This window comes from Rhinopithecus roxellana, chromosome 17 (assembly GCF_007565055.1).
Source record: "Rhinopithecus roxellana isolate Shanxi Qingling chromosome 17, ASM756505v1, whole genome shotgun sequence".
NCBI classification, from domain to species: Eukaryota; Metazoa; Chordata; class Mammalia; order Primates; family Cercopithecidae; genus Rhinopithecus; species Rhinopithecus roxellana.
This window is the reverse complement of record NC_044565.1, coordinates 421,450-561,432: the sequence shown is the minus strand read 5'-3', so window position 1 is coordinate 561,432 and position 139,983 is coordinate 421,450. Positions and strand designations below refer to the sequence as shown.

The window sequence follows — 139,983 nt, the reverse complement described above, 5'->3', positions numbered from 1 at the left end:
CCAGCTACTCGGGAGGCTGAGGCAGGAGAATGGCGTAAACCCAGGAGGCAGAGCTTGCAGTGAGCTGAGATCGCGCCACTGCACTCCAGCCTAGGCGACAGAGCGAGACTCTGTCTCAAAAAAAAAAGAAAAAAGAAAAGAAACAAGACATGAGGGAAATTGAGGAAATGTGAATATAGTGTGGACTTTAGTTGGCAACAATGTATCAATATTTGTCAATAATTTAACAACAGGGCTGGGCACCATGGCTCATGCCTGTAATCCTAGCACTTTGGATCAACTGAGGTCAGGAGTTTGAAAGCAATATAGCCTACACGGTGAAAGCCTGTCTTTACTAAAAATGCTAAAATTAGCCTGACTGGTGGCACATGCCTGTAGTCTCCGCTACTTGGGGTGCTGAGGCACAAGAATCCCTTGAACCTGGGAGGCGGGAGGTTGCCGTGAGCAGAGATCGCGTGACGGCACTCCAGCCTGGGGGATGAAGTGAGACTCTCTCAAAAAATAAAAATAAATAAATAAAATTATAATAACTAACAAAAATATTAATATTAGATGTAAATAAGTGAAAGTGTTTGGGTTAAATGGAAACTTTTTGCAATTTTTCTGTAAATCTAAAACTATTCTAAAATTGTTTATTTTATTTTATTTTATTTTATTTATTTTTTTTTTTTGAGACAGAGTCTTGCTCTGTCGCCCAGGCTGGAGTGCAGTGGCTGGATCTCAGCTCACTGCAAGCTCCACCTCCCGGGTTCACGCCATTCTCCTGCCTCAGCCTCCCGAGTAGCTGGGACTACAGGCGCCCACCACCTCGCCCAGCTAGTTTTTTTGTATTTTTTAGTAGAGATGGGGTTTCACCGTGTTCACCAGGATGGTCTCAATCTCCTGACCTCGTGATCCGCCTGTCTCAGCCTCCCAAAGTGCTGGGATTACAGGCTTGAGCCACCGTGCCCGGCCTGTTTATTTTTCTTTTTTTTTTTTTTTTTTTTTTTTTTTTTTTTTTTTTGAGACGGAGTCTCGCTCTGTCGCCCAGGCTGGAGTGCAGTGGCGCGATCTCAGCTCACTGCAAGCTCCGCCTCCCGGGTTCACGCCATTCTCCTGCCTCAGCCTCCTGAGTAGCTGGGACTACAGGCACCCGCCACCGCGCCCGGCTAATTTTTTGTATTTTTTTTTAGTAGAGACGGGGTTTCACCATGGTCTCCATCTCCTGACCTTGTGATCCGCCCGTCTCGGCCTCCCAAAGTGCTGGGATTACAGGCGTGAGCCACTGTGCCCGGCCCTGTTTATTTTTCAAAAAAAATTATTCTTTTGCCAGGCGCAGTGGCTCACTCCTGTGATCCCAGCACTTTGGGAGGCTGAGGCAGGCGGATCACCTGAGGTCAGGAGTTTGAGACCATCCTGGACAACATGGCGAAACCCCGTCTCTACTGTAAGTACAAAAATTAGCCAGGCATGGTGGTGGGCACCTGTAATATCCACTATTCAGGAGCCTGAGGCAGGAGAATAGCTTGAACCCGGCAGGCAGAAATTGCAGTGAGCTGAGATGGCACCATTGCACTCCAGCCTGGGCGACATGAGCAAGACTTCATCTCGGAAAAAAAAAAAAATATATTCTTTTCAGAGACAAAGTCTCACTCTGTCACTGAGGCTGGGGTGCAGTGGTGCAAACAGCTTGCTGCAGGCTCAAATTCCTGAGGTCAAGTCATTCTCCCGCTGCTGCATCGCTAGGACTATAGGTGTTTGCCACCACACCCAGCTAATTAAAACACTTTTTTTTTTTTTTTTTTTTTGTAGAAACAGGGTCTCTCTATGTTGCCTGGGCTGGTCTTGAATTCCTGGCCACAAGCAATACTCCTGCCTCAGCCTACCAAAGTGCTGAGATTATAGGCATGAACCACCACACCCAGTCTTTGAAAGAATAAAACATAGTCTTACCCAATACAAATTTCATAAATCCTGGCTGGGTGTGGTGGCATGCACCTATGGTCCCAGCTACTCGGGAGGCTGAGGTGGGAGGACCACTTGAGCCTAGGAGGTCAAGGCTGCAGTGAGTCATGACAGCACCACTGCACTCCAGACTCAGTGACAAAGCAAGACCCTATCTCAAAAAAAAAAGTAAATCCTTAATATCATACAAAATCCAGTTTATATTTAGTATCCCCTAACAGTCTCAAAAAACAGTTTCAAAAATGAAGATATAAACAAAGACCACATTTCATATGTAATAGTCTCGGCCCAGAGCAGTGGCTCATGCCTGTAATCCCACCATTTTGGGAGGCTGAGGTGGGCAAATCACTTGAGGTCAGGAGTTTCAGACCAGCCTGACATGGTGAAATCCCGTCTCTACTAAAAATACAAAAATTGCGGGACACAGTGGCTCATGCCTGTAATCCCAGCACTTTGGGAGGCTGAGGCAGGTGGGTCACTAGAGCCCAGGAGTTTGACACCAGACTAAGCGACACAGTGAAACCCCGTCACTACAAAAAATACAAAAATTAGCCAGGCGTGGTTCAGGCCTGTGGTCCCAGCTACTCAGGAGGCTGAGGCAGGAGAATCACTTGAGCTCGGAAAGCAGAGGTTGCAGTGAGCTGAGGTTGCACCATTGCACTCCAGCCTGGGCAACAGAGCAAGACCCTATCTCAAAACAGTAGAAAAGATTCATCAGTAAGTTCATATAATGGCAACCTGATCCATCCATATAAAGTCTTCATCAACCTTTCACCTATTTGTTAAACAGTGACTATTAAAACTACTAGGTCAAAGGTTGATGAAGACTTGATATGGGGCTGGGTGTGTTTTTCAACTTTAGCAGGCACCAAAATCAAGTGGAAGGCTTGTTAAAACAATGCTGGGGTTGGGCATGGTGGCTTATGCCTATAGTCCCAGCATTTTGGGAGGCCGAGGCTGGCAGATCACCTGAGGTCAGGAGTTTGTGACCAGCCTGGCCAACGTGGTCCAACCGTGTCCCTACTAAAAATACAAAAATTAGCTGGGCGTGGTGGCACCATTGCCGTGAGCCATTATCTCATTATTTCATTGCGAACAATGATTTTCTACTATCATACATTCTGCATTTTTGGCTCCAGTTCCTCTCCCTCATCCCACTACCTCCATAACTTCTGACTAGGTCTAGTACTATTTTGGACTTCAAGATGACTAAATCCTAGTAGCCAAAATTTATGGCTGTAGTTGAAGCCAAGAGGATTTGAGGATTATAGATCTGCTACAGTGTTGGACCAGCAGCATCACCTGGAAACTTGGTAGAAATGCAAATTTTGGGGTTCTATTAGAAACCTACTGAATCAGGCCCGGTGCGGTAGCTCATGCCTATAATCCCAGCACTTTAGGAGACTGAGGCAGGTGGATCACCTGTCAGGAGCTCGAGACCAGCCTGGCCAACATGGTGAAACCCCATCTCTGCTAAAAATACAAAAATTAGCTGGGCATGGTGGCAGGCGCCTGTAATCTCAGCTACTCAGGAGGCTGAGGCAGGAGAATCACTTGAACCCAGGAGAAGGAGGTTTCAGTGTGCCAAGATCAAGCTATTGCACTCCAGCCTGGGCAACAAGAGCAAACTCCGTCTTTAAAAAAAAAAGAAGAAGAAAAAGAAAAAAGAAAAACCTACTGAATCAGAAACTCAGAGGTTGAGGCCCAGCAATCTGTTTTGTTTTGTTTGAGGCAAAGTCTGACTCTGTGGCCCAGTCTGGAGTGCAGTGGTTCCATCTTGACTCGCTGCAACCTCCGCCTCCCAGGTTCAAGTGATTCTCCTGGCTCAGCCTCTTGAGTAGCTGGGACTACAGGTGGACACCACCATGCCCGGCTAATTTTTGTATTTTTGGTAGAGATGGAGTTTCACCATGTTGGCCAGGCTGGTCTCGAACTCCTGACCTCAGGTGACCTGCCAGCTTCAGCCTCCCAAAGTACTGGGAGTATAGGCATGTGCCACTGTGCCCGGCCCCAGCAATCTGGTTTAACAAGTCTTCCAGGTGATTCTGGTGCCTGCTAAAGTTGGAAAGCCACTGGACTAACATTGGCTGCCCCATGATGTCCTTCAGTCTAGCAATGATTTACTTAAGGTCCTACTATGTGCATGGCAACATGTTGGGTGCTCAGCATTAGATGCAAAGAACAAGATCTGGTGAAAAGGTAACTGGTGACAGTTGGCAGTTGGCAGTGTGTTCTCAGCATACCACACAACTGGTGCAGGCGGTAAGATTCCAGGTGATTCCAAGGAAAGTTCGGTGAGTAGGCGTGGCTGGCAGAAGTTTTAGAGTCGACGCCAGCTAGGCCTTAAAGAAATATCCTTTGGAGACAGGGGTGACAGGGAAAAGAGGGAGGATTTCCAAGAAGGGAGACTAGGATGAACAAAGGCAAGATTCTGGAGAAGATGATAACCTTGCTAGCAAGAAAGCTTTATTCCCTCTCTTCTCACCACCACTATTTCCGCAGTGCACTCTGGCAGTGTTCTTTCCTTGGGCCTTTTTCATGGTTACCTTCTAGCTCGTCCATAAACACATTCGTCACGTTGGTGTGTGTGTGTGTCCACGTTTCTGTGTGCTGCCGTGGGCGTGGGTGCTGGGATGTAAGATGTGGTAACACTGGCTGGTGAGTGCAGAGGGACGTCTGAGGAACGCTCTGTCCCTGCCAAGGGTGCAGAAGGGGCTGTGCCTGATGTACATCAGAAGGATGTGTGGGCCAGGCGCGGTGGCACAGCCTGTAATCGGCACTTTGGGGGGGCCAAGGTGGGCGGATTACCTAAGGTCGGGAGTTCGAAAACAGTTTGGGCAACATGGTGAAACCCCGTGTCTACTAAAAATACAAAAATTAGCCAGACGTGGTGGCAGGCACCTGTAATCCTAGCTATTCGGGAGGCTGAGGCACAAGAATCGCTTGAGCCTAGGAGGCGGAGGTTGCAGTGAGCCGAGATTGCGCCACAGCACTCAGCCTGGGCGACAGAGCAAGACTCTGTCTCAAAATAAAAAATAAAAGGATGTGTGTTCTGGGTGATGGTATAGAGCTTACGTGGGGGTAATAAACTGGCAGCCGTGCAGCACTGCGCTCACCAGTCCGCCACGCTGAACAAGCAAAGCCCAGAATGCTTCGAGCTAAGCCCGGGAGAGGCGGGGCTGGGCTGAGGGGCGGAAGCTGGAATCTGGCGGCGGCGGAAACGCTACTTCTGCGGGGCAAGATGGCGGCGCCCAGACAGGCCTGGATCACGTAGGTGGCGGGGATGAAGGGACGGATTTCAGGTGATCCGGGCGGAGGACCCAGGGTAGCATGTCCAATTTCTTTGCTGGAACCTGCCTGCGGGCCTTTGGTCTGTAAGGGAGCAACTGTGGCCTCCTCAGTGCATAGATCTCGGGCACGGCCCTTCAAGGGGCGGCAAAAGCTGAGACTCGGTGATTACTCATTGCAGAGTTGGGTGGTCCAGGAGGCTTAACTAGAACCCTTGACCACAGCGGTAGGGGCTAGTCACGCGTCCCGACTCGGGATTGGATTCTGGCTCTGTAGGATAGGCTGCAATGTAAGAGTCCAGAAACTCCTCAGAGGCCAAGATAAACCCAGAGGTCCATTGTTAGGACTACTTTTTTTACGAGTTACTCTTTAGGCATTACTCTTTAGGATTACAGCCTTGAGCCACCGCGCCCGGCCAATGTTATCACTTCTAGCACGGATTGGTTCTGGACAAATCTGTTCTGGAGTTTGTGGAGAAATACACTGGTGGCTTTACTTAGGACTAAAAGAATTGTTACTGAGGTTTATTTATGTAAGTAACAGACACTGGGCTAGGCGCTTTGCGTGCATAGTCATTTAAATCCTCACATATTTCCTATTATATAGGACCTGTTACTCACATTTTACAGTTGTGGAAACGTGACTTGAGACAGCATAGAGGCCAGGCACGGTGGCTCACGCCTGTAATTCCAGCACTTTGGGAGGCTGAGGCGGGCGGATCACCTGAGGTCAGGAGTTCGAGACCAGCCTGGCCAACATGATGAAACCACGTCTCTACTAAAAAAAATACAAAAAATTAGCCGGGCGTGGTGGCAGGCGCCTGTAATCCCAGCTACTCGGGAGCCTGAGGCAGGAGAATCACTTGAACCCAGGAGGCGGAGGTTGCAGTGTTCCGAGATCGTGCTATTGCACTCCAGCCTGGGCAACAAGAGGGAGAGTCCATCTCAAAAAAAAAAAAAAAAAAAAAAAAAAAATAGGTAACTTGCTTAATTTCACACATTTAGTGCATTTAGTAAGTAGTGGAACTGGTATTTGACTTCTGGCCTATTGATTCCACAACTGGTGCCCATAACCCCCCTAGCTCTTTGTGATGTAGGTATGGTGCACCCTGTGAAGTGAGCTGGACTTTGCTTTGGGGTCACATGAATCCATGGATAAGTAGGAGGAATTGTTTCTGCTTACGCAGAATCTTACAGGAGTGAATTGTTAACATACCATGGATTCTCACTTCATCTAGTTCAGCCTTCCTTAGCGCCTTTGGGTAGGCACTGGGGTAGGAGACTTTTTCCTTGTTTGTTGGCCGGACTGCCCAACAATTAGATATGGTTAATTAGATATGGTTAATTTGGCTGTATAAATAATAAGAACCATAACTGGCGATTGTGTCCTTTCATGTATAAGACTCTGTTCTAATCTTCTTTTTTTTTTTTTTTTTTTTTTTTTTTTTTTTTGAGACGGAGTCTCGCTCTGTCGCCCAGGCTGGAGTGCAGTGGCCGGATCTCAGCTCACTGCAAGCTCCGCCTCCTGGGTTTACGCCATTCTCCTGCCTCAGCCTCCCGAGTAGCTGGGACTACAGGCGCCTGCCACCTCGCCCGGCTAGTTTTTTGTATTTTTTAGTAGAGACGGGGTTTCACCCTGTTAGCCAGGATGGTCTCGATCTCCTGACCTCGTGATCCGCCCGTCTCGGCCTCCCAAAGTGCTGGGATTACAGGCTTGAGCCACCGCGCCCGGCCTAATCTTCTTACATATATATAATTAATTCAGGAGGTAGGTACAATTATCTTCTTGTTACAGATGAGGAAACAAGCACAGTAACTTCAGTAAAATACCTTGCTTAATCTTACACAGTTAGTAAATTGTAGAACCTGGATTTGAACACAGGCAGTCCATTTTCATACTGTTTACCTACCATCCAGGAAAAGACGTATCTGTGTACTTTGCTGTTGTCATGCTACAAACAGTACTTAATACAAGTTCTATGCCAAATTTAAGACAAAATTTTGTAGACAGGTCTTTGCTCACTTCATCCACTTCCTTCAGTTCTCTGCTTATCTAAGTTTTCCCCTTCAATATTGAGCTCTATTTTTAACCTTTAGGGATTTTTCCCACCTCTGAAATCCTGTAGCAGTGATCTTGTGTGTGATTAATTTGATCACTGGGATGTACTGCCTTGTAAATGTATATGCGTGTTTACCATATTCTCTCACCCCAAATTTGGGTACATCATTGACCAGAGGAAGACCTTTACAATCTTGGAGACATCATTTTAACTGTAAACCTTTGGAATATCTAGACTTATGTGGGCAAAGAGAGATAATGAAGTGAGAAATTATTGAAAGACCCAGTATTTCAGCATGGTCTCTGTCTCCCCAGTAAGCCCCTTGAACCCAGGGACTGGATTTTACCCCCATTTCTTTATATTTACAGCCCCTTGTACACCGCTCTGCCCAGAGTAAACTCGCAAAAAATGTTTTTGATAATGTTTGTAAAGTCACACCGTCACACTAAATGCACTAAATGTGCAAAATTAGGCAAGTTACCTATGCTTTTTTTTTTTTCTGAGACAGACTCTCACTCTTGTTGCCCAGACTGGAGTGCAATAGCATGATCTCAGCACACTGCAACCTCCACCTCCTGGGTTCAACTGATTCTCCTGCCTCAAGCTCCCGAGTAGCTGGGATTACATGAAATTGTTTCACCATTTCTACCCCTTTTAGCCTGCCCCCAACCCCTGTGTTGGGAGGTGTTTCCAGTGCTGGCTTAGTTATTAGATCTGATCTTGCTTAGAAGTAGATGAAGAAAAAGTAAGGAAATGTGTCATTCAGCACTTTTTTTTTTTTTTTTTTTTTTTGAGAAAGAGTCTCATGCTCTGTCTCCAGGCTGGAGTGCAATGGCACGATCTCGGCTCACTGCAACCTCCGCCTCCCGGGTTTACGCGATTCTTCTCCCTCAGCCTCCCGAGTAGCTGGGACTACAGGCGTGCGCCACCACGGCTGGCTAATTTTTTGTATTTTTAGTAGAGATGGGGTTTCACTGTGTTAGCCAGGATGGTCTCGATCTCCTGACCTCGTGCTCCGCCCTCCTTGGCCTCCCAAAGTGCTGGGATTACAGGCGTGAACCACCGCACCCAGACTTCATTCAGTTCTATTGTTAGTCCCAGCTATCTAGCTTGTCTACCTCTCCATCTCACCCTTCTTCAACTTTTAGGAGGTGGTCAACTTCATCATGTTCTCCCATGTACCATATTTATTCCCTCCTTCTTTTTCTTTCTTTTTTTTTTTTTTTTCGAGATAGAGTCTAGCTCTGTCACCCAAGCTGGAGTGCAGTGGCGCAATCTTTGCTCACTGCAACCTTCGCCTCCTGGGTTCAAACCATTCTCCTGCCTCAGCCTCCCAAGTAGCTGGGACTGCAGGCACATGCCACCACGCCTGCCTGATTTTTTGTGTGTTTTTAGTAGAGATGGCGTTTCACCATGTTGGCAAGGCTGGTCTTGAACTCCTGACCTCAAGTGATCCACCCCACTCAGCCTCAAAGTGCTGGGATTACAGGCGTGAGCCACTGTGCCCGGCCCTATTCCCTGCTTCTATACCTTTGCCCAGCTATCCCTTCTGGCTGGAGGCCTATCTCATCCTTCAAGGTCTGGTTCAGTGATTTTCAACTAGGGGTGATTTTTTTCCGAGGTGACATTTAGCAATGTCTGGAGACATTTTTGCTTGTCACAACTGGGGGAGGAGGTTTGCTGATGGCATCTAGTGGGTAAAAGTCAGGAATACCACTAAACATCCTACAGTGCACAAGACAGCTTCCCACAGCAAAGAATGATCCAGCCGTAAAGATCAATAGTCCCTGTTGAGAAAGCTTAGTGTAGTTCCAGCCTTTGCTCTTCAGGAGATTCTTGATAGTTCTTCCCCATCTGCCTCGCTATTCCAGACTTCCAGGACACCCAGGCACCCACAGCACTAGGCAGTAGAACAGAGAGAGTAAGAGCATGGACTGACTGGGATTGAATCCTCATCCTAGCACTTACTTACACTGAGACCTTGGGCAAATACTTAACTTCTCAGCACTCTTCTTTTCTCAGCTGTAAAATGTGAATAATAGTAGTAACCTACCTCATAGGCTGTTATGAGGATTAAATGAATGAATATGGAAAAAGTGCTTAGAGAACAGTATGTGGTGCATACTAAGTGCTCAATAAGTGTTAACTATAACAATATTTTTATTATTACCAGCATCTAGCTCAGGGGTTCCAAAACTAGCCAGCCAGCTTGCAGGCATCTTTGGCCAGTCTCGTGTTTTTTGTTTTATAATTGAGATATAGTTTATATATCACAGAATTCATCATTTCATTTTAATATTATTATTATTATTATTTTGAGACGAGTCTCACTCTGTCGTCCAGGCTGGAGTGTAGTGGTGCGATCTTGGCTTAATGCAGCCTCTACCTCCCAGGTTCAAGTGATTCTCCTGCCTCAGCCTCCTAAGTAGCTGGGATTACAGGCACATGCCACCACGCCCAGATAATTCTTTTTTGTATTTTTAGTAGAGATGGGGTTTTACCATGTTGGTCAGGCTGGTCTTGAATGCCTGACCTCGTGATCCACCTGCCTCAGCCTCCCAAAGTGCTGGGATTACCAACGTAAGCTACTGAGCCTGGCCAGAATTCATCATTTTAAAAGTTTACAGGCCGGGGCAGTGGCTCAGGCCTGTAATCCCAGCACTTTGGGAGCCTGAGGTGGGCAGATGTCTTGAGCCCAGAGATTGAGACCATCCTGGACAACATGGTGAAACCCTGTCTCTATAAAAAACACAAAAATTGCAGGGTGCAGTGGCTCACATCGGTAATCCCAGAACTTTGGGAGGCCGAGGTGGGTGGATCATGAGGTCAGGAGTTCGAGATCAGCCTGACCAACATGGTAAAACCCCGTCTCTACTGCAAAACTGCAAAAATTAGCCAGCTGTGGTAGTGGGCACCTGTAATCCCAGCTACTCAGGAGGCTGAGGCAGGAGAATCGCTTGAACCTGGGAGGCAGAGTTTGCGGTGGGCCAAGATCGTGCCATTGCACTCCAGCCTAGGCAACAAGAGCAAAACTCTGTCTCTCAAAAAAAAAAAAAAAAAAAATTAGCTGACTGTGGTGGTACATCTGTAGTCCTAGCTTTTTGGGAGACTGCGGTGGGAGGATGGCTTAAGCCCAGGAGGTGGAGGTTGCAGTGAGCTAAGATCATGCTACTGCACTCCAGCCTGGGTGACAGAGCCAGACCCTGTCACAATAAATAAATAAAGTTTACAATTCATGGCTTTTAGTATATTCACAAGGTTGAACATTTTCATTACTCCAAAAAGACACTCCATACCCATTAGCTGTCAATTCCCATTTCCCTCCAGCTCTCCTAGCCCTTGGCAATTACTAATCTACTTTCTGTCTCTATGGATTTGCCTATTTTGGACATTCCATATGAACAGAATCATACAATATGAGGCCCTTTCTGGCTAGCTTCTTTCTTTCTTTTCACTAAATAAAATGTTTCTGAGTCATATAGCTTCTTTCACTTAGTGTAATGTTTTCAATGTTTGTGCATTAGAACTTCATTCCTTTTTATTGACAAATAAGTGTAATGTCTCTATGTTAATTTTTTTTTTTTTTTTTTTTTTTGCCCTTTGTGCCATGATTATGTAAAGTCTTAACATTTGGAGAAGCTGGGTGAAGACTATATATGGAAACTGTTCATACTATCTGTATAAATCTGTAAATCTAACATAACAAATCACAAGTTTAAAAAGTATATAAATTTATAGTATATAGAGAAAAATAGAAATGTGCATATTTTATCATGATACAAAACAAATGTTTGATTGCTGATTTGTTTGTTGATTTATTTATTTATTTATTTATTTTTGAGATGGAGTCTGGCTCTGTCACCCAGACTGGAGTGTGGCACGATCTCAGCTCACTGCAAGCTCCGCCTCCCGGGTTCACGCCATTCTCCTGCCTCAGCCTCCCAAGTAGCTGGGACTACAGGTGCCCGCCACCGCACCCAGCTAATTTTTTGTATTTTTAGTAGAGATGGGGTTTCACTGTGTTAGCCAGGATGGTCTCGATCTCCTGACCTCATGATCTGCCCGAGTTGGCCTCCCAAAGTGCTGGGATTACAGGCGTGAACCACTGTTCCCTGCCGATCCTGTCCCTTAAAAAAAAAAGATTATATTGAATTATAGATTTGGGGAGTATTAAGTCTTCTAATTCATGAACATGGGATGTCTTTCCATTTGTTTAGGTCTTTATTCTTAATGTTATTAGTTTTTGTAGAGACATGATGGTCTGGCTTTGTTGCTCAGGTTCATCTTGAACTCCTGGCTTCAAGCAATCCTCCTGCCTCAGCCTCCCAAAGTGCTGGGATTACGGGCATAAGTCACTATGCCCGGCCCTATTTGTTTAGTTCTTTAATTCAGTAGTTTTCAATGGACAAGTCTTGTACTTTTTTGGTTAAATTTATTCTAAAGCATTTTATTCTTTTTGATGCTATTGTAAATTCAGTTGTTTTCTTAATTCCATTTTCTGCACGTTCTTTGCTAGTGCATAGACATACTTTTTTTTTTTTTGAGACAGAGTTTCACTCTTGTTGCCCAGGCTGGAGTGCAATGGTGCGATCTCGGCTCACCGCAGCCTCCGTCTCCCAGGTTCAAGCGATTCTCCTGTCTCAGCCTTATGGGCGCCTACCACAACGCCCAGCTAATTTTTTGTATTTTTCACCATGTTGACCAGGCTGGTCTCAAACTCCTGGCCTCAGGTGACCCACCCGCCTCGGCCTCACAAAGTGCCGGGATTACAGGCGTGAGCAACTGTGCCTGGCCACAAATGTTTTTTACATTGATATTTTACAGCCCAAGGTTTTTAATAATTTGCATACCTTTAGGCCAAGGTATGTTCTCTCCAGCTTGATACAGAATCATCACCCCCCATTATGACACATATCTGCCCGACCCTTGATGACATTTTCCTCAGGTCTCCTGCTGGTTGTTCCTGAGAGTTTTATCACCCATAGATTATAAACAACCTAAGTTGGCTATAAATGTTGTTGCTAGGCTGATGACATCAGGGAGGGCTGAAGACGGAATGGCAATAAGGTATGAACGAGGAGGAATGAATTCATGTGAATCCAAGGATAAAGAAGATCTTCACTGATGCCCAATAAAGAGAATCAGGGTTCAGTTGCAGAGGGCCCATATTCTTTCTTGCTCTTAGGGATGAATAAGAGGGAATCCCCGCACAGAGACACTGCTGGAGAGAGTCGTACTGGGGAGGCAGCTGGAGCAGCAAGATGCTGTCGCGACCAAAGCCAGGGGAGTCCGAGATGGACCTGCTGCGCTTCCAGAGTCAGTTTCTCGCAGCTGGTGCAGCCCCGGCGGTGCAGTTGGTGAAGAAAGGAAATAGGGGCAGTAGTGATGCCAACTCAGACCGGCCTCCACTCCAGGACCATCGGGATGTGGTGATGTTGGACAGTGAGTGCCCAGGGGTGTGAGGCTGAGAAGTAGAGAGGGTACAGCCTTGGGCACCTTCCTCTTCATGATGTGGTTGGATTCAGACACATCATTATTATTTCAGACACTGCATAGCCTCTGTTGCTTCAGCCCCATTTTACATAGGAAGAAACTGAGGCTCAAAGAGGTTAAATATCTTACCCAAGATGACACGGCTTGAGCCAGGGCCCCATGGCAGCTGTCTTTCTTCCCTAGCCTGCAGAATCTTCCTAGTGTGTGCGTATACTCATGTTTGGGATCTTTTTTTTCTCAGATCTCCCAGATTTGCCCCCAGCTTTGGTCCCTTCTCCCCCGAAGAGAGCCAGGTCCAGCCCTGGCCACCCCCTGCCTGAGGATGAGGACCCAGAAGAGAAGCTGAGGAGACATGATCAGCACATCACTGCTGTCTTGACTAAGATTATTGTGCGTCTCACTCCGGCTGAGTAGGATAAGATGTTCCAGGGCAACAGGGATATTGGATGCTCGGGGCGGGTGAGCCTTATGAGTGGAGGGTGCTTCAGAAAGGTAGACTTTTACCCCCCGAGGTCAGGTTGGGGGCTGGGTTAGAATCACTCTGCCCTGAAGGGAGGAGGGTCCACAACCCCCCAGAGTGAGGTTCTCATCGTTCAGAACTGGGCTAATAGGATAGGGTCCAGCTGAGGGAAGTCTCTCCATTGTGCTTTACAACTTTGTGCTTTGTTGCTACAGGAACGAGATACAAGTTCAGTGACTGTGAATCTGCCTATGCCCAGTGGCGTTGCTTTCCCTGCTGTGTTCCATCGCTCGCGGGACACACAGGTAGGGAAGGGTAAGCTTAGGTGGTGCTTAGGAGACAGACAGGTGAGTCTCACAGTGCATCTTCTTCAGGCAGGTAGTTTAGTGATGATAAGCAATTTCATTTACAAAGCAGGACTATACTAAGCACTTCATACCCATTACTTCTTTTAATCTTCATAACAAACTTATAAGGCAGGTATCATGATGATACCTTGGGGATGAGGATTCCTTATTCCCATTTTTCAGATGAGGAAACGGAGACCCCAAAGAGATAAATAACTTGTCCAACACCACACACCTAATAGGTAGAAGAGCCAGAACTTCAACCCAAGTCTGTGAGATTCTAAGACCTTTATTCCTATAGACCTCTCCTTTTTCTGAGAACTAGGGTTGTGATCCCTGGAAACTGAGCAAAGCCCCTTTTATCTCTTTGTTCCAGAGGCCTTGATATAAAGAGGTTGAGAGGAAAGTGGGATAATGAGCATCAGTAACCTGGGTTTTCTTTTTGCCCCGCAGGGGAAATCAGCAACATCTGGTAAGAGAAGCATTTTTGCCCAGGAAATTGCAGCAAGGAGGATAGCTGAAGCCAGGGTCCCATCAGTTGGGGAAGTGGTGCCCAACCTGGAACCACCAGAGGGTGAGCTGGGGTTGAAGAGGATTGGGCTTGGCCCTTTTAAAAGACACAGTCATGGGGTCATTTTTGAAGACATATCTTCCTGCCTCAAATGGGAGATGCATTTGAGCCATCTCAAGTAGTCTGAGAATACTAGGTATGGGAGACTTGGGTCCATATCCGGGTCTCAGGTGCTGGAAGTAGGGCAAGCCATTATGCAATCCTAAGAGAAAGGGAATAGGGCAGAAGTGTCTGGCAGAGACTGTAAAATGAATGTGTTGGCCAAGATTCCTTTAATGATGCAAATTATTAGCTGAACAGCTGGGAGCAGGCCCCTGGCTACAGATGGCTGCCTAGATATCGAAGAGAAGAGTCAGAAATTAGGGTGTTTCTGAGGAAAACCTTTTCATGTAAGTACTAGGGAAGCGGTGAGTGGAGAAGCCACCTGGAGTCCCTGTGCCAGACCCAGTGGGGTCTCTCCACTCTGTCTGAGGAAAGCTTGGGTCTATACCTGTCTCCAGGGCTAATAGGCTTATAGAAGAAGGCCAGAAAACCCAGTTAGAGCCATGGAGGACAGAGCAATGAACATGATCATACCTTTCTTCCAGGTGCCGTGACCTGTGAGACACCCACTCCTAGGGACCAGGGCTGCCAGCTTCCTGGGAGCAGCCACAGCTTTCAGGGACCCAATCTGGTCACAGGGAAGGGGCTCGGGGATCAAGAAGCTGAGCAGGAAGCCCAGACTATCCATGAAGAGAACATAGCAAGACTGCAGGCCATGGCTCCTGAGGAGATCCTGCAGGAACAGCAGCAGTTGCTGGCCCAGCTTGGTATGGGTGCCTGACTTTCGTGCTGAGACCAGGCTAGGAGGGGAATACCACTTATTGAGCAAGGCCTACTGTGAGTTCTGGGCACTGTGCTGAGTACTTGAATGCTTTTTTTTTTTTTTTTTTTGAGATGGTCTTGCTCTGTCACCCAGGCTCACTGCAACCTCCACCTCCATAGCTCAAGCAATCTTCCTACTTCAGCCTCCCGTGTAGCTGGGACTACAGGCGCACACCACCACACCCAGCTAATTTTTTTTTTTGAGACAGAGTTTCACTGTTGTTGCCCAGGCTGAAGTGTAGTGGTGTGATCTCACCTCATCGCAACCTCTGCCTCCCAGGTTCAAGAGATTCTCCTACCTCAGCCCCTTGAGTAGCTGGGATTACAGGCATTTGCCACCACACCTGGCTGATTTTTTGTATTTTTAGTAGAGGTGGGGCTTCTCTATGTTGGTCAGGCTGGTCTTGAACTGCCGACCTCAGGTGATCCACCCGCCTTGGCCTTCCAAAGTTCTGGGATTACAGGCATGAGCCACCATGCCCGGCCATTTTTTTTTTTTTTTTTTTTAATTAAAAAAATTTTTTTTTGAGATGGAGTTTTCACCCTTGTTGCCCAGGTTGGAGTGCAATGGCACAATCTAGGCTCATTGCAACCTCTGCCTTCTGGGTTCAAGTGATTCTCCTGCCTCAGCCTCCTGAGTATCTGGGATTACAGGCGCCCACCACCACGCCCAACTAATTTTTGTATTTTTAGTAGAGACGGGGTTTCACCATGTTGGCCAGGCTGGTGTCGAACTCCTGACCTCAGATGATCCACTCGCCTTGGCCTTCTAAAGTGCTAGGATTACAGACGTGTGTCACTGTGCCCAGTGTTTTTTTTTTTTTTTTTTTAAACAGATTTTAGCTCTTCTTGCCCAGGCTGGAGTGCAATGGCGCAATCTCTGTTCATTGCAACCTCTGCCTCCCAGGTTCAAGCGATTCTTCTGTCTCAGCCTCCGAAGTAGCTGGGATTACAGGTGACCACCACCATGCCTGACTAATTTTTTGTATTTTTAGTAGAGACGGGGTTTCCCTGTGTTGGCCAGACTGGTCTCGAATTCTTGACCTCAGGTGGATCAAAGTGCCTCCCAAAGTGCTGGAAGGCGTGAGCCACCATGCCTGGCCCCCAGCTAATTTTTTTAAGGTTTTTGTAGAGATGAAGTCTCACTATATTGCACAGGCTGGTTTTTGTTGTTGTTTTTTTCAGAGTCTCGCTCTGTCACCCAGGCTGGAGTGCAGTGGCACTATCTCAGCTCACGGCAACCTCTGCCTCCCAGGTTCAAGTGATTCTTGTGCCTCAGCCTTTTCAACAGCTAGGATTAGAGGTGTGTACCACCATGCTCGGCTAGTTTTTTTATTTTTAGGAGAGATGGGGTCTCACCACGTTGGCCAGGATAGTTTCAAACTGCTGGTGTCAAGTGATTCACCCACCCAAGCCTCCCAAAGTACTGGGATTACAGGCATCAGCCACCGTGCCTGGCCTTTAACACGTTATTCTGTTCTGTCCTTAAACTTGTCCTTTGAGGTAGGTGGTATTAACCCCATTTTACTTACGAAAAAAAACTGAGGCCTAGAATTTAAAAGAAATTTTACCCAGGTCACATAGCTGATAAGGAGCACAGGATTTAAACCCCGGTCTATCTGGTCTCATAGGCCCCTGTGTTTTTTGTTGTTGTTGTTGTTGTTGTTGTTGTTGTTTTGAGATGGAGTCTCCCTCTGTTGCCCAGGCTGGAGTGCAGTGGCACGATCTCAGCTCACTGCAACCTCTGCCTCCTGAGTTCAAGCGATTCTCCTGCCTCAGTCTCCTGAGTAGCTGGGATTACAGATGTGCACCACCACACCCAGCTAATTTTTTTGTATTTTTAGTAGAGACAGGTTTCACCATATTGGCCAGACTGGTTTTGAACTCCTGACCTCAAGCGACCCATCTGCCTTGGCCTCCTGAAGTGATGCAATTACAGGCATAAGCCACCGCGCCCGGCCGAGGCCCTGCTTTTAACCACTGTGCTATGTATAACTGTACTACCCCAGTATAGTATACACTATGCTTTATTATAGCTATACTCCAGTATATCTATAGTCTCTTCTACTCTGTGATACTATACTATGCTATACCTCCCTGCTAGTGTCTGTTCACCAAAATACCAGGTACTCAGTCAATCTTGTTACCCTCTGTATACTAGTACTTCTATGGAATATAATACATGTTAGGGCTCAGAATGGTGCCTTGCACCTGTAATCCCAGCACTTTGAGAGGTTGAGGTTAGAGGATCACTTGAGGCCAGGAGTTCAAGACCAGCTTGGGCAACATCGTGATAACCCATCTCTACAAAAAATAAAGATATAATAAATTACAGCCAGGTACGGAGGCTCACGCCTGTAATCCCAGCACTTTGGGAGGCTGAGGTTGGCAGATCAAAAGATCAAGAGATTGAGACTATCCTGGCCAGCATGGTAAAACCCTGTCTCTACTAAAAATTCAAAAGTTAGCTGGGTGTGGTGGCATGTGCCTGTAGTCCCAGCTACTCGGGAGGCTGAGGCAGGAGAATAGCTTGAACCCAGGAAGCGGAGGTTGCAGCGAGCCAAGATTGTGCCACTGCACTCCAGCCTGGGTGACAGAGCAAGACTCGATCTCAAAAAAAAAAAAAAATTAGCCAGGTGTAGTGGCGCATGCCTGTAGTCCCAGTTACTTGGGAGGCTGAGGCAGGAGGATTGCTTGAGCCCAGGAGTTTGAGGCTGTGGTGAGCTACAGTTGTGCTACTGCACTCCAGCATGGGTAACAGAGCAAGACCCTATCTCTTTAAAAATATATATATAAAGCCTGACCAACATGGTGAAACCCTGACTCTACTAAAAATACAAAAATTAGCCAGGTGTGGTGGTGGGTACTTTTAATCCCAGCTACTCAGGAGGCTAAGGCAGGAGAATCACTTGAACCCAGGAGGCAGAGGTTACAGTGAGCCGAGATCACGCCACTGCATTCCAGCCTGGGCAACAGAGCAAGACTCCATCTCAAAAAAAAAAAAAAAAAAAAAAAAAAGTCTGGGCATTGTGGCTCAAGCCTGTAATCCCAGCACTTTTGGAGACCAAGGTGGGTGGATCACAAGGTCAGGAGATTGAGATCATCCTGGCTAACATGGTGAAACCCCATCTCTACTGAAATACAAAAAAATTAGCCAGGTGTGGTGGCGGTCACCTGTAGTCCCAGCTACTTGGGAGGCTGAGGCAGGAGAATGGCGTGAACCTGGGAGGCGGAGCTTGCAGTGAGCCAAGATCGCGCCACTGCACTCCAGCCTGGGCAACAGCAAGACTCCGTCTCAAAAAAAAAAAAATATATATATATATATATATATGTAAGTATGTGTGCATAAATAAATTAGCTAAGAGTTGGCCCTAGTCAACATTAACTTATTCTACAGCCACTTACGTTGGAACTGTGACCCGAAACCAAGCACAGGGTTTAGGAACCTGGGCTAGGGGACTACCAGGGATAGAGGGAAAGGTGGGCAGGTGGGCCTAGTGACCCCACAGGTGTGAGAAAGCTGGGTCTTTGATGGGCCACAGGAGCACCCAGAAGGCTCAGGCCCAGGCTGGGAAGCAGCTTGTCCTAGTCCTTGGCACCCACAGACAGGCAATATTCAGCAGGTTGTAGGTCTGTAGGAGGCCAGGGAGGGTTTGCCCTCACTCACTCTCCCTTCTACCTTCGCCTCTAGACCCCAGCTTGGTTGCTTTCTTGAGATCTCACAGCCGCACCCAAGAGCAAACAGGAGAGAAGGCCTCTGAGGAGCAGAGGCCAGGAGGACCCTCTGCTAATGTCACCAAGGAGAAACCCCTCATGTCAGCGTTTGCCAGTGAGCCCAGAAAGGAAGACAAGCTGGAGCCAGAAGCCCCAGGTTTGCAGGAGGCGGGGTCATATTTTGGTGGATAAAAGTAGGGGAAATTTTCCCTTCTCCTAGGCCTGGCAAATGAGAGAAGAGAGAAGCTTCTGTGCTTTCGGACATCTAACATTAATCCTCATTATTGGCTTCAAGTCAGTCTTCATTGCTGATGCATGTCTTCTTCCTGCACATGCTTCCTGTTTTCTTGTCCTGTTACTGCTCCTTCCCCGCCTTCCCTTTTAAGGGGCAGCAATGCATGATGGCTGAATCCCACCCCACCCCCTCCTGGCAGACTGTCTTCCTGCCCTTGCTGTAGCTGCCCCAGCTCCGGCTCTGTCCATCCCACTGTTCTTTCTCTCTCTGCTCACAGTGTTGGGGGGAAGATGGCAGGGCCAGGGTAATGGGAGAGGCAGAATCTGACAAAGGTCTTATGAACATGCCAGACCAGAAGCAGAGAGGCCAGTGGAAGCACTCATTTCCCAGAAACTAGATTATTTCATTAGTGATTAGCAAAAGAAGAAATTGAATTATGACAGCCAGGAACCTCATGCCCCCGAAGGAGCTCCAGGCCAGCTGAGCAGGTTGGGTGGGGGTAGGCGTGAAGGAAGAAAATGCTGTGGGATTTGTTTCTGTATCCTGCCTCCCAGGAGCAGTATAGCTGCCTCCTCCTCCTTGTCCCCCCTACTCTCCTGCTCCTTTAAGGGCTGGTACTGGAGAGTGGAGAGTGGTACCTTCCCAATGTATGTGGTCCTCCTTCTTCCTCTTTTTCACCTTTCTTTCTCTTCCTTCCTTCTCCTCCTCCTTCTCTCTCCTTTCCCAACAAATCCTGGGGGTCAGCAAGGGGCTGGAGCCCAGGATGGAGTGTGTCTGTCATATTTGAGATTTTCACCCCAGCCCCAGGAGTTCCAGTCCCTGGGCCATGCCATTTAGCCATAACTGAGGGTAGAAGCTGGCAGATCCTGGAACAGAAGTGGATATGGCAGCTGCTGGGTGATAGTGGGGACCCCTGTGGGTAGTGAGCTGAGCCCTTTGGGGAATACTATCATGCTGTGTCTCCCCAGCTCTGGCACTGCCCATGACCCCTCAGAAAGAATGGCTGCACATGGACACTGTCGAGCTGGAGAAGCTCCACTGGACCCAGGACTTGCCCCCTCTCCGGCGGCAGCAGACACAGGAGGTGAGGAGGGCCTGCTGGCCTACAAGGGGAGGGTGAGATGGGGCAGGAGAGGAGCTGCTGCTCTTGCCCTCAGAACTCAGGCCTTTCTATTGCCCAGAGCCTGAGAAGCATCTCTCCTTTGCTCTCATCCACCTTTCCCATCACTCTGCCTGGCCCCCAAGGCCAGATAAGCCCCATTTCTGGTTAGAAGTAGAGTCAGTACCTAAGTCCTGAAAGGCCTGGGATTAAAGGTGGGGAGTGGGTGTGTGAAGGTTGCTGGTGCCCCCAGACCACAGTCCTCTTTCTCTTCCCATTAGAGGATGCAGGCTCGATTCAGTCTTCAGGGAGAACTACTGGCCCCTGACGTGGACCTGCCCACCCACCTGGGTCTGCACCACCATGGAGAGGAGGCAGAGGTAAGGCATGGGACTAGAGAGGACAGAGCAGCTCTTTTAACGACCCTGTGGAAAAAGATCTCTGGTCAACTGCCTTTGACCTTCTTTGTGCCCTGTTCTAGTTCATGCCCTTGCCGTGCATTCAGTTTCTTTTGTTTGGAGACGGAATCTCGCTCTGGCCCAGGCTGGAGGGCAGTGGCACGACCTCAGCTCGCTGCAACCTCCACCTCCTGGGTTCAAGCCATTCTCCTGCTTCAGCCTCCGGACTGGCTGGGATTACAGGCGCCCGCCACCACATCCAGCTAATTTTTGTATTTTTAGTAGAGACGGGGTTTCACTGCGTTAGCCAGGATGGTCTTAATCTGAGCTCGTGATCCGCCTGCCTCGGCCTCCCAAAGTGCTAGGATTACAGGCATGGCATTCAGTTTCTTAGGTTCAAAATCTTGATCCTCTCTCCACATTCTGGTCAGTTGCTAGAATTTACCGATCTTCTGTCACTGCCTCATGATGCCTCCTACACTGTGGCCTTGCTTCCTCTGCTTGCTCTCCATGCCCTCCATTCTCCACCCCCCTGCCATTCCATGCCTCACGGGGCTGCCATGCTGATTTCTCCTGGCCCAGCTCAGGCCATGCCTTGCCTCCAGAAGTTTTCCAGCTTCCCTCTGCTCGCAGAATAAGGTCCTGGTCTCAACTGGGCAAGACATTCCTTCCACCTTCTGTCCCTGCTGACCCTGCTGCTCTGCCTCCTGCACTTCCTGCTGCACCACTCTGTTGGCTTTTCCCCACATACCTCCTGTGCTCAGGGCCCTCCAGGACTCCACTCGCTCCAGGAAATGCCTTTGCTTTTTGCTCCATGACAGGCCACTGAAGCTCTACCCATCCAGAGACCAGTTCAATTTTCCAGGTCCCCTTCTCTCTTTCTCCTGTCTGCTGGTTGCAGATTAAACATAGTTACCATGTTCCTTTGCATCTGCTTTATGGCATGGTTACTTGTATGCAAGTCTTATCTTTACTGGCTTGAGGCTCCATGGAAAGCAGGGCAGATTTCACTTATTTATCTTTGTCTTTCCTGTGATACCTTGCTTGGTGTTTTGGGGGCACTGTGCTGTATCCTGGCTGCTTCTGACTTCTTGTCCCTGCCCCAGAGAGCGGGGTACTCCCTACAGGAGCTGTTCCACCTGACCCGCAGCCAGGTGTCCCAGCAGAGAGCACTGGCACTGCATGTGTTGGCCCAGGTCATCAGCAGGGTGAGTAGATTGACAGCCTGGTCCTGCCCACCCTACCCTTCACCCCACAACCTCAGACTTCCCCATCTCCTGCCCTTTTCACTCTGGCTGACTAGCCAGCTCTGTGCTTTTAACAACCTAGGATCACAGTGGGGCAAACGAAGGATTAGGGCAAAGCCTCTAGATAACGTCAGCATCTTCAGCAAGGTTTTATCCTCCTGCCCCCAGGCCCAGGCTGGTGAGTTTGGGGACCGGCTAGCAGGCAGTGTCTTAAGCCTCCTTTTGGATGCTGGTTTCCTCTTCCTACTGCGCTTCTCCTTGGATGACAGAGTAGATGGGGTCATTGCAACCGCCATCCGTGCTCTTCGGGCTCTGCTGGTGGCTCCTGGAGATGAGGTACTACAGGGATAGGAATGAGGCTTGGGCTTGGAGGTGCCAGGGTCCATATTCCTATTACTGGGCATGGCCCCATTGCTAAGGCTTTGCAGGCATGATGTAGAATGGGATGGCAGGCGTCTCCCTCATCTCCTAAAGGCCCCAAAGCCCAGGAGCCTTGCCTTTCTGTTTTTGTTGGGGGGACATCCTCTCTACTCCTGGATCCATTTCCTGGCCCCTTCGGCATCGCCCCCCCAACTCCCTTTGCTCTGGCAGGAGCTCCTCGACAGCACCTTCTCTTGGTACCACGGAGCTCTGACGTTCCCTCTGATGCCCAGCCAGGAGGACAAGGAGGATGAGGACGAGGATGAAGAATGCCCAGCAGAAAAAGCAAAAAGGAAAAGCCCTGAAGAAGCAAGCCAGCCTCCACCTGACCTGGCCCGACATGATGTCATCAAGGTAAAGGGATAGCTTCTTTCCCATCCCATGGCCCGGGGGACGAGCACATGCTGGAAAGAGGGGTCATCAGTGCCCGGGGCCCAGCTGCGTTTGTCAGTGGGTTTCTCTCTCCAACTCCCAGGGGCTCCTGGCTACCAGCCTGCTGCCTCGGCTGCGCTACTTGCTAGAGGTGACCTACCCAGGACCTGCTGTGGTCCTTGACATCCTGGCTGTGCTCATCCGCCTGGCCCGGCATTCCCTGGAGTCAGCCACAAGGGTGAGAAAAAAGGGAGCAGGGAATGGGCACAAAGCCTAGCTGGGCCTTGTCTTGACCCACAGCCTCCCTGCCTCCCTTTCTTCTCCTGTCTCCCATAGGTCCTGGAGTGCCCTCGGCTGATAGAGACCATAGTTGGAGAGTTCTTGCCCACCAGCTGGTCTCCTGTGGGGGCAGGGCCTACCCCTAGTCTATACAAAGTACCCTGTGCTACTGCCATGAAACTACTTCGTGTCCTGGCCTCAGCTGGGAGGAATATTGCTGCCCGGCTGGTGAGCAGGACATAGGGCGAGGGATGGGGGAATGCATGGGACAGGGTTAGGTTGGGAGCTAAACATGGCTCCTGAACTCTGGGTGGCCAGCTCTTGCCATCGTCTTCCTCTCTGATCCAGTTGCTTAGAAATGCGACAGAAACCACTAGGCATGAACCTGTTGACTGGAGCCTGGTGCATCATATAGGGGTACTGTGGTCTCATGATGTGATAGGAGGTCTCCCTGTTCCCTAGACCCAGATCAGGGCCTCATGCACATAGGCACTCATCACCTATAGCCAAGTAGCCCTAGAGAAGGTGCCCAGCAAACCTTGCTAAAAAGAGGGAGGGCTAGGTGTAGTGGCTCAGGCTTGAATCCCAGCACTTTGGGAGGCCAAGGCAGGAGGATCACTTGAGGCCAGGAATTCAGGGGCCAGCTTGGGCAACATAGACTCTGTCTCTATAAAAAACAAAAACAAAAAATTAGCTAGATGTGGTAGCACATGCCTGTAGTCTCAGCTACTCGGTATGCTGAGGTAGAAGGATCACTTGAGCTGGGAGGTGGAGGCTGCAGTGGGCTATGATTGCACCAACCACTGCACTACAGCCTAGGCAACAGGGTGAGACCCTGTCTCAAAAATACTACTACTGGCCAGGTGTGGTGGCTCACGTGTGTAATTTCAGCACTTCGGGAGGTCAAGGTGGTGGATCACTTGAGGTTAGGAGTTTGAGACCAGCCTGGCCAACATGGCAAAACCCCGTCTCTACTAAAAGTACAAAAATTAGCCGGGTGTGGTGGTGCGTGCCTGTAGTCCCAGCTACTTGGGAGGCTGAGGCAGGAGAATTGTTTGAACCTGGGAGATGGAGGCTGGAATGAGCCAAGATCATGCCACTGCATTCCAGCCTGGGTGGGAAAATAAGACTCTGTTTAAAAAAAAATAGTAGGGGCCGGGTGCAATGGCTCACACCTGTAATCCCAACACTTTGGGAGGCCAAGGTGGGTAGATCACAGGGTCAGCAGTTCGAGACCAGCCTGGCCAACATAATGAAAACCCATCTCTACTAAAAATACAAAAATTAGCCGGGCATGGTGGCCTGCGCCTCTAGTCCCAGCTACTCAGGAGGCTGAGGCAGGAGAATTGCTTGAACCTGGGAGGCGGAGGTTGTGGTGAGCCAAGATTGCGCCACTGCACTCCAGCCTGGGCAACACAGCAAGACTCCATCTTAAAATAATAATAATAATAATAATAAATGATAAAAAATAATAAAATTGAGAATTTAAATAATATTTATTTAAATTTTATTTATTTATGGATGAGATATGACTGTGGCACCAGAGGGGCCTGGGTCAGGATTGAGTTAAGCCACCCTCTGTCCAGCTGAGAGTAGCTGGACTTAAGATGCACAGTGGACCCTGATCCCCAGACTGTGCCCATTTCCAGTTGAGCAGCTTTGATCTCCGGAGCCGCCTGTGCCGCTTCATAGCTGAGGCTCCCCAAGAACTGGCCTTGCCCCCAGAGGAAGCTGAGACGCTGAGCACCGAGGCCCTCCGTCTGTGGGCTGTGGCTGCCTCCTATGGCCAGGGCGGTGACCTTTACAGGTGAGGAGAGGCAGTGGGTAGGCTCCCCCTAGATACCTTCAGTTCTGTTCTTCCAGCCAGATCAAACACCTCAGCCTTGCTCAAGGTCCCAAGCTTGGAGGAAGGATAAGAATGAGGGGGAGGATTTCTGCCAGATGTGAAAAGGCTTAGGAGTCAGGCCCAGCCAGGGAAGAGGGGGACAAACCTGGGTTAACCGTATTCTATGCTCAAAAGCATTGGCCGGGCACGGTGGCTCACGCCTGTAATCCCACCACTTTGGGATGCCAAGGTAGGCGGATCACGAGGTCAGGAGTTCGAGACCAGCCTGGCCAATATGGTGAAATCCCGTCTCTACTAAAAATACAAAAATTAGCCAGGTGTGGTGGTGCATGCCTGTAGTCCCAGCTACTCAGAAGGTTGAGGCAGGAGACTCGGTTTAAGCTGGGAGGCAGAGGCTGCAGTGAGCCGAGATCACTCCATCACTCCACTACACTCCAGCCTGGGCGACAGAGAGAGAATCTGTCTCAAAAAAAAAAAAAAAAAGCATTGGTATCTGTGAAATCACATTTACATTCCCTGTTGGGGGCAACCTTGAAGGACTACATCCTTTCCATTCTTTAGGGTTGAGCCTTCCAAGAGTGCCCCACTCTTCCTCCTCATCCTCCTTTACCAAACTGCAGATCCCTGGGTCAGGGCCGTGACCTACGTCTCATGTCTTCACCTGCTTTCATGCAGTGAAAATCAGTCCCTGTTCTTCCCTAGGGAGCTCTACCCAGTGCTGATGCGGGCCTTGCAGGTAGTGCCACAGGAGCTCAGCACCCACCCGCCTCAGCCCCTGTCCATGCAGCGGATAGCCTCACTGCTCACTCTCCTCACCCAGCTGACTCTGGCAGCCGGCAGCACCCCCGCTGAAACCATCAGGTAGTTTATAGCCAGGACCCACAGGACAGGTGGAGGGCTCCTCCACAGGGCTGGGGTGACTGGAGTGTAGAGGGGCGTGAGGCAGCCAGATCCTCACTGTGGCCCCCTTTGGCACTTTTGTAGTGATTCTGCTGAGGCCAGCCTCTCGGCCACCCCTTCCTTAGTCACTTGGACACAGGTGTCTGGGCTCCAGCCTCTTGTCGAGCTGTGTCTAAGGCAGACCCTGAAGTTGCTGTCCAGACCTGAGATATGGAGAGCCGTGGGCCCAGTGCCTGTTGCCTGCCTGTTGTTCCTGGGTGCCTACTACCAGGCCTGGAGCCAGCAAGTGAGTGCCTCCTGCTGGCCATCTCCCAGGCCCCCGCACCCTGCCTTCAGCTACATTCCACCTGTTGCTCCCTCTCTGTGTCCATCTCTCCACTCCTACTTCCCCATTTACTGTCTTCCCTTTTAATTCCTACCCTTCTTCCTCTTTTCACCTCCATATCCCCGTGGAGCTTCCCAGGAGCCATGTTGGTGGGGACCAGAGAGCCCACGCAGCAGCTCAGCCTTCCTGTAGCCTGCGTGCTCTCTCTTTATGCCCCCTACACATCGGGGCCTTCTCTCCTAAGAAGGCTCAGCCTGCAGAAGCCTCCAAATGTGCTCTTTTGGGCTCTTGGGATGGTGGCATTGGCCTGGGTACACAGGGGCTAGGAGAATGAATGGCTGGGCCATCAGCTCAGTGAACTCCTTGGTCCACCAGCCAAGCTCGTGCCCAGAGGATTGGCTGCAGGACATGGAGCGCCTGTCAGAGGAGCTGTTGCTGCCATTGCTGAGTCAGCCCGCCCTGGGCAGCCTATGGGATTCCCTTAGGTATGTACTGTGTGTGGTAGCTGGGGGAGTCAGGGGAGGAGACAGTTTCATCCTTGTGGGATTCCTGGGTCCAGTTCCCTGGTCCATCCCAGCGTGCAGGCCCTCAGCCCAAGGGAAACCCGAGTCCCTAGCAGGCAGCAGTGGGGTGGGCTCTGAGGAGTGTGGACGCTGACCTCCACAGCCAGGCCCCCCGTTAGTCTTGGGTACAGACCTAGCAGCTCTTTACACTTTACCTACAGGCACTGCTCCCCTCTCTGCAACCCGCTGTCCTGTGCACCAGCCCCTGAAGCTCCCCCCAGCCTCGTGTCACTGGGCTGCTCGGGAGGCTGCCCCAGTCTCAGTCTGGCTGGCTCAGCCTCACCCTTCCCCTTCCTCACTGCCCTCCTCTCTCTTCTCAACACCCTCGCCCAGATCCACAAGGGGCTGTGTGGCCAGGTAAGTGTGGGGTGCCTAGTTAGGGGCCAGGCAAGGGGCCAAGATGGCAGGAATCAGAAAGTGCGAGGGTGGAATGGGCGCGGTGGTTCACGCCTGTAATCCCAGCACTTTGGGAGGCCGAGGCGGGCAGATCACCTGAGGTCAGGAGTTCGAGACCAGCCTGACCAACATGAAGAAACCCCCGTCTCTACTAAAAACACAAAATTAGCCAGGTGTGGTGGCGCATACCTGTAATCCCAGCTACTTGGAGGCTGAGGCAGGAGAATGGCTTGAACCTGGGAGGCGGAGGTTGTGGTGAGCTGCACTCCAGCCTGGGCAACAAGAGCGAAACTCCATCTCAAAAAAAACAAAGTCGGAGGGTGTCCCATGGGGAAGGGAGGCCTTCTCCTGGCACTCATTTCCCTGAGTCTGGAGAGAGCGGCAGCCACCTGGGGAGCCCTAGAAGGCATCAGAGTCAATTTCTGTATCTGAACAAAATTGCTTTTCCTCAGCTGGCTGCCATATTGGCTGCTCCGGGACTCCAGAATTACTTCCTCCAGTGTGTGGCTCCTGGGGCTGCCCCACACCTCACACCCTTCTCTGCGTGGGCCCTGCGCCACGAGTACCACCTGCAGTACCTGGCACTCTCTCTGGCCCAGAAAGCGGTGGGTCCCCCTGTCTGACAGGTTCTGCCCCCCATCCCATTATCCCCCTCCTGTTTCTGTGGACCCCAGCCTGCTTCTGCCAGGCCATGCAGCTCCCACTTTCCTCCAGACATGCCCTGGACCTGTGCCCTTCAGCCTCACTTTTATCCTCTTCCTCACTTCTCTCTACCACATCCCCTTCTCCCGCACTAGATAGCTCCCTCTTTTTCTGTCTGCAGGCAGCACTGCAGCCACTGCCAGCCCCCCATGCTGCCCTCCATCATGGTATGGCCTTGGCCCTGCTGAGCCGGCTGCTGCCTGGAAGTGAGTACCTCGCCCATGAGCTGCTGCTGAGCTGTATATTCCGGCTGGAGCTCCTCCCGTAAGTGCTTGGTTGGTGGCATCAACTCAGCCCTTTTGGACACTGCTGTGGTTGTTAACAGAGCAGCCCTGAATTTGGAGCCAGGAGACCTAAATTCTCTTTCTTCCATGGATGACACTTAATTCTTCTGAGCTTCCATTACCTCATTAGTGAAGTGAGGATCAGGCTAAACACACCCAAGAATGATTGTGAGACTTCAGTGTAACTGCATGGCTAAAAAAATGGTATATACATCAGTTACACACATGTAATAGCCATCAGCTACAGTGTTTACTCTGTGTCTGATACTCCCTTATGTATTTATCAACATTTTAAGTATTTTACTTGGACCATGAGATAGATACTATTATTATCCTTATTTTACTCTGAGGAAACTGAGGCTCAGAGAAGTTACGTAAACTCATACCTAGGCAGCTGGCTCTAGCGTGCATCCCCTTAACTGCTACACAGCACTGCGTGGGAGGTTGTTAAGGGAGCAGAGAGGCACAGGTCTGGACCTAGGAGCCTCCAGGAAGTCCCAAAGAGCTGGCACAGCCTCCAGGTGCTGTGGTTCCAGCCCTCATTTTTGGCTTTTGGGTCCCATTACAGGGAAAGAACATCAGGGGGTCCAGAGGCAGCCGACTTCTCTGACCAGCTGTCTTTAGGAAGCAGCAAGGTCCCTTGGTGTGGGCAAGGGACTCTGCTAGCCCAGGCCTGCCAGGACCTCCCCAGCATCCGTAGCTGCTACCTGACTCATTGCTTGCCAGCCCGAGCCAGTCTGCTGGCCTCCCAGGCTCTGCACCGAGGGGAACTACAGCGAGTCCCAACCCTGCTACTGCCTGTGCCTACGGAGCCACTGCTGCCCACCGACTGGCCCTTCCTGCCGCTGATTCACCTCTACCACCGGGCTTCAGACACCCCCTCGGGACTCGCTCCCATGGACACCGTAGGCACAGCCATGCGGGTCCTGCAGTGGGTGCTAGTTTTGGAGAGCTGGCGCCCCCAGGCCCTCTGGGCTGTGCCCCCTGCTGCCCGCCTGGCACGGCTCATGTGTGTGTTCCTGGTGGACAGTGAGCTGTTCCGAGAGTCCCCAGTACAGCGTCTGGTGGCAGCCCTCCTAGCCCAGCTCTGTCAGCCTCAAATCTTGCCAACCCTCAACCTGGACTGCCCACTCCCTGGCCTGGCGTCTTTCCCTGACCTCTATGCCAACTTCCTGGACCATTTTGAGGCTGTCTCTTTTGGGGACCACCTCTTTGGGGCCCTTGTCCTCCTGCCCCTGCAGCGTCGGTTCAGTGTCACCTTGCGCCTTGCTCTCTTTGGGGAACACGTGGGAGCCTTGCGAGCTCTGAGCCTGCCTCTGACCCAGGTACTTTTTCAGTCCAGCAGGATCTGCAAGGGTACCCTGCACTGGGCCCCGGGGACAGTCCTGAGCCTTGCGGAGCTTTGGAAGACCTCAGCTTCCTCATCTTACCTCTTGGGGGCTTTGAGGGGATTAAGAGAATCAATGAAAAGGGCTTAATGTGGGCTGGGTGTGGTGGCTCACACCTGTAACTGTATTACTTTAGGAAGCCGAGGTGGGTGGATCACCTGAGGTCAGGAGTTTGAGGCCAGCCTGGGCAACATGGTGAAACCCCATTTCTACTAAAAATACAAAACTTGGTGTGGTTGGGGGTGCCTGTAGTCCCAGCTACTCGGGAGGCTGAGGCAGGAGAATCACTTGAACCCGGGAAGCGCAGGCTACAGTGAGCCGAGATTGCGCCACTGCACTCCAGCCTGGGTGACAGAGCAAGACCCTGTCTCAAAAAAGAAAAGGGTTTAACATGGTATCTGGCATATGGTGGGTATTCATTACTATTAATAAGGCATAGCTCCTTGCTCATCAGTGCTACAATCTAGATAAGAGATTTACTGAAAACCTGCATAGTTCTGAATTACTCAGATGCTAGGTGTTGTCCGGATTCAGAGAAGGGAAAGATCCAATTGGGCTTTGTGGAAGAAGTGGGGATTGGCCCAGGCACTTTAGGTTGGGTAGAGTTTGAATTGGTGAAGAGGTAGAAAGGCAGGAGATTCCTAGCAGAACAACATAAGCAAAAGGAGCATGACAAAGGGCAGAAGGAGGGAGGAGAGATTTCTGTTGGGAACTTAAGGCTAAAACTAAGTGAAGTCTGAGAGAGCCTCAAATACCAGGCTGAGGACTTCACTGTATATCCCAGCACTCTGGGAGGCCAAGGCGGGCAGATCACCTGAGGTCGAGTTCAAGACCAGCCTGGCCAACATGGAGAAACCCTGTCTCTACTAAAAAAAAATACAAAAAATTAGCTGGGCATGGTGGTGCGCGCCTGTAATCTCAGCTACTCTGGAGGCTGAGGCAGGAGAATCGCTTGGACCCGGCAGGTGGAGGCTGCCGTGAGCCCAGATCGTGCCACTGCACTCCAGCCTGGGCAACAAGAGTGAAACTGTCTCAAAAAAGAAAAAAAAAAAGTTTTTTTTTCTGGGTGAGGTGGCTCATGCCTGTAATCCAACATTTTGGGAGGCCAAGGCGGGAGGATCGCTTGAAGCCAAGAGTTTCAGACCAGCTTGGGCAACATAGCTAGACACCATCTCTACAAAAAGTTATTTGAAAATTAGCCAGGCCTGGTGACTTGCCCGTAGACCCGGTTACCCAGGACCCTGAGACAGGAGGATCACTGGAGCTCAGGAGGTTGAGGCTGCCAGTGAGCTATGATCACACCACTGCATTCCAGACTTGGAAATAGTACGAGACTCTATTTAAAAGAAAAAAAAAGTTATTATGTTTTGTTTTTAAGATTTTGTTTTTCTTTTCTTTCTTTCTTTCTTTTTTTTTTTTTTTTTAGATAGTCTCGCTCTGTTGCTCAGGCTGGAGTAAAATGGCCTGATCTCGGCTCACTGCAACCTTCAGCCCCCAAGTTCAAGCGATTCTCCTGCCTCAGCCTCCTGAGTAGCTGGGATTACAAGCACACAACACCATGCCTGGCTAATTTTTTTTTTTTTTTTTTTTGAGACAGAGTCTCGCGCTGTCGCCCAGGCTGGTGTGCAGTGGCACGATCTCGGCTCACTGCAACCTACACCCTGGGATTCAAGTGATTCCCCTGCCTCAGCCTCCAAAGTAGCTGGGACTACAAGCATCCGCCATCATGCCCAGCTAATTTTTGTATTTTCAGTAGAGATGGCATTTCACCATGTTGGCCAGGCTGGTCTTGAACTCCTAACTTCATGTGATCGGCCTGCCTCAGCCTCCCAAAGTGCTGGGATTACAGGCGTGGCCCACCACACATGGCCAATTTCATTCTTTTTAATGGCTGCTTCTCAGTTCCCAGTTTTTCCCAACATCTGCTCTGTAGTCTTTAACCCTGATCCTTGTGCTAGAAGAAGGACAGATGTCTGTCTAGGACCTGATCTCTGCCCTCATGATTTGGTTTCATGTGATTATTATCCATGCACCTTGTGGATGTATATACATTACTACCCTCCCCCTCAACACATCCTTTCCCCTGCCACAGTTGCCTGTGTCCCTGGAGTGTTACACAGTGCCTCCCGAAGACAACCTGGCCCTCCTTCAGCTCTACTTCCGGACCCTGGTCACTGGTGCGCTCCGTCCACATTGGTGCCCCGTGCTCTATGCTGTGGCTGTGGCTCATGTCAATAGCTTCATCTTCTCTCAGGACCCACAGAGCTCAGTAAGTTACATCTCCATCCTCAGAGGAAGGAAGGGAGCTGCCTCTGGGCCAGCTGGGGGAGAGGTGAGGGTCAAGCAAGGCCAGTGGTTGGTACCAGCCCTTGGCTCAGTGCCACCTCTCCCTGTTCTGCTTCTAGGATGAGGTAAAAGCTGCCCGCAGGAGTATGTTGCAGAAAACGTGGCTGCTGGCAGATGAGGTAGGGTCAGGGCCATTAGAAGGGTGGGATATTAGAGGATCTTGGGGGACAGAGACCACAACAGGATCTCATTACCTACTTCATAAGGTTTCTTTCCTCTCTGCAGGGTCTCCGGCAGCACCTCCTCCACTATAAGCTTCCCAATTCCACACTCCCAGAGGGCTTTGAGCTCTATTCTCAGTTGCCCCCTCTGCGTCAGCACTACCTCCAGAGACTGACTTCAACGGTGCTCCAAAATGGGGTATCAGAGACCTAGGATAGTTGCTATAGATGGAAAGATGGGTACATTGTCCTGTATCCAGCCTTTCAACAGATGCCTGGCCAGACAAAGGACATTGTGTCCTAACGGTAGGCAGGAGACCAAGGAGTAGAAAGCTTGCCTTCCTGGGAGCAGGTTGTTTGAGCTGTTTTGGAGCAGAATGAGCCCTACCATTACATCCTGATACCTGGGGCTTCTGACGGTCTGTGCTGGGAGTGAAGAGCGGCTTAGGTATTTACCCCCTCTTTGGGGACAGGGCAAACTAAATGCATCCCTTCTTACCTAACTCCCAACCCCTGCCCCAGGCTAAGGTATATGAATGCTATAGTTGTACATTAAAATGTTTTTTATCTCCCGGAAATCTGATTTGGACTGATTTCAGCCATGTTAGTTCAGGGTTAGTATGTGGGGGTGGGTTATCCCAGGTGAGGAGCAGGACTGCTGTGAGAGAGATGGGGAAGAATCATAAATGGGAGGTAAAAACTTTGTCCACATCTGGAGACAGCAAGAATATGGGACCTGCCAGGCACAGTAGTGAACACCTGTAGTCCCAACTACTTGGGAGGCTGAGGCAGGATGATCACTTGATTCCAGGAATTCAATTCCAGCCTGGCCAACATAGTGAGATGCCATGTCTGTCTATCTATCTGTCTGTCTATCTATCTATTTATTTCTGAGACAGGGTCTTGCTCTGTCACCCAGGCTGGAGTGCAGTGGTGTGATCATAGCTCACTGCAGCCTCGACCTCCTGGGCTCAAGCCATTCTCCCACCTCTGCCTCCTGAGTACCACCATGCCTGGCTAATTTTTTGTATTTGTAGAGACAGGGTTTCACCATGTTGCCCAGGTTGGTCTTGAATTCCTGAGCTCAAGCAGTCCACCCACCTCGGACTCCCAAAGTGCTAAGATTACAGGCGTGAGCCACTACACCTGGCCTATTTTGGTAGTTTCTACATTGTTCTTTTGTCTGAATTCTAAAACTTAGGCTTTCTTAGACTGTCTTTTGCTGTGTGGAATTACTTACTGTGTTTGCAAGTAATCAGAGTGAGAACAGTATGCCAAGGCTTAGCCCTGTCAGTAGGTAGAGAGAACTCAGTCTTCATAAATGGAGCTGCTGAACACAGAATTATCCAATAGATTTTTTGGGTTTTTTTTTTTTTTTTTTTTTTTTGACACAGAGTCATGCTCTGTCATGCAGGCTGATATGCAGTGGGGTAATCTCAGCTCACCACAACCTCTGCCTCCCTAGTTCAAGCCACTCTCCTGCCTCAGCCTCCCAAGTAGCTGGGAATAAAGGCACGTGCCACCACGCCCGGATAATTTTTGTATTTTTAGTAGAGACGGGGTTTCGCCATGTTGGACAGGCTGGTCTTGAACTCCTGACCTCGTGATCCGCCCACCTCAGCCTCCAAAAGTGCTGGTATTACAGGCGTGAGCCACTGGCCCAGTGTTTATTTTTTTTATTTTTATTTATTTTTTTGAGACAGAGTCTCACTCTAGCCCAAGCCAGAGTGCAGTGGCATGATCTTGGCTCACTGCAACCTCTGTTTCCCGGGCTCAAGCAATTTTCATGCCTTAGCCTCTGAAGTAGCAGGGACTACAGATGCACACCACCACACGCAGCTAACTTTTTGTATTTTTATTAGAGGCAGGGTTTTGCCATGTTGCCTAGGGTGGTCTCGGACTCCTGAGCTCAGGCAGTACGTCTACCTTGGCCTCCCAAAGTGCTGGGATTACAAACGTGAGCCACGGCGCACGGCCCCAATAGGTTTTATTAAGCAACTACTGTATCAGCAAATACCAATGATTCTCAAACTTTGTGACAAAAATCACCTGGATGGTATTTTAAAACAGATGACTGGGCCCTACCACCAGAAGCTGCTGATTCAGTACGTCTGGGGTGAAACCCAAGAATCCGCATTTCTAACAAGTTCCCAGGTGATACTGATGCTGATGTTCAGAACCAACTACACAACCACAATTTGAAGAGCAGTGGCTTAAAGAGGCCTTGCAAGGTAAATTCTGTGATCTCATAGTGTGGTATCTAGTGTTAACTAGGGCATAGAGACCAGGAGTTTTTTTTGTTTTTTGTTTGCTTTTTTTGAGACAGAGTCTCACTCTGTCGCCCAGGCTGGAGTGCAATGCTCACTGCAACCTCTGCCTTTCGGGTTCAAGCAATTCTCTGCCTCAGCCTCCCAAGTAGCTGGGATTACAGGCGTGCACTACCACGCCTGGCTAATTTTGTATTTTTAGTAGAGATGGGGTTTTGCCATGTCTCGAACTTCTGACCTCAGGTGATCTGCCTGCCTCGGCCTCCCAAAGTGCTAGGATTATAGGCATGAGCCACTGCACCCGGCCCTCAAGTTAGGATTTTAAGCAAATGATCGAAGACTCAAGACACAAAACTACCTGAAGGGAGTGGCTCCCACATTTGTAGCGTACCTTGTAACTTACAGAGCAATTTCCCTTCATATGATTTTGCAGGTGGTGGGAAAACTCTCAGAGCAATTGTGGCCTGTGCTATATCACCCATTTACCAGAGGTGCTAGTACTAGTGCTAAAGATCAATCGATCGATCAATCAATCTATCTGTCTACCTACCTATCATCTATCATCCTTCAGTGCTATTAAAAGCACTCAGATCTTCTAACGTCTGGTCCAGTCTTTTACCCCATCACAGTGAGAAGCTGTGCACAGGGGTAACACGGGCAACGGAATTATATTAGGCAAACACAGAGATCCAAGTTTCTGAGGGTAGCAGGGAGGTTCAGCCTTGCAGTCACAAAGGCACCACTGAAAGGCACAAGTAATGGCAGGTGATGAGGCCTTACTTGGGGCAGTTTAGAGAGTACTTCCCACGTGTGGTGATGCGTGCCACACACCCACCACCACCACTACCACAAATGAAGTGCACACTCCGCTGCTCCTGTCCTCAGGAACCTGGAAGCCCCCACCTGGTGTCCGAGGTGTGGCTCCCGCTTTAAGAGTGGGGCACCTCCTCTCCGGCCTCAAACCTACCCCAGCTCCCAGCAGGCTGCGGCACATCTGATGGCTGGAGACTAGAGCCCCTGGGTGGGGACTCCTTAAGGCTCCTCCCGGAAGCGTAGGGACCTCGCTGCCCACACGCCCCTCCCTTTCCTCCTCTGGCGTCCTGGGGTCTGAGGTGGGCGTGGCCAGGCCGGCTTTAGGTCCGGGGAGTCTCTGGCCAGCCGCAGCACACCCCTGTAAGTGGCGGCCAGGGCTGCGGTGGCAAACTGAGCTGTCAACTTCAGGTTGACAGTGGTGTGGCCACGACCGCAAGGGCTGTTGTTGCCGGGTGGACCTAACAGGGATGGGCCGCTGGGGCCGGCTGCTGGTGTGGTTCGGAGCTGTGGGTAAGTGCTGGCTGGCGGTCAGGGGACTGTCCAGCCAAAGGCACCTTCCTAGGCTTGTGGGTGGCCGGTCGCAACAGGCCAGGTGTCAGTGGTTCCTCCAGAGGCCTCGAACTCTCACAACCACATTTCTCCGGTCTGTGCTTCTGGAGTGCGGGCGGAGAAGCGCCAAGTAGTGCGAATCCCAGAGTCTGGATCACGCAGCTTGGGAAGGAGGAACATTCTTTGGGGTCTCAGCACCGCCTTGGGGCGGGGCAACCAATCTAAGTCGAGGAAAGTATTGGAGAGGCTGCAGGACCAAATTCAGGGCGGCCCCTAAGTTATTCTCAGGGAAGGGCGGTCGAGGAGAGAAACTGGTAGAGCTATCAGCGAGCACCCTCGGGGCTTCTGCGACCGGAGTCAGGTAGTGGCTTCCAGGCCGAGAGGGGGGCTGGGCAGGGTGAGGGGTGTGGCCGCGACCGCAAAGCAGCTGTTGCGGGGTTCTTTCTTTTATTTCCTATTTCCACCCGCCTTAATGTCCTGCGCCTCTCCCAACACCTTTCAGGCGCCATTCTCTGCTCTAGCCCGGGGTCCCAGGAGCCTTTTCAGCCGTCCTCGCCCCTGCCGCTGGCAAGTCCCGGCCCCCGGGACCCGAAAGTCAGCGCCCCGCCTAGCATCTTGGAGCCAGTCTCCCAGCTGAATTCTCCGGGTGAGCTTTAGGCGCCTCCTTCCTCTTCCACTCACCATACTAGACCCCTCTGGCCAAGCCAGGGGCTCTACGACCCTTGCCTGACTCCTTGCTCTCAGGCACCGAGGGGTCCTGGCTGTTTTCCACCTGCGGGGCCAGCGGCCGGCATGGGCCCACACAGACACAATGTGATGGGGCGTACGCGGGGACCAGCGTGGTGGTGACTGTGGGGGCCGCCGGGCAGCTGAGAGGCGTGCAGCTGTGGCGCGTGCCAGGCCCTGGCCAGTATCTGTAAGTGCGGAGAGGGGGTAGGGTGAGCAGTGACCTGCTAGTTGGAGGTTTCACCGTCAGGGGAACGAAGGCCACTTGCGCACCGCCTTGTGTCTCGTAGTATTCCGCAGAGAAGTCCACTTTGAGTGCCCTTCAAGGTGGCAATAGTCGCCACCGAGTTAGCCCTGGCCCGGACCCTCTTACACCGAGCGGAAGGCCCCCAACCAGGGCGGAGCAAAGGGGTACTTGAGCCTCCCCACATTTCCACGAACCCTCCTGAAATAAGTGTAATATCTGAACTTTCGGTGTGCAAACCTGCCCTTCCCATCCCGTCAGAGTCGATTGCAGCCTCCAAGTCCCTCAGATAAAAAATAATTCTGGAGCCTCCTCTGTTGCCAACTTCTGTTAGCACCGAGGACCGGGGACTCACCGCCCTCTCCCCGCAGGATCTCAGCCTACGGAGCCGCGGGCGGCAAAGGCGCCAAGAACCACCTGTCGCGGGCGCATGGCGTCTTCGTCTCAGCAATCTTCTCCCTCGGTCTCGGGGAGTCGCTGTACATCCTGGTGGGGCAGCAGGGAGAGGACGCCTGTCCCGGAGTGAGCGCAGCCAGTGGGGACGGGGCGGCGCCGGCGCCGCGGGGCGAGGGCTGCCTGGGGGCCTGGGGAGCTTGCTTTCCTCGGTGCCGGGTCACCAGCACAGCGAGGGGAGGCTCCCGGGCCCCGCCGATTCCCGCCCCCGCTGCCCGCAGGGTAGCCTGGAGAGCCAGCTCGTCTGCCTCGGGGAGTCTCGAGCCGTTGAAGAGCACGCGGCGATGGATGGGAGCGAAGAGGTCCCAGGGTCGCGGCGCTGGGCGGGAGGTGGCGGGGGTGGCGGGGGCGCCACCTACGTTTTCCGGGTACGTGCTCCCTTCAGCGCTCAGTGTAGGGGTCCTAATCCTCTCCCCAGGGGCGCGCACGCACTCGCGCTCCGTCCGTCCGTTGGGGTCCCCCTATGCCTGGGCTGGGCTGGGGGCCCCTGCCCTTATCCGGGCCTCCGGGGCGGGAGCCCTCGCCCAGTGGCAGTGCCCCTGGACGGCTGGAGGGTGCGTCCTGGAACACGCCGCTGGCCCCACAGGTGCGCGCCGGAGAGCTGGAACCGCTGCTGGTGGCGGCCGGAGGCGGCGGTCGGGCCTACCTGAGGCCGCGGGACCGAGGCCTGACTCAGGCCGCCCCCGAGAAACTGGAGAACCGCTCGGAGGCGCCTGGAAGCGGCGGGAGAGGCGGGGCGGCAGGTGAGGGCGCGGGGCCGTGGGGAGAGACGGGCGTGCTCCCCGTGTGGCTGGCAACCTTCCTGCTGTCACTCTGCAGGTGGTGGGGGCGGCTGGACGTCGCGGGCTCCCTCTCCGCAGGCCGGCCGCTCACTGCAGGAGGGGGCCGAGGGCGGCCAGGGCTGCCCCGAAGCTTGGGCGACCCTTGGTTGGGCCGCGGCCGGCGGCTTCGGGGGCGGCGGCGGGGCCTGCACTGCGGGCGGAGGCGGCGGCGGCTATCGGGGTAGGTGCACCGTTGGAGAGGGCACCTGAGCAGGCCCGAGGGTGAGGTGATGTTAGAACCTCAGTACAGGCCGGAGCCCTCAGGAGGATAGGTGTGGGAGAGGCATTAAGCCCTTCTCAGCAGCTCCAGGCAAAGCAGGAGCTCTTAGAAAAGGAGGTCAAATACATTGCAAATCAGCATGCAGACAAGACTCCCTATATTTCCATTCAGTCCAGGATATTTCCCATCACAGCAGGTCCCTGCCTTGTTCTGTAGCAGTCGTCAGAATTTAGAGCTGGCCAAGTGAGCAAGCCGAGCAGGAGGGCAGGAAGGCAGGATTGGGTTAAGTCAGTGGTCCTCAGTGTGGTCCAGGAACCGGTAATATCCACACAACCTAAGTTGCTCCAAATGCAAATTATCGGCTGGGCCTGGTGGCTCACGCCTGTAATCCCAGCACTCTGGGAGGCCAAGGCAGGTGGATCACCTGAGGTCACCAGTTCGAGACAAGTCTGGCCAACCTGGTGAAACCCTGTCTCTACTAAAAATACAAAAATTAGCCCGGCATGGTGGCAGGAGCCTGTAATCCCAGCTACTCTGGAGGCTGAGGCAGGAGAATCACTTGAACCTGGGAGGCAGAAGTTACAGTGAGCTGAGAACTCCATTGCACTTCAGCCTGGGCAACAAGAGGGAAATTCTGTCTCAAAAATTAAAAAAAAAAAAAAAAATGCAAATTATCCTGGGAGTTGGGGGAAGGTTGGGGAGATGCTGGTCAAAAAAGTGCAAAATGGCAGTTAGATAGGAGGAATACCTTCCAGAATCTACTGTACTACACGGTGGCTGTAGTTAATGACGATGTATTCTTGAAAATTGCTAAGAGAGGCCGGGCGCGGTGGCTCACACCTGTAATCCCAACACTTTGGGAGGCGGAGGCGGGTGAATCTTTAGGTCAGGAGTTCGAGACCTGCCTGGCTGATATGGTGAAACCCCTGTCTATACTAAAAATACAAAAATTAGCCGAGCATGGTGGCGTATGCCTGTAGTCCCAGCTACTCGGGAGGCTGAGACAGGAAACTCGCTTGAGCCTGGGAGGTGGAAGTTGCAGTGAGCCAAGATTGCGCCACTGCGCTCCAGCCTGGGCGACAGAGCAAGACTCTGTCTCAAAAAAAAAAAAAAAAGGAAAAGAAAATTGGTAAGAGTAGATTATAGGTGATCTTACCACAGAAAATAAGTATGTGGGGTAGTGCATATATTGGTTTGAATAAGCCATTGCACAATGTTTACATATTTCAAAACATCATGTTGTATACAATAAATATATGAATTTTTTTTTGAGACGGTGGTACAGTCTTGGCTCACTGCAACCTCTGCCTCCTGAGTTCAAGCAATTCTCCTGCCTCAACCTCCTGAGTAGCTGGGATTACAGGCATGCACCACCATGCCCGGCTAATTTTTGTATTTTTAGTAGAGATGGGGTTTCACCATGTTGGTCAGGCTGGTCTTGGTCTCCTGACCTGATGATCCGCCCGCATCAGCCTCCTAAAGTGCTGGGATTACAGGTGTGAGCCACTGCACCTGGCCCTGAATTTTTATTTTTAATTAAAAGTTAATTTTTAAAAAGAAATGTGAATTCTCAGCCCTTCTCTAACATACTGAATCAGAAACTCTAGGGGACAGTCCCAGTCATCTATGTTTTGATCAGTCCTCAAGTCTGGAAATGACTAGTGTAAATGCCTTTGTGCCTGTCCGGGCTGTTCTGTTCATACATACGCACATCATCTATATTCCCACAGAAAGGGACTGTGAGGACATGGGACAGGAGGGGCTCAGGCAGGCAGGAGGCGTCACAGCCAGCCTGAGCTAGGCCTTCAGTCTCCAGCTGATTACCCCCTCCTCACCTCCTTCACTCCCACTTGTGAAGAGACAGCACTTGCATCATGATGCTGGAGAAGAGAAGGCCACACTGGGATTTCCACTGGGAGATTCCAGCTTCTCCCCCATCCCCCATTTTTGCAGTCAAACCCTCCATCACTCTCCACTTCCAGGGGGTGATGCTTCAGAGACTGACAACCTCTGGGCTGATGGAGAAGATGGAGTATCCTTCATACACCCCAGCAGCGAGCTCTATCTGCAGCCTCTGGCAGGTATTGGCCCCAACCCCGCCTCTCAGCCTGGCCTGGACGTCTTCCTCAATCCCTGAGCCCACTCCTGCACTGCACTGAAGAGCCACCTGCACCGTGAATAACCTTTCATAGCACAGGATTCTTGCATAGCACAGGGTCATTTGAAAAGTGGGCTGTCATCGCGCCATTGCACTCCAGCCTGGGCGACAAGAGCAAACCTCTGTCTTAAAAAAAAGTGGGCTGTCAGTTGTGCTGGATGCCCATGCAGGGCATGCTGCGTGCTTGTCAAGTACCCCCTTGCTATGAATTCACTTCAAATGCCTGGGAGTGTACAGGCTTGACAGAAGTGCCCCAGCTTCTCTCACCGCCCTTGTAAGCTTGGTGCTGCTCTTTGCTCTAAAGTCCTGGACAAGAATTAACCATGTGGCTGGAAAAGGCATGTATTTATTTATTTTTATTTTTGAGACAGAGTCTCACTCTATCAGCCAGGCTAGAGTGCAGTAGTGCGAGCTTGGGTCACTGCAACCTCCGCCTCCCAGGTTCAAGTGATTCTGCAGCCTCAGTCTCTGGAGTAGCTGGGATTGCAGGCATGCGCCACCACACCCGGCTAATTTTTGTATTTTTAGCAGAGGCGGGGTTGGCCAGGCTGGTCTTGAACTCCTGACCTCTGGTGATCCGCCCACCTTGGCCTCCCAAAATGCAGTGATTATAGGCGTGTGCCACCATACGCAGCCAAAGGCATGTATTTAATATATCCCAGCCCCAGCCCCACCACACCATACCATATCAGTTCTTTTACTCACAGTCACCGAGAACCACGGAGAGGTAGAAATCCGAAGGCACCTCAACTGCAGTCACTGCCCTTTGAAAGACTGCCAATGGCAGGCAGAGCTCCAGTTGGCTGAGTGCCTGTGCCCAGAAGGCATGGAGCTAGCTGTGGATAACGTCACCTGCATGGGTATGTCCTACCTTTGCCCAAGGTCTGGACACCTGGGGTCACAGACTGGGAGGAGCAGTAGGCCACTGGGAAAGACGGTATAGAGATTTGCTGCGTGCCAGGCCCTGTGGTGGGTGCTGGGCAGGGGATTGGAGATTCATGGGTGCACAGTGCCTTTCAGAGGCATGTCGTCCAGTGTGGGAGGCTGTTTAGATATAGCTATGTAAATGTATATCTCAAGTGAGATGGTTGTGGGAGGTATAAAGTTCCTTAGGGGTGTTCGAGAGGGAGAGGTTGCTTTTGCCCAGGGTAATGGGGGAAGGCTTCATGGAAAAATTAACACTCGAGCTGAGTCTTGAAGCGTGGGTAAAACTTGAGGGTAGAGGAACAGAGAAGACCTTCCCACTGGAGGTATCTCTCTTTCTCCCTAGACCTGCCCAACCCCCCAGGCCCTCTGGTTCTGATGGTGGCTGTGGTGGCAACCTCAACACTGAGCCTCTTTCTGGTGTGTGGGGTCCTGATTCTGGGTACGAAGCATCTACCAGGCACAGCTGATTCAAGGCTGCTCCTCTCCAATGAGCTGGGGTGGGCTTCTGTGGAGTCCCGGGGCTGACTTCAAGACCACTCACCGCAGCAGAGCGGTGGTAGACGCCTCTGGGACTCTAAGATAGGAAGGGGCTGGGGAGGCCTGGGGAAAACGTTTACCAGAATGAGCACCTGGAGGGGTGTCCTGGGCAGGTGGGGGAGAGAGACCTGATGGGCAGGCGGAGGGTGTGCCATTATTCTTCCCACCCCCAGTGAAGCAGAAGAAGTGGCAGGGCCTGCGGGAGACGAGGCTGCCGGGCCCTGAGCTTGAGCTGAGCAAGCTTCGAACCTCTGCCATCAGGACAGCCCCCAATCCCTATTATTGCCAGGTGGGGCTTGGCCCGGCCCAGTCCTGGCCTTTGCCCCCAGGTGTCACCGAGGTTTCCCCAGCCAATGTTACTCTGCTCAGGTGAGTCTTCTGCTTCCTCCTGAGAACCTGTGCAGTCTGAATCCCCACCTCTGATTCTCTCCCTGCTGTAGTGAATTAGAAATCCCAGAAAAAATCTGGCCCACATCCCTTGCGTATGCGAGAGGGAGGCCCTGAGAAGCTCCAGAAGGGCAAGGAACTTGCTCAAAGTCACCTCTCTGTCCCAGTTCTTAGAATATGATCTCGCAGCTGGGCGCGGTGGCTCACGCCTATAATCCCAGCACTTTGGGAGGTCGAGGCGGGCAGGTCACCTGAGGTCGGGGGTTTGAGACCAGCCTGACCAACATGGAGAAACCCCATCTCTACTAAAAATACAAAATTAGCTGGGCGGGGTGGTGCATGCCTGTAATCCCAGCTACGTGGGAGGCTGAGGCAAGAGAGTCGCCTCAACCCGGGAGGCGGAGGTTGTGGTGAGCCGTGGTGAGCCGAGATCGCGCCATTGCACTCCAGTCAGGGTGACAGAGTGAGACTCTGTCTCAGTAAAAAAAAATATGATCTCGCGCCTGTAATCTCAGCACTTTGGGAGGCCAAGGTGGGCGGATCACCTGAGGTCACGAGTTCGAGATCAGCCCGGCCAACATAGTGAAACCCTGTCTCTACTAAAAACACAAAAATTAGCCGGGTGTGGTGGCACGTGCCTGTAATCCCAGCTACTCGGGAGGCTGAGGCAGGAAGAATCACTTGAACCCAGGAGACAGAGGTTGTAGTGACCCGAGATTGCACCACTGCACTCTAGCCTGGGCGACAGAGCGAGACTTTGTCTAAAAAAAAAAAAAAAAAAAAAAAAAAAAAGAGGCCGGGTGCGGTGGCTCAAGCCTGTAATCCCAGCACTTTGGGAGGCCGAGACGGGCGGATCACGAGGTCAGGAGATCGAGACCATCCTGGCTAACACGGTGAAACCCCGTCTCTACTAAAAAATACAAAAAACTAGCCAGGCGATTTGGCGGGCGCCTGTAGTCCCAGCTACTCAGGAGGCTGAGGCAGGAGAATGGCGTAAACCCAGGAGGCGGAGCTTGCAGTGAGCTGAGATCCCGCCACTGCACTCCAGCCTGGGCGCGAGACTCCGTCTCAAAAAAAAAAAAAAAAAAAAAGAGAGAGAGAGAATATGACTCTTGGAGCCCAGGGATCGCCTCCCTCCCAGGGCGTCTGCAGGGACACCAGGGAAATCCTCATCATGCACTCCCACCTTGACTCTGACCCGCACCTGCCCTCTCTTTTGCCTTGGCTCTATGCCAGTCAGCATCACCCTTGCAGGGCTTCTACTTGGGGACATGCCATGGTATGGAGAGAGTCTATATAGGGTCAGCTGGGCATATGGCAGGGGCAGGGGAGGTAAAGGGGATACTAGACTCTCTAGGACTCTTCTCCAGGCCGCCTGCCCATTTCCTTCCAACCTGTCTTCCTGCAGAGCCCTGGGCCGTGGTGCCTTTGGGGAGGTGTATGAAGGACTGGTAATTGGCCTTCCTGGGGACTCCAGTCCCCTGCAGGTGGCTATCAAGGTGAGAGGAGTGGGACTTCTGGCTGGGGGTAGAAGAGCGGAACACCCTGAAGGGAAGGACAATGACTACAGCTAGGGTTAACCCCCCTCCCGATGTGTCCAGGGCAACTCAGAAACTGTGCCCCTTTCCTCCCCAGACCCTGCCAGAACTCTGCTCTCCTCAGGATGAGCTGGATTTCCTCATGGAGGCACTCATCATCAGGTGCATGTGGGACCAGGGGCAGGGCTGGAAGGCGGGAAGGGAAGGCTCAGGAACAGCTTCTCTTCACCCTGAGGCTGAGGTAGCAAGTCAGGGGACACAGAGGGCCTTTCCAGCTTTGTGGAGCCTAGAACATGGTTTCCATCTCCCTGCTGGTGACGGGGTATGTCCACCACCCCACTCAGCAAGTTTAGCCATCAGAACATTGTGCGGTGTGTGGGGCTCAGCCTCAGGGCCGCCCCTCGCCTCATTCTGCTGGAACTGATGTCTGGAGGGGACATGAAGAGTTTCCTGAGGCACAGTCGTCCACACCTGGTGAGACCCTTGTCTCAGCCCCCCAGGCCCCTCTAAAGACCCTGTCCATGTGTCTGAGACCTGCATGGACTGATGTCCCTCTGCCTGACCCAGGACCAGCCATCACCTCTGGTCATGCGGGACCTGCTGCAACTGGCCCAGGACATAGCCCAGGGCTGCCACTACCTGGAGGAAAATCACTTCATCCACAGGTTAGGAGCATTCCTGGCTCAGGGGACCCCCATCCCAACTCCCTCCCCAAGGAACAGCCCTTCCACACAGCTTTTAAGGAAATAGATCAGGAAGAGCAAGAACTTCTGAATTCTGGCAGTGATTTTTTTGCCTACTCTGTAGGGATATTGCTGCGCGGAACTGCCTGCTGAGCTGCACTGGGCCCAGCCGTGTGGCCAAGATTGGGGACTTCGGGATGGCACGAGATATCTACCGGTGTGGGATTTGGGGAGGTGGGAAGGCTCTTGCTCCAAGGGGGTTTTGCCTGCACCTTGGTGGTAAACAACTCATCATTCATCTCCTCCCTCCTATAGGGCCAGTTATTACCGCAGGGGGGACCGGGCCTTGCTCCCAGTCAAGTGGATGCCCCCAGAGGCCTTCCTGGAGGGCATCTTCACATCCAAGACAGATTCCTGGTGATAATACCCTTCCCCTTCCCCTTCTCCTATGTTCCCCTCCCCTGAGGCTAATCCTGTCCTTTCCAGCCACCTCATGTGAGGGGAGGCTGCACCTGACGGGTCTCACTTGGTTCCCCCACTTGTGATGCAGGTCTTTTGGGGTGCTTCTCTGGGAGATCTTCTCACTGGGCTACATGCCCTATCCTGGGCGCACCAACCAGGAGGTGCTGGACTTCGTCGTTGCAGGGGGCCGGATGGACCCTCCTAGGGGCTGCCCAGGGCCTGTGTGAGTTGAGTGCTGCCTGGGAAGGGAGGTCCTTCACAACCATGGGTGGGCATGAACTCCTGCCTCTCCCCAGGTACCGCATCATGACCCAGTGTTGGCAGCACGAGCCTGAGCTCCGCCCCAGCTTTGCCAGCATCTTGGAGCGTCTTCAGTACTGCACTCAGGTGTGCCCCTGACCTAATCTGACATCCTGGTCTTGTGGGTCAGGAGGCGGGGCCAGAAAACTCTATGCCCCCGTGCTCCCTGACTCTTTCATTACAGGACCCTGATGTGTTGAATTCACCCCTGCCAATGGAGCTGGGGCCCACCCCAGAGGAGGAAGGGGCTTCTGGGCTGGGGAACAGATCTTTGGCGTGCCTAAGACCCCCACAGCCCCAGGAACTGAGTCCAGGGAAGTTGAAAAGCTGGGGAGGTAGCCCTCTTGGCCCCTGGCTTTCCTCTGGCCTCAAGCCCCTCAAATCCAGGGGCCTCCAACCTCAGAACCTTTGGAATCCCACCTATCGCTCCTAAGCCCCAAGGAGCCCTGAGGTTGAGGACTGAGGCACTGAGGGTCCCTCCCTGTACTCCTCAGGCTCCTGGGTGGCCTGTTATGCCAGCGGCCCCTGTTCCCTGAAGTCTGTGCTGTGTGTCTGGGCCTCGGGGCTGGCCTGGCAGCACTGCACTTGCCATGCTGGAAACCAGCCCAGGCCTCCCAGGGAAAGGCCCAGCCACTTCCAGCTTTTGATCTTTGGGCCAGAGGCCACCTTACACACACCCCAAGTGTCCATGGGGAGCACTGGATTGCCCTCCTACTATGAGCATCCTTCATCTGGGCAGAACCCCACCCTGCAGATGCTTCTAATAAAAAGCGCTTCTCATCTTCCAGCCATCTGAGTGGATGCCAGGGATACAGGAAGACGGCACCAGAGAAGGGAGGGGCTGAGGGCTGAGGCACAGGAAGCTGCATCTTGTCTTTGAGTTTTATTAGGAAGGGGAGTCCATCCTAGTGTGAGAGGTTAGACCAGAAGGTCTAGGCTTGCTAAATAAAATCCACAGTCTGGCCCCTCTGGAGAGGGCAGAGCCTCCTCAGAAAAGCTGGCCTGAGGAAGAAGCCCTTTGCCCCCTCCCCTCCTATAAGTTAGTGTCATTCGGCTCTGGGAACGCTGGGGCCCGGGGTGGGCGAAACCCCTGGCGTCGGCAGTGCCCCCCCTTAGTGGTTGGCACCTGGCCCTGCAGGACCCGGTGAACTGCCCTGCACCGCGGGGCTCCAGTCTCAAGCCGGCATGCACGGTGGGGACAAAGCTGCAGGTCCACATGTCAGGGCGGCGGCCCACGGGGACAGGAGTCCAGCCTCATCTCTCAGCCAGGCTGGCCAGGATGCCAATGAGATTGTCCAGCCCCAGCAAATAGCCGTCCTCGCGATTGCCCTCCTCCCAGGGCCGCCGGTGGTCCAGGATCTGGCCATCGGGGAGGGGCGTGGTCTTGCCGAAGTCGATGAGCCACACGCCGGCGCGATGGCAGTGATCGTGCACAAAGAGGAGCGAGCTGCCGATCACCTGCGAGCCCCGCATGGTCAGGCAGTGGCCCTGCGCAGAGACGCCCCTTCCGGGTTCCCGCCCTAGCCCTCGCGGCCAGGCACCCAGGCGGCCGCGGCTTACCTCGTGCCTCCTGAAGAACTCGGAGACCTCCAGGGTGTCCCGGATCTGCTGCAGGCGGTTCAGATACCGCTTCTGCAGAGGGTGGGTGGGAGAGGAGGGCAAATTAATTAAACGCCAAGTGAGCCCCCGCCAAAGATAAGGAGCCGGGACCCAGGCTGGGCTTGGCAAATGCCGCTGTGAGGAAGACCCAGGACCCCGCCCGGCGTGGCCCAGAAGGGAAGGAGCGTAGAGCAGGTGCGACCCAGTGTGGTGAAGGCCACAGTGGGGACACAGCCGAGGGCACTGGGCCAGATGACAGGGGCAGTCCCTGGCTTCAGGCTCCCTAACACCTCAGGGTTGGGATCCCGCTCTTACCAGCACTTCCTCGTCTCCTTGCACAAACTCTTCAAAGACGCGAAGCACCTGCTCCCGGCTTCGCGTAGTCTTGAAGTCGGTGCTGCAGGAACCGTCCGCTTTCTGGAGGCGGGACAGGAGTGTCAGGGGCCCCAGGCCCGCCAGTGGGGAAGAGGACAGTCTAGGGCAGTGGTACCTCCCAGTTGCAGGGGACTGCAAGGCGGTGGGAGAGGGCGGAGGGGCAGGCAGGGCGGGAGCAGGGGAGGCGGGCGCGGACAGATCGGGAAGGACAGCGCGCAGTGGGGCTGGGGCGGTGCCAGTGGAAGCGCGCCTGCCCCACGCGAGGCGGTGGGAGAGGGCGAAGGGGCAGGCAGAGCGGGAGCGGGGGAGGTGGGTGCCGACAGATCGGGAAAGATAGCGCGCAGTGGGGCTGGGGCGGTGCCAGTCGAAGCGCGCCTGCCCCACCTTGATGCCCTCGATGCGGAAGCCGAGCGTGGTGCTGGAGCTGATGCCTTCCCGCCACTGCATGTAGCGTGGCTTGGTGACTGCGCGCTGCGCGTGCTCCTCCTCAGTGGGCGCTTCAGGGTCCACCGCCAGCATCTTCTTGTACATGTCCTTCCGTAGCTTGGGCCGCTCACGGGCCTTGGTCAGCTCCTCCTCTAGGTAAGTCCTGTGGGGGCGCGGGCAGGGGCCAGGGCATAAGGGGGCGCACACGGAGATCCCTTCGAGCTCTCGCCCCGGGCCCCCCTCAAGCAGTTGTCCCAGCCCCAACCCCTACTTGATCCCCCAACCGACCTGGCAGGGCACGCATACCTGACGCCCATTTTGCAGTCGAGCACGCAAGGCCCGTCGAAGCCATCTAGTAGGTCCTGCAGCTGCAGGTAGCTTTCGCCGTCGCGCTCCACCACGCCGTGGAAGGCAGGTACGCAGCCGCGCAGCGCGTCAGCCATCAGCCGCCCCAGGCAGTAGCGCTCCGGCTCGGAGCAGCGCTTCAGGATCAGCCCGCTGGTGCCCGCCGCCTTAAAACTCCCTGTGGACCTGCATCCGTCAGCGCTGCCCAGCCCCTTCCCATCGCGGGCACCTGCCCACCCGCCCCGCAGCTCACCTGTGTGCCCCGCCAGCTGCACCCAGGCGTAGCGCTTCTTGAAAGGGCTTATGACCGGCAGATTGACCATGGTTCGGATCTTCTGCCAGTGGCTTTTCTGAAAGCGACAGGGTCAAGGTCTGCAAATCGGCATCTCGGCAATGCATAAGCCCTCCCTCCACTGAAACAGGGTCTCACCACGCCCCCGACCCACCGGAAGCAGCTGGGGCTGGATGAGTCATTCATTCATTCATTCACTCTGGGAAGGTTTATTGTGCGCCTGTGTGGCGGGCGCTGATACAGGCACAGTGAAGGTGATTCCAGCGTCTCCAATGAGCTGTCAAGAGCCTGGACTTAGCATCTGAAGCCCCCGGTTTGCGCTCCAGCTCTGCCACTGAAGAACGCGTGGGCAAGTTACGAAAATGCTCTGTTGAGGTATTTGAACTGTTGTGAGCATCGGAATTACTTGATGGTCACCCTTGTTAAAAATTGCAGATTATCAGGCCTACCGCAGGGAAATTCTAAGTAGGTCTAGAGGAGGGCCAATTTTTTTTTTTTTTTTTCAGATGGAGTCTTGCTCTGTCGCCCAGGCTGGAGTGCAGTGGCGTGATCTCGCCTCACTGCACCCTCTACCTCTGGGGTTCAAGCGTTCTCTTGTTTCAGCCTCCCGAGTAGCTGAGACTACAGGCGCCCGCCACCACGCCCAGCTACTTTTTTGTATTTTTAGTAGAGACAGGGTTTCACCACATTGGTCTGGCTGGTCTCCAACTCTTGACCTCAGGTGATCCACCCACTTCAGCCTCTCAAAGTGCTGGGATTACAGGCATGAGCCACCGCACCTGGCCCCCCAAATTTTTATTACTACCAATGCCTCAAAAGATTCCAGGACCCAAGAAACAAGCCTCTGTGCATCCATAAGAAAAGGATCTATAAAATGAGGCAATAACTATCCTTACTGGGTTGCTGTGAGTAGTAAATAAGGCTTGAGCATGATAGGCGCCCACCTCCCGCATCCCATTCCATGGTATGAGGCAGAAGCTGAACAAATCTCAATCACTGATTCCTTCACTTGGGACCTTGGTTCCTCTCATTTAGGGGGAGACAGACATACACAGAAACAAACCTGTACACAGGCCCAGGGCAGGGAGGCCAGCCTGGCAGGGCCTGGAGAAAGAACAGGCTGGAGCTCTCCAAGCCTCTCTTGCTATCCCTGGATTCCATGCACTCATTAGCTGGCAAGGCCCAGGGAACCCTTGGTTTTGATCTGGACCCAGAAATTTTAAGCCATGAAAATAAGGTGCAGGGCTGGGCGTGATGGCTCACGCCTGTAATCCCAGCACTTTGGGAGATCGAAGTGGTTGGATCACGAGGTCAAGAGATCAAGACCATCCTAGCCAACATGGTGAAACCCCGTCTCTACTAAAAATACAAAAATTAGCCAGACGTGGTGGCATGTGCCTGGTCCCAGCTACTCGGGAGGCTGAGGCAGGAGAATCGCTTGAACCCGGGAGGCGGAGGTTGCAGTGAGCCGAGATCGAGCCACTGCACTCTAGGTTGAGACTCCATCTCAAAAATAAAATAATATAAAATAAAATAAAAAATAAAAAATAAAAAAATAAAATAAAATAAAATAAAATAAAATAGTGCAAACCTGAAGGCCTGTCAACTTAGACAAACCTGGGAAGGAGATGGAGGGTTTTTTTTTTTTTTTTTTTGGTATGTCCCTTATCTTTTCTAGCCTCCAGCTAATCCTGAGAGCATCCCATCCTCTGGACCTCTCCTTGTCCCACCCACAACTCAGCAGCCCTGTGTCCTCTCTGAAGTGCACAGGTTGGCTCATGTCAGCTGCGTCTGCTGCCTCCCCCTAGAGGCACTTGCCTTTTAGCACAGTTACACATGGTATGCCTCCACAGGAATATACCTCCCTGACAAGAGGGAGTTCTAAGAGACAGAGGGAGAACTGAGGGGGTGGCCTAAGTAGAGGAGGGCTGCTGACCATACAGCCCTTTCCCATGGGAAGGAAATGGAGGTTATGACAGAGCACTGGGTGGGGGAGTCAGTAGTTGGTTGCAGTCATGGCTGTGTCACCTTCCATCCGAGTGAACCCAACCAAATACTGCCATCTGTGTGGGCCTGTTTCCCCTGGGAGGACATAGCTGCTGCCATAACATGAACCATCAAATGCTGCCTGCCTATTGCATGTCAGGCACTTTCTCATCTTTCATCAGGCAGCATTGCTCCCACTTTCCTACTGAAGCCCTTACATGGCACACTAGGGTGTGATCACGTGCCCAGTCCCCAGGGATCTGGGGGTGTAGCCAGAAGCAGCCCACTAGAAGCATGACATCACTTTCAAACTCCTTTTAAAATCTTTAAATACACAGCAGGTTTGCATTCTGCTGCATAATAAATCCAAGTTTTATTATAAAACTCACCACCTCCAAACCCTCAAGTAAAATTCCAGGAAGATGATATATGTGCCATGTATATTCAGCAGCACCATCCTGTACCCCCTTCTCCCACACTCAGTTTGAGAGCCATAACGAATGCACATGCATAGCAAGTGCATGAAGTGATATTATTCCCATTTTACAGAAGGAAATCAAGGGGAGTTACATCCCCTCACGCCCTGCTCCAGCCTCCAAATCTCTGGCTAAAGCTCTCTATCAGCCCATCCTCCCTCCCCATGTTTCAATTGCCCCAGCAGGTTCCAAAGTATCCCCAGCAGGATGCTACCATCCTGCCTCCCTTTGGGGGTTAAATGGGATATGGCATGAGGAAGTGCTTTGTACATGGTGAAGTGAGGTGCAGCAATAAGGCAGTCTGAGTTTTGACTTCTGGAGAACACTGAGACCTGCCTGGGGGTCCTCCCTACTGGATGGTCACCTTTGCCTTTATCCAAAAGAATGAATTTAATGGCTGTAGGGACCTGCTAGAAGAATTTGGGGGATAGTGGGACCAGAATGGACGTAGTGAAGAGGAAACTTGCCTTGGGTTAGGCAGGGTGAGGGAACTTTCAGAGCTGTGCAGAAGCAGTGAGGAGGGCTGGAAGCCGGGCCTGGTAGAAGATTTGATGTGTGTCTGAAAACCTGGGCTACTACCATTTGGTTGATGGACCTGCTCCCAAGCAGGGGTAAAATGGCATCATCACCTACTCTCTTGACCTTGGTTTTCTGCATTTCGTAAGAGTCAAGAGCAGCAGCAACTAAGGCCGGTCCTAGCTAGCAGGTTACAAAATACTTTTTTTGTTTTTGTTTTTGTTTTTGAGACAAGGTCTCACTCCCATTGCCCAGGCTGGAGTCCAGTGGTGCGATCACAGCTCACTGCATCCTGGACTTCCAGAGTTCGGTGATCCTCCCACCTCAGCCTCCAGAGTAGCTGGGACTACAGGTGTGAGTCACCATGCCTGGTTGATTTTTTGTATTTTTGTATGTATGTATGTATGTATGTATGTATGTATTTGAGTGGTGCGATCTCGGCTCACTGCAACCTCCGTCTTTCAGGTTCAAACGATTCTCCTGCCTCAGCCTCCTGAGTAGCTGGGATTACAGGCGTGCACCACCACGCCTGGCTAATTTTTGTATTTTTAGTAGAGACGGCATTTCATCATGTTGGCCAGGCTGGTCTCAAACTCTTGGCCTCAAGTGATCCACCCACCATGGCCTCCTGGGATTGCAGGTGTGAGCCACCATACCATTTTTTTTTTTTTTTTTTTTTTTTGTATTTTTAATAGAGACAGGATTTTGCCATGTTGCCCAGGCTGGCCTCGAACTCCTGGGTTGAAGTGATCCTCCCGCCTTGGATTCCCCACATGCTGGGATTACAAGTGTGAGCCACTGCTCCCAGCCTACAAAAAATTTTCATACCCATTATCTCATCTGAGCCCTCCGTCCCACCACCTGATTTAGCCCCCCTGCCAGTAATGCGTATGGCCAAGCATGGCAGGAGTTGTGCAAGTGTCATGGAACTCAACTCACTGCCACCTTCCATCTTAGGGAGATACTTCCCCCAGAGAACATCACGCTTTTAAAAATGAATGTAAGGCCAGGCGCAGTGGCTCACACCTGTAGTCCCAGCACTCTGGGAGGCCAAGGCGGATGGATCACTTGAGGTCAGGAGTTCAAGAGCAGCCTGGCCAACATGGTGAAACCCCATCTCTATTAAAAATACAAAACTTAGCCAGTGTGGTGGTAGGCACCTGTAATCCCAGCTTCAAGAATCGCTTGAAGCCTGGAGGTGCTTGAACATCCTCTGGCTCGGGCCTCCCTCCACGAAGGTGCCCTCTCTGGGAGACCAACACACAGCCGGGGCCTACCTGGGTATCTTGAGGCAAAGGCTAGGATTGCTGACTGTGGGAGAGACTTTAATGAAGTCATAAGAGGACCCTCTGGTAATTCCTTACTCCTAGGGCTGAACACGGAGTACCTTTCCCTGGGCAGGGCTTAGCTGGTTACTAGCCTCAGACCCTCCTTTGTCTAAGCTCTGTTTGGAAGCCTTGAAGACACCTGCTCACGCTGGAGCAGACCGGCAGATGGGTGAATGCTCTGTCTTTGGCACTCACCCTTGCTCCCTGCCTCCAGTCATCCAGGCTCTGGCCGAAGCTCTCTACCAGCCCAACACCCTCCCCATGTTCCAATTGCCCTATCAAACTAGCACTCCCTGTGGTCGTGGTGGTGGGGAGAGCAATCAGTTTAAATTTATAAAACGATTTGCACTAAGGTATAAGTGAGCCACGACTTCACCTTCCCATGGGCATTAGCTTTTTAAAAAGGAAGTCTGTTAACCTAAATTCTGCTCTATAATTAGTGGAAAGTGATGTGTGGGAATTCTGAGTCCAGGAGGGGATGGCATCCAGGTCTCCTTACCTATCCTGGAGCACAGCAAGAAGAAAACCAGATGAACAGGAGCCAAACACCCTCTCTTTTCCTCCAGCAACACCCCATAATTGTTTGAGGAGGCAAGGCCTTAGAGTCATGAAGCTGACCTTGGGGGTGGGCCTCCAACTTCTCCCCTGGCTGGTTAGGAAAAGCCTGCCCATGACTTTTTCCTCTGCCAGAGTGAGGCTGCCCAGTCTCAATTCCCCCGCTCTGGGCAGGCTGGAGAGAGCTCCTAGGAGGTGAAGGGGACTACGTATGCCCCAGGCAGAGGCAGGCAGGCAGGCAGGCAGGCAGAACATTCCTGGGCTTTGGCCTGCATGGGCCGCGCGTAAGGGGCTGGTAAGCCAGGAGTCCTAGAGTCCGGCCCAGATGCATCCTTCATGGTCAGCTGGACCTGCCTTGCTTCCTGCCTGGGAAAGCCCTAAATTGGCCTGGGCGGGCACGCTGTGCGGCTCTGGGACCCGCCGCGAGGCAAAGTCCGCCCTGGGCCCTTCCACACGGACGCAGGCAGCCTCTGTCAACAGCCCCTGGCTTATCTGCTGCCGCTGTGGCTGTTTGCCTTCGGGGAGGCCCCGGAGGGCCTAGGGGTGGGGAAGGCCTGGAAGCCGCAAACTTGGAGCTGGAAAGGCCCTCAGCGGCGATTTGCACCGACTCCGGACGGCTCAGGGGCGGCGGGGTCGCCCAGGTCCTCGAGGCTTGACCTCAGCCGGGGCGGTCTCTCCTACACCCAGGCACGGGCTGCGGGACCTCCTCCTAGCACACTCCCTCTCCCAGGCACTTCGCCGAGTCCCTGCGGGCGGAAGAGGGAAACGGGACGCGCCCGCGCTTCGCGCCCTTTCGCCTGCGCCGCCTCTGAGGTGTCAGAACTTCGGCGGGGGCCGCGCCCCCGGAGCTGCTGCGCAGGCTTTTCCCCACACTCCACCATCCTGGGAAGCCCCGGCATCCGCCCCCTGACCTAGGCAAGGGTTACCCCAGAAACGATCCTGGGTCCGGGGCTGCCCTGACCACCGCGGGAGAAGGGGATGCGGCAGAGCTCGTAACCGAGGCCGGCGCACCCAGCACCTGGCGGCGGGGGGTGTTCCTGATCTGTGAGGCTTTTCCCTTCTGGTATCACCGACAAACCCCATCGTCCTCCGGGCTTGTGAACCCCTGCAAGTCGCCACAGCTTCCCCGCCTTGTCCCATCGAGTGTGCGGCGGAGCAGGCGCGCGGCCACAGCTCTCCCCGCCCTGCGGGGCCGACTCGGCCTTCTGGGCAGGCCCCAGGCGCCCGAGGCCAGGGGCGCCCCTCGCCTCTTCCTCGGCCTCAGGGACACTTGCCTAACGTGGATCTAAAGCAAGTCCTTCGCGCTGACCACGGACAGTTATTCAAGGTATTTGGCCGTGGTTAAAACGAGGGGAACAAGGAGGGCGTCCCGGGAGCCGCACGTCCCTAAGTAGCGGGCGTCAGGAATGACTTAACAGTGCCCGGGGCTGTGTTTTCCGAGTGTCAGACCCGGTCCCAGAACACCCAGGCTATCAGAGGCAGAGACTAGCGGGCTGATCCCGCCCCCTTGCAGCCTCAGTTTACCGTCCCTCTCTGCAGCGCTCAGGAGCGGCGAGCCGGGAGGATGGGAGGCAGGGCTCGCACCCGGTGGGCTGCGTTCCGCTCCCAGCCGGAGCTCCCAGGCCTACGCCCCTCCCTCCCCTGCGTCCACGCCTCGTGCGGGCGCTGGGAGCAGACGGCAGCGGCTCCTGAGCAGAGCCTGGAGCGCCGCTCCACTCCCACTCAGGAGAGGGAAACCGTGGCAACGGCGGGGGTGGGGCCACGGCACTAGAGAGGGGGCGGGGAGTGAGGGAAACGCTCCTTCGCCCCTCTCCTTCCGAGGGTTCACCCGGCAAGGCTCAGCCCCTCTGATCCCTCATGTCCTACCCCACAGCCAACAAGGTTCGCTACCCGCGCTTCGCCCAGTCCCCGCGGCGGGTCCCTGCTCCTCGCCCCGCTTCTTAGACGCCCCGGGGCCAGCGCCACGACCCGCCGGCGGAGCGGGAATTAAAGTTGCCCAGGCGAGAGGTCGGCCAGGCGCCTCCCTCTGACCCCCAGATTCCTCCTAAACCGCGAGAACAGGACCTTCCACGGGAGGGAGCATGGACAGGAGCGGGTCCTCCGGGAGCTCCGAGCCGGGTCCCCCGCGCAGCCCCCTCGCCCGGCGCTGGCCCCGCCCCCGCGGCCCGTACCTGACCCACGTCCTCGCCCGCTTCCAGCTGCACGTTGCCGCGGCTCCGGCTCTCACTGTCGCTCAGCAGGTCGTCCTCCGAGTCCTCGAGCAGCGACGAGGAGCCAGTGGAAGAGACCGACGAGGTGGAAAGGCGGCGCGGCTGCTGCAGGTGCGAAGAGCCCGCTGCCGGGAGGCAGTCCCTCTCCCGCTCGGGCGGCCCAGGGCTGGTCGGGGGCACGTCGGGCTCCTCGGCTGTCACGGTCAGCTGAGGGATCACCCGGGCCGGGGGAGCCCGCGGAAGCCCGTTGGGGACCTGTCCCCCACGCCGCTTGGCCCCGCGAGCCCGGGGATCCCCCGCGGCGGCGGCCGCAGCGACCGCCGCACAGCGCGCCTCGAAGAGCAGGCGCAGCTCCCCGACACTCCGGCGCGGGGCCCGCTCCAGCCCCGGGCTGCAGGGCCTCGCGCCCCCCGGCCGCGCCATGCCCGTTGGGCCCCCGGGCAGGGTCATTTCCCAGTGCCGGCGCCGCCGCTGAGCCCACCAGCCCGCGGCGTGCCGGGGACTGGAGCGGCTCGGCGCCCCCGGCTGCAGACGGCCCCGGGGCGGAGCTTGCGCCGCTGCCCGCCCGCGCCCCGCCTCGGCCGCGCCCCCCGCCCACTCCTTTCACTTTCAGAGAAAGCGCGGGCCTCCCAGGGACCCTGCCAGGCACAGAAGGCCCTCGGTGGCTCCTCGGGGTGGCGGGGAAGTCCAGCCTCCGCAGGCACAAAACCTGGGCCCAGGCCCCGTGGCTTTGCTCCGCCCGCCCTCGGGGAGGTGGGAGGGGCTGCTCCGCGCCGGGGCCTCGCAGCCTTCCCGGGCTTAGCGGCTGGGAGGGATTCCTCCAGGCCGCTCCACTGGCCCTGTCCCCGCGCAGGAGGAGCTGGTTCTGCTCTTGGTCCCCTACCCCGTTCCTCGGGTTCCTTTGCGTGTTTCATCCCTCCCGGACAAGGGCTTCAAGTCTCCGGGGCCTTTCTCCGGCCCGAGCTCCTGAACACAGTTCAAGGCCACCAGCCTCCCAAATAAGCCCCACCCCAGGGCGTGCACCCAAATGGAGACTCTGCCCCAGGGACGAGCTGAGGCTGCTCCCCGCAAGCTCCCCACTTCCCGGCGGGCAGAGAACAAGGTCAGGGGGCGGGGCCTGGATCTGTCCCCGTGGCTCAGCCGAGTCCCGGACTGCATCTCCCCCGCTGCTGGGTGGCAGGAGCTGAGCCCGCCTTCCTCCTCCTCTCCTTTAGGAGCTCGGGGCTTGGAGTCCGCCGTGCGGCGTTCAGCAAGTTATTTCACTTCCCCTGACTGCGGATTCTCCCGTTGCCGTGAGAATAAAATAAAAGATTTGAAATCAGGTACACCACACTCTAGATGTGATTTGTAGGCAGTCCCTTTACCCCCTCCGTATATTTCTGCATTCGTACATTTAGGAAAACCTCACCCAATCCACAGAGTTGTGTCTGTAAAACTAGGAAGACAGCACTGATGTTTAAGAGTTTCAGACGCTACAAAGTGCTTATCAGCGTCATCCCATGTGGATCTTCGGCCACTTCCCATGTTGGTAGTCAGCTGACCGGCGAGGCTGCTTTGAGGAGAAGTCACTGTTTTCCTATCTTCCCATAGTGCCAGAGGAGTGAGGGTCCCCCCTCAGGCACTCAGTGTCTGGGGATGGCTGGGGCCCTGGGGACAGGGCAGCCCCGGAAGGATTGCCTTGGATGCTGAGACGGCCACAGGAGGGGCTATCCTTCCCTTCTCTCCCCTCAGCCAGGGCTCAGGAATGACCCAGGAGAAGGAAACAGGAAGTTCAGTGGGAACATGGGAATCTTCGGCAAAGCTTAGTGGCTCACGCTTGTAACCCCAGCGCTTTGAGAGGGCAAGGCAGGCAGATTGCTTGAACTCAGGAGTTTGAGACCAGCCTGGGCAACATGGCAAAACCCTATCTCTACTAAAAATACAGAATATTAGCCAGGTGGGGTGCCATACACCTGTAGTCCCAGCTACTCGGTGGGAGCCTGAAGTGGAAGAATCACTTGAGCCCAGGAGGTCGAGGCTGCAGTGAGCTGAGATCACCACCACACTCCACCACCACACCCTGCACTCCAGCCTGGGCAACAGAGTGATAACTTGTCTTAAAAAAAAAAAGGCTGGTCGTGTTGGCATGCACCTGTGGTCCCAGCTACTTAGGAGGCTGAGGTGAGAGGATTGTTTGAGCCCAGGAGATCAAGGCTGCAGAGAGCCATGACCATTCCACTGCACTGCAGTCTGGGTGACAGAGTAATACCCTATCTCAAAATAAATAAATAGGTGAAGATCCTGGAGAACTGAGGAAAGAAGCAAAATAATGTAAGAAAGAATGGCGATGAGGAAGCCAGGAGAAATAGAGGGAATGAAGGGGTACGAGGGAGAACATAGAGGAGTTTGAATAGTTGACTCCTTCATGGAGAACCTGGGAAGTCACATCGCCACCTTCTCTAAGGCAACCGTCTAGAGGAATCCGAGCTTGTGTGTGAGGGTTGTACTCTGCAGCTTGAAGGCCCTGGATCACTCGTGTCTCAGACACTCACTCCTCTGCCTCCTTCACAGCTACACTGACCTGTGGCAGGACATGGGAAGGTGCTGCCCTCAGAGAGGGGGCTGGGGGAAAACCCAAGGCGGGGAGAGCCAGCAAGAAACTGCCAGAACTGGAAAGGTAGGGAGGGCAATGAGGGACAAGAACACGCCCTGCACTCCTGTGTGTCAGGCGATGGATGGGCCGGGTTGGAGGTATAAGCAGGCTGGGCACTGGGTCTCTGTCCTGGCTGCCGAGAAAAAGGGCAGTTCTTTTTCTTCTGTATCAAGCACTTGCCCAAGCCTTAGGTCTATTATACCAGCAGCCAGAGAATTGCTCTTTGCCCTACCTGCCCAGATGCCTCTCACAGGAAAGGTGAGGGCAAACCTGGAAATGGATGCTGAACTGAAATCCAATCCATAGGTTCTTAGAGCAGTGAGGGGCCTTATATCCATCTATCCTCCTCGTTCACATTTCAGAAGTAACAAGAGGTTAAGTGGCTCTGCCAGGGAGGTTAGGGCCACTCAGCTAGGTGGTAGAAAAGGCAGTGTGTCCCGGCTAGGTCCCCTGACTTCCTGCTCTTGTCACCCAGGCTTGAGTGCAATGGCACGATCTCAGCTCACTGCAACCTCTGCCTCCTGGCTTCAAGCGATTCTCTAGCCTCAGCCTCCCGAGTAGCTGAGATTACAGGCGCTCGCCACCAGGCCTGGCTAATTTTTGTATTTTTGGTAGAGACGGGGTTTCACCATGTTGGCCAGGCTAGTCTTGAACTCCTGACCTCAGGTGATCTGCCCACCCAGGCCTCCCAAAGCGCTGGGATTATGGGCGTGAACCACCTCGCCCATGTTCTCAACTTCTTTCATTAACATCTTGTATTTCCCGGCCGTGTGCCATGGCTCACACGTATAATCCCAGCACTTTGGGAGCCTGGCCAACATGGTGAAATCTCGTCTCTACTAAAAATACAAAGATTAGCTGGGCATGGTAGAGGGCGCCTGTAATCCCAGCTATCCAGGAGGCTGAGGCAGGAGAATCACTTGAACCCAGGAGGCAGAGGTTGCAGAGAGCCAAGATCGTACCACTGCACTCCAACCTAGGCGAGAATGCCAGACTCCATCTCAAAACAAACAAAGAAACATCTTGTAGTTCCTTCTGAAGGCAGTCTGCCCCCATCTACTGCAGGCAAAAAACATAAGGGTACGTCTTGGGGCAAGGCCTGGGAGTCCCTGGATAGCTGTAGGATGAGGTCAGCAGGTTCTTCTGTCGTCTTAGTCATGCCAGGAATAAACATTGAAACTCTAGAACATCTGTTCTTTTATGACTCAGTTTCCCCAGTCTTTGATGCTTAAATAGAAGGGATGTGGAGAAAATCAGACTGACCAGTATGCAGGTGGAAAGGATGGCCTCTTGAGTGCTGCCAAAAAAAATTAATAATAATAATAATAATAAAACGTGACGGGGGGGCGGGGAAATTCAAACACTTAAGCATTAAGCAGGCCAGAGAAATTGTTTTGTTTGTTTTTTTGAGAGGGAGTCTTGCTCTGTCATCCAGGATGAAGTGCAGTGGCATGATCTCTGCTCACTGCAACCGCCACCTCCTGGCTCAAGCAATTTTCCTGCCTCAGCCTCCCATGTAGCTGGGATTACAGGTGTGCACCACCATGCCTGGCTAATTTTTTGTATTTTTAGTAGAGGCAGGGTTTCACCATGTTGGCCAGGCTGGTCTTGAATTCCTGACATCAGGTGATCTGCGTGCCTCAGCCTCCCAAAGTGCTGGGATTACAGGTGTGAGCCCTGTGCCCGACCGCCAGAGTAAGTTTTTTAAAAATTAAATAAGCAACAAAAAAAGCGGGAAACTGGGGTGTAGAGGAATGTGTCAAGGTTGTTTTTTGTTTTGTTTTGTTTTGTTTTTTTTTTTGAGATGGAGTCTTGCTCTATCGCCCAGGCTGGAGTGCAGTGGCCGGATCTCAGCTCACTGCAAGCTCCGCCTCCCAGGTTTACGCCATTCTTCTGCCTCAGCCTCCCAAGTAGCTGGGACTACAGGCACCCGCCACCTCGCCCGGCTAGTTTTTTGTATTTTTTAGTAGAGACGGGGTTTCACGGTGTTAGCCAGGATGGTCTCGATCTCCTGACCTTGTGATCCACCCGTCTCGGCCTCCCAAAGTGCTGGGATTACAGGCTTGAGTCACCGCGCCCGGCCTGTTTTTGTTTTTAGACAAAGTATCACTCACTCTGTCACCCAGGCTGGAATGTACCATCATGGCTTACTGCAGCCTCCACCTCCTGGGCTCAAGGGATCCTCCTGCCCCAGCCTCCCGAGTAGGTGGGACCACAGGTACATACTACCATGCTCAACAAATTTTAAAAATTTTTTGTAGAGATGGAGTCTCCCTGTGTTGCCCAAGTCTTGAACTCCTGGCCTCAAACAGTCTTCTACCTTCAGCTTCCCAAAGTGCTGGGATTACAGGCATGAGCCATTTTGCACCCAGCCAGTGTGTCAAGATTTTGATGGTCATTAGGTGGCTGTTCTGAGATAGGCCATGAGAGTCTCTCTGCCTTGGCCACAAGGCTAGCTTACATGTCTGAGCAGATAACCTTTTTTCTTTTCCTTTATTTATTTATTTTTGAGAAAGGGTCTCACTTGATCACCCAGTCTGCACATGATTGTGCAGAGGCACAATCATGGCTCACTTCGGTCTCGACTTCCTGGGCCTAAGTGATCCTCCTGCCTTAGCCTCTGGAGAAGCTGGGACCACAGGCACAGGCATGTGTCACCATGCCCAGTCAATTTTTAAATTTTTTGTAGAGATAGGGATCTCACTCTGTTGTCCAGGCTGGTCTTGAATTCCTGGGCTCAAGCGATCCTCCTGCCTTGGCCTCCCAAAAGTGCTGGAATTATAGGCGTGAGCCACTGTGCCCAGCCAGAATCTATCTTGTAGTATCTCAGTTGGTTGATCCTCCTGTTCCCTAGAGGTCTGCTTTTTCTTTTCTTTCTTTCTTTTTTTTTTTTTTTTGAGGCAGAGTGTTGCTCTGTTGCCAAGGCTGGAGTGCAGTGGTGTGATCTCAGCTCACTGCAACCTCCGCTTCCCAGGTTCAGGAAATTTCCTGTGTCAGCTTTTGAGTAGCTGGGATTACAGGCATGCGCCACCACACTCAGCTAATTTTTGTATTTTTAATAGAGATGGGATTTCTCCATGTTGGCCAGGCTGGTCTTGAACTCCTGACCTCAGGTGATCTGCCCACCTTGGCCTCCCTAAATGCTGGGATTGTAGGCATGAGCCACTGCACCCGGCCTGAGGTCTGCTTCTTGAAGTGCCTGAGTCCTTACCCCCCTCAAAGACCTTCAGGGCCAGGCACAGTGACTGGTACCTGTAATCCTAGTACTTTGGGTGGCCCAGGGAAGAGGATCACTTGAACCTAGGAATTTGAGGCCAGCCTGAGCAACATGCTGAAAACCCATCTCTACAAAAAATAGGAAGATTAGCCAAGCATGGTGGCACATGCCTATGGTCCAAGGTATTCAGGAGGAAGAGGTGGGAGGATCAACTGAGCCCGGGGAGGTTGAGGCCGCAGTCAGCCCATGATCAAGCCATTGCCCTCCAGCCTGGGCAACAGATTGAGAGACTCCATCTGAAAAAAAAAAAAAAAAATTCAGGATTTATCATGCCTGAGGGCTGCATCTCTTGGAGAACCATCACCCTGGGGTACAAAACTGGGGGAGAAAAGGGCCTGGAAAATGGGATGTGTGAGGTGAGGGGTTTCTGGGGTCCTCACACCAGCCTGCCTCATAGCTGTGCCCACCTCTACCCCATCCCCAGGGCAGCACCAGTGGCAGGAGCAAAATCACCACTCACCACCCTCCGCCAGGCACAGTGCTGGTTTCTGCTTCTTAAGATGACAAGCAGGGCCTCTCACCTGGGGGAGAGAAGGGAAGGCACAGCCTTTGACCTGTGCTCCTGAATGGGGCATCTGTTCCTTTGAGGAGACTTCAAGTCTTCTGCAGCAGGAGCAGAGCCTCTCCAGTGTGTGTGTGGTGTGTGTGGTGTGTGTGTGGCATGTGTGATGTGTGTGTGTGGTTATGTGTGTGGTGTATGTGGCATGTATGTGTGGCGCACCTGTGTGGTATGTGTGTGTTGTGTGTTGTATGTGGTATGTGTGTGGTATGTGTGTGTGGTGTGTGTGTGGTGTGTGTGTAGTGTGTATGGTGTGTGGTACGTGGTGTGTGTGTGGTGTGTGGTGTGTGAGTGTGGCATGTGTGGTGGGTGTGGTAAGTGGTGTGTGGTGTGTGTGTGGTGGGTGTGGTGTGTGTGGTGTGTGTGGTATGTGTAGTGTGGGTGTGGTGTGTGAGTGTGGTATGTGTAGTGTGTGTGGGGTGTGTGTGTGTGGTGGGGGTGGGGAGGTGGGAGGGGGTTGGGCTGTCATGTTCCACTGGACCCAGTGGTGCAAGGTCTTATTCTAGTAACAACTCCCAGACATGCACTGTGGGACTTGGTGCCCTTCCAAGGGACTTTATGACCCTAAGACCCCACTATTCTGTGACAATACCTGTGATTCACTCATGCATTCGCAGAGCAGACACACTTCCATGGAGCAGCTGCTATTATGCTAGGTGCAAAGGACACAGGAATGCGTGGATCCTGTGATGCCCCCGCCCGTTTTCGGGAGTGATAGCCTGTCATTTTCATTGTCTTATGGAGGAAGGAAACCAGAAAGGGCCCAAGAAGAAAACAGGCCCCAGGATGCTCACTGGCCGCCTTCCGTCCCTTTCCAAGAGGTTGTCAATGTGGACGCTGGGAATTTTGGTTTCTCGGCTGCTTCCTGCATCCAAAACATTCTTCACCTCTGGTGGGTTCAATGTCCTTCTCTGTCAGGGCCTACCAGAGAGGGTGCTGGAGGGCTGGCCAGAGCCCAGTGGACACATGAGAATGGGAGAAAGGTGAGGGTCTCTTTTCTCTTGGAAAGAGGCATGATTGGGTCTTCACCTGACAGGTGAGCCCTCAGCTCCCAGCCCCAGCCTCTTTTCCTGGCCTCTAGGTTTCCCCTCCTTCCCAGCAATCTCTGACCTCATAAATGGATGGACTACAGTTTGTGGGAATATCCAGGGATGGGTGCAAGGTTAGGCCAGCAGGGCTCAGGATCTAGCAGTGTTCATTGACCCTCCACAATCTGAGTCACTCTTGTCTAAAACGAACAAAATGTGTCACCACGCCTGTGTGTGAGCAGCAAGAACATATTCTCTCCTGACACTTCAGAAACAAGGTTTCCGATCCCACTCAGGAGTTCCTGTGATCCTCCTTCTTCTCCAGAACTCAGAACCCGCAGAACCTCACCCAGTGCGAGAGGAGGCAAAGGGAACAGGAAGGGTCTGAGGTCAGGGACCCAGCTTGCGGAGGCGACCACTGTAGGAATGCCTAGGACCTGGTCGGCCTCCCCCCCTCACGCCGCCACCAGGGAACTTCCCTGCATCATGTGGTCACGGTGGCGTGGGCGGGGGGTGGGGGGCGGGGGGTGGGAGGTGCAGCTCCTAATTCCATCTGTGGGCTCTGCGCCTGCGGGCGTGACATCCAGACTTCGGGTGTGCGTGGGGACTGAGTCCACAGAGCATGTAGTAACCTGGGATCTGGGACCCTGGTGCCCATGCATCTCCGGGTGGGCCGCTTGCGAGCCGGGGTCCCTTTCGCAACTCCCAAGGCACGCGCCCCGGGGGATCTGCGGCTGGAGACTCGTGCAGGCCCTGGGCCACTGGGATCCTGGCTAGGAGGCTGCCGGCCCGGAGTGGGGAACGGAGGCAGAGCACCCTGGAACGCGGCAGCTGCGCGCCTCCTCCCTTGTCGCGTGGACTGGGCGCTAACGGCGCCGGAGGCGTATAGGGCGAGGGATGCGGGGACCGTTGGCGCAGGCACGGGTGGTCCCCAGGCCGGTGAGGGGGGTGGCGAGGACACCGCGCGGGGAGCGGCGAAGGGCTACCCCGGCAAAATTGAAGGAGTCAACCTGCGCCTTCCGGGCTTGCCAGGTGAAGGGGTGTGCTGCATCGTATGCGCTTAGCGAAGCAGGGCCATCCATGGCTAAATGAGAAAAAGAAATCGAAAGTATTCGATCTTTAAAAAAAAAGAAAGAAAGAAAGAAAGAAAGAAAGAGGGCGGGCGTGGTGGCTCACGCCTGTAAGCCCAGCACTTTGGGAGGCCGAGGCGGGAGGATCACAAGGTCAGGAGTTCCAGAACAGCCTGGCCAACATGGTGAAACCTCACCTCTACTAAAAATACAAAAATTAGCTGGGCATGGTGGCACATGCATGTAATCCCAGCTACTTGGGAGGCTGAGGCAGGAGAATTGCTTGAACCCAGGAGGCAGAGGTTGCAGTGAGCTGAGATCATGCCACTGCACTCCAATCTGGGTGACAGAGTGAGGCTCCACCTTAAAACTCAGAAGAAAAAAAGAAAGAAAGAAATGGAGTCTCACTATATGTTGACCTGGTTGGTCTCGAACTCCTGGCCCCAAGCGATCCTCCCTCCTCGGCCTTGCAAACTGCTGGGATGACAGGCAGGAGCCATCACACAGGGCCCAAAAGTATCTATCTTTTGAAGACGTATCGAGGAAATCATCATGGGAAGGGTCAGAGCTTTGTTGTGCTTCTTTACACTTATCTTCTGGTTTGGTCCTATTGATACTATTTTGAGTTTTCACTACTCTTGGGTGTGGTGGGTAGGTCAGGCCTCAGTTGGGGCCAGATGGAGGGTGGCATGGTGGCAAGCCTTCAATGCCTTCAGAAACCTGGTCAGTTGCCAGGCGTGGTGGCTCAAGCCTGTAATCCCGCACTTTGGGAGGCCGAGACGGGCGGATCACAAGGTCAGGAGATCGAGACCATCCTGGCTAACCCGGTGAAACCCCGTCTCTACTGAAAAATATAAAAATCTAGCCGGGTGAGGTGGCGGGCGCTTGTAGTCCCAGCTACTCGGGAGGCTGAGGCAGGAGAATGGCATAAACCCGGGAGGCGGAGCTTGCAGTGAGCTGAGATCCGGCCACTGCACTCCAGCCTGGGCGACAGAGTGAGACTCCATCTCAAAAAAAAAAAAACCTGCTCAGTAAAGGTGGTGTGCATTGGCTTATGGGGAATGACAGCAACAAGGGCCTGGCCCAGAGGCAGCACACTTTCTCTGGCTGCATCCCTAGGCCAGCCCAGAGCCTCCTAGTGGGAACCTCCATCTGGAGTCAGGGTTTCTTTCCCCCCACCCCCACAGCAAGTGGAGTCTCTGGGTCCTGCCCACTGCCCAGTGCTTCCACCCTCCATCAGCCCACTCCGAGGGCCATTCTTCTCCTCCCGGGTCCAGCGGCTTCACTGTCATTAACAACAGCATTTATTGAACCCCTACTGGGGAAAGGAACATTTAATGTTCAACATGATCCTGACAGGTTGTTTTTTGAAAGGTGGAAAACTTGTGGCTCAAAGGCGTTAAGTAGCTCAGCCCTAGGTAGTAGCAAGTGGCAGAACGGGAATCTGAACCCTTTCCCAAGCCGGGGTGCCTTTTGACTCTTGGCCCTCCCTTGGATCCTGAGCATGGTCTGGAAGCCTTAGACATGCCTATCTATGCTCCAGTGCCTAAAAGCCGTATCTCCATGTCTCCTGGGGCTGGCCTGTGGAACCTTACAGAAGGCAGGAGCCCTGTCTTAGCACTGCCATTCCCTCCAGCTCCTTAACACCCTCCTTGCCAAGGGAGCTCAGCAGTCCCCACTTAGGGAAATCGTGAAAAAAAATCTGAGTTAGGCCGGGCGCGGTGGCTCAAGCCTGTAATCCCAGCACTTTGGGAGGCTGAGGCGGGCGGATCACGAGGTCAGGAGATCGAGACCATCCTGGCTAACACGGTGAAACCCCGTCTCTACTAAAAAAATACAAAAAACTAGCCGGGAGAGGTGGTGGGCACCTGTAGTCCCAGCTACTCGGGAGGCTGAGGCAGGAGGATGGCGTAAATCTGGGAGGCGGAGCTTGCAGTGAGCTGAGATCCGGCCACTGCACTCCAGCCTGGGCGACAGAGCAAGACTCCATCTCAAAAAAAAAAAAAAAAATCTGAGCTGGGAGTTGATGGTTTCCTAAGGCTGCTGGACCACAGCCACCTACAGTTACTCAAGGAAGAGACTCCCTTCTGGAAAAACGTGGCCAGGGAGATGAAGTTGACCAACCCAGCACCCTTCTTCTCTCCACTTGCACTCCGGGTGGTCCTTCTTGCTTCTCAGAGATAGGTAGCGAGTGGCTGCCCCACAGCACCCACATCCTGGAAGCTAAGCTATGTTGTCGTCTGCCCAGAACCCCTGCCCTCTAGGTGCCACTGCTCCCAACAGTTAGGTAGTGGGAGTGCTAGAGAGTTGGAGAAAACCTCATTGGACGCTCTTGCAGGGTAAGCAACCTCTCCAGCACCAGAAGCGGTCTTGGACGTGGCTCTTACCACGGTGATTGTCATCTCTTGCCTTCTTAAAGGGTGTAGATGTAGAAGATCCAGGATCTTCTTGCTTCCTAGCTAAAATGTGTTGAGAGAGAGGTTGGAGACACACCCTCAGGCACTGGGGGTGGGGAGGCCTAGAGACCTCCCCAGAATGGGGGTGGGGGGCAGGGGCGGGGGGGATGGAGGACAATCAGTGTTTCCTCCATAGCTACACTCGCAGCCCCTGGGCACCCCCTTCATACTCATGACAGCCAAAAGAAAGGAGAGCAAAGAAACTGCCTAGGCCAATTTAAAGTTGAAAGGAGTGGGCACAGTGGCTCATGCCTGCAATCCTAGCATTTTGGGAGGCCGAGGCGGGAGGATCATTCAAGGCCAGGAGTTCAAGACCAGCCTGGGCAACATAGCAATATTCTGTCTCAACAGAAAATTTAAAAATTAGCTGGGTGTGATGGTGCATGACTGTAGTCCCAGCTACTTGGAATGGTGAGGTGGGAGGATCACTTGACCCCGGGAGTTTGAGGGTGCAGTGAACTGTGATTGCACCACTGCACTCTAGCCTGGACAGCAGAGACCCTGGCAAAAAAAAAAAAAAAAAAAAAGTTTAAAGGCCCAGATTCTCACTAGGGTTAGGCAATACATCAGGGGTCTTCTTAGCTCTGTTAAAGCTTATTGGTCTCTTACCAAGACAGGACGTAAACCAGGACAACTGGAGGTTTCCTTGGGTCTAGGCAACTACCCTACCAGACAGGCTTCGGGGGAACCAGGCTGCTAAAGAGTTGACAATGACCACTTTCACTTTTGTGGGTACAGGGCTAAGAGAAGAGGGAAAAGGAGCAAGAGAGGCTCTCTTGGACTTTCAAAACATGGCTTTAAGAGTTGCCACTCAGGATGCAATCCTTAGACTAAATCTGATCCCTTTGTTAAAATGGCATAACGTTTATTTACAATATTTATACAGTTTGAGTGATAAGTCAGGACTTCACAAAAGCAAAACCATTCTTTTTGAAGGGAAGTGGCAGGCAGTAGACTTTCCCTACACCTGCCAGAAGCAAGACAGACAAACAGATCTATAAACATTATGAACTAGGCAGGTGGACACTGGCCTTTTTGCTCCTTGGAAGGAACTGAAAAAATGCATAAAAACAACTTTGGGTGCTGCACCCTTCAACAATGAAACCACACTGTGGAGGGAGGAGGGGCCACTGAGGCAATTCCCCAGCACAAGATATAGTGTGAACCACCAAGAAATCCTAGTTGGTAGGACAGAGCCAATGTCTTTTTTTTTTTTTTTTTTTGAGGCAGAGTCTCGCTCTGTCACCCGACTGGAGTGCGGTGGCCAGATCTCAGCTCACTGCAAGCTCCGCCTCCCGGGTTTACGCCATTCTCCTGCCTCAGCCTCCCGAGTAGCTGGGACTACAGGCGCCCGCCACCTCGCCCGGCTAGTTTTTGTATTTTTTTTTAGTAGAGACGGGGTTTCACCGTGTTAGCCAGGATGGTCTCCATCTCCTGACCTCGTGATCCGCCCGTCTCGGCCTCCCAAAGTGCTGGGATTACAGGCTTGAGCCACCACGCCTGGCCAAAGCCAATGTCTTAATGCCTGGCCAAGATCTTGGTTCAGAGGCCCTGCCTCAGCTGAGACTGGAGACAAGTCCTTAGTCTTGATCCCAACTGCTACCGAGGCTACTCGGGTGGAGTTACCCTTCGGTCTTCTTTGGCTGGCTTTTCTCCCTGCTGTGTGCACTGGCATCTCATGGGGGTTTCAGCAGCTGTGTGTGGGGAGGTGGTGGCAAAGTGGCTACAGTGTGATGCAGTTTTAATAAAAATTTTATTACACAGCCATAATGTAATCAACACGTCTCCAAATCCAAATGATACTAAATACAGATCTACATGGTGGATCAAAATGACTCCAGCGAATTATCTGGATTCTATAATTTTATGTCTTTTAAAACCAGAAATCAAAAAAAGTCCAAGTTCATCATGATAGGAGAGGTCCCAGCAGCTCCAGGACTCTGCTGAAGTCCAGGCAATGTTAACAGTCTGTGATTCCACATTTACACAATGGTCTATAAAGAGTTGCGGTCAATGGACTATTCAAGTATATATGATTTTAACGAGTCCATCACCACTCCTTTGCCCAACTGAACTGTGTCACAGCTACCACATAGCTGTGTTACAGTCGTATTTAGCAATTTTACAGTCATAATACTCCTTTAAAACCATCCATTGCTGCTTTAAAAAAAAAAAAAGTAAACTAAGTTAAAGCGACACTGAGGCTCTACTAAACCCAGAAGTTACCAAGTTCATTTTTATGTTTAAATACAACTTACAAGTCCATGATTTCCCATCATCCCCCTTCCGTGTACAAAAGCAGGGTGAAGAAGCACAAAGCAGAGCTTTTAGATTCCTCTCTTGTGGAGATCAGGAGCTCTCAGCTGTTCCTTTAGCTTAGTTCTTGGTATATATAGTCAGCTGTACTTTGTTCTGAAAGATTTGTTAAATGCCACTTTTATTTACACTTGGAGCTTTACACCTGAGAATGATTATCAAGCAGTCAGCTTATCTCTTTTCAAACATTTCATAAAGACATACACACACTTCTGCTGGCTTTGCCCTAGCTGCACAACAATATATATGCTGACCATATATATGTATACACACACACAAAACTGCACATGCTTGAAACATTTGCAACCTAAATCTTTTTGAGATGGAGTCTCACTCTGTCACCCAGACTGGAGTGCAGTGGCACAATCTCGGCTCACCACAGCCTCTGCCTCCCAGGTTCAAGGGATTCTCCTGTCTCAGCCCCCCAAGTAGCTGGGATTACAGGCGCGCACCACCATGCCCGGCTAAGTTTTGAAGTTTTAGTAGAGATGGGGTTTCACCATGTTGGTCAGACTGGTCTTGAACTCCTGACCTCAGGTGATCCACCCGCCTCGGCCTCCCAAAGTGCTGGGATTACAGGCAGGAGCCACCGCGCCTGGCGTAACCTAAATCTTTTTGTGTTTGCTCTCCACATTCATGTTCAGCAATTTCTCTTAAAAACAAAACAAAATGTAATTCTTGCCAAAACAGCAAAACAGAATCACTAGGAAGAGGCTGGTATACTGGGTGAGAAAAAGAAGTTCTATGTTCAGCCAAGAAGCTGTGGGCTGTACCCATGGGATGAGCAAGACATTCACTGCCCTCCCTGGTACCCAGCCATGGGCTTCCCTCCCGCACCTGCCAGGACACAGCCTGCAGGTCAGGGGGCTAAACTGGGGAGTTTTCTCCAAAGTTGGGAAGGGATGGGGAAGAGTAGGTGGGGATGGGGAAGTTACACAGCTACAGCAGTCAGGCCTGTTTAGTAAGAAGAATCACATTTAATGAGTTTCTTTCTTGCAGTTTCAGATGCTCAAGTACAGCTGAAAAAAATCTGAAACAGCTATAGACCCATGACAGACTGATACAAAGAGTACTGCATTTAAAAAAAATGATAAAAAAATCCACACACTTAAACACACACATACACACTCTCGCTCTCAAATTAGACCCCCCCCCCACAAATGTACACTTTTTGGAAACTAAACTGGTTTTGAAACCCCTTCTTCCAAAAAGAAGGGCAGAAGAGAAAGATGAAGAGAGGGAGGACCGCAGGTGCCCAATCCCCGCTCCCTCCACAAGGTGGGGGCCGAATGTTCAATGGGTGGGCCAAGGCAGTCTGGAGAGAAGACCGCCCAGTGCTGCTGCGATTGCCCCAGGGGCTCCAGCAAGGTTCCCAGCTCCATGGTAATACTGAATGCGTGCAGAGTGGCCAATGAACTGCGCGGTTAAAAAAACAAAAGGCAAACACAAATCTAAAGACATGGATAAAGCCCAAGAGAGCCCAGGCCCACACTGGGTGGGGCCCTGGGGGAGGGAAAGCTGGTGGGAGATGGTGTGCAGACAAGGGAGGTCTATACAGCAAATGGTTTATATTACAGATGACTGGCAGTTTAGAGTCTCTTCCCAGTTCGACAGCTGCTCCAGCCCAAAGAGGCTAAATCAAAGGAAAGGAGGAAAGGTGGGACGCTGCGATGGGGCATGCGGGGTCAGAAGCAGCAGGCTGGGTGTGCTCAAATAAGCCCTCGTCGTTTTTTGTAGTCTTCCAAGTTCAGAGATCTCCTTGGGGCCCCATCCTTGGCTGGTGGAGCCTTGGAGGTGATGGCTAAAGCCTTTGACTCTGTGGGAAAGAAGGGCAAGTTGGCAGCTGAGGTCCCACGAAGTCCTCTTAGTCCTGTGCTGCACTCCTGAGGCAGCCTCCTGACCGTGGCCCTGTTCCCTCTCACCATACCCGCAGTCTGTCTTGGCCTGGCCTATGGATGCTGATGAGCCAGCATTCCCCTTTCTTCCCTTAAAGTGGGCTTCTTTGTTGCCCCAGAGAACCATGGATCCACCTGGTCCTCAGCCCTCACCACCCGCCCCACCCTCACATACCTGAGCTGGGAACTTGTAAATCAATCTTCACATCAAAATCGTGTACTTTGAACAGATCTTCTGAGAGGTCACTGGCTGACTTAGAATTCAAATCTTTATCTTTGCCTTGACCCTGGAATGTGAAGAGGAAAACTAATGGTAAGAGCATAAATGCAAGTGGATTTGAAGCAGCAGCAGCCGCGAACGGTAAAAAGCTCTTATTTCAGTTCATTAGATTTTCCTACTAAGGCGTCTTTCTGATTCCTTCTCTCAGAGGGAGGCCACGGACAAAGAGCTTTCTCTCCTGAAGGCTAAAAGCACAGAGAAGAGTGCAGGCTCATGTCTGTGGTATGAAGGTAGAAAGGGTGGGCTTAAGACAACGGGTCACCTCCTGACCTAAGATTTCAGAAGTCCTGAGACCGGTTAGACTCCAGCAGGAAAAGAGGAAAAGACTTAACTTGGACGGATAACTGCTTTTTTTTTTTTTTTTTTTTTTTTTTGAGATGGGCGTCTCGCTCTTGTCATCCAGGCTGGAGTACAATGGAGCGATCTTAGATCACTGCAACCTCTCCCTCCCAGGTTCATGCGATTCTCCTGCCTCAGCCTCCTCAGTAGCTGGGATTATAGGAACCCGCCACCACACTAATTTTTTTTTTTTTTTTTGAGACGGAGTCTCGCTCTGTCGCCCAGGCTGGAGTGCAGTGGCCGGATCTCAGCTCACTGCAAGCTCCGCCTCCCGGGTCCACGCCATTCTCCTGCCTCAGCCTCCCGAGCAGCTGGGACCACAGGCGCCCACCACCTCGCCCGGCTAGCTTTTTGTATTTTTTTTGGTAGAGACGGGGTTTCACCATGTTAGCCAGGATGGTCTCAATCTCCTGACCTCGTAATCTGCCCGTCTCGGCCTCCCAAAGTCCTGGGATTACAGGCTTGAGCCACCGCACCCGGCCTTTTTTCTATTTTTAGTAGAGACAGGGGTTTCACCATGTTGGCCAGGCTGGTCTCGAACTCCTGACCTCCGGTGATTCGCTCACCTCCGACTCCCAAAGTGCTGGGATTACAGGCATGAGCCACTGCATCCAGCTAGAAAACGGCTTTTAAATGTGCTGTTTTCCATGAGCTTTCACTTTTACAATATCTGATCTTTGTATGTTATCATCTCTCCTCCTGTGAAGTTGGCAGGGTATGTAGTAGTACCCTCATTTTACACAGGAGAAAAAGGGGGATGCTGAAGGCTAGAAGCCAGCTGCCGAAGGACAGTCAAGGCCCTAGGTAAGTAGTGGTGTTAGGTTTGGAACTAAGGTTGTCTGTTGATTTTATTTGCAAATAACTGGGATGGGGAAGGGACTCCAAGAGGGACGCCCTGTTCCTCCAGGTGGAAAAATCAAGCCCAGACTAGCCAAGGTGCTTGTTTGGTGTCTCAGCTAGCAGCCTCACTCAGCAGGCAGCAGGGCGGTACCGCACTTGCCTTGCTCATTTCCTTTGGAGCATCTGGTAACACTCCAGAACCGTATTTTGCATTCAGCTGGGCCAAGATGGCAGCTTGAACAGCTGGGTCTCTGGACTGGGAGAGAAAATCAGTTATTTTAGAGATTGTTTGACACTCACAGAGTCCTACTGCCAGATTCTTTCCCACCTACCAAACTAACATCACAAGCACCACAGCGGGCCCATCAGCAGCTAGTGGGGTTTTCCTCAAAGCAGCAAAAAAAAAAAAAAAAGGCAATTAAAAGCTTGAAAGCCAAGCCCAGCCCAGCCAGGCCCTAGCTAAGGACCACATTACTAATGTCTGCTGCACTGTAAACCCACCCTGATACAGCAGGATCAGTCACTAGGTTTTTGTAAATCCATGCCACGTTTTCACTGCCTATATGCCCGATTAAAAAAGGAAGTATCCAGACCCAAGAGCTTCAGACAAGCAAATCCCAGCTAAGAAAACATTATTTTTAACTTCGTTATTAATTTCCTAACGGAATTCATTTTATGTCCTAGAATCTAGGTCCTGACTAAAATGTCCTCTTTCGGCACTCACATTAGAAACGATGGTAGGCTTGCACTGGCGCCGGGTAAACGGATCCATCTGTTGGTTTTTCATGTTGTGACTTTCAGCCTGAAACAGAGAGCATGCACCACAGAACTGTATCTCCATCCCCCTACCCTTTCACCATAAGCTCACAGGCAAGTAGGTCTTTGCAAGGGACTGAAAAGAGAAAAAAAAGCGATCATCCTTTTCCTTTTTTTAAAAATTTTGTGTGAGATGGAGTCTCGCTCTGTCGCCTAGGCTGAAGTGCAGTGGCGCAATCTCAGCTCACTGCAACTGCTGCCTCTCAGGTTCGAGTGGTTCTCCTGCCTCAGCCTCTCCAGCAGCTGGGACTACAGGTGCAAGTCATCACGCCCAGCTAATTTTTGTATTTTTAGTAGAGACAGGGTTTCGCCATGTTGCCTAGGCTGGTAAACTCTTGACCTCAGGTGATCCACCCACCTCAGCCTCCCAAAGTGCTAGGATTACAAGCGTGAGCCACCATGCCCAGCTAATATTTTTTCATTTTTTAGATGGATTCTCACTCTGTTGCCTAGGCTAAAGAGGAGTGGCTTGATACCAGCTCACAGCAACCTCTGCCTCCCAGGTTCAAGCAATTCTTGTGCCTCAGCCTCCCAAGTAGCTCGGGTTACAGGTGTGCACCACCACGTCCAGCTCATTTTTACATTTTTAGTAGAGATAGGGTTTTGTCATGTTGGCCAGGCTGGTCTCAAACTCCTGACCTCAGGTGATCCACCCACCTCGGCCTCCCAAAGTGCTGAGGTTACAGGCGTGAGCCACCGTACCCGGCATATCATTCTTTCCCTTCAACAATACCAGAGTAGATATGGGGGCAACAACCAAGAAACAGAAATTGAGAAAAAACAAATACCTGTGGAGTAGAATCTAAGGGTGGGAAAAGGCAGGACAGGGCAGAAGACTGCTGCTTTTCATTATGAATAAATTACATCGATGTATGTGGACATACAGGGAGTGTGTGTATATGTTAAGTGCACATGTTATTTCAATAATTAAAAAATAAACTTGGGCAAGATGTAGAAAAGATGTCATGGTTTATTAATTAACTTCGTTTTAGTGATTCAGATAAAGTTTTCTTACCACAAGGGCCTTCTCAGACTCTACAATGTTCCATTCCCGGTTCCGTTGGTTGATGTAACTGTGGGGTGAGTAAGAGGGATGAGTCAATGGCTGTGAAATGAGGGATGGAGGGGACCACTGGGCCCTGAACCCATATATCTATGGGGTCAGTGCAGCACAAAGTGTACAGGCCACAGGCTTGCCTGATAATTTTGGCCAAGGTCTGTGGGCCAAAAATAGGCTCCATAACACACCTGATAGCGGATATGTTCTTGGTCCGCTGGCGGTCCAGGGCCTCTGCCCGTTCCTCCAGCTCATTCAGCTGATCTTGGATTTGTTTGGCCTTGTCCTGATCCCCCAGATCCTCAGCCATGGCCTACACACAGAGAGATGTGTGAGTTCTTGGCTACATACAACTGACTCTATATCAAGTATCCCCTTACTTCCGGCACAGGCAAAGATATCTCATGTGGTGAGCAAAGGACAGGAGATATGGAAGAAAACTGCAGAAGTACTTTACAAATACAAGATATAATTTATATTACAGTAGTGCACAGTACAGTGGGGAACACCTTCCCATATAGCTACCTGGCTGTGGGTCCCTGGTGGCAGTAGAACGCCAGGTCTCACAGGGTGGCTAAACCACCATAACAAGGCCCACCCCAACCCGGTGTGAAGAATGGAAAATCACCAGCCACAGGTGGCCTTGACAGTGTCATCTGTCTGTTCAGACTCAATGCTGAATACCACCCAGGGTCTATTTTATTACACAGGAAGCTGAAGTGACTAGAAAGTAAGAAGACTGGCACGCAGGAGATCAGTTTGAATTTAGGGAATGGAAAATGGCCAAGGAACGTTGCCCAGGCGCCAAGAACACACTGTGTTGCTTATAATCGAGCCCAGAATTTTCTCCCAATCCTGCCACCACTAACTTGGCAGAAGATGAACAAGTTTGATTTCTACATCTCCTTACAGGATGAGGAAAGAGGCTCCAGTACAACTCCTCACCTTTTCCTTCAGTAGCTGAGTCTTCTTCATAGCGTAGTTGGGTGGAGCTTTTCTGAACCTTTCTTTCTCTTTTACAATCTGTACCAGAGAGGAGATACCAGCAGTGAGGTATTCCTAAGCTATTTTTGCAGACAGGCTAAGTAAGCCCATTTTGGATGCAAACAGCTAGTTACAAGGGGGCTGCTCTTCCTATGGCAGTGCCATGCCCCAGAGAGAGACAGAGCGGGTTCATTCCAAGGGATACTATGCTGCTTCCCGGGTCACGGAGATTCTTCTGGGACAGTCTGAAGGAACATGCACCAAGAAACAGCAGCCCAAGGGCCTGGTAGTGTAAGGCTAGCCACTGTCCAAGAGAACAGAGATCAAATAATTTTACCAAGATGTTTTAGAGAAGGAAAACTCTTGAAGGATCAAGCCTAGCAGAACACAGATCCTGGAACCCTAAATACACTTTAGTGTATGTAGCCTCATTTGTTGTCTCATCTAAACTCTGAATACACTTCAGTCTATGTTAGCCTCATCCGCACATAAGAATGTATAGAAAAAAGCTTGATGAACAATAAATACTAAGGTAGTAGTATCAGTATTCCCTAATTTACATGCATAGCTAAAAAGGTCAAGATATAGGGAAATAAAAGAGAATCATGTTCTCTCAACACTGGTTCTTGATGAACCTCCAGGCTCTGGGGCACCAGGTTTCTTACCTCTTCAATGTCCTGATCATTGAATTTATAATTAAGAGCTTCCTTAATAGATAATTCCTTTTTATTGATTTCATCTAGAGTGGGCAACTGCATACCAGCAGAGAACATCTGGATCGAAAACACGATAAAAGGTTATGAGTAGGGATTTTGGAAAGGTATTTTTCTCAACATGCACGAACAACTGCTAGGTAATCTCTAGCCACGTACCGCTTCTTTCCACTTCATAAACTCACTTTCGGTGAATTCTTGGTTTGAGACAAACTCTAAACGGAACACGCGTTGGTCATTGCCATGCCTACATAAAAGAGAGACAGCATCTCCAAGAAATGTGCATGTTGACTGTAGTACAAGTAAAGCAACTTTACCAGACTATGTACTACTTATATATACCTATTGGAGCGGTTCTCAATCCTAGCTACCCTATAAAATCATCCCAGGCTGTTTTAATGGGCAGCCAAGATTGAGATCCCAAAGCTAGCACTGGAAACCAAATGGGCTTGGTCAGAGCTTCAAGTCAGTTTACATTAAAATCCATTACAGTCAGCATCAACAATATGCAACAGAGCCTGGGACAGGGGTACATGCCTGTGGTCACAGCTCCTCAGGAGACTGAGGTGGGTGGGAGGATCACCTGAGCCCAGGAGTTCCAAGCAGCAGTGCACTATGATGGCACCTAGAACAGTGCCTGGCATACTGTACATTTGGTAAATATTTGCTGAGTGAACGACACTTTCATTTTATTGAAGAGGAAATGAAGTCCATAAAAATGATCTTTCTTGTTACACATGAGGTTATGAGACAGAGCCAGAACCAGAAGCAAGCCTCTTGGCCATGCTTGCCAAGGAAATGCCAGCGAGGCTCCGGGAGGGTCTCTTACAACCCGACATTTCCTTTCTCTGTGTCCTACCACTTCATATATTTGGTTCCCCCTAGAGGAGAGAATATCGTACCTTCCCTATAGACAAAGATGGAATACAAATCTCCCTCCAAGTGTACCTTGTGGAGATTGCATAAATAGCATTCATGGTAACAAGGACCATCACACACAGAGAATAGCAGCCCCCAAAGCCAGTGCCTGTTTGAAGTGGAAGCAGAAGCTGCCCCAGAAGTGCCTCCTACCGTAGTTGCAGTCCTTTGTTTGTTCTGGTGCCACCTAGCTGGTAAACTTTGGCGGTTTCCACAACACCTGTAATCTCAGCGACCTAAGTGAGAGGACAGAGACACCAGTCAAAACCAGACTCTTCCAGGGCTTTCCACAACACTCTTCCTTTGCGTCTCTCTACCTGAACGCAGACAACTGATCGAGTGCTGAGTAGAGTCCACAGCTGCCAGGGGTTCTGGGCACCTTTCTCAGGTTTAGAATGCAGATGCCCAAGCACAGGGAGCCTTGTGCCCAGGAGGAGCTAGTGCCAGCAGAAGAGGAGCCTGGTGGGGCCCACTGGAAGCTTTTCCTCCAACTAATTCTAACTTATGAGGGATGTATTTGGGATTTCACCAGTCGATTTTTATCAACCAAATGTGAAGACCATGTAGGTCAGTTTCTGTTGCCCAGCATTTCAGGGTATGGCATGGCTGCAGGTCCTCATACAAGGAGATAACACATGTAAAAACCAGACAACTAAGAATAAAACAAAACAAAAACAAGTCAGGCTGGGTGCCAAGGTTCATGCCTGTAATTCCAGCACTTTGGGAGGCTGACATGGGACGACTACTTGAAGCCAGGAATTTGAGACCAACCAGGGCAACACAGAGAGTCCCAGTTTCTCTTTTTTTTATTTTTTTATTTTTTTGAGACAAAGTCTCGCTCTGTCGCCCAGGCTGGAGTGCAGTGGCGCGATCTCAGCTCACTACAACCTCTGCCTCCTGGGTTCAAGCGATTCTCCTGCCTCAGCCGTCCAAGTAGCTGGGACTACAGGCATGTACCACCACGCCCAGCTAATTTTTTGTACTTTTAGTAGAGATGGGGTTTCACCATGTTAGCCAGGATGGTATCAACCTCCTGACCTCATGATCCGCCCGCCTCCCAAAGTGCTGGGATTACAGGCATGGGCCACCGCGCCCAGCCGAGACCCAGTTGCTACAAAAAAGAAAAAAAAATTAGTTGGGCATAGTGGTGTGCACCTATAGTCTTAGCTACTCAAGAGGCTGTTGTAGGAGGATTGTTTGAGTACAGGAGTTCAAGGTTGCAGTGAGCTATGATCACACCGCTGCATGCTAGCCTGGCTAACAGGGCGAGATCCTATCTCAAACAGACTGGGCACAGTGTCTCAGGCCTGCAAACCTAGCATTTTGGAAGGCCAAGGCAGGAAGATGGCTTGAGAGTCCAGGAGTTCCAGATCAGCCTGGGCAACATGGTTAAGACACTGTCTCAAAAAAAAAAAAAAAAAAAAAAAACCAACACCTGGGCTGGGTGCAGTGGCTCACGTCTGTAATCCCAGCACTTTGGGAGGCCGAGGTGGGCAGATCACGAGGTCAGAAGATTGAGACCATACTGGCTAACACGGTGAAACCCCATCTCTACTAAAAATACAAAAAATTAGCTGGGCGTGGTGGTGGGTGCTTTGTAGTCCCAGCTACTTGGGAGGCTAAGGCAGGAGAATGGCGTGAGCCCGAGAGGCGGAGCTTGCAGAGAGCCAAGATCATGTCACGGCACTCCAGTCTGGGTGACAGAGCAAGACTCTGTCTCAAAAACAAAACAAAAAACCAACACCCAGCACTTTAGGAGGCTGAGGCCAGAACATCACTTGAGGCCCAGAGTTTGAGACCAGCATAAGCAACAGAGAGAGGCTGTCACTACAAAAAATTTTTTAAAAATCCCAAAGTAAGGCCAGGCACGGTGGCTCACGCCTGTAATCCCAGCACTTTGGGAGGCCAAGGCGGGCGGATCACAAGGTCAGGAGGTTGATACCATCCTGGCTAACATGGTGAAACCCCATCTCCACTAAAAATACAAAAAATTAGCCAGGCGTGGTGGTGGGCGCCTGTAGTCCCAGCTACTTGGGAGGCTGAGGCATGAGAATCACTTGGACCCAGGAGGCAGAGGCTGCAGTGAGCTGAGATCATGCCACTGCACTCCAGCCTGGGCAAATGGGTGAGACTTTGTCTCCAAAAATAAAAAAAAACTGAAAAATTAAAAATAAGGCTGGGCTCAGTGGCTCATACCTGTAATCCCAGCACTTTGGGAGGCCTAGGTGGGTGGATCACCTGATGTCAGGAGTTCAAGACCAGCCTGGCCAAAATGGTAAAACCCCGTCTCTACTGAAAATGCAAGTATCAGCCAGGTGCACTGGCGGCCGCCTGTAACACCAGCTACTCAGGAGGCTGAGGGAGGGGAATTGCTTGAACCCGGGAGGTGGAGGTTGCAGTGAGCCAAGATCATGCCATTGCACTCCAGCCTGGGCAACAAGAGTGAAACTCTGTCTGAAAAAAAAAAAAATACATAAATAAATAAAAATAAAAATAGGCCAGGTGAGGTGACTCACGCCAGCACTTTGGGAGGCTGAGGCAGGCAGATCACAAGAGTTCAAAAGCATCCTTGCCAACATGGTGAAACCCCATCTCTACTAAAAATACAAAAATTAGCCAGGTGTGGTGGCGGGCAGCTATAGTCCCAGCTACTTGGGAGGCTGAGGCGGGACAATTGCTTGAACCCAGGAGGCGGAGGTTGCAGTGAGCCAAGACTATGCCATTGCACTCTAGTCTGGGTAATACAGTGAGACTCCATCTCAAAAGAAAAAAAAAAAAAAGGGCCGGGCGTGGTGGCTCACGCCTGTAATCCCAGCACTTTGGGAGGCCAAGATGGGCAGATCACGAGGTCAGGAGATCGAGACCATCCTGGCTAACATGGTGAAACCCTGTCTCTACTAAAAATACAAAAATTAGCCGGGTGCGGTGGCGGGTGCCTGTAGTCCCATCTACATGGGAGGCTGAGGCAGGAGAATGGCATGAACCCAGGAGGCAGAGCTTGCAGTGAGTGGAGATCACGCCACTGCACTCCAGCCTGGGCGACAGAGCGAGACTCCGTTTCAAAAAAAAAAAAAAAAAGAAAGAAAGAAAGAAAGAAAAAAAAATGGTAAAATATTATATAAATAAATCCCAAAGCGTTGGGATTATGGGCGTAAGTCACTGTGCCCAGTCCACCTAGTCCACAGAAGCAGTGCTGGAACCTACATAATAACCTGTATTAGTTTGGAGGGTGTTTTTTAACCTCAATACAATTCCCTGGCATAGAAGTCACTTGGTATGCAACATGAAACTTTTCATTCATTGGTTTTTCAAATGAACATATCTTTTAGATTATGTAACTCCCCATGAACACTTCATAGATGCCTCCCTTCTCCCTTTTATACTGAAGGGGGAATAGAGAAAATTATTCTAAATCCAAATCTTCCAGTCCCTTGGGCTCCAAGTCCTCTTCTTGGTGACAAGTCATGAAGGATTCCTGGGCACCTCAGACTGTCACTGCTCTATGGGGATCCTACTTGGAGTCTACGCTCCATCAAATGCTGACAAGAGAGTGATAGATTTTTTCAGTAGCTTCTGCCCTCAGTTGAGACTAATTCTATTGAAAGCATGGACAATTGTCCAAGGGAAGAAATACCAACCCGGTAAACTGGTTTGCTGTTGTGGTTTCCAATGCCAATCCGCACAAAACATCCTGTGACAGTTTTAGCAAAGAAGGGCATGTGACACCAACGTTCTAGTTTATGTCGTGATAATCGAACCCGATTCAATTCTTCAGGTAAGGAAACTGGTTGGGATTTTGGAGGGATCTCTTCTTTCCTAAGAGGAAAAAAGGGGCACTGGAAACAATGTTCATCATAAAAACAGAACAAGATAGAAAATAATATCAACTCCTCAAAACTTAACCAAAGTACATGTGACTAGCCTAGGAGGAGAAGTAAATGAAGCACCAGCAAAGACTTGTAATAGGATCTTGATCCTGACCAGCAGTGTGAACTGTTTCAAATGAGACCGCCATCTTAGATAACCCATCAGAGTAAGAAAACGAATGAAAGCTCCAGGCCAATCTGAGCGTGACATGAAGTCAGTTCCTACCTTCCAGGCCCAGGTGAAATGTCCAAGCGCACAGGCTAGCAGCCAAATGAATGGGCTGACGTGCTGGGGAACTCAGTTCAGCAAACCAAAGGTAACCAGGTCAAAGTTAGTGGCCCAAACAGGGCCCACTCTTCCTCAAAAACCCACCTATCCTGCCTACTAGACCAAAATGTACAAGAGCTTACTCCTCTTCTTCATCAGATGACGATGTTCGCGATGACCGATCTGACTTCTCACTGGATTTGTCATCCTCTTCCTCTTCTTCATCATCAGAGTAGACCTCACTGGTTTTTAATGGCTGTTTTTTGGCAAGGAGCTCAGCTAGAAAGAAAGGAGAGATGTTTACCTACGTTTTCTCAACAAGAAAATGAATTCATTCTTGAAAAAGAACTGGAAATGGAAGAGGACTCAAATACACAGCTCTGTCCTCTCTAGACTGGATTGTGCTAACTTGGGGTATATACAGAAATGAGTTAAAACACAGAGTTAAAATTATTCAGGTGCCAAATATCAGACTCCAACAGATGAAAAAAGGGCTGGAAGACTGATACTAAGTAGGCAGAAAGGGTAACCAACACTACTGACAGTTCTCGTTTATGGCACTCAAGACACTTGACTATGGGGAGGAAAGAGGTCCCCCTCTTGATGACTTCAGAAGCTTCTGAGGAAAACTTCAAATAGGAGAGTGGCTGAATCACCACTGGTACATCTACCAATGAACTACTGTGCAGCTATAAAAAAGGAACGTGGGGCGGGGTGCGGTGGCTCATGCCTGTAATCCTAGCACTTTGGGAGGCACAGGCAGGCGGATCACTTGAGGTCAGGAGTTTGAGACCAGCCTGGTCAACATGGTAAAACTCTGTCTCTACTAAAATACAAAATTAGCCGGGCGTGGTGGCTGGCGCCTGTTATCCCAGCTACTCGGGAGGCTGAGACAGGATAATCGCTTGAACCCAGGAGGCAGAGGTTACAGGGAGCCAAGATTGCGCCACTGCACTCCAGCCTGGGCAACAGAGCAAGACCCTGTCTCAAAAAAAAAGAAAAAAAAAAACAAAAAGAACATGGCCAGGCATGGTGGCTCACAGCTGTAAACCAAACACTTTGAGAGGTCGAGGTGGATAGATCACTCGAGCTCAGGGGTTTGAGACCAGCCTGGGCAACATGGTGAATCTGCATCTCTACCAAAAATACAAAAAAACTAGCCAGGAGTGGTGGCTGGAAAAAAAAAAGAGAGAGAGAGAAAAGTGTGTATAGTACGCTACCATTAATCTAAGATGGGAGGTGAATCTGTGTACTTATGATTTAAAAAGAAAAAAGAATAATATAAAACAATTTTAGGCGGGGAGTGTTGGCTCACGCCTGTAATCCCAGTACTTTGGGAGGCTAAGGCAGACGGATCACTTAAGGCCAGGAGTTCAAGACCACCCTGGCCAACATGGCTAAACCTCATCTCTACTAAAAATACAAAAAAAAAAATGAGCCAGGTGGTGGTGCACGCGTGTAGTCTCAGCTACTCAGGAGGCTGAGGTGGGAGAATCGCTTGAACTCAGGAGGTGAAGGTTGCAGTGAGCTGAGATCGTGCCACTGCGCTCCAGACTGAGTAACAGAGCGAGATCCTGTCTCAAAAAAGAGAGAGAGAGATGCACAGATGGACAGATGGACAGAAGGAAAAAAATAACTGCAATGGATCAAAACACATAAAGCATGTTAAAAATCGTGAGTTCACAAGGATATTCAAAACAAAACTCATCAGTCATCTTTGGAAGTTGCTAAGAATTATCTCTCTCTTTAAAATATGGCAGAAACAGGGTCTCACTATGTTGCCCAGGCTGGTCTTTTTTATTTTTGAGACCCAGGTTGCAGTGCAGTGGTGTGATCTCCACTCACTGCAAGCTCCGCCTCCTGGGTTCACGCCATTCTCCTGCCTCAGCCTCCCAAGTAGCTGGGACTACAGGCGCCCGCCACCACGCCCGGCTAATTTTTTTGTATTTTTAGTAGAGATGGGGTTTCACCTTGTTAGCCAGGATGGTCTCGATCTCCTGACCTCATGATCCGCCCACCTTGGCCTCCCAAAGTGCTGGAATTACAGGCGTGAGCCACCGCACCCGGCCCCAGGCCGGTCTTGAATTACACATGTGAGCCACTATACCTTGCCAGGAACTATCTCATTCTTTCAAAAACTGGTAAACGAAAGAAAAATTAATCAAGCATTTATCTTGCCTTTCCTGTTCAAAATGTGCCTGGTGGGTAACTCAATAGTTGATTAGAAGTTTCTCTTTGGCCGGGCGCGGTGGCTCAAGCCTGTAATCCCAGCACTTTGGGAGGCCGAGACGGGCGGATCACGAGGTCAGGAGATCGAGACCATCCTGGCTAACATGGTGAAACCCCGTCTCTACTAAAAATACAAAAAACCAGCCGGGCGAAGTGGCAGGCGCCTGTAGTTCCAGCTACTTGGGAGGCTGAGGCAGGAGAATGTGTAAATCCGGGAGGCGGAGCTTGCAGTGAGCTGAGATCCGGCCACTGCACTCCAGCCTGGGCGACAGAGCAAGACTCTGTCTCAAAAAAAAAAAAAAAAAAAAAAAAAAAAAAAAAGAAGTTTCTCTTTATAGAAGCAGGCTAGATAATGAATGAAGAAAGAATGATAGATTCGAAATATCACCATTTTGCAACCCCTAACGAATTAAATTATCTAGGTAATGACCATCAATGGCTACTAGGACAGAACTATTATTTCTTTTTCATTTTTTTTTTGAGATAGAGTATCACTCTTGTTGCCCAGGCTGGAGTACAATGGTAGGATCTTGGCTCACTGCAACCTCCACCTCCCGGGTTCAAGCGATTCTGGTGCCTCAGCCTTCCAAGTAGCTGGGACTACAGGCATGTGCTACCACGCCTGGCTAATTTTTGTATTTTTAGTAGAGATGGGATTTCACTATGTTGGCCAGGATGGTCTCAAACTCCTGGCCTCAAGTGATCCACCCGCTTTGACCTCACAAAGTGCTGGGATTACAGGTGTGAGCCATCGTGCCTGGCGTGGCTATTTTTTGTATTTTTAGTAGAGACGGGGTTACACCATGTTGGCCAGGCCGGTCTTGAACTCCTGGCCTCAAGTAATCCTCATGCCTCAGCCTCCCGAAGTGTTGGGATTACAGGCGTGAGCCACTACACTCAGTCCCACATTATTTTTTGTTGTTTTTTTTAAGATGGAGTCTCTGTTGCCCAGGCTGGAGTGCGGTGGCGCAATCTCGGCTCACTGCAACCTCCGCCTCCCAGGTTCAAGGGATTCTCCTGCTTCAGCTTCCTGAGGAGCTGGGATTACAGGTGTGCACCACCACAGCCAGCTAATTTTTGTATTTTTTGTAGAGACGGGGTTTTACCATGTTGGCCAGGCTGGTCTCAAGCTCCTGACCTCAGGTGATACCCCCGCCTTGGCCTCCCAAAGTGCTAGGATTATAGGTGTGAGCCACTGTGCCCAGCCCCCACATTATCCTTTCTAATTCTTCACCCCTCTCTATACCCATGTCCTTTGCTATGTGCCTTAGTCATTCTTCCTGGGCCCATAGTGACACCGTGCCAATTCCAAGTCTAGGCCTTAAGAGGCGTATGTGTCTCTGCTTGCCCCTTTTATACTTCTGTCATCACCATATAAAAGTGCTCGGGGTTTACTGGCCCAAGGAGGGAGAGAGAGGAAGAACAGACCTGGCTACCACCTGTAGCTTGGAGATAATTCCAGCTGAACTCATCCCATCAGGCGGGTGAATTGCAGTTGAACTTCAGATGCATGAGCAGGAACAGGGGTTAGTTTGTTACTTCACATTATTGTAGTAAGAGCTAACTGATAGGATTGTTAACATCATAGACTGAGAGACAATCCGATATCATGTGTCTCCTGATGGAAATACATACCACTACCTAAAAATCAGCCTTCCCCAAGAATAAGCAACAACGACAACAACAGAACAAACCCAAATCTGACCAATTCCGTAGCTCTAACTACCCATTTATAGGAAACTCAAGGGACTAGAAACACGTTCAACAACAAGAATGAGATGCAGTCACCATCGTGAGAAACCAGAAGACGAATGACCCAGTTTCTTCAGCAAATACACTGCAAGGCAGGGCAAAAAGATATGGGGAAGAAAACATACAGATTAAATGCCTTAAGGTACATAATAACAGATCACAATGTATGGACTTTAAGATCCTGATTCAAGTGGTTCAATTATTTTTTAAAATTACAATAGAAATAGAAAAATTTGAACACTGACTAGATATTTGATAAAGAGTTCATTGTTATTTTTAGGTGTAATAATGGTATTGTAGTTAGGTTTAAAACAAAAGAAAAGTACTTATCTTATAGAGGAACATATTGAAATATTTATGGTTAAAATATAATAATCCTGGTATTTGCTTTAAAATAATCTGATGAAAGGATTATAGATTTAACAAGACTGGCCAAGAGCTGACTGCTGAGGCTGGATGATAGGTTCGTGGATGTTCATTGTACTATTCTCAGTATGTGTTGGAATTTCATTTATTTATTTATTTATTTATTTATTTATTTATTTATTTATTTATATTTTATTTATTTATTTATTTGAGACGGGAGTCTTGCTGTGTTGCCAGGCTGGAGTGCAGTGGCGCAGTCTCGGCTCACTGCAACCTCTGTCTCCTGGATTCAAGCGATTCTCCTGCCTCAGCCTCCCGAGTAGCTAGGATTACAGGCACGTGCCACCACACCCGGCTAATTTTTTTGTATATTTAGTAGAGATGGGGTTTCACCATGTTAGCCAGGCTGGTCTTGAACTCCTGACCTCGTGATCTGCCCGCCTCGGCCTCCCAAAATGCTGGGATTACAGGCGTGAGCCACCGCGCCTGGCCTGTGTTGGAATTTTATATGAGAAAGACATAACAAGAGGGCAAAATAAAAACGGACACCAGGAAGTCAAATCACATAAAGACACAAAGTAGCCATTACCTTTCCTCCCCTTACCTGTTCTGTTCTTTCGTTTTTCTCGCTCTGCTTTTAGCTCCTCCATGGCTTGAGATTTCTTATCTAGTTTCTCATCCCGCTTGGAACGCCGTTCCTTGTTGTGGGATGTTACCTAGGAAGGGAAGGATATATAGGATGGCCCTTTTTACCAACAGCTAATAAGATTCTCTAAACCCACTTAATGCATTTAGTCCTCCAGCGTTATTCTATATGGGTTGCAGAAACTTAGAGCTTGTAGTGTAAGGGGAGAGAGCATCCTCTTGTGGACAAAGAGGATAGCGCAGTAAAATAAGCCCTGTCCAAAATGCCTAATAACAAGTTCAAGAATTACCCGAATAAACTCTTTCTGGAAGAACACGCTAGAACACAGCTAATGTTGGGATTACAGGCATGAGCCACTACACTCAGCCCCACATTATCTTTTTTTTTGTTTTTCTGAGACGGAGTCTCATTTATCATTTTGATGATAAATACAGAGATTACTTTCCCAGCTATATTTATACCAAGTAAAGGATGACATACATCTAAGTAAACATCATAAGCATCTGGCTACCTAGGACAGATTGTTTACCAACTTTTCTTTGAGGGTTGCTCACTCACTAGTGGGCTGCTTTTTCTTTAAACAGAGCCTCGCTCTTCTGCCCAGGCTGGAGTGCCATGGCACAATCTCAGCTCACTGCAACCTCCGCCTCTGAGGGTCAAGCAATTCTTGTGTCTCAGCCTCCCGAGTAGCTGGGATTAAAGGCATGAGCCACCGTGCCAGGCTAATTTTTGTATTTTTAGTAGAGATGGGATTTCACCATGTTGACCAGGCTGGTCTCAAACTCCTGACCTTGAGTGATCTGTCCGCCTCTGCCTCCCAAAGTGCTGAGATTACAGATGTGAGTCACTGCAGCTAAGGGCTGCTTTTTAAATGCAGACTTCAGTGAAAGCTGGGCACAGTGGCATATGCCTGTAGTCTCAGCAACTCAGGAGGGTTGCTTGAGACTAGGAGTTTGAGGCTACAGTGTGTTATGACCGTGCCAGTGAATAGCCACTGTACTCCAGCCTGGGCAACATAATGAGACCAGAGAAGGTAGGAGGAAGGGAAGGAGGACGGGAAGGAGGAAGGGAAGGAGGAAGGGAAGAAGAAAGGGAAGGAGGAAGGAAAGGGAAAGAAAGGGAAAAATAAAGAAAAAAAAAGGAAAAAAAAAAAGGAAGGAAAAAGTGCTAAGGAGTTAATAGCACAGCTGATGGTGAAACAGTGGAATATGTCCAGAGATTAATGAAACCATGCCACAAGTCTTGTACTAATAAGCTTAGGCTGATTAATATAAACCCACATTTTACACACACACACACACACACACACACACACTCAAAACAGAGGTTTATTCTTTGGACAATGAAGAACACTGAATCTCCTACCTGAGATTCTTGAATCTGTGTCAGCTTTTTCTTTTCTTGCTCCTCTTCTTGCTTTTTCTTCTTTTCTTTCTTTTCTTTCTTTTTGGCTGTTTTTAGTTTTTTCTTGATTTCAAATCTGGTTAAAAGATATTTGTTTGGTTTTTAACCAGCAATGAAATGTATGTAAAAATTGATTTCTATTAGATAGGAGAAAGGAACTAAGGGAAAGGAGCTAATAGATATTTTGGCTTTCCTGCAAGAAACTCTCATGTTACCTTTTAAGTACATTAAAAATATTTAATATGGGCCGGGCGCGGTGGCTCAAGCCTGTAATCCCAGCACTTTGGGAGGCCGAGACAGGTGGATCATGAGGTCAGGAGATCGTAGACCATCCTGGCTAACACCGAGAAACCCCGTCTCTACTAAAAAATACAAAAAACTAGCCGGGGGAGGTGGCGGGCGCCTGTAGTCCCAGCTACTCGGGAGGCTGAGGCAGGAGAATGGCGTAAACCCGGGAGGCGGAGCTTGCAGTGAGCTGAGATCCGGCCACTGCACTCCAGCCTGGGCGATAGAGCGAGACTCCGTCTCAAAAAAAAAAAAAAAAAATTAATATGTTAATTACAACAAAATATAAAATATTTGATTGCATTAAGTTGAGTATGTTTAAAACGAAAGAATATGGGCCGGGCACAGTGGCTCACACCTGTAATCCCAGCACTTTGAGAGGCCAAGGCGGGCAGATCAGGAGATCAAGAGATCAAGACCATCCTGGCCAACATGGTGAAACCCTGTCTCTACTAAAAATACAAAAATTAGCTGGGCATGCTTGTAGTCCCAGCCTGTAGTCCCGCAACTTGGAAGGCTGAGGCAGGAGAATCGCTTTAACCCGGGAGGCAGAGGTTGCAGTGAGCCAAGATCTCGCCACTGCACTTCAGCCTAGCGACAGAGCAAGAATCTGTTTCAAAAAAAAAAAAGAGAGAGAGAGAACATATATAGGATATTGCTGTACTCATCTGCGCCACTCTAGCCTGGGCGACAGAGTGAGACTCCATCTCAAAAAAACAAACAAACAGGCCAGGTGTGGTGGCTCGCACCTGTAATCCCAGCACTTTGGGAAACCAAGGCGGGCAGATCACGAGGTCAGGAGATTGAGACTATTCTGGTCAAAATGGTGAAACTCCATCCCTACTAAAAATACAAAAATTAGCCAGGCGTGATGGCACATGCCTGTAATCCCAGCTACTCAGGAGGCTGAGGCAGGAGAATCGCTTGAACCTAGGAGGCAGAGGTTGCAGTGAGCCAAGATTGCACCACTGCACTCCAGCCTGGACGACAGAGTGAGACTCCACCTCGAAAACAAACAACAAACAAACAACAACAAAAACCACACAATGACAGACCATTTCACAACCCACCAGGATGACTATTATCATAAAGAGGAAGGCCAGGCACGGCGGCTCACACCTGTAATTCCAGTACTTTGGGAGGCCAAGGCAGGAGGATCACTTCAGTCCAGGAGTTGGAGACCAGCCTGGACAACATGGTGAGACCCTGTCTCTACAAAAATTTTAAAAATTGGCTGGACATGGTGGTACATGCTTGTAGTCCCAGCTACTTGGCAGGCTGAGGTGGGAGAACTGCTTGAGCCCAGGAAATTGAGGCTGCAGCAAGCCATGATCATACCACTGAACTCTAGCTAGCCTGGGCAATAGAGCGAAACCCTGTCTCAACAACAACAAAACAAGGAAATGACAAGTGTTAAAGTGTTAGTGAAGATGTGGAGAAACTAGAACACTTATTGCTGATGGGAATCTAAAATGGCGCAACATGGCCGGGCGCGGTGGCTCAAGCCTGTAATCCCAGCACTTTGGGAGGCCGAGACAGGCGGATCACGAGGTCAGGAGATCGAGACCATCCTGGCTAATACGGTGAAACCCTGTCTCTACTTAAAAATACAAAAAACTAGCCAGGCGACGAGGCGGGCGCCTGTAGTCCCAGCTACTCGGGAGGCTGAGGCAGGAGAATGGCGTAAACCCGGGAGGCGGAGCTTGCAGTGAGCTGAGATCCGGCCACTGCACTCCAGCCTGGGTGGCAGAGCAAGACTCCGTCTCAAAAAAAAATAAAAATAAAAATAAAAAATAAAGTAAAAAAGATGCGGGAAATTCCAGAGTTTCCATATTGCACTGCCCTGAAGCTAAACAAATGAACTACAAAAATATCAGTTTTCTATGATGGCTCTGAACATTTGTCTTAATAATGAGCACACTAAACCATTCTTACAGTCACCAAAAAAAGTCACTGAAGCTGAGGGTGGTGATTCACACCTGTAACCTCAGCATTTTGGGAAGCTGAGGTGGACGAATTGCTTGAGGTCAGGAGTTCAAGACCAGCCTGGGCAACATGGCAAAACCCCCTCTCTACAAAAAAAAAAAAAAAAAATACAGCGCCAGGAGAGGTGGCTTATGTCTGTAATCCCAGCACTTTGGAAAGCCGAGGTGGGTGGATCACCTGAGGTCAGGAATTCCAGACCAGTCTGGCCAATATGAAAAATTAGCCAGGCTGCTGGGCGGGGTGGCTCAGGCCTGTAATCCCAGCACTTTAGGAGGCCGAGGTGGGCGGATCACGAGGTCAGGAGATCGAGACCATCCTGGCTAACACAGTGAAACCCCGTCTCTACTAAAAATACAAAAAATTAGCCAGGCGTGGTGGCTGGCGCCTGTAGACCCAGCCACTAGGGAGGCTGAGGCAGGAGAATGGTGTGAACCTGGGAGGTGGAGCTTGCAGTGAGCCGAGATCGCACCACTGCACTCCAGCCTGGGCGACAGAGCAAGACTCCGTCTCAAAAAAAAAGAAAAAAGAAAAATCAGCCAGGCCAGGCGTGGTAGCTCATGCCTGTGATCCTGGCAGTTTGGGGGCCAAGATGGGAGCATCATTCAAGGTCAGGACTTGGAAACTAGCCTGGCCAACATAGTGAAGACCTGTTTCTACTTAAAATACAAAAATTGGCCAGGCACAGTGGCCTACGCCTGTAATCCCAGCAATTTGGGAGGCCGAGGCAGGTGGATCATCTGAGGTCAGGAGTTGGAGACCAGCCCAGCCAACACAGTGAAACCCCATCTCTACTAAAAATACAAAAATTGGCCGGGTGTGGTGGTGGGCGCCTGTAATTCCAGCTACAGGGGAGGCTGAGGCGGGATAATTGCTTGAACCCGGGAGGCGGAGTTGCAGTGAGCCAAGATTGTGCCACTGCACTCCAGCCTGGGCAACAAGAGCAAAACTCCATCCCCCCCACCAAAAAAAAAAAAAAAAATTAGCTGGGTGTGGTGGCGTGTGCCTGTAATCCCAGCTACACAGGAGGCTGAGGCAGGAGAATCACTGAACCTGGGAAGTGGAGATTGCAGTGAGCTGAGATTGTGTCACTGCATTCCACCCTGGGCAACAGAGTGAGACTCCATCTCAAAAAAAAAAAAAAAAGAAAGAAAAAAATATTAGCCAGGCATGGTAGCCTGTAGACAGCCTGTAGACCCAGCTACTTGGGAGGCTGGCTTGAATCCAGGAGGTGGCAATTGTAGAGAGCTGAGTTCACACCACTGCACTCCAGCCTGGATGACAAAGCCAGACTATGTCTAAAAAAACAAAATATTTTAGGCCGGGCACGGTGGCTCAAGCCTGTAATCCCAGCACTTTGGGAGGCCGAGACGGGCGGATCACGAGGTCAGGAGATCGAGACCATCCTGGCTAACACGGTGAAACCCCGTCTCTACTAAAAATACAAAAAATTAGCCGGGTAAGGTGGCGGGCGCCTGTGGTCCCAGCTACTCGGGAGGCTGAGGCAGGAGAATGACGTGAACCCGGGAGGCGGAGCTTGCAGTGAGCTGAGATCCGGCCACTGCACTCCAGCCTGGGCGACAGAGCAAGACTCCGTCTCAAAAAAAAAATAATAATAAAAATAAAAAACAAAATATTTTTAAAAAGTCACTGAATCAGTCAACTGTCTCATTCACATAAGGTGAAAAACATAAAAACTAAGTTTGAGACAAATCGCCTATTACCCTCGAGCTACTTTGTGATTTTGTCATAGGACTTATTGGCCTTACATGACAACATTTTGCTATGCTTTCCACAGTTCAGACATGCAAATTTTAAACCGTCTGGCAACTCCAGCACAGTTTATGAAGTCCTATTTGTTCCAATATAGGTAAACTTGGAAGCATTCACACTCAAAACAAATGTTGAGGCCGAGCGTGGTGGCTCACGCCTGTAATCCCAGCACTTTGGGAGGCTGAGGCAGGTGGATCACCTGAGGTCAGGAGTTTGAGACCAGCCTGGCCAACATGGCGAAACCCTGTCTCTACTAAAAATACAAAAATTAGCCAGGTGTGGTGGCGGGCATCTGTAATCCCAGCTACTTGGGAGGCTCATGCAGGAGAATCGCTTGAACCCAGGAAGTGGAGGCTGTGGTGAGCCGAGATCGTGCCATTGCACTCCAGTCGGCAACAAGAGCAAAAGTCTGTCTCAAAACAAAAAACAAAAAACACACACGTAAAAAAAACAAAAAAACAAAAATCAAATGTCTATTGCTTGCTGCTGACTGAAAGCCAAACATTCTTCTCTAGGATAACTCGGCATACTTAATATGGTCTCCAGAAGGGACAAACAAAACTCCCAGATGAAAAGGAACTAACTGCTGCCAAAGAAAATGCTTCTGTTTTCCTTTCATGAGATTAAATAGGTAGGATCCTCATTCTGAGGGCTATTTTATTTCCAAGACAAAAGCCAAGTTTATTTTTACCTTGAAATTCTGTTAGAAGATAAGGAAGAACTACTGCCATATTTAAAACTTTTCCATTTAAAATATGGCAAAAGTTGAAAACATTGAAGCAGCTTCTAAATACCAAAAAGCAATTTAACATTTGACTTTTTAAAAACATACAAAAACCGTGTTAGAGGGTAGTCAGATACCTAACTTGTACATAATGAGGAGAAATTCCAAGTCTTGAATCCTGTGAAGACAGGGCTCCAAATAAGAATTTGGGAAATGTTTTCAACCTAGGAGCTTGAACAATTTGAAGCCAATTTGTAAAATACAAAGCTTTAAAACACCATTTGTTCATTTAATTTTTATATATCATTTGATGTGTTCCCACATTACTCTCAATCATTACTGTATTCATGTTCTAAAACCAAGGCAACCTTATCATTACCTCAATACTTTTTGCTTAGTAGAAATCAAATCATGTACTGATCTTTATCAAGACAAACAATCTCTGTAATCCCCTCCCTTTTTCTTGACACAGGGTCTCACTCTGTCACCCAGGCTGAAGTGCAGTGGTGCAATCTCAGCTCACTGCAAACTCCACATTCCGGGCTGAAATGATACTCCTGCTTGACTCAGCCTCCCAAGTACCTGGGACTACAGGCATGGGCCACCACGCCTGACTATTTTTTGTAGGAGACAGGGTTTTTGCCATGTTGCCAAGACTGGTCTTGAATTCCTGGAATCAAGTGATCCACCCACCTTGGCCTCCCAAAGTGCTGGGATTACAGGTGTAAGCCACCGCTCCAGGCCTGCAATTCCCTTTATTTTATTTTATCTTTTTTAAGACGGAGTGTCCCTCTGTCACCTAGGCTGGAGTCCAGTGGTGTAATCTTGGCCCACTGCAACCTCCGCCTCCTGGGTTCAAGTCATTCTCCTGCCTCAGGATCCTGAATAGCTGGCATTACAGGTGCGTGCCACCATGCTCGGCTAATTTTTTGTATTTTTAGTAGAGATGGGTTTCACCATGTTGGCCAGGCTGGTCTTGAACTCCTGACTTCAAGTGATCTACCCGCCTCGGCCTCCCAAAGTGCAGGGATTACAGGTGTGAGCCACCACACTTGGCCTGTAATTCCATTTATTTATTTATTTTTATTTTTGCTTTTTATTGAGACAGAGTCATGCTTTCACCAAGGCTAGAGTGCAGTGGCGCCATCTCAGCTCACTGCAACCACCATCTCCCAGGTTGAAGCAATTTTCCTGCCTCAGCCTCCTGAGTAGCTGGGACTATAGGTGCACACCACCACACCAGGCTAATTTTTTTGTTTTTTTTTTTGTTTTTTTTTTTTTTTTTTTTTTTTTTTTTTTTTGAGGCGGAGTCTCGCTCTGTCGCCCAGACTGGAGTGCAGTGGCTCAATCTCCGCTCACTGCAAGCTCCGCCTCCCGGGTTCACGCCATTCTCCTGCCTCAGCCTCCTGAGTAGCTGGGACTACAGGCGCCCGCCACCTCGCCCGGCTAGTTTTTTTGTATTTTTAGTAGAGACGGGGTTTCACCATGTTAGCCAGGATGGTCTCGATCTCCTGACCTCGTGATCCGCCCGTCTCGGCCTCCCAAAGTGCTGGGATTACAGGCTTGAGCCACCGCGCCCGGCCTTTTTTGTATTTTTAGTAGATATGGGTTTTCACCATGTTGGCCAGGCTGGTCTAGAACTCCTGACCTCTGGTGATTCATCCACCTTGGCCTCCCAAAGTGTGTAATTCTCTTTAGAATGCTGCCTGTAGTGCTGTGTTATAGAATAGGTAAAATAATAGGAAATGTGAGGAGGAGCGGATGTAGCCACAGTGTGTTTTATGCTGTCAAGACGGTCCTGGGTTTGAAATTCAGTTCTACCACTTACCACCTAAATCACCTTGGGCAAGTTTCTTCATTCATTCACTCAACAAGTATTTAGTGCATATCTCTGTGGCAGGTATCGTTCTAGGCACCAGGAAGAGAATGGCGAAAAGGACAAAATCTCTACCTTCATGCAGCTTAGTCTTTAGTTTCCTAATGTCTCTAAGCCTGAGCTTCTACCTCTGAAATATGGTATAACCAACTTCACAGAGCAGTTGTGAAGATTAAATAATGCACATAAATAATATGAATAAAACCTTCTGAATAACGTACATTAGTAAATAAAGCCAGTGGCACTGAGTAAATAAATGTGATTGAAATTTAATACATCATTTGCCTCTCATCATGTTAACAATCAACTCCAAATGCAGTCTCCGTATGTAGGGCAGGTGTGAAGGACAGAGGAAGTATGAGAAAAGAGATGAACGGAAAAGGTGGGGGCAGGGGGGAACAACGAGGACTCAACCTTACCTTCTTTTCAACACCTCCCTCTTCTCTATGCGATTGAACAGTTCTTGCTCTCTCTCTTTCTCTGTCATCTGTTCCAGACGGGCCCTGTCTTCCTCATCTCCCATGAGGTCTTCTCCATAGCCATCATGGAACTCTTCATCTTCTGAGGAAGAGTCTGAATCTGAACTGGAAGAGGAGCTGTTGCTGTCAGAGTCTGACACTTCACCTGCAACAAAGGCCCAAACACAAGATTACACTATGCTCCAGCAGACAGGCCACAAGCGGCTCCACAATGTTGACAACATCACCCTTCTTCAGGCTACAGTAAGAAACCAGTTTGTTATTTTACTTATTTGTTTTCACTTTTTTTTTTGAGATGGAATTTTGCTCTTATTGCCCAGACTGGAGTGCAAGTGGTACAATCTCAGCTCACTGCAAGTGGTACAATCTCAGCTCACTGCAACCTCCACCCGCCGGGTTCAAGTGATTCTCTTGCCTCAGCCTCCCAAGTAGTAGGGATTACAGGTGTGTGCCACCACACCCGGCTGATTTTCTATTTTTATTGGAGACGGGGTTCGTCATATTGGTCAGACTGGTCTCGAACTCCTAACCTCAGGTGATCCGCCCACCTCAGCCTCCCAGTGCTGGGATTACAGGCGTGAGCCACTGTGCCTGACGTATTTATTTTTACTTTTTAAATAGAGTTGGGGGTCTCACTTTGTTGCCCAGGGTGGTTTTGAACTCTTGGGCTCAAGCAGTCCTCCTGTTTTGCCTCCCAAAGTGCTGGGATTACAGGCATGAGCCACCACACCCAGCCCCAACTTATTTTTTTTTATTATTATTATTTTGAGACGGAGTCTCCCTCTGCCCCAGGGTGGAGTGCAGTGGCGTGATCTCGGCTCACTGCAACCTCCACCTCTCGGGTTCAAGCAATTCTCCTGCCTCAGCCTCCTGAGTAGCTGGGACTACAGGTTCACACCACCACATCCAGCTAATTTTTGCATTTTTAGTAGAGACGGGGTTTCACCATGTGGGCCAGGATGGTCTCGATCTCTCGACCTTTTGATCCACCCACCTTGGCCTCTCAAAGTGCTGGGATTACAGGCGTGAATCACCATGCCCTGCCTATTTATTTTGTTTGAGGCAATTTTTGCTTGTCATCCAGGCTGGAGTGCAGTGGCGCGATCTCGGCTCACTGCATTCTCCACCTTCCAGGTCAAGCAATTCTCTTGCCTCAGACTCCCGAATAGCTCAGGTGCTCAGCTAATTTTTGTATTTTTAGTAGAGATGGGGTTTCACCATGTTAGCCAGGCTGGTTTTTAACTCCTGACCTCAAGAGATCCACTTGCCTCGGCCTCCCAAAGTGCTGGGATTACAGGCGTGAGCCACTGCGCCCGGCCCCCAGATTTTTTTTTTTTTTGAGACAGAGTCTCGCTCTGTCGCCCAGGCTGGAGTGCAGTGGTGCGATCTCGGCTCACTGCAAGCTTGGGTGCCCACTACAGGTGCCCACCACCACACCTGGCTCATTTTTTTTGTATTTTTTAAATAGAGACAGGGTTTCACTGTGTTAACCAGGATGGTCTCAATCTCCTGACCTCATGATCTGCCCACCTCAGCCTCCCAAAGCGCTGGGATTACACGTGTGAGCCACCGCACCTGGCCTGATTATATGGATAAGTTCTTTAGTGGTGATTTCTGAGATTTTGGTGTACCTATCACCCAAGCAGTGCATACTGTGCCCAATATTTAGTCTTTTATCCCTCACTCCCTCCCTAAGTCCCCAAAGTCCATTATATCATTCTTTTTTTTTTTTGGGAGACAGAGTCTCACTATCGCCTGATCTCGGCTCACTGCAACCTCCTCTTCAAGCGATTCTCATGGCTCAGCCTCCTACTGAGTAGCTGGCACCACAGGAGTGTACCACCATGCCTGGCTAACTTTTGTATTTTTAGCAGAGATGGGGTCTCACCATGTTGCCAGGCTTGTCTTAAACTCCTGACCTCAAGTGATCCACCTGCCTTGGCCTACCAAAGTGCTGGGACTACAGGCGTGAGCCACCACACCTGGCCCCATTATACCATTCTATGCCTTTGCATCCTGATGGCTTAAACACCACTTATACATGAGAACATACAATCTTTGGTTTTCTGTTCCTAAGTTACTTTACTTAGAAAAATGGCCTCCAGCTCCAATAAGTTGCTGCAAAGGCCATCATTTCATTCCGTTTTATGGCTGAGTAATATTCTATGGCATACATACACTTTATTTTATTTTATTTTATTTTTGAGACAGAGTCCTGCTCTGTTGGCAGACTAGAATGCAGTCGCGTGAACTCGGCTCACTGCAACCTCCAACTCCCTGGTTCAAGCGATTCTCCTGCCTCAGCCTCCCAAGTATTAGAGATTACAGGTATGCACCACCACACTCAGCTAATTTTTGTATTTTTAGTAGAGATGGGGTTTCACCATGTTGGCCAGGATGGTCTCGATCTCTTGACCTTGTGATCTACCTGCCTCGGCCTCCCAAAGTGCTAGGATTACAGGTGTGAGCCACCATGCCCGGCCGGCATACATACACATTTTCTTTATCCACTTGTTGGTGCACTGAACTTTTGAAGAGTACAAGCCCAAAAAAATTGTCTAGTAGAATTTCGTAAGGTAGTGATGAAAATTTTGTCTATCTGAACAGCAGCCACCACATATGGGTATTCACAAACTCAAATGTGGCTAGGGCAACTGAAAACTAAATTTTAAACATTAATTTTTAGTTAATTTAAGTTGAAATAGCAACAGTTATCAAATGTCCATTTCACTTGGTTTGGTTGATTTGTTAAGAAACAATTCAGATTATGAATTTTTGGCAAGAATATTCCATAAGTGATTGTGTCCTTTTCAATGTATCACATCAGGAAGCCCTAACATCTGTTTGTCCCATTATTTTAATTTGGATTACTTGGTAAAGGTGGTGTCTCCCAGATTTTCCCTTTGTAAAGGCACCTTTTCCTCTTTACATAATAGTATGTACAGGGAGAAGGTTTAAGACTATAAAAGTTTGTTTTCCGGCCGGCCACAGTGGCTCACGCCTGTAATCCCAGCACTTGGGGAGGCCGAGGCGGGCGGATCATGAGGTCAGGAGATCAAGACCATCCTGACTAACACGGTGAAACCGTCTCTACTAAAAATACAAAAAAATTAGCCGGGCATGGTGGCGGGCGCTTGTAGTCCCAGCTACTCGGGAGGCTGAGGCAGGAGAATGGTGTGAACCCGGGAGGCGGAGCATGCAGTGAGCCGAGATTGCGCCACTGCACTCCAGCCTGGGCAACAGAGCAAGACTCCATCTCAAAATAAATAAATAAATAAATAAACAACAAAAATAAAAATAAAAAATAAAAAAATAAAATAAAATTTTGTTTTCCAAAAAACTCTCACCCAGTGAGAATCATTGAGGATTCTTGAGTAAATCAACTTTATCACTATGATTGAAAAGTAGTGATTTTTCTAACCCTATAATTTCTTTTTCATTTATTAGCTGGCATTAAAAAAAAAAAATTATGGCTGGGTGTGGCGGCTCACGCCTGTAAACCCAGCACTTTGGGAGGACAAGGTGGGTAGATCACCTGAGGTCACAAGTTCAAGACCAGCCCAGACAACATGGTGAAACCCCATCTCTACTAAAAATACAAAAAATTAGCTAAGTGTGCTGGCGGGCATCTGTTATCCCAGCTACTTGAGGCAGGAGAATCACTTGAACCCCAGGAGACGGAGGTCACAGTGAGCCAAGATCGCGCCATTGCACTCCAGCCTGGGTGACAAGAGCAAAACTCTGTCTCAAAAATAAATTTAAAAAATAAAAAAAATTTTAATGAATCATTAAAAATTGATTAGTGAATTTTTAATAACAGTGGATCTTAATAGGACAAATGTTGACATGGAAAAACTATGTGAGTACAATGAGTATTGAGCTAAGTCAGCAATTTAACAGGAACTGTACTTGACTCAATTTGAGCTAACATTCATAGGCATGTGCTCAAAACCAGGTTAGGCCAATTTTATAAAGTCAGCTTGTATGTAAACATTATTTTAAAAAATGTTTTTAACATTTTTATAATTTACAGGTTATCATTCTAGTCCTGGAACAAGTTCACTCTTATTTTCTCTCCCAGTGTCCATGCATTTTTCTTTTCTTTTTTTTCCTACTTTTTTGTTGTTGTTGTTGAGACAGGGTCTTGCTCTGTCACTTAGGCTGGGGTGCAGTGGTGTGATCATAGCTCACAGTAACCTCGAATTCCTGGGCTCAAGCAATCCTCCCACCTCAGCCTCCTGAGTAGTTGGGACCTCAGGTCATACCATAACACCCAGCTAATTTTTAATATTTTTTTTTCAGAGAGATGGGATCTCACTATGTTACCCAGGCTGGTCCTGAACTCCTGGGCTCAAGCAATCCTCCCACCTTGGCCTCCCAAAGTGTTGAGATTACAAATATGAGCCACTGCACCTGGCCCAAGTTCACTTTTCAAACTAGTGTTTAAAAATTCTGGAATTGGCTTCCAGAAAAGGAACATTTTCTACTGAGATTTCCCTCCTCAGTCAGACTATGCATAAGCAAGAAAAAAAAGGGAGGGAAAGGCACTCAGGGTATTCAAGACTAATGCAGGAATCCTTGCGGGTTCCAGGGATAGGTTTCAGGAGTCTCACCAACCTTTGGAATTACATGCATTTTTCTTGCTTCATTCAGATTCTCAAAGCATCCATGACCATGGAAAAAGCTAAGAACCACTGCTCTAAAGAAGAGGTCATGCTGAATGCAGGTACCCCCCTTCCTCCCCACTTCTGACTTGGCACCTTCAAGCTGACAAGAGTGGGAGTTGACCTTCCAGGTCTAGGCTGCTCAGCTCACCTTCCTCAGGGGCTGAGCTCTCAGCTGAACTGTCTTTGTCTGAACTGCCTGAGGAGGCAGTTTTGTTGGCCTGTTTCTTCATGGTTCCTTTCTTCTCTATTTTTCTGGCTTTTCCTTTCTTCTTATTTTTATTGCTCCCAAATGTCCACTATAAGGAGAAAAGAAAAAGGAAGACTGAAATAGGAATAGGGACTTTATTGGGAAAAGCTGGAAGACTCAAGAGTTAAGAGTCTCTGGCATTCATCTTTGAATCCAAAACAAATACACTTCATATGAAAAAAATACAGATTTTTGGGGAAAAAAAGAAAAAAAAATTTTTTTTTTTGAAACAGGGTCTCACTCTGTTGCCCAGGCTGGAGTGCAGTGGCACAATCTTGGTTCACTGCAACCTCTGATTCCCAGGCTCAAGCCATCCTCCCACTTTGGCCTCTGGAGTAGTTGGGACTATAGATGTGTCCCACCACACCCAGCTAATTTTTGTATTTTTTGTAGAGACGGGGTTTCACTATGTTGCCCAGGCTGGTCTTGAACTCCTGAGCTCAGACAATCCTCCTGTCTTGGCCTCCCAAAATGCTGGGATTACAGACATGAGCCACTGCGCCCAGCATAAATTTTTGTTTTTGAGACAAGGTCTCACTCTGTCACCCAGGCTAGAGTGCAGTGGCGCCATCTCGGGCTCACGGCAGCCTTGACCTCCCAGGATCAAGCTATCCTCCTGCCTCAGCCTCTCAAGTAGTTGGGACCATAGGCGTGTACCACCACACCCGGCTAATCTTTGTATTTTTTGTAGAGACGGGGTTTCACCACATTGCCCAGGCTGGTCTTAAACTCCTGAGCTCAAGCAATTCGCCTGCCTTGGCCTCCCAAAGTGTTGGGATTACAGCCACTGTGCCTGGCTCCAGCCTAGATTTTTGAAAACTTGCTTAAAACTTTAGAACTTCTGGTCTGGAATTTCTTAGAAACAGGAGAAAAGTTACATATAAACATATAATTTAATTGTTATTTTTTCTTTTATTTTCAGACAGGTTCTTGCTACGCTGCCGAAGCTGGCCTTGAACTCCTGGGCTCAAGTGATCCTCTCACCTGAGCCTCCTAAGTAGCTGGAACTACAGGTGCGCATCCTGCACCCAGCTCATGGATGTTTTATTGCCAACAGAAAACAGAAAAGATATCAACTTTATGGCAAGTCAAAAAAACAGCTTCTGATGTTTTATGTGGCAGAGATGGCAGTAATCGTTAATGGTTGATATGTCTGGGTTTCAATATGGAGAATGGTTTAGTTCCGGGGTAGGTCTCAGGAAGGCAGGGAACGTAGCCTGTGCCCAGGAGAAAACTGCAGAAAGCACAGAGAGAAAGGATGAAGGCCATTCTTTGGCATGAATGGCAGCACTGGCACTAACTCCAAAGAAGCAGAAAGTAATGTACATCATTAAATATATGTGAATATCCTTTTTAAAACAGTGGCATATATTACACAATAACATGACATTTAAACTGGATCATAAACAGGAAATCCCAGATATCTAAACATAAGGAACCTGTAATGTGCACTGTCAAACAGGCAGGCAATACAGTTAACTACCTCAAGACCGAAAAGCTATCTTCAAGCACTTTAATTATAAGTTGAAAGGCCATACGACCACTTTACAAATTTGCAGACTATTTAGTTACATTAAACCATATCTCCTTTGATATCTTCACTTGCCAACTTAAAATGATTTTAGGTGAAAAACACTTTACTCAGAAACTTTATTCTAATTACCATAAAGAATAATCATCTTTTGATTATCACAGACTGAATATTAAGTCTGGCATTAACATAATATTTCTATATCTAATATCCAACAAAGGCACAAAGTCTTCGTTCCTTCTATAACAGGATGAGAAATTAGGCCGGGCGCGGTGGCTCAAGTCTGTAATCCCAGCACTCTGGGAGGCCGAGACGGGCGGATCACGAGGTCAGGAGATCGAGACCATCCTGGCTAATACGGTGAAACCCCGTCTCTACTAAAAAAATACAAAAAACTAGCCGGGCGCGGTGGCGGGCGCCTGTAGTCCCAGCTACTCCGGAGGCTGAGGCAGGAGAATGGCGGGAACCCGGGAGGTGGAGCTTGCAGTGAGCTAAGATCCGGCCACTGCACTCCAGCCTGGGCGACAGAGCGAGACTCCGTCTCAAAAAAAAAAAAAAAAAAAAGGAGAAATTAACCTCCTATTTTCCTCCTATTTTCACAATAGGTAATAGAAGTAAATTATTTTGGTCCTTTTTTTTTTGAGGGGGTGGGGTTGGGTAGAGGTGTAGTTCTGAAGATGTTTCCAACTTAGAAATTTTCCATATGAGCTATTCTTTTTTTTTTTTTTTTTTTTTTGAGACGGAGTCTCGCTCTGTCACCCCGGCTGGAGTGCAGTGGCCGGATCTCAGCTCACTGCAAGCTCCGCCTCCCGGGTTTACGCCATTCTCCTGCCTCAGCCTCCGCAGTAGCTGGGACTACAGGCGCCCGCCACCTTGCCCGGCTAGATTTTTGTATTTTTTTTAGTAGAGACGGGGTTTCACCGTGTTAGCCAGGATGGTCTCGATCTCCTGACCTCGTGATCCGCCCGTCTCGGCCTCCCAAAGTGCTGGGATTACAGGCTTGAGCCACCGCGCCCGGCCAGAGCTATTCTTAAGAACAGTCTGCTAGTTTACCGTCACAAAACATTGTAAAAGGGTGCTATTTTAAATCTTTTTTTTGTTTTTGAGCCAGGGTCTTGTTTGCCACCCAAGCTGGAGTGCAGGGCAGCAGGTTCATAGCTCACTGCAGCCTCCACCTCCCAGGTTCATGTGATCCTCCTACCTCAGCCTCCTGAGTAGCTGGGACTATAGGTGTGCACCATCATGCCAAGCTAATTTTTTTGTAGAGACAGGGTCTTGCTGTGTCACTCAGGCTGGTCTCAGACTCCTAGACTCATACAATCCTCCAGCCTTGGCCTCCCGAAGTGCTGGGATTATAGGCACAAGCCACCTTGCATAGCCCTAATGCTTCCCTTTTAATGACTGAGTTTTCAATCATTTCACATTTTCATCATTTCAAGGAAGATACTTTTTTTCTTTTTTTGAGACGGAGTCTCGCTGTGTCGCCCAGGCTGGAGTGCAGTGGCGTGATCTTGGCTCACCGCAAGCTCCGCCTCCCGGGTTCATGCCATTCTCCTGCCTCAGCCTACTGAGTAGCGGGGACTACAGGCACCTGCCACCGCGCCCAGCTAATTTTTTTTTTTTTTTTTTGTATTTTTAGTAGAGACAGGGTTTCACCATGTTAGCCAGGATGGTCTCGATCTCCTGACCACGTGATTCACCTGCCTCGGCCTCCTAGAGTGCTGGGATTACAGGCAGGAGCCATTGTGCCTGGCCAGGAAGACAATTTTAAAGCCAGTATGAAACAACCTAAAGAAGGCCAAAGTGTTCACTTTCTTAGTTAAATGAGCTAAAATATGTCAACTTTTTTTTTTTTTTAAATGGAGTCTCACTCTGTCACCCAGGCTGGAGTGCAGTGGTGTGATCCTGGCTCACTGCAACCTCTGCCTCCTGGGTTCAAGCGATTCTCCTGCCTCAGCCTCCCAAGTAGCTGGAATTACAGGTGCCTGCCACAATGCCCAGCTAATTTTTGTATTTTTAGTGGAGATGGGGTTTCGCCATGTTGGCCAGGCTGGTCTCAAACTCCCGACCTCAAGCGATCCACCCACCTCTGCCTCCCAAAGTGCAGGGACTACAGGCTTGAGTCACCGCGCCCGGCCTAATATACCAACTTTCTATGCTGACAATGAAGATATTACTCGAGTAAATAATATATAAAACACCTTTTACACTGGCTCTTGTTATAAAACAATAACACAACTATATGCATAATAGATACTCTCAACATTTATTGGTTAGTTTTGAAAACGGGCATGAGTGACCTTTTCCAAACACTGTCTTGGCCCTTTCTGCTTCTACCCAATGGGAATATGAAGAGGTTGAGAGCATAAATGTTGGGCTGTCAGGGTCACATGTGTGTCAGAGGGACTAGGTCTATTTTTGCCTACAGATTTGGGTTTGTCACATGGAAGAGAGTCAAATTCTGCATTCCTCGGGGGAAAAAAGTGTTTATGAGAGCAAAATGACCTGAAGTCATACAGGTGAATCCAACTCAGCAGGTGCTAGGAAGCCACGGCTTTCTTAACCCTCTCCCTCTATCTGCTTCGATCTGCCTCAACCTAAGCTTAGCAACTGTCATTCATTCATAGTCTATAATGTTTGTCCCTTGTGGGGCAGTGAGAAGAGAAGAGTAAACTAGAAGAAAATAAAAATGCTTTGAGTGAAAAGGGGCCTTCTTTTTTTTTTTTTTTTTTTTTTTTTTTTTGAGATGGAGTCTTGCTCTGCCGCCCGGGCTGGAGTGCAGTGGCCGGCTCTCAGCTCACTGCAAGCTCCGCCTCCCGGGTTCACGCCATTCTCCTGTCTCAGCCTCCCGAGTAGCTGGGACTACAGGCGCCCGCCTCGTCGCCCGGCTAGTTTTTTGTATTTTTTAGTAGAGACGGGGTTTCACCGTATTAGCCAGGATGGTCTCGATCTCCTGACCTCGTGATCCGCCCGTCTCGGCCTCCCAAAGTGCTGGGATTACAGGCTTGAGCCACCGCGCCCGGCCAAAAGGGGCCTTCTTAACTAAACCTGAAAGTGAGAAGGGAACGTCGTGTTTTTCTTCCAACAACAAAGCTGCCTTACCTCCCATGAGGCTGACTCAGCCAGGTCTAGCACACCAAAGGAAATATGTGACAAGGTTTTGGGGGGATTACAATAATGTGGGTGAGTTTACTTTTAAACTTAAAATTTCTTTTTTTTTTTTTTTTTGAGACAGAGTTTTGCTCTTGTTGCCCAGGCTGGAGTGCAAAGGCCCGATCTCGGCTCACTGCAACCTCTGCCTACTGGGTTAAAGTGATTCTCCTGCCTCAGCCTCCTGAGTAGCTGGGATTACAGGCATGTGCCACCATGCCTGGCTAATTTTGTATTTTTAGTAAAGACGGGGTTTCTCCATGTTGGTCAGGCTGGTTTCAAACCCCTGACCTCAGGCTGGACCTTGGACTCCCAATCCACCTGCCTTGGCCTCCCAAGGTGCTGGGATTACAGGCATGGGCCACCACGCCTGGCCTAAAATTTCTTACATATATGTTACAGTACTGAGAAGTTGTAGTTCCACTACTTGTATATTTACAAGATTTTATTTTATTTTATTCTATTTTATTCTATTCTATTCTATTCTATTCTATTCTATTCTATTCTATTCTATTCTATTCTATTTTATTTTGAGATGGAGTCTCGCTCTATCTCCCGGGCTGGAGTACAGTGGCCGGATCTCAGCTCACTGCAAGCTCCGCCTCCCGGGTTTACGCCATTCTCCTGCCTCAGCCTCCCGAGTACCTGGGACTACAGGCGCCTGCCACCTCGCCCAGCTAGTTTTTTGTATTTTTAGTAGAGACGGGGTTTCACCGTGTTAGCCAGGATGGTCTCGATCTCCTGACCTCGTGATCCGCCCGTCTCGGCCTCCCAAAGTGCTGGGATTACAGGCTTGAGCCACCGCGCCCAGCCCATTTTATTTTTTATTTTTGAGATTGGGTCTTGCTCTGTTGACCAGGCTGGAATGCAGTGACATGATCATAGCTCACTGCAGCCTTGAACTACTGGGCTCAAGAGATTCTCTCATCTCAGCCTCCTGGGCAGCTGAGATTACAGGTGCATGCCACCATACCTGGATAATTTGTTAACTTTTTGTAGAGAGGAGACCTCACTGTCTTACCAACGCTAGTCTCAAACTCCTAAGCTCAAGCAATTCTACCACCTCAGTCTCCGAAAGTTCTGGGACTACAGGCATGAGCCACTGCACCCAGCCTGTATTTTATTTTTAATAAACCTTTAAAATCTAATTTTAATAATAATAAATGTTCATTATATTAGGCCTTAAAAATATAGAAAAGTTGTTTGCTTTTTATTTTCTTTTCGTTTTTGCCATGAGGTCTCACTATGTTGCCCAGGCTGTATTCAAACTCCTGGGCTCAAGTGATATTCCCACCTCAACCTCCTGAGTAGCTACTACTACAGAAACACACCACTGTGCACAACCAGAAAAGAATTTGTAAAGTTGGAAAAAAAAAAAAATCACCAGGCCAAGTGTGGCGGCTCACACCTATAACCCCAGCACTCTGGGAGGCCAATGTGGGAGGATCACTTGAACACAGGAGTTGGAGACCAGCCTGTGAAACACAGCAAGACCCCAATTCTATTTAAGGATATATATTTTTTAATTTAAAAAATCACCTGCTGGCCAGGCGCAGTGGCTCATGCCTGTAATCCCAGCACTTTGGGGGGCCGAGGCGGGCGGATCACGAGGTCAGGGGATCGAGACCATCCTGGCTAATACGGTGAAACTCTGTCTCTACTAAAAGTACAAAAAATTAGCTGGGCATGGTGGCAGGCGCCTATAGTCCCAGCTACTCAGGAGGCTGAGGCAAGAGAATGGCGTGAACCTGGGAGGCACAACTTGCAGTGAGCCGAGATCGCGCCACTGCACTCTAGCCTGGGCGACAGAGCGAGACTCCGTCTCAAAAAACAAAAAAAATCACCTGCTGCCGGCCGGGCGCGGTGGCTCATGCCTGTAATCCCAGCACTCTGGGAGGCCAAGGTGGGCAGATCACGAGGTCAGGAGATCGAGACCATCCTGGCTAACATGGTGAAACACTGTCTCTACTAAACATGCAAAAACATTAGCCAGGTGTGGTGGCAGGCACCTGTAGTCCCAGCTACTCGGGAGGCTGAGGCAGGAGAATGGCATGAACCCGGGAGAAGGAGCTTGCAGTGATCTGAGATCGCACCACTGCACTCCAACCTGGGCGACACAGGCGAGACTCTGTCTCAAAAAAAAAAAAAAAAAAAAAAAAATCACTTGCTGCTATAACAGGGACAAAAAATAAAAATAAAAATAAAATAGGCTGGGCACAGTGGCTCACACCTGAAATCCTAGCACTTTGGGAGGCCGAGGCAGGCTGACTGCTTGAGCTGAGGGTTCAAGACTAGCCTGGGCAACACGGCGAAACTCAGTCTCTACAAAAAATACAAAAATTAGCCAGACATGGTGGTGAACACTTGTGGTCCCAGCTACTCAGGAGGTTAAGGTAGGAGAATGGCTTGAACCCAGGAGGTCCAGGGTGCAGTGAGCCAAGATCACGACACTGTACTCCAGTCTGGGTGACAGAGTGAGAGCCTGTCTCAAATAAATAAATAATTAAATATAAAAAATTAATTTTAAAAAATTACCTGTGCTTGCTTCAGCAGCACATATCTAAAATTAGAATACAGAGATTAGCCTGACCCCCGTGCAAAGATGACATGCAAATTTGTGAAACATTCCCTATTTTTTGTTTTGTTTTGTTTTTTAAGACGGAGAATCACTCTGTCACCCAAACTGGAGTGCAGTGGCGTGATCTAGGCTCACTGCAACCTCCGCCTCCTGGGTTCAAGTGATTCTCCTGCCTCAGCCTCCCGAGTAGCTGGGACTGTAGGCGACTGCCCCCACACCCGGCTAATTTTTGTATTTTCAGCAGAGACAGGGTTAGTAGAGCCACCACACCCGCGTGAAAATGAGAATTGCTGTGAGTCGGTTCTCTCACCATATTGATCAGGATGGTCTCAAACTCCTGACCTCAGGGCGTCTGCCTGCCTCGGCCTCCCAAAGTGCTGAGACTACAGGCATGAGCTACCACACCCAGCCAATATTTCCTATTTTTTAATTAGATTTTTTTTTAATCACCTGTATTGCCACCACTCAAAGATAAATGATCACTTAAAATCTGGAAGCCAGTCTCATCATTATTCTTATTTAATCCAGGGAAAGAGACTCAAATAGGTCCCAATAATCTCCCAAAGATTTTTTTCTTGGAAAATAGATCACATTTACTCCTATAAACCAGAGATTCCCGAACGCTTTTTTGCCTAAGCACATACTTAAAATATTTGCTCTGTACCTCTTCTCCCAAGAACAGAGTCTAAGCAGAATTGATATGGAAATATCTTTTTTTTTTTTTTTTTTTTGAGACGGAGTCTCGCTCTGTCACCCAAGCTGGAGTGCACTGGCCAGATCTCAGCTCACTGCAAGCTCCGCCTCCCGGGTTCACGCCATTCTCCTGCCTCAGCCTCCCGAGTAGCTGGGACTACAGGCGCCCGCCACCTCGCCCGGCTAGTTTTTTGTATTTTTTAGTAGAGACGGGGTTTCACCGTATTAGCCAGGATGGTCTCGATCTCCTGACCTTGTGATCCGCCCGCCTCGGCCTCCCAAAGTGCTGGGATTACAGGCTTGAGCCACCGCGCCCGGCCGATATGGAAATATCTTAATCCAGCTGTTAGTCCAGAGATGGCTCACCCAACCCTGCAAAAGTCTTATTCACCTGATTCTGAGACAGAGGGAAAATGAATGACTTCACCAGGGTGTAGTAGTAAATGGGATCTAAAGAATAAAGCAGGGAATTAAAGGGATGTTCTTACACTTTCCCCATCCAGGAGGAAGTAGAGAACATGATCTGGCACTTCTTAAACCATTTTGAGAACTGTGGGTCTACTGAAAGGTAAGCTCTGTTATAACCTTCAAAGTGCCCTCAAATGCCCCAAACATAAGCCAAGAATGAGAAAATGAACACCCACTGGTCTGCATCTGAACCAAGTACAGAGGCCAGAGGATCTCCCAATGACCACTGCTCAAAAACCATCTATCTGGGTAAAGGAAAGGATCCATTGTCAGGACTCTTGTACACACTCACATCCTGCTTTCCTAGGTGTACATGTATGCAGCCCCACAGAACACCAGAAAAGTATTTTGTAAATATGCGATGAAGAAAACTTAAAAAGATACTGGATGGAATATGTTTTCTTCCCAATAATAGAGATTGGCAGTTTGACTCTCACTGATGTAACAGATATTCTAATGGGCAACAATTACCTAGTGAAACAAGGAAGGTGAGTACTATATTCCCACATGAGTGTGTATAGAATGTTATAAGCAGGTCCTCATTCTGTGAAGCAACTGTCCTCCTGGGCACTCAGTTGAAAGACGGGAAGAAACACAAGGCAGGGACTGGTTGCACTGGAACTGGGTGGCATTGAGACGCTGAGTACTTTGAACATGATGAAGGCAGGAAAGTAAAGACACTTCAAGATTTCAGAGAGCAAATTATTTCTAATAGGTAAGGAATACCCATATTCCTAGGTCTCAGGACCCAGCACAGAAACCATTCCAACCCAGTGACTCTGAACTGCATTTACAAGTGAAATAAAATACCTCTCAGTAAGTAGGGTTCAAAAATAACAGCTGGGACTGGGTGTGGTGACTCATGCCTATAATCCCAACGCTTTGGGAGACGGAAGCAGGTGGATTACTTGAAGTCAGGAGTTCAAGACCAGCCTGGCCAACATGGTGAAATCCTGACTCTACTAAAAATACAAAAATTAGCTGGGCCTGGTGGTAGGCACCTACAATCCCAGTTACTCAGGAGGCTGAGGCAGGAGAATTGCTTGAACCTGGGAGGTGGAGGTTGCAGTCAGCCAAGATTGCACCACTGCACCCCAGCCTGGGTGACAGAGGGAGACTGTCTCCAAAAAAAAAAAAAAGAGTAACAGCTGGGCTAGTGACAAACTATACTGGGATGAGGGTCTAAAGAACTGAGATGGAGCCAAGCCTCTAACCAGAGAGTGTTTCCTTATCTATAAAGTAGGAATAATAACACTGCCTTGACCACCTACCAGGGTAGTGTGAGACTAAAAGGAGAGAGAATAAGAAGAGTTTTAGAACACACTAGAAACCAGGAAGTTCTATGTACATGTGAGGTACTATTTTATGAAAATAAAATAATATATATATATTTTTTTGAGACAGAGTCTCGCTCTGTCGTCTAGGCTGGAGTGCAGTGGCGCAATCTCGGCTCACTGCAACCTCTACCTCCTGATTTCAAGTGATTCTCCTGCCTCAGCCTCCTGAGCAGCTAGGACTACAGGCGCCTGCCACCATGCCTGGCCAATTTTTTGTATTTTTAGTAGAGACAGGGTTTCACTGTGTTAGCCAGGATGGTCTCTATCTCCTGACCTCGTGATCAGCCCGCCTCAGCCTCCCAAAGCATTGGGATTACAGGAGTGAGCCACTGCACCCGGCTGAAAATGAGAATTTCTGTGAGTCTGTTCTCTCATCTGTGGGGAAAAAAAGTTCAGATGATCTCTAAGACCCTGTAACATTGTAGGTTTCCATATGAACTGAATGTTATTCTGAGTCAAAGTAACTGTAAGAAAGGTTCTGTAGTCATTACTCTAGATACTGACAATGGCCACAGAAGAGATGTGTCTGAGAGGGCACAGTTCTTGATTTAGGTGTTTTTTTCTGAAAATAAAAAAAGAGTCAGAGGAAGCTGGGTGGGGTGGCTCACACCCGTGCTGGGACCAGCACTTTGGGAGGCCGAGGCGGGCGGATCACTTGAGGCCAGGAGTTCAAGACCAGCCTGGCCAACGCAGTGAAATCCTGTCTCTACTAAAAATACAAAAAATTAACTGGGCGTGGTAGCATGCGCCTGTAATCCCAGCTACTCGGAATACAGAAACACAGGAATTGCCTGAACCCAAGAGGCAGATGTTGCAGTGAGCAGACATTGAGCCACCACACTCCAGCCTTCTTGACAGAGCAAGACTCTGTTTCCAAAAAGAGAAAAAAAAAGGGGGGGGGGGGTCAGAGGAGTTGAAGAGTAAATGCAAATTTTTAAAATCCCAAGTGACAGGAGGCAGTAAATCCAATTTAATGTCAGCCTGAAGACATGAAGAATATCTTAGCTTTCTTTTCCTTTCTACTGTGTAATTAATCAAAGTACAAAAGACACTATTGTATTTCATCATCAAGCAATCACATACATTCAACTAGAAAGCATAAAGAATCCTTGCACTCAATCACAAAAACTTGTAGTCTAGTTATAAAGACAAAAGCACAAGCAAAACAGAAATGATACCAAAAAATGCACAATATAATTAATACTACATTACACTGTTAGGTTGGGAGTGTTGGAATTTCTTGTAAATACATTTGAGCGATTAAACTAGTCCATGAAAATCACCTTATTCCAAATTCTTGCAATGAGATCTTAATGGTGTCTAGAAAGATGAGGAGTTACTGTCTGCTTGTCTACATAGTTAAGAACCAATGTGTAAAAAATAAAGCTTATGAGGCCAGGCGCAGTGGCTCACGTCTCTAATTCCAGCACTTTGGGAGGCCGAGGTGGGTGGATCACAAGGTCAGGAGGTCGAGACCATCCTAGCTAACACAGTGGAACCCCGTCTCTACTAAAAATACAAAAAAAAAAAAAAAATTAGCTGGGCGTGGTGGCGGGCACCTGTAGTCCCAGCTACTTGGGAGGCTGAGGCAGGAGAATGGTATGGACCTGGGAGGCAGAGCTTGCAGTGAGCCAAGATCGCGCCACTGCACTCCAGCCAGGGCAAAAGAGAGAGACTCTGTCTCAAAATAAATAAATAAAATAAAATAAATAAATAAAATATAAAGCTCACGAGCAATCTAAATAGCTGTTACTAAGTTCAAGCACTAAAGCGCAGTATTCCAGCCTAAACTCTATGGCATTCCCTGGCTTCCTGACCCCACGAAGAACAGATGCAGTAAGTTGGAAGTGTTAAAGAAGACATTACCAAGAAACGAGCACAATGGTCACTTCTCACCAATAATAACAGACGAGAAAGGAAGCCGTATAAAGCAGTACCACACAGCTTGATATTTTGGAAGACTTTTTTTTACAGTACAGGAACTGTGATTCATAGTCATGGCTTTAAATCAACAGAAAAACTACTACACATGATATCCAACGGGCTGGCCGCGGTGGCTCACGCCTGTAATCCTAGCATTTTGACAGCCCGAGGCAGGCAGATCGCCTGAGCTCAGGAGTTCAACACCAGCCTGGGCAACACGGTGAAACCCCATCTCTTCTAAAGATACAAAATATTAGCCGGGCGTGGCGGCAGATGCCTGTAATCCCAGCTAATCGAGAGGCTGAGGCAGGAGAATTGCTTGAACCTGGGAGGCGGAGGTTGCAGTGAGCCGAGATTGCACCACTGCACTCCAGCCTGGGCGACAGAGTGAGACTCTGGCTAAAAAAAAAAAAGAAAAACCCTATGAAGTATTTTTATTTTTTCTTTTGAGATAGAGTCTCACTCTGTCGCCCAGGTTGGAGTGCAATGGCATGATTACTGCTCACTGCACCCTTGACCTCCTGGGCTTAGGTGATCCTCCCACCTCAGCCTCCTGAGTAGCTGGGGCTACAGGTGCACACCACCACACCTAATTCTTGTATTTTTTAAAAGTCTTTTTTTCTTTTTTAATTTTTATTTATTTATTTATTTATGTATTTATTTGAGATGGAGTCTTGCTCTGTCGCCCGGGCTGGAGTGTAGTGGTGCAATCTCAGCTCAACGCAAGCTCCAGCTCCCGGGTTCACGCCATTCTCCTGCCTCAGTCTCTGGAGTAGCTGGGACTAGAGGCGCTCGCCACCACACCCGGCTAATTTTTTCGTGTTTTTAGTAGAGACAGGGTTTCACCATGTTAGCCAGGATGGTCTCGAGCTCCTGCCCTCGTGATCCACCCATCTCAGCCTCCAAAGTGCTGGGATTACAGGAGTGAGCTACTGCACCCAGCCTAATTTTTGTTATTGCACCTCTAGCTACAATAATTTTTGTATTTTTAGTAGAGATGGGGTTTTGCCATGTTGCTCAGGCTGGTCTTGAACTTCCCAGCTCAAGCAATCCTCCCACCCTGGCCTCCCAAATTGCTGGATTACAGGTGTGAGCCACCACACCCTGCTGGCCATTTTTTTTTTTTTTAACCCCAACTCATGATCGAATGGCTGCTAGCTCTCCTCTTCCTCATCTTGTTATTTTCCCTTCCAATCACTCTTGTTTGAATCCTCGATGTTTCTTCTCCTATCAAATGCTTTCAAGGAGAGGAAGTGATAGATAGCATCAAAGTGCCACACCACAGCATTATGACCTTGGCCAATGTAAATCTTACAAACAGCATTGCTTCTTAGTTTTACATGTGCCTCCAGATACCAAGAATAATTCAATCACCAAAAATAATAGGACACGTATATACTCTGTCATTAAATTTCAGCTTTTCCCCCAGCCAAGATACATTATACGTGAAACATCTACTTATTTCCTCACTAATATGACATTATACTTAATGTCCAGTGTATCCATTTTTTTCTGGATAGAAAACTTTCAGAGCTTCTCTCCATTTCCCCTCCCTGCTCATCAATTAGCTAAATATCTTTTTTTTTTTTTTTTTTGAAACGGAGTCTCGCTCTGTCGCCCAGGCTGGAGTGCAGTGGCCGGATCTCAGCTCACTGCAAGCTCCGCCTCCCGGGTTTACGCCATTCTCCTGCCTCAGCCTCCGCAGTAGCTGGGACTACAGGCGCCCGCCACCTTGCCCGGCTAGATTTTTGTATTTTTTTTTAGTAGAGACGGGGTTTCACCGTGTTAGCCAGGATGGTCTCGATCTCCTGACCTCGTGATCCGCCCGTCTCGGCCTCCCAAAGTGCTGGGATTACAGGCTTGAGCCACCGCGCCCGGCAGCTAAATATCTTTTTGCTCTAAAATCAGTGCATGTCTCTGATTTTATAAACAAATTACCAATTAACTTTTTAGCTCTGTTGTTCTTGACCAATTTTCTGTCCTAGCAAATCTGAGGGGACAAACGTATTTCTTTCTACCTATATTCATGGCTCACTAATGAAAATAAACAGTAAGAGAGACATATATAAGTTTGAAAAAACTCCAGGGCAGCTTCTAGTACAAGGAGGGCGTCCTCTGATGGAAAATTGCCACTTTATTTATTTATTTTTATTGAGATGCAGTCTCACTCTGGCGCCCAGGCTGGAGTGTAGTGGAGTGTTCTCAGCTCACTGCAACCTCTGCCTTTTGGGCTCATTCTGGGCTCAAGCGATTCTCATACCTCAGCCTCCCGAGTAGCTAGGACTACAGACGCCCGCTACCACACCCGGCTAATTTTTGTATTTTTAGTAGAGACAGGGTTTCGCCATGTTGGCCCATCTGGTCTTGAACTCCTGACCTCAAGTGATCCACCTGCCTCGGCCTCCCAAAGTGCTGGGATTACAGGCATGAGACAAATGCCCAGCCTGAGAATTGCCACTTTAACAACCAAATTTCTAAAAGGTAGGTGATAAAGACACAAAAGTTGAAGAAATGAGAAGACATAGCAAACTACTTCAGTATGTGTTTTTTTACCCCTGAAACATGTATTAATAATCATTATGACAGTGGCTCACCCCTGTAATCCCAGCACTTTGGGAGGCCAAGGCGGGCAGATCATGAGGTCAGGAGATAGAGACCAACATGGCTAGCACAGTGAAACCCCCTCTCTACTAAAAATACAAAAAATTAGCCGGGCGTGGTGGCGGGCGCCTGTAGTCCCAGCTGCTCGAAGGCTGAGGCAGGAGAATGGCATGAACCCGGGAGGCAGAGCTTGCAGTGAGCCAAGATCGCGCCACTGCACTCCAGCCTGGGCAACAAAGAGAGACTCCGTCCGTCTCAAAAAACAGCAACAATAACAACAACAACAAACACATTATGAAAGGGAAAAAAAGAGCCACTGTCTCAAACTTTATATCTTAAGAATCTCTCAGAAGTCCCTTACCCAATCTAAAAGGTCCACAGCAGCAATAAGTTTGAGCTCACAGTAATAACATTGAGTTATACAGTGGCTGAATTTTTTAATAAAGATTTTAATAGTTATTTTCTGAATTGTCCAAAATAATGAACCATTTGCTCTAACTCTGAAGTGCTCTGTTCTAAGTTAGTATCTTGAGCCAAAGAGACATGATGCAAACCGAAAAACTGGCATCTTTCACAATGACCACGATATAGACGCTGCTCTCATGAGAGAGGGACTGGAGTACAGTAAAATAAGCCTGAGGGCCTGGAGAACTAGAACCTGGAGGAAGCAGCAGGAGCTAAGAATCCTGTAGGGGAAAAGTCATTCAAAGGCTCATTTCCTACTGGGCAGGGTGCAGCCTACTGTCAGCTTTTTCTCCAATATGTGTACAAATCGTTGGGTAGTGCTCTAAGATGAGCAGTTTTTTACATTATTAAGCAGCTGCGAGTAATAAAGGGAACCCTAAACCATAAAGGATTTTATGGATGTGGATCTCCTCCAACACAAGTCGTGGGCTCCTCTAATGCTTTGGCTAAAAAAAGAGGAAGGGAATCTCAATAGTAACCGCGAAAGTTAGGACTCTGACGAACTTTAACAACAGAAATATGGAGAGTAAATGTGTTCCAAGCGGACTTACTGCTTGTATCTTAAGGAATAACAGAGACCACAAACACATTACAAGGTATTCCAGGCATAACACAGATTCGAACTTAATAGAATATTGAGTGGCAAGGGTGGACCACAGCAGCTGACTTCTGAAACACGAAAAATAAAAGTAGCGGCCGGGCGCGGTGGCTCAAGCCTGTAATCCCAGCGCTTTGGGAGGCCGAGACGGGCGGATCACGAGGTCAGGAGATCGAGACCATCCTGGCTAACCCAGTGAAGCCCCGTCTCTACTAAAAAATACAAAAAACTAGCTGGGCGAGGTGGCGGGCGCCTGTATTCCCAGCTACTCAGGAGGCTGAGGCAGGAGAATGGCGTAAACCCGGGAGGCAGAGCTTGCAGTGAGCTGAGAGCCGGCCACTGCACTCCAGCCTGGGCGACAGAGCGAGACTCCGTCTCAAAAAATAAATAAATAAATAAATAAAAGTAGCTATAAGAATAGTGGGAGAGCCTGGGCGACAGAGCAAGACTAGGTCTCAAAAAAAAAAAAAAAAAGAATAGTGGGAGAGAAAATTATTTCAAGGTTTTTCTGTGTTATCTAGGCATTTAAAGAAAGAAAATAGAAAACAAAATGAAAAAGCAAATTATTTCATAGACCCCCTCTGATTTTTTATTAATTTGAGAGAAATTATAGCTCCTCCATTAAAAACAAAGAATAAACTTTTGGTGGCCGGGCGCGGTGGCTCAAGCCTGTAATCCCAGCACTTTGGGAGGCCGAGACGGGCGGATCACGAGGTCAGGAGATCGAGACCATCCTGGCTAACCTGGTGAAACCCCGTCTCTACTGAAAAATACAAAAAACTAGCCGGGCGAGGTGGCGGGCGCCCGTAGTCCCAGCTACTCGGGAGGCTGAGGCAGGAGAGTGGCATAAACCCGGGAGGCAGAGCTTGCAATGAGCTGAGATCCGGCCACTGCACTCCAGCCTGGGCGACAGAGCGAGACTCCGTCTCAAAAAAAAAAAAAAAAAAAAAAAAACACAAAGAATAAACTTTTGGCCAGGCATGGTGGCTCACACCTGTAATCCCAGCACTTTGGGAAGCCAAGGCAGGCAGATCACAAGGTCAGGAGAATGAGACTATCCTGGCTAACATGGTGAAACCCCGACTCTACTAAAACTACAAAAAATTAGCTGGGTGTGGTGACATGCGCCTGCAGTCCCAGCTACTTGGGAGGCTGAGGCAGGGGAATTGTTTGAACCCAGGAGGCAGAGGTTGCAGTGAGCTGAGATCACACCACTGCACTCCAGCCTGGCAACAAAGTGAGACTCTGTCACAAAAAAAAAAAAGAGGCTGGGTTCGGTAGCTCATGCCTGTAATCCCAGCACTTTGGGAGGCCAATGGGGCGGGTCACCTGAGGTCAGGAGTTCGAGACCACCCTGGCCAACACAGTGAAACCCCGTCTCTACTAAAAATAAAAAATCAGCCGGGGCCGGGCGCGGTGGCTCAAGCCTGTAATCCCAGCACTTTGGGAGGCCGAGACGGGCGGATCACGAGGTCAGGAGATCGAGACCATCCTGGCTAACACGGTGAAACCCCGTCTCTACTAAAAATACAAAAAATTAGCCGGGCGAGGTGGCGGGCGCCTGTGGTCCCAGCTACTCGGGAGGCTGAGGCAGGAGAATGGTGTGAACCCGGGAGGCGGAGCTTGCAGTGAGCCGAGATCCGGCCACTGCACTCCAGCCTGGGCGACAGAGCGAGACTCCATCTCAAAAAAAAAAAAAAAAAAAAAAAATCAGCCAGGTGTGGTGGCACACGGCTGTAGTTCCAGTTACTGAGGAGGCTGATGCAGGAGAATTGCTTGAACCCGGGAGGCAGAGGTTGCTGTGAGCCTTGCAAGATCACGCCACTGCACTCCAGCCTGGCAGACACAGTGAGACTGGGCCTCAAAAGAGTAAACTTTCATGACTTCTTGCCGCAGAAAGCAATTTTAGATCTATTAAATTATTTAAGATTAAGAGAATATCATGGCTGGGTGCAGTAGCTCACACTCATAATCCCAACACTTTGGGAGGCTGAGGAGGGTAGATCACCTGGGGTCAAGAGTTCGAGACCAGCCTGGCCAACATGGCGAAACCTTGTCTCTACTAAAAATACAAAAACTAGCCGGGTGTGGTGGGGCATGCCTGTAGTTCCAGCTACTCGAGAGGCTGAGGCAGGAGAATCGCTTGAACTCAGGAGGCAGAGGTTGCAGTGAGCTGAGATTGTGCCACTGCACTCTAGCCTGGGTGACAGAGTAAGACTCAGTCTTTAAAAAAAAAAAAAAAGAGATTATCACTACAGTTGATCAGAAGGGAATCACTCCAATATGCACATTCAGGACACAGGTAAACACTATTCAGCTGCTAATTAAATTTCATTGTATTAAATAAACATTTTTTATTTTACTGTTAACAAATATTTTCCTAGGCTACAGGGTAAGAAATTACATTGAAAGGTGATATCCGGCTTCTCTCCAAGGAATTACTAAGGGGAAGAAAATACTTTAAATCAAATGGAAGGCTTGATGTAATGGCTCACGCCTGTAATCTCAGCAGTTTGGGAGGCCAAGGCGGGTGGATCAACTGTGCTCGGAAGTTTGAGATCAGAATGGCGAACATGGCGAAACCCTGTCTCCACTAAAACTAAAAAAATCAGTCGGGCATTGTGATGCATGCTTGTAGTTCCAGCTACTCGGGAGGCTGAAGCAAGAGAATCAGTTGAACCCGAGAGGCAGAGGTTGCAATGAGCCAAGATCATGCCACTGTACTCTGGCCTGGGCAACAGAGTGAGACTCCTTCTCAAAAAAATAAAATAAAATAAACAAATCAAATGAGAAACATGTAAGAAGTGTTTCAAATATCTGTCCCCTTATCCCTGTCTTCATTAAGGTTCTGGACCGTTTAGGGCCTGCCATTGTTGGCAGGTAATTTGGGAAAGTGACCGTGGTCTAGACAATGAACAGTTGGATTTTCCTCCTTTGAAGTTAACACCATCACTCTGAGGGATGTTGAATCAACCTTCCCAAAGAAAGATTCTTTTCTCACTAAAGTATTTCCCATTAAACTATGGCATCCTTGATAGAATTTATTTTCTAACATGAAAGTGAGATTAAAAAGATGACTCAAAAATTAAAAAGAGAGGCTGGGCGCGGCGGCTCACGCCTGTAATCCCAGCACTTTGGGAGGCCGAGGCGGGTGGATCACGAGGTCAGGAGATCAAGACCATCCTGACTAACAAGGTGAAACCCCATCTCCACTAAAAATAATAAAAAAAATTAGCCAGGCATGGTGGCAGGCGCCTATAGTCCCAGCTACTCGGGAGGCTGAGGCAGGAGAATGGCGTGAACCCAGTGCAGTGAGCAGAGACTGCGCCACTGCACTCCAGCCTGGGCAAGAGAGCAAGACTCTGTCTCAAAAAAAAAAAAAAGAAAAAAAGAAAAAAGAAAAAAACATGACTACTGACTGTATCACTTCTGCAATAAGGCTAAAAAAAAAAAAAAAAAAAGGCTACAGAATGGCTACGCATGTTCTGCAGAAGGACCCACTAGGTAACTTGCGGCACAATGAATATGACATTCAGTAGCTTTCATTACACCATTTTCTTTTTCTTTTTTTTTTTTTTTGAGACAGAGTCTTGCATTGTCACCCAGGCTGGAATACAGTGGGGCGATCTAGGCTCACTGCAACTTCTGCCTCCTGGGTTCAAGGAATTCTCCTACCTCCGGAGTAGCTGGGATTATAGGCATGCGCCACCATGCCCAGCTAATTTTTGTATTTTTTAGTAGAGACAGGGTTTCCCCATGTTGGCCAGGCTGGTCTCGAACTCCTGACCTCAGGTGATCGACCCACCTCAGCCTCCCAAAGTGCTGGGATTACAGGCATGAGCCACCACGCCCGGCCTTCCTTACACCATTTTCTTTCCCAAAAAAATTCTTGTAGATCTTACGTTGTAAGTCTCAGTTTAAGGAAGTGAGGCCAACAGGAGCCACCAAAGTGAGGACCCTCAACTATCTAATGGTCCCAGAAGCTGAGGCCCTCCACACCCACCTCATCGTCACTGTCAGATGTCTCCGAGTCTGACGAGGCTGCAGGCTGACTCACAGGCGGCTCCTTCTCCTCAGAGTCACTGCGCTTTCGCTTTGCCAGGGACAAGAGCTCCTAATGGGACAGAAATAGGCACATCAGTTTTGTTCAGCAGAGAAAGAATATCCAAGAATAATAAAATGCCCACCCTCTCTAGATCTTTTTTATATTTTTGTGCTTTCAACTAAAGGACACTGTCACAGGGACTTCTATCAGCATGAACAGACTGACTGCTAGGATTCCAAGGTGCTGAAGAAATGTTTACAAAATCTGCTCCACCTTTTTAATGGGAAATATATGTCTGAAGTTGGACAGGAACTGGAACCAAACTGGAGGCTATCCCCAAATTGTTCCTGATTCTACCCTAAACAACAGAAGCATTGGTTCTCTGGGACTGGTAAGAATCACGTTTACAAAGGTAACCTACTCACTGTTTTAACTGGTATAGCTAGCTAACCTTTTACTGTGTTTTATGGTAAAACTGGCATTTGTGGGGCAGTTTTGAATAAGCTTACAAACTGTAATTTCTGAGGTCATTTTATACTCTGAATACTTAAACCAGAAAAAGCGTCCAGTGTTTAATCCAGTTTCTGACAACAAGCAGTAAGTGTGCTGGCCACTACACCAGAATCCTAATTTCACAAGCCCTATTCCCCCATTCACCCACCTCTGCCTTGTCCTGGTCATTTAAGTGAGATGACAGTAAGAAGGAAGTGCCAGTAAGTAAGCCATGACTACAACCGAGATTTGCTTTGTCACATGGTTCCCTTCTCACATGAAGTCTCCTCAACTCAGTCTAGTCACTCAAAAACACAACAGAAGGTTACTTGCTCTGCTTTCTGCTAATACCAATATCAGTCCACAATTATACTGTACTCACTAGATACCAGGTACTTTTTTCTTTTTTTCTTTTATTTTGAGACAGAGTCTCAATGTGTTGCCCCGGCTGGAGTACAGTGGAGCGACCTCAACTCACTGCAAGCTCCGCCTCCCGGGGTTCACACCATTCTCCTGCCTCAGCCTCCCAGTAGTTGGCAGGCGCCCGCCACCACGCCCGGCTAATTTTTTTTTTTTGAGACGGAGTCTCGCTCTGTCGCCCAGGCTGGAGTGCAGTGACCGGATCTCAGCTCACTGCAAGCTCCGCCTCCCGGGTTTACGCCATTCTCCTGCCTCAGCCTCCCGAGTAGCTGGGACTATAGGCGCCCGCCACCTCGCCCGGCTAATTTTTTGTATTTTTTAATAGAGACGGGGTTTCACCAGGTTAGCCAGGATGGTCTCGATCTCCTGACCTCGTGATCCGCCCGTCTCGGCCTCCCAAAGTGCTGGGATTACAGGCTTGAGCCACCGCGCCCGGCCTAATTTTTTTGTATTTTTAGTAGAGACAGGGTTTCACTGTGTTAGCCAGGATGGTCTTGATCTCCTGACCTCATGATCCACCCACCTTGGCCTCCCAAAGTGCCGGGATTACAGGCGTGAGCCACTGTGCCCGGCCCAATGCCAGGTACTTTTCTAAACATCTGATACTTAATCTTCACAACAACTGATAGCATTACCATTTAAAGATAATGAAAGAAAAGAGATTTTTGTTGTTGTTCTTGATTTTTATTGTTTGTTTCGAGATGGAGTCTTGCTCTGTCGCCCAGGCTGCAGTGCAGTGGGGCAATCTCAGCTCACTGCAACCTCTGCCTTCTGAGTTCAAGTGATTCTCCTGCCTCAACCTCCCGAGTAGCCGGGACTACAGGCACGTGCCACCACACCTGGGTGATTGTTTGTATTTTAGTAGAGACGGGGTTTCACCAAGTTGGCCAGGATGGTCTCAATCTCCTGACCTCGTGATCTGCCCGCCTCAACCTCCCAAAGTGCTGGGATTACAGGCGTGAGTCACCAGGCCTGGTCTCTTGTTTTTGAGACACAGCCTCACTCTGTTGCCCAGGCTAGAGCGCAGTGCACGATCTCAGCTGACTGCAACCTCCACCTCCCAGATTCAAGCAATTCCCGTGCCTCAGACTCCCAAGTAGATGGGACTACAGGAGCATGCCACCTTGCCTGGCGAATTTTTTTGTTTTTTTGAGACGGAGTTTTGCTCTGTCGCTCAGGCTAGAGTGCAGTGGCATAATCTCAGCTCACTGCAAGCTCTGCCTCCCGGGTTCACATCATTCTCCTACCTCAGCCTCCCCCGTAGCTGCGACTACAGGCGCCCGCCACCACTCCCGGCTAATTTTTTTTTTTTTAGAAGGAGTCTCGCTCTGTTACCCAGGCTGGAGTGCAGTGGCACAGTCTCGGCTCACCGCAAGCTCCGCCTCCTGGGTTCACACCATTCTCCTGCCTCAGCCTCCCGAGTAGCTGGGACTACAGGCGCCCGTCACCAAGCCCAGCTAATTTTTTTTAAGTAGAGACGGGGTTTCACCATGTTAGCCAGGATATTCTCAATCTCCCCACCTCGTGATCTACCTGCCTTGGCCTCCCAGGGTGCTGGGATTACAGGCGTGAGCCACCGCACCCAGCCATGCCTGGCTAATTTTTGTTCTTTTAGTAGAAATGGGGTTTTATCATGTTGCCCAGGCTGGTCTTGAACTACTGACCTCAAGTGATTCACCCGCCTTGGCCTCCCAAAGTGCTGGGATTACAGGTGTGAACTACCGCACCAGGCCAAGAAACTAAGGAATTTCAGTAACTTCCCCAAGCTGTGTAACTTACCTGGTAATACAGCTGGTACACGACAGAGTCATGATTCAACCCTCGGCAGATAGAACCCTGGCTCCTGAGTCATGGTTTACTAGTCTAAAACATTTTTCCCTTCTGCCACAAGAAAGAAGATAAAGCTAATAAACACTAGTAGTAATATTCCTTAATGATGATGGCACTATACAATTATGGATCAAGTGCCAGGACAGATTGTAAAATAACAGACTACTACAAAGTATCTGTTTTATTCTCCCAGTCTCTTTCTATTTTAGGAGTATACCCTCCCTCCTTGGCTAGAATGAGAAATGACCTTCTCAGATTAAGCAGCTGACACTTTCTTGTTCATAAACACTCATAAAATGTTAACTCTTGGCCGGGCGCGGTGGCTCAAGCCTGTAATCCCAGCACTTTGGGAGGCCGAGACGGGCGGATCACGAGGTCAGGAGATCGAGACCATCCTGGCTAACATGGTGAAACCCCGTCTCTACTAAAAATACAAAAAACTAGCCGGGCGACCTGGCGGGCGCCTGTAGTCCCAGCTACTCGGGAGGCTGAGGCAGGAGAATGGCGTGAACCCGGGAGGCGGAGCTTGCAGTGAGCTGAGATCCGGCCACTGCACTCCAGCCTGGGCAACAGAGCGAGACTCCGTCTCAAAAAAAAAAAAAAATGTTAACTCTTGTCATTTCACTAGAGAGAGCTAACATACCAACTTCCTGAAAGACTGAAATCATACTCTACTTTTTCATACCAAAATGGTCACTCTGTGGACCAAATGCAAATTATATCAACACTTGGGTGTTTATACTCATTTTAAAACTTGAGGTAAATTGGGCACAGTGGTTTACACCTATAATCCCAACACTTTGGGAGGCCAAGGTGGGAGGCTTGCTTGTAGAGACCCAGTATCTACAAAAACAAAACAAAAAACCCAAACTTGAGGTATAATTTATATATAGTATATTTTATCCTTTCTAATATACTCTTCTAATATGCTAATACATATAGTTCTATGAGTTTGACAAATACTTTAAACCACGACCACAGTCAAGATCTATATCTTCTCTGATACAGAGAAGATCTAATCTCTTCTCTGACCCTTTCAGGTTCACAAATACACTGGTATTCCTGTTTTGATACCAATCGATTATAACAGAGACTTGGATTTGCTTTCAATCAAAACAGAGTAGACAGTTGCTAAAAGTTACTGTAGGCAGGAGGTTACAGGCAGGAGAATTGCTTGAACCTGGGAGGCAGAAGTTGCAGTGAGCCAAGATCATGCCACTGCACTCCAGCCTGGGAGACAGAGCAAGACTCCATCTCAAAAAAAAGAAACAAAAAAAAAAGTTACTGTAACTAAAGTTTTAAGACATGAGTACTGCCGGCCAGGCGCAGTGACTCACGCCTGTAATCCCAGCACTTTGGGAGGCCAGGGTGGGCAGATTACGAGGTCAAGAGTTTGAGCCCATCCTGGCCAACATAGTGAAACCCCGTTTCTACTAAAAATACAAAAAATTAGCCAGGTATGGTGGCGTGCACCTGTAATCCCAGCTACTCAGGAGGCTAAGGCAGGAGAATTGCTTGAACTCAGGAGGCGGAGGTTGCAGTGAGCAGAAATCGCCCCACTGCACTCCAGTCCAGGTGACAGAGCAAGACTCTATATCAAAAAAAAAAAAGCATGGCCGGGCGCGGTGGCTCACCTCTGTAATTGCAGCGCTTTGGGAGGCCGAGGTGGGTGGATCACGAGGTCAGGAGATAGAGACCATCCTGGCTACCATGGTGAAACCCCGTCTCTACTAAAAATACAAAAAATTAACCAGGCGTGGTGGCGGGCGCTTCTAGTCCCAGCTACTTAGGAGGCTGAGGCAGGAGAATGGCGTGAACCCGGGAGGCGGAGCTTGCAGTGAGCCCAGATCGTGCCACTGCACTCCAGCCTGGGCAACAGAGTGAGACTCTGCCTCTAAAAAAAAAATACACACACACATTAGTACTGCCTTCCTGTTAAGGAGGTTCCACTCCATATCCCATCATCTACACTCTATAGTTCCCTCAATTCTCTTGTCTTTGTACATCCCTTCTCCCATTCCCTGGCAACTAGAGACCTGTTTTCTATCCCTATGGAACATCATATAGATAGAATCATATAGTACCTTAGCCTTTTGAGTCTGGCTTCTTTCATTTGACATAGAGCATCTGAGATTCATTCACATTGCAGCATGTATCATTACTATAGTTTGTCTCTATTTTTGATAAGTAGTATTCCACTGAAAGAATGTATCACAGTTTGTTGAACCATTTACCAGCTAAAAAACATTTGTGCTAGGTGTAGTGGTTCACGCCTATAATCCCAGCACTTTGGGAGGCCAAGGCAGGTGGATCATGAGGTCAGGAGATCGAGACCATCCTGGTTAACACGGTGAAACCCTGTCTCTACTAAAAATACAAAAGATTAGCTGGGTGTGGTGGCATGCACCTGTAGTCAAGGTGGGAGGACCACTTGAGCCCAAAAGTTTGAGACCAGCTTGGCAACATAGCATGACCTTGTCTTTACTTTAAAAAAAAAAAAGGCCAAGCACGGTGGCTCATGCCTGTAATCCCAACACTATGAGAGGCCAAGGCAGGCACATCACCTGAGGTCAGGAGTTCGAGACCAGCCTGACCAACATGGAGAAACCCCATCTCTACTAAAAATACAAAATTAGCCGAGCATGGTGGCACATGCCTATAATCCTAGCTACTCAGGAAGCTGAGGCAGGAGAATTGTTTGAACCCGGGAGGCAGAGGTTACAGTGAACTGAGATCACGCCATTCTACTCCAGTCTGGGCAACAAGTGCAAAACTCCATCAAAAAAAAAAAAAAAAAAAAAAGTGTGGTAGCAAACAACAACAATAATAATAAAACATCTGAGCTGTTACCATTTGGGGGTAATTCTATGTTCATGTACAGTCTTCTATGTAAACATTAGTTTTTACTTCACTTGAGTAAATACCTAGGACTGGGATTGCTGGGTTATATAGTAATATGTTTATGGTCTTTACCATGTCCTTTTTCCCCATATGACTTTAATGTATTATAAGCTTTAAAGACTTCTGGGCTGGGTGCAGTGGCTCACGCCTATAATACTAATAGTTTGGGAGGCTAAGGTTGGAGGGTCGCTTGAGTTCGAAAGTCAAGGCCACAGTGAGCTAGGATCTCGCCACTGTACTCTAGGCTGGGCAATGGGCGAAATCCTGTGTCTTAAAAAATAAAAAAGAAGCCGGGTGTGGTGGCTCAGCTTGTAATCCTAGCACTTTGGGAGGCTGAGGCAGGTGGATCCCTTGAGGTCAGGAGTTCAAGACCAGCCAGGCCAATATGGTGAAACCCCATCTCTACTAAAAATATATAAATTAGGCCGGGCACAGTGGCTCACGACTGTAATCCCAGCACTTTGGGAGGCCAAGGCAGGTGGATCATGAGGTCAGGAGATCGAGACCATCCTGGCTAACACAGTGAAACCCTGTCTCTACTAAAAATACAAAAGATTAGCTGGGTGTGGTGGCACGCACCTGTAGTCCCAGCTATTTGGGAGGCTGAGGCTGGAGAATTGCTTGAACCCAGGAGGTGGAGATTGTAGTGAGCCAGAGGTTGCGGTGAGCCAAGATTGCACCACTGCACTCCAGCCTAAGGGACAGCGAGACTCTGTCTCAAAAAAAAAAAAAAAAAGAAAAAGAAAAAATTAGCCAGACATAGTGGCATGCACCTGTAATCCCAGCTACTCAGGAAGCTGAGACAGGAGAATTGCTTGAACCCAGGAGGCAGGGATGGCAGTGAGCTGATATTGTGCCACTGCATTCCAGCCTGGGCAACAGAGAGAGACTCTGCCTCAAAAAAAAAAAAAAAAAAAAAAAAAAAGTAAAAAAAAAGAAAAAATAAACAAAATAAAATAAAATAAAAAACAAAGAAAAAATAAGGAAAAGATACATGGTCCTTGACCTCATGGAATTTAAAATCAAGTATGGGAGACAGACAATGAACAAGAGAAGAAACAATGAATTCCATCTAATGATAAGTGTTAAGAAAGGAGTGAATCAAATGAGTGCAGGGCTGTCTGCAGCAGGGTGGTTAGAGAGGCTTCTCTTAGGCACTGAGGCTGAGACTTGAAACTTTACGAGAGGAAAAGATGGTACAGTTTTCTGGACAGAGGCCTTCAGATGGAACAGCTAAGGCCCTGAAGCTGATAACAGCTTGGCTTAGTCAAAGAACTGAAAGAGAAACTGTGACTAAAGTTTAGCAGGCAAGCGGGAGAATGGAATGAGCTGGGTTAGTGGTAAGAAGAAACCAGATCATTCTGAGCTTTGTAAAACAGGGTGAGGAACATGGAAGTTAGGCAGTGGGAAGCCATCAAATGGTTTGAAGCAGGGGAGTAACCCAATCCAGCAAGGGTTTTAAAAGAGAGAAAAAGAGAGAGAGAGAGAAAAAAAAAGAGCACTAAAACTGGTAGATGAACAGACTAGAGGGGCCAGGTTGGAAGTACAGAGAGGACTGAGAAGGAACCCACAACAGTCGCATTAGACAAAGTAAGTAGCCACAGGGACAGAGAGAACTGGGAGGATCTATAAGATAAGGAAAAAACAGTAATTCACAGAGCTTTAAATCCGAGAAGTTACTTCCTAGTGTCCCTTTCACAGCAAAACTGTTGGTTGATTTAAACAGTGAATATTGGCTGGGCGTGGTGGGTCACAGGAGGCTTACAGGTGGCCCGTAATCCCAGAACTTTGCGAGGCCAAGGTAGGAGGAAGGATCCCTTGAGCCCAGGAGTTTGAGACCAGCATGGGCAACATAGGGAGACCCTGTCTCTACAAAAAATTAAAAATCAATTCGCTGGGGCGGGTGCGGTGGCTCACGCCTATAATCCCAGCACTTTGGGAGGCCAAGATGGGCAGATTACTTGAGGTCAGGAGTTTGAGACCAGCCTGGCCAACACGATGAAACCCCATCTCTACTAAAAATACAAAAAGGAGGCCGATGTGGTGGCGTGTGCCTGTAATCCTAGTTACACAGGAGGCTGAGGGAGGAGAACTGGTTGGGCCCGGGAGGCAGAGAGGTTGCAGTGGGCTGAGGTCATGCCACTGTACTCCAGCCTGGGCGACAGAGCAAGACTCTGTCTCAAAATAAATAGATAAATAATTAGCTGGGCATGGTGGCACACACCTGTGATCCCAGCTACTCCAGAGGGCAGAGGAGGGAGCATCACTTGAAGCCAGGAGATCAAGCCTACAGTGGGCCATGATCACATCACTGCACTTCAGCTTGGGTGACAGAACGAGACCCTGTCTTCAAAAAAAAAAAAAAGGGGGGGTGCCAGGCACGGTGGTTCACACCTGTAATCCCAACACTTTGGGAGGCCGAGGCGGGCAGATCACAAGGTCAGGAGATTGAGACCATCCTGGCTAACACAGTGAAACCCCATCTCTACTAAAACTACAAAAAAATTAGCCAGGCGTGGTGGCAAGCGCCTGTAGTCCCAGCTACTTGGGAGGCTGAGGCAGGAGAATGGCGTGAACCCGGGAGGCAGAGCTTGCAGTGAGCCGAGATCGTGCCACTGCACTCCAGCCTGGGCAACAAAGTGAGACTCCGTCTCAAAAGAAAAAAAAAAAAAGGGATATCAGTATTGCAGTAGAGGGGCTGGAACAAGAACCCCCAAGGTGACAGTGTCCCTTATCTCTTCAAGTAATCTCAATGTCACCAAGTTAGAAAATGTCCCACCATGTAGCTTGGGTGACAGAGTGAGACCCCAGCTCTAAAAATAAAATTAAAAAAAAAAAGAAAAAAGAAGGCCAGGTAGGGTGGCTCATGTCTGTAATCCCAGCACTTTGGGAGGCCTAGGCAGGCGGATCACCCAAGGTTAGGAGTTCAAGACCAGCCTAGCCAACAGGGTGAAACTCTGTCTCTGCAAAAAATACAAAAATTAGCTGGCGTAGGCGTGGTGGCAGGCACCTGTAGTCTGAGCTACTCGGGAAGCTGAGACAGAAGAATCACTTGAACCCAGGAGGTGGAGGTTGCAGTGAGCTGAGATTGCCCCACTGCACTCCAGCCGGGTCAACAAAGAGCAAAACTCCGTCTCAAAAAAAAAATAAAAATAAAGAAAACTTGACACCATGGGTATGCCAAGTAGCATTTGTTTATTCAACAAAAATTTATTAAGTACCTACTCTGTCAGGCAAGCATAATTATTATTACCGTTATCATTATTATTTGAGTCAGGGTCTCACTGTCACCCAGGCTGGAGTGCAGTGGCATGATCATGGCTCACTGCTGCCTCAGCCTCCTAAACTCAGGTGATCCTCCTATCTCAGCCTCCCGGGTAGCTGGGATTACAGGCACACACCACTACAACCAGCTTATGTAGCTTTTATTCTGAATGAATAGCTGGGACCACAGGCGCATGCCACCATGCTCAGCTAATTTTTTTGTTTTGTTTTTTTTTTTTTTGAGATGGAGTCTCGCTCGGTCGCCCAGGCTGGAGTGCAGTGGCCGGATCTCAGCTCACTGCAAGCTCCGCCTCCCGGGTTCACGCCATTCTCCTGCCTCAGCATCCCGAGTGGCTGGGACTACAGGCGCCCACCACCTCGCCCGGCTAGTTTTTTGTATTTTTTAGTAGAGACGGGGTTTCACCATGTTAGCCCGGATGGTCTCGATCTCCTGACCTCGTGATCCGCCCGTCTCGGCCTCCCAAAGTGCTGGGATTACAGGCTTGAGCCACCGCGCTCGGCCAGCTAATTTTTTAAAATTTCTGTAGACCAGGTACGGTGGCTCATGCCTGCAGTCGCAGCACTTTGGGAGGCCGAGGTGGGTGGATCACGAGGTCAGGAGTTCGAGACCAGCCTGGCCAACACAGTGAAACCCTATCTCTACTAAAAATACAAAAATTAGCTGGGTGTGGTGGTGGGCCCCTGTAATCCCAGATGCTTGGGAGGCTGAGGCAGGAGAATTGATTGAACCTGGGAGGTGGAGGTTGCAGTGAGCCAAGATCATACCATTGCGCTCCAGCCTGGGCAACAGAGCGAGACTCTTGTCTAAAAAATATATATATACATATATATATATTTGTAGAAGCTGGGCACAGTAGGCTCATGCCTATAATCCCAACACTTTGGGAGGTCAAGCGGGGGTGGATCACCTGAGCTCAGGAGTTCGAGACCAACCTGGCCAACATGGCAAAACCCCATCTCTACTAAAAATACAAAAAAATGGCCGGCACAGAGGCTCACGCCTGTAATCCCAGCACTTTGGGAAGCCAAGGTAGGCAGATCATGACGTCTGGAGTTAGAGATTAGCCTGGCCAATATGGTGAAACCCTGTCTCTACTAAAAATACAAAAAATTAGTCAGCTCTGGTGGTGCACGCCTGTAGTCCCTGCTATTCGGGAGGCTGAGGCAGAAGAATCGCTTGAACCCAGGAGGCAGATATTGCAGTGAGCCGAGATGGCGCCACTGCACTCCACCCTGGGTGACAGAGCGAGACTCTATCTCAAAAAAAAAATTAAAAATAAAAACAAACAAACAAACAAACAACAAAATTAGCTGGACATGGTAGCATGTGCCTATAATCCCAGCTACTCAGGAGGCTGAGGCACAAGAATTGCTTGAACCCAGGGCGGAGGTTGCAGTGAGCCAAGATGGTGTCACTGCACTCCAGCCTACGCAACAGAGTGAGACTCCCCCTCAAAAAAGAAATTTTTTTTGTTTTGTAGAGACTAGGTTTCATCACCATGTTGCCTAGGCTGGTCTCGAACTCCTGAGCTCAAGCAATCTTCCCACCTCAGCCTCCCAAAGTGCTGGGATTACAGGTGTGAGCCACTGTGCCTGGCCTTCAAGTGTCATTTTCAACTACCTACTTGATGTCTCCACTTAGATATCTCATAGTCACTTCAAACTCCACATATCCCAGACTGAATGCAGGATCTTCACCTCTAAACCTGCTCCTCCAGCATTCCCCATCTCATGCCAGAGCCTGGCATCAATCCTTAATAATCCTCTTCTCATCCTAACATCTAATCAGTCCTCAGTCTTCAAATCCTTTTAGTTCTACATACTGAACATTATGTCCAACCAATTCCACTATCTGTCATCTCTATAACAACCATATCAATCCAAGTCAGTCCTTCATTTAATAAACACTGACTGGGTGCCAACTGCATACAGGCACTGTTCTAGATGCCAGGGATAGTATAGTGAACACACGCGCTTACCCTCCTGGAGCTTCCATTCTAATGAATCTTATGTTCTCCAACATCTCTCATCTGGACTCCTCTATCTGCCACCTAATTAGTGTCCCCCACTATGTTACTCTCCACATAGTCTGTGTGAGGCAAATCTGAAAATCTTTTCCAACTTAAAATCCTTCAATGGCTTCCTATTACCCTCAGAATAAAGTCCAAAGTCTCTACTAAAAATACAAAAATTAGCCCAGTGTGGCAACACACACCTGTAGTCCCAGCCACTGGGGAGGCTGAGGACCTCCAGTGGCTTTATAAATTTTTTTCTCCTTTTTTTTTTTTTAAAGACGGAGTCTCGGCCGGGCACGGTGGCTCAAGCCTGTAATCCCAGCACTTTGGGAGGCTGAGACGGGCAGATCATGAGGTCAGGAGATCGAGACCATCCTGGCTAATACGGTGAAACCCCGTCTCTACTAAAAAATACAAAAAACTAGCCGGGCGACGAGACGGGCGCCTGTAGTCCCAGCTACTCGGGAGGCTGAGACAGGAGAATGGCGTGAACCCGGGAGGCGGAGCTTGCAGTGAGCTGAGAGCCGGCCACTGCACTCCAGCCTGGGCGGCAAAGCAAAACTCCGTCTCAAAAAAAAAAAAAAAAAAAAAAAAACGGAGTCTCTCTCTGTCACCCAGGCTAGTCCAGTAGTGATCTCAGCTCACTGCAACCTCCACCTCTCAGGTTCAAGGGATTCTCATGCCTCAGCCTCCCCGGTGGCTGGGGCTACAGATGTGTGCTACCACACCTGGCTAATTTTTGTATTTTACCTAGAGATGGGGTTTTGCCATGTTGGCCCACCTGGTCGAACTCCTGGTCTCATGTGATCCGCCCGCCTCGGCCTCCCAAAGTGCTGGGATTACAGGCGTGAGCTACCGCACCTGGCCAAAAAACTTTTTTCCTTTTTCTGGGCGCGGTGGCTCACGCCTGTAATCCCAGCACTTTGGGAGGCCAAGGTGGGCGGATCACGAGGTCAGGAGATTGAGACCATCCTGGCGAACATGGTGAAACCCTGTCTCTACTAAAAATACAAAAATATTTGCCAGGCGTGGTTGCAGGCGCCTGTAGTCCCAGCTACTCGGGAGGCTGAGGCTGGAGAATGCCCTGAACCTGGGAGGCAAAGCTTGCAGTGAGCCGAGATCGCACCACCGCACTCCAGCCTGGGCGACAGAGTGAGACTCTGTTTCAAAAAAAAAAAAAAAACAACTTTTTTCTTTTTAATCCAGCCCACAGTAAGATAAATTATACCTCATAACCCAGTATACATCTACATGTACATATGAGATACACAAATTTCATTACTTATCTTTACTATGTATGACACATTTTATGTTTTCTATCAATTCAATGTTATTTTTACTGCTGAGTGTAGTCCGCTAAACTGACTTCTCCATCCTTAAAGGGTCAAAACAGAATCTACCTCTACAGTTTCATTTGTACTACTCTCTCTCCAACTATGCAACTAGTTTATGTTATACTCACCCTGTGCTTCTTTCAGTTTCATAAGGGTTCTAGGTCCTTTCTGCCTCATTTCTTTTACATATGCTGGTGCCTCAACCATGAACATTCAACACCCTTCCCTTTACTCTTCAGTCTTCTAATCTTCTTTTCCTTAACACATATTCCAGGTCTCAGTTTCAATGTCACTCTCATCAGGCTAGAATAGGGTCCCTAGTAGTATTTCCACAGTATTCTTGTCCTTGCTTCATGGCCTGCAGCGCAACTGTAAGGAAATTACTCTCTCTGAGCAATCCCCCCACCTCATCTCTCTCTCATTCCACTTTACACTCCTTGAAGGTGGAAACTGCTTCCATTTTGTTCACCCAATAGCTCTAGTGTCTAACACTGTCTAATACATCTGTTGAATGATGAACAATCAGGCCGGATGCGGTGGCTCATGCCTGAAATCCCAGCACTCTTGGGAGGCCAAGGGGGGCGGATCACTTGAGGTCAGGAGTTTGAGACCAGCCTGGCCAATGTGGCAAAACCCTGTTTCTACTAAAAATACGAAAAATTAGCTGGGCATGGTGGCATGCGCCTGTAGTCCCAGCTACTTGGGAGGCTGAAGCATGAGAATTGCTTGAACCCAGAAGGCAGAGGTTGTAGTGAGCTGAGATCGCACCACTGCACTGTAGCCTGGGTGACAGAGTGAGATTCTGTCTCAAAAAAAAAAAAAAAAAGAAAGATGAACGAGCTCTAATTTTGAGGAAACTTATAGTCTAGAAAGAAAGCAATAAATACACCAATAGGGTTGGGTGTGATGGCTCACACCTGTAATCCCAGCACTTCAGGAGGCCGAGGCGGGTGGATCATGAGGTCAGGAGATCAAGATCATCTTGGCTAACACAGTGAAATCCCGGCCGGGCGCGGTGGCTCAAGCCTGTAATCCCAGCACTTTGGGAGGCCGAGACGGGCGGATCACGAGGTCAGGAGATCGAGACCATCCTGGCTAACACGGTGAAACCCCGTCTCTACTAAAAAATACAAAAAACTAGCTGGGCGAGGTGGCGGGCGCCTGTAGTCCCAGCTACTCGGGAGGCTGAGGCAGGAGAATGGCGTGGACCCGGGAGGCGGAGCTTGCAGTGAGCTGAGATCTGGCCACTGCACTCCAGCCTGGGCGACCGAGCGAGACTCCGTCTCAAAAAAAAAACCAAAAAACAAAAAACACAGTGAAATCCCGTCTCTACTAAAAACACAAAAAATTAGCCAGGCATGGGCGCCTGTAATCCCAGCTACTTGGGAGGCTGAGGCAGGAGAATCACTTGAACCCGGGAGGCGGAGGTGGCAGTGAGCTGAGATCATCCCACTGCACTCCAGCCTGGGCAACAGAGCGAGACTCTGTCTCAAAAAAAAAAAAATAAAAATAAATAAATACACCAATATGACCTGTGTCTGAAGATCGGTTTTGTATTTTTCCTAAAAGCCTCACTGTTAAAGCTCCCAGGGCTGGGCGATTGGCTCACGCCTGTAATCCCAGCACTTTGGGAGGCCGAGGCAGGTGGATCACCTGAGGTCCGGAGTTCGAGACCAGCCTGACCAACATGGAGAAACCCCATCTCTAATAAAAATGCAAAATTATCCAGGTGTGGTAGCGCGTGCCTGTAATCCCAACTACTTGGGAGCCTGAGGCAGGAGAATAGCTTGAACCTAGAGGGGGAGGTTGCAGTAAGCCGACAGCGCTCCATTGCTCTTCAGCCTGGGTGACACAGCAAGACTCCATCTTGGGCGGGGGTGGGGTGGGGGGAGCTCCAATGGGACTCACTCTTTGAAAAGAGTGAAATTAACAAGCAAATTACATCAAGTTAGATGCAACATGACACAAACCAAAGTTTTCACGAATTAACACTGACACTTCTCATAAACTCATCCTTCACTTCAAACTTTGCCTCTGATTAATGTGGAAAACACTACATTAACAAGAAGCACAATTTTAAATTTCTCAAGATTTATAGAGAAGGTTCGTAGAAGTACACTTTATAATAATAACATTCTTTACATGTAGCATCTGAAAACAGTTCCTAGAAAATACTTACGGGGCTGGCCAGGCGTGGTGATTCACACCTATAATTCCGACACTTTGGGAGGCCGAGGTGGGTGGATCACGAGGTCATGAGTTCAAGACCAGCCTGGCAAAGATGGTGAAACCCTGTCTCTACTAAAAATACAAAAATTAGCTGGATGTGGTGGCAGATGCCTGTAATCCAAGCTACTCGGGAGACTGAGGCAGAGAATTGCTTGAACCCGGGAGGCCGAGGCCGCAGGAGCCAAGATCACGCCATTGCACTCCAGCCTGGGTGACAGAGCGAGACTCTGTCTCAAAAAAGAAAAAAGAAGGCCGGGCGCGGTGGCTCAAGCCTGTAATCCCAGCACTTTGGGAGGCCGAGACGGGTGGATCGCGAGGTCAGGAGATCGAGACCAACCTAGCTAACACGGCGAAACCCCCGTCTCTACTAAAAAATACAAAAAACTAGCCGGGCGAGTTGGCGGGTGCCTGTAGTCCCAGCTACTTGGGAGGCTGAGGCAGGAGAATGGTGTAAACCCGGGAGGCGGAGCTTGCAGTGAGCTGAGATCCGGCCACTGCACCCCAGCCTGGGCGACAGAGCGAGACTCCGTCTCAAAAAAAAAAAAAAAAAGAAAAAAGAAAAAAGAAAATACTTAGGGGGCCTATTCTTTCAAAGACAAATTTAAGTATTGCTACTTCAAGTTAGATAAAGAGAAATACAGGACATGACAATATAATCTCCATTTTAAATAAGAAAACTATAAAATAAAGCATCCCAGTGTGCACATAGCTCAATTTTTATTTTTTTAGAAAGGCAGAGTAAAATTTTTATAAATACTGACTTGTACTGATTTGAATTGAGAACTCTGGTTCCTTTATTATCTTGAATGCTTTTCATTTTATAGGACTTACTGCAAAAATATTATTCCATAAAGAGAGATGATGTAGAGCCCAGAGATTTGCCTCAAATTATTATTCCCCAATAGGCACCAACAGCAAGTATCTCAAAATTTTAAAATGTTGAAGAAAGGGTGTGGTCGGCCAGGCGCGGTGGCTCAAGCCTGTAATCCCAGCACTTTGGGAGGCCGAGATGGGCGGATCACGAGGTCAGGAGATCGAGACCATCCTGGCTAATATGGTGAAACCCCGTCTCTACTAAAAAATACAAAAAAAACTAGCCGGGCGACGAGGCGGGCGCCTGTAGTCCCAGCTACTGGGGAGGCTGAGACAGGAGAATGGCGTGAACCCGGGAGGCGGAGCTTGCAGTGAGCTGAGAGCTGGCCACTGCACTCCAGCCTGGGCGGCAGAGCAAGACTCCGTCTCAAAAAAAAAAAAAAAAAAAAAAAGAAAGGGTGTGGTCAAAATAAGGACAACGTCACTATCAGGTCAAATGCTAAAAGAAAAGCTTTCAAACTTTCAAACGAGGTCTTAGTTTTAAAAACTTTCAAAGGTTCAAATAAGGCCAGGTGCCGGATCACCTGAGACCAGGAGTTAGAGACCAGCCTGGCCAACATAGTGAAACCCCATCTCTACTAAAAATACAAAAAATTAGCCAGGTGTGGTGGCGGGCGCCTGTAATCTCAGCTACTCAGGAGGCTGAGGCAGGAGAACTGCTTGAACCCGGGAGGTGGAAGCTGCAGTGGGTTGAGATCGTGCTATTGCACTCCAGCCTGGGTGACAGAGTGAGACTCCATCTCAAAAACAAACAAAGAAATAAATAAGGCCTGGTGTGGCGGCTCACACCTGTAATCCCAGCACTTTGGGAAGCTAAAGCTTGAGAATCATCTGAGCCAAGGAGTTCGAGATCAGCCTAGGGAATGTAGTGGGGCCATCTCTACAAATGATTTTAAAAATTAGTTGGGTGTGGTGGTGCAGCTACTTGAGAGGCTGAGGTGAAAGGATGGCTGAGCTAGGGAGGTCAACCCTACAGCAGTGAGCTGTAATTGTGCCACTGCACTCCAGCTTGGGCAACAGGAGTGAAACCCTGTCTTAAAAAAAAAAAAAAAAAGGCCGGGCGCGGTGGCTCAAGCCTGTAATCCCAGCGCTTTGGGAGGCCGAGACGGGCGGATCACGAGGTCAGAAGATCGAGACCATCCTGGCTAACATGGTGAAACCCCGTCTCTACTAAAAAATACAAAAAACTAGCCGGGTGAGGTGGCGGGCGCCTGTAGTCCCAGCTACTCGGGAGGCTGAGGCAGGAGAATGGCGTAAACCCGGGAGGCGGAGCTTGCAGTGAGCTGAGATCCGGCCACTGCACTCCAGCCCGGGCGACAGAGCGAGACTCCGTCTCAAAAAAAAAAAAAAAAAAAAAAAAAAAAAAAAAAAAAAAAAAGAACCAGTAGTTTTGCCGTCTTACAATTTCCCTGTCAGGTTCTTTTAATTATACAAGTGCCTTTTCTTGTTTTTTTTTTTTTATTTTTTTTTATTTTTTATTTTTTTGAGACAGAGTTTCACTCTTGTTGCCCAGGCTGGAGCAACAAGAGTGGCATGATCTTGGCTCACCACAGCCTCCACCTCCTGGGTTCAAGTGATTCTCCTGCCTCAGCCTCCTGAGTAACTGGGATTACAGGCAAGTACCACCATGCCCGGCTAATTTTGTATTTTTAGTAGAGACGAGGTTTCTCCACGTTGGTCAGGCTGGTCTCGAACTCCCCACCTCAGGTGATCTGCCCACCTTGGCCTCCCAAAGTGCTGGGATTACAGATGTGAGCCACTGCACCTGGCCAATTTTTAAATTCTTTGTACAGATGAGGTCTCACTTTGTTGCCTACGCTGATCTCAAACACCTGGGCTCAAGTGATCCTCCCACCTTGGCCTCCCAAAGTGCTGAGATTACAGGGCATGAGCCACCATGCCCAGCCTACACACACACGCTTAACTTGGAAGTACTATGGCAGAGACAGGAAGCTATTTATCTTCCAAATACTTACAGGGTGTTACTAAAAAGATTAACTTGCATATAGGCAGTGATCTTAATCACTAACATAAATCATAATTACTTGAGCTATACCTGTTACAAATGCCGAGTCCAGAGCTCTATCCCCTGAGAGTCTGATTCAGTAGGTCTGGGATGGGAACTGCTGCACCCTCTAAGTCCCAACCTACATTTTAAATAAGCAATCCAGGTGGCTTCTCACACAGAGGTCTGCCCCTACCACCTGGGAAAACCAGCCTAGAAGGCCCACCTATCTCACCTTCAGTAAGGAATAAACTGGAGGTAAAATTTTTGACATAATGGCTCAGATTCCCATCAGAAAACCCAGGGACAAAAGGCCTCTTTACTAACTGCATTCCATTCAACACTAGATACTCGGTGATCTGTCATGCTTTGTTCCTTCCATAAGTACCATACACTAGACAGTAAGTCTAATGTTATACCCCCAGTGAAGACTCAGAACCAGATGGAGCAGCACAAGGTATTTGGGGCAGGAAAGATCCAGAATGCATTAGGATTCCTAAAGACCCCCAAGCAGGACTGACTGTGAACTTGTGCTAAAGGTCTTTCGTGAAAATGTCTAGAGGGCAGAGATCTTCCTCTTTGATTCTTCTGAGTCTGGCATAGTGCTGAACAGACAAAGAGAAGGCATCAGTACCCCTGTTAGGATGCGCAGGGAAAGGGAATTTTTATCTAGTTCCCATCTGATAACAAGAATGCAAATGAGAAGCTGAAGGAGAGGAAGCTGAAATTGCTGTTAAAATGTATTAGGTATTACTTACACATTTTACGTTAATTTCCTTTTACAAATAGATATTTAGAATTGCATTTAAAGTTGCAATTCCAGCCAAGCATGGTGGCTCCTGCCTGTAATCCCAGCACTTTGGGAGGTCGACGTGGGCAGATCACTTGAGGTCAGGAGTTCGAGACCAGACTGGTCAACATGATAAAACCCTGTCTCTACTAAAAATACAAAAATTAGCCAGGAATGGTGGCAGGCACCTGTAGTCCCAGCTACAAGGAGGCTGAAGCAGGAGAACTGCTTGAACCCAGGAGGCGGAGATTGCAGTGAGCTGAAATTGTGCTACTGAACTCCATCCTGGACAATAGAGCAAGACTCCATCTCAAAAATAAAGAAATAAATAAAGTGGCAATTCCCTCCAGTTTCCACTTTGAAAAAGCTTTCTGTGGATCAGGTAAACCATCTATCTCTACCACGAAAGGAAGCACTCAACTTATTTTATTTATCAGAATTCTGTGGGAAACTACTAAGGACAATAATTTGCAGTTCAGTTCATTCATCATTTGAACAGATGTCTTGAGAGTGCTTTACCAAGAAATCCCCCCAAATAATCCTTTTAATGTATGTACCAATTTCCTCTATTCAGTGTACTTTATAAACACGAATTCTAGCACCATGAAAAATGACTGTGAAACATTATCATCTTGCAGTATGAAAAAAATTTAAAATTAACAGATTAAGTTGGTATAGTGGAAACAGTACGGGCTTTGTACTCATGCAGATCTGAGTTCAAATCCCAATGTTACTACTTACTAGCTGTGTGAATTATTTAACTTTTTCAACTTCCATTTTCTTTATGTAAAGTAGGGGAAATAATTCCAAATTTACCATAATGTGAAAACTTGACAATATAAATAAAACAAAGTGCCTACCCTAGGCACTATATAAATGGTAGCTAATGTTGTTATTATCTGAAACATTCACATTTGTAGATGAGAAGATAGAAAAAAATACATTCTACTCCAATTGCCAGTCTAAAATTATCTACCAATCAAACTTTTACAGTCAAAATTACACTTTGGATATTTTTGTAAACTTCAGGAGCCTTTCAATGAGAACATTTTCAATTGCTGCCCCAAAACAAAGTTTCTATTCCTTAGATAGTCCTACACAGGCCCCATTACTTCTCCACCCCCCTACCACCATTTTCAAAGCAGTCCTCTTTCTACAGCACCTCCCCAGTCCTTTTCTTCTTCTTTTTTTTTTTTTTTTGGAGACGGAGTCTTGCTCTGTCACCCAGGCTGGAGTGCAGTGGCCGGATCTCAGCTCACTGCAAGCTCCGCCTCCCGGGTTTACGCCATTCTCCTGTCTCAGCCTCCCGAGTAGCTGAGACTACAGGCGCCCGCCACCTCGCCCGGCTAGTTTTTTGTATTTTTTAGTAGAGACAGGGTTTCACCGTGTTAGGCAGGATGGTCTCGATCTCCTGACCTCGTGATCCGCCCATCTCGGCCTCCCAAAGTGCTGGGATTACAGGCTTGAGCCACCGCGCCCGCCTTAAAAGTCCTTCCTTTGGCGGAGCTTGCGGTGAAGCCGAGATCGCACCACTGCACTCCAGCCTGGGCGACAGTGCGAGGCTCCATTCCCCTCCCCCCAAAAAAAGTTCTCCCCTTTTATGCCGTAATGCATTCTTTTTTCTTTCTTTATGTATTTTTTCTTTTCTTTTCTTTTCTTTTTTTGTGATAGAGTTTCGCTCTTGTTGCCCAGGCTGGAGTGTAATGGCGCGATCTCGGCTCACCGCAACCTCTGCCTCCCAGGTTCAAGAATTCTCCTGCCTCAGCCTCCCGAGTAGCTGGGATTACAGGCATGTGCCACCACGCCCCGCCAGTTTTGTATTTTTAGTAGAGACGGGTTTCTCCACGTTGGTCAGGCTGGTCTCCAACTCCCGACCTCAGATGATCCGCCCACCTTGGCCTCCCAAAGTGCTGGGACTACAGGCGTGAGCCACCGCGCCCAGCCCCTAATACTTTCAAACTGAGACCTCTGGCTTCAGACAAAAGACCCCCAAGAAGCCATTTATAGAAAAACTTTACAATTAGCAAATGCTTGCACTGTCATCAATTTTTACAAACACTTGATCTTTACAATAAACCAATTAGATACACAAGGCTTATGTTACATCTTCATTTAACATTTAAGACCAAAGATACATAGTTAGAAAATAGCATAAGCCCAGCCTAGAATTCAAATCTTCAGACTCCAAGTTCAGTAGTCTTTCTACTCAAAAGCTACTATCTCTTGCATATTCTTTCTTCACATCATTTGCTCATTAAACATAAGGGAGACCATCTTTGTATCGCCTGGTATCACTAGAGCACTGCTACAAAGAGCAATGTTTTCTACAGTATATAAACAGTTCAACCCCAAGACACTGAAGCCAAAGGTTACTTTCAGTGCTTTCTGCACAGTCTTCAAGTAAGAAAGAATTCTGAGATGCTGCATGTAAGGGCCAAGAGGAGGCCTGGGCTGTGCACAGTCCCTCCATGTCGCCCTACATAGTTCTCTATTACTTCCAGTATCTGCCCTCTTTCCTCCACCGAAGAGTGTTTTTTTGGGTCTGACACCTCAACAGGGGCCCTTCTCAAACACAAACGACCCTAGTCGCCAAATAAACTCGTGCCCACAGCTAAGTCATCCTTGGCAAGCACGGCAGAGGCTCCTAGGAACATTTACGAGTGTCCTTCCTCTCTGTCCACACCCCTTGTCCGAAAAACTTCCATCTTCCAGAGTCCGGATCTTCTCGGCCCTCGCCCCCCACTGCCCGACGCGCACCCTTGCACCTCCTCCAAAACCTCCCAGCCTCCCAGGTTGGCGGGCAATACTTTCTATCTCACCCAGCCTGGATCTCCTGGACTATACAGCCCGCCGCCCCGATCTGGCCCCGGAAGATCGCGGCCCCTTTCGCTACCCCAGAGCCCGAGGCCCATCAGCCCGGTCCCTGCCCCGCCTCCCCGCCCAAGGCGCCAAGTCCTCGGGGCTCCGTCTCCAGGCCCGGGCCGGTCTCCAAGGCCCCGCACACTCCGGGAAGACAGAAAAGGGGCTGCAGTGGTTCTCAGGGCACCGGGCGAGCTGGGCTCTCTGGTGGGAAGGCTCCAGGCCCGGCCGGCTCCCGGCTCCCGGCTCCCGCGGCCCGGACAGCCCTCTGGCTCCGCCGGCCCGCGCCTCCGCGGCCTGCCCTCACCTGATCCAGGTTCTCGTCGCTGCCGCTGTCCTCCGTGTCCGAGTCGATCACGACGCGGCCTTTCCGCTTCTTTACCATGGTGGTCCCCCGGCTCCCACGCCGGCCGCCGCCCGGACTCCCCTCTTGCCCGCCTGCCAGTGGGACCGCCACTGCCGCCGCCGCCGCCGCCGCTCGACCCACACAAAGGCGACCGCGCATGCGCGCTCCGCTCCGCCCCTGGCCCCGCCCCCTGCTCGCCGCACGCCGTTCGCAGGGCGCCTGGTGCCCCGCCCTGCCCCGCCCCCGACGCAGCGTGAGAGGCGGGGCCTTCTCTCCCTCCCTGTTTCCCGGCAGGGAATGGTGGTGGCTTTCCCCGAGACTGCCCCGGAGTCCTTGGCTGTGTCTCCGCTACTGAGCCGAAGTTTGGTGGGCTCTCTCCCTATCGGGGGCTGGAGCCGCAGGGATCCAGGTTCTCTCTGAGGGGGCTCACGTGTCTACCGCCTTTCAGCTGTCCGACACTGATAGCGTGTAGGGGTCGACTTAAGGGGCAGACGGCCTGGAAGACGTAAGTCGCCTGGACCACGCGATGGACACCGGTTGGAGGCTGGAGCCTGCCGACCGGGGCTGTGCGAGTGA

General features: G+C 49.6%; 4 protein-coding genes and 1 pseudogene across 9 annotated transcripts; 3 read left to right on the top strand and 2 right to left on the bottom strand.

Moving 5' to 3' along the window:
• Nucleotides 1–5,058: 5,058 nt before the first annotated feature.
• RPAP1 (RNA polymerase II associated protein 1) lies at nt 5,059–32,279 on the top strand. 4 transcript variants are annotated; one of them, XM_010369052.2, is made up of 25 exons: nt 5,059–5,214; nt 12,477–12,733; nt 13,026–13,174; nt 13,460–13,549; nt 14,045–14,165; nt 14,750–14,971; nt 18,718–18,897; nt 19,944–20,059; nt 20,356–20,454; nt 21,579–21,680; nt 21,888–22,055; nt 22,311–22,493; nt 22,615–22,749; nt 22,848–23,018; nt 24,440–24,597; nt 25,339–25,497; nt 25,621–25,822; nt 26,237–26,346; nt 26,586–26,781; nt 27,273–27,425; nt 27,644–27,786; nt 28,375–29,131; nt 31,287–31,463; nt 31,600–31,659; nt 31,766–32,279. In XM_010369052.2, the coding sequence occupies exons 2-25, from the start codon at nt 12,553–12,555 to the stop codon at nt 31,913–31,915; spliced, it is 4,182 nt and encodes a 1,393-aa protein (XP_010367354.2). In that variant the 5' UTR covers nt 5,059–5,214; nt 12,477–12,552; the 3' UTR covers nt 31,916–32,279. The 4 variants fall into 4 exon arrangements, with proteins under 4 accessions (XP_010367354.2, XP_030777386.1, XP_030777385.1 ...); XM_030921525.1 differs by having other exon boundaries at nt 5,164–5,246; XM_030921526.1 differs by lacking the exon at nt 21,888–22,055.
• Nucleotides 32,280–35,070: 2,791 nt separating this feature from the next.
• On the top strand, nt 35,071–45,568 carry LTK (leukocyte receptor tyrosine kinase). 3 transcript variants are annotated; one of them, XM_010369049.1, is made up of 20 exons: nt 35,071–35,291; nt 35,833–35,976; nt 36,075–36,246; nt 36,672–36,822; nt 36,975–37,121; nt 37,340–37,496; nt 37,573–37,755; nt 39,777–39,875; nt 40,660–40,812; nt 41,223–41,318; nt 41,590–41,785; nt 43,212–43,302; nt 43,439–43,503; nt 43,686–43,815; nt 43,909–44,006; nt 44,149–44,241; nt 44,340–44,441; nt 44,575–44,709; nt 44,783–44,873; nt 44,971–45,568. In XM_010369049.1, exons 1-20 carry the CDS (start codon nt 35,249–35,251, stop codon nt 45,217–45,219), a joined length of 2,595 nt encoding a protein of 864 aa, XP_010367351.1. In that variant the 5' UTR covers nt 35,071–35,248; the 3' UTR covers nt 45,220–45,568. The 3 variants fall into 3 exon arrangements, with proteins under 3 accessions (XP_010367351.1, XP_010367352.1, XP_010367353.1); XM_010369050.1 differs by lacking the exon at nt 37,573–37,755; XM_010369051.1 differs by lacking the exons at nt 37,573–37,755; nt 43,212–43,302 and having other exon boundaries at nt 41,706–41,785.
• A 78-nt stretch (nt 45,569–45,646) lies between these two features.
• Nucleotides 45,647–55,908, bottom strand: ITPKA (inositol-trisphosphate 3-kinase A). The gene is made up of 7 exons (XM_030920501.1): nt 54,856–55,908; nt 47,785–47,881; nt 47,493–47,709; nt 47,145–47,349; nt 46,701–46,802; nt 46,347–46,418; nt 45,647–46,244 (listed from the first exon to the last, which is right to left on the bottom strand). Exons 1-7 carry the CDS (start codon nt 55,342–55,344, stop codon nt 46,041–46,043), a joined length of 1,386 nt encoding a protein of 461 aa, XP_030776361.1. The 5' UTR covers nt 55,345–55,908; the 3' UTR covers nt 45,647–46,040.
• An 11,742-nt stretch (nt 55,909–67,650) lies between these two features.
• RTF1 (RTF1 homolog, Paf1/RNA polymerase II complex component) lies at nt 67,651–139,621 on the bottom strand. Its single transcript, XM_030921424.1, has 18 exons — nt 139,369–139,621; nt 117,987–118,097; nt 98,541–98,688; nt 93,666–93,870; nt 86,567–86,681; nt 85,160–85,271; nt 80,352–80,487; nt 79,713–79,890; nt 76,228–76,310; nt 75,316–75,403; nt 75,109–75,216; nt 74,405–74,482; nt 73,651–73,772; nt 73,418–73,475; nt 72,311–72,388; nt 71,747–71,842; nt 70,303–70,414; nt 67,651–70,048 (listed from the first exon to the last, which is right to left on the bottom strand). The coding sequence occupies exons 1-18, from the start codon at nt 139,564–139,566 to the stop codon at nt 69,942–69,944; spliced, it is 2,133 nt and encodes a 710-aa protein (XP_030777284.1). The 5' UTR covers nt 139,567–139,621; the 3' UTR covers nt 67,651–69,941.
• LOC115894411 lies at nt 105,858–105,957 on the top strand (annotated as a pseudogene).
• Nucleotides 139,622–139,983: the final 362 nt, after the last annotated feature.

Coding starts and splice junctions, on each gene's coding strand:
- ITPKA (XM_030920501.1), bottom strand. CDS start 55,344: ATGACCCTGCCCGGGGGCCCAACGGGCATGGCGCGGCCGGGGGGCGCG. Junction 47,710..47,784: donor GCAGCTGGCGGGGCACACAG/GTGAGCTGCGGG, acceptor GCAGGTCCACAG/GGAGTTTTAAGGCGGCGGGC. Junction 46,803..47,144: donor TCCGCATCGAGGGCATCAAG/GTGGGGCAGGCG, acceptor TCCCGCCTCCAG/AAAGCGGACGGTTCCTGCAG.
- LTK (XM_010369049.1), top strand. CDS start 35,249: ATGGGCCGCTGGGGCCGGCTGCTGGTGTGGTTCGGAGCTGTGG. Junction 37,497..37,572: donor CGGGAGAGGCGGGGCGGCAG/GTGAGGGCGCGG, acceptor GTCACTCTGCAG/GTGGTGGGGGCGGCTGGACG. Junction 37,756..39,776: donor AGGCGGCGGCGGCTATCGGG/GTAGGTGCACCG, acceptor CTCCACTTCCAG/GGGGTGATGCTTCAGAGACT.
- RPAP1 (XM_010369052.2), top strand. CDS start 12,553: ATGCTGTCGCGACCAAAGCCAGGGGAGTCCGAGATGGACCTGCTGCGC. Junction 26,782..27,272: donor ACAAGGGGCTGTGTGGCCAG/GTAAGTGTGGGG, acceptor GCTTTTCCTCAG/CTGGCTGCCATATTGGCTGC. Junction 31,660..31,765: donor CGTGGCTGCTGGCAGATGAG/GTAGGGTCAGGG, acceptor TCCTCTCTGCAG/GGTCTCCGGCAGCACCTCCT.
- RTF1 (XM_030921424.1), bottom strand. CDS start 139,566: ATGCGCGGTCGCCTTTGTGTGGGTCGAGCGGCGGCGGCGGCGGCGGCA. Junction 118,098..139,368: donor GCGACGAGAACCTGGATCAG/GTGAGGGCAGGC, acceptor CTGTCCCATTAG/GAGCTCTTGTCCCTGGCAAA. Junction 98,689..117,986: donor CATCTGACAGTGACGATGAG/GTGGGTGTGGAG, acceptor TTCTCCTTATAG/TGGACATTTGGGAGCAATAA.